General features: G+C 35.6%; 2 protein-coding genes across 7 annotated transcripts in view; both read right to left on the bottom strand.

Annotated features, from left to right (window-relative positions):
• The window catches only part of LOC149783328 (uncharacterized), a 12,440-nt gene extending 12,294 nt beyond the window's left edge, over positions 1 to 146 (bottom strand). Inside the window, exon 1 of one of the 2 annotated variants that reach the window (XR_016413585.1) lies at positions 1 to 146. This exon is cut by the window's left edge and continues 1,298 nt beyond it. The gene's annotated coding sequence lies outside the window, so the exon portion shown is untranslated. The other variant, XM_089931553.1, reaches the window with a different exon arrangement.
• A 48,063-nt stretch (positions 147 to 48,209) lies between these two features.
• LOC149783327 (uncharacterized) lies at positions 48,210 to 136,283 on the bottom strand. Of its 5 annotated transcripts, none has more exons than XM_089931548.1 (27): positions 136,128 to 136,283; positions 135,150 to 135,337; positions 131,407 to 131,607; positions 126,790 to 127,205; positions 121,325 to 121,763; positions 118,682 to 119,527; positions 110,978 to 111,088; positions 109,523 to 109,603; positions 102,949 to 104,266; positions 98,880 to 98,985; positions 94,240 to 94,361; positions 90,370 to 90,398; positions 86,805 to 86,918; positions 85,940 to 86,080; positions 83,876 to 84,052; positions 82,715 to 82,883; positions 79,099 to 79,303; positions 76,490 to 76,649; positions 72,183 to 72,299; positions 68,453 to 68,575; positions 64,394 to 64,722; positions 62,231 to 62,381; positions 61,242 to 61,331; positions 58,723 to 59,067; positions 56,533 to 56,776; positions 52,232 to 52,369; positions 48,210 to 51,664 (listed from the first exon to the last, which is right to left on the bottom strand). In XM_089931548.1, exons 2-27 carry the CDS (start codon positions 135,315 to 135,317, stop codon positions 48,933 to 48,935), a joined length of 9,072 nt encoding a protein of 3,023 aa, XP_089787674.1. In that variant the 5' UTR covers positions 135,318 to 135,337; positions 136,128 to 136,283; the 3' UTR covers positions 48,210 to 48,932. The 5 variants fall into 5 exon arrangements, with proteins under 5 accessions (XP_089787674.1, XP_089787676.1, XP_089787677.1 ...); XM_089931550.1 differs by having other exon boundaries at positions 86,805 to 86,915; XM_089931551.1 differs by having other exon boundaries at positions 98,880 to 98,982.
• Between the last annotated feature and the right edge of the window lie 7,896 nt (positions 136,284 to 144,179).

The following is a 144,179-nucleotide window of genomic DNA, read 5'->3' as shown; positions in this document are numbered from 1 at the left end:
ATATCCAGATTGACCGTACAACGTTCATGCAGTCCTTAAACAGTGAAAACAGTAACTTCTGAACTATGTCATCACAAGGGAAATGAATGTAACGGTTCGTATGACGTATATTCATGCGATTTCGTTAACATTATAATCGAACAAATCTAGTCTGTGTGTGATATCAATTTCATTCTAGGCTGCCGTATCTAAGGTGCAAAGAGGTACTTTAAAATAGAACCCATGTAGTGAATAATTACTCCAATTATTTAAAATTTATGGACGATTTGGGCCATTGTTTGCTGACACATAAACCTGACTGCATTTTCAGAAACGGGCCTGCAGAATTAGTCTTATACATTTATCCATATCCTGTCCAAATTAGTTTCGTTTGGTGCCACACTTCAACAAGAGTACATACGACACACAGGTTCGTCTTAACAACCATATGAATGGGTTTTATTTATAAAAGGTGTTTTGTTTAATTTTTCATTTCGTTTCAACACTTGGTCGAATTTGAATGAGCAACGGGTTGACGATTAAGGAATTTCTAACCTTGTATCGCGTCATGAGAATATAATTGAGAATGTATAGCTTGAGCCGATATTTGATTTCTCTCTCTCTCTCTCTCTCTCTCTCTCTCTCTCTGTGGTGACCTAAGTAGTTAGAGCGCCCGCCTCGGATGCAGGAGTTTGGGGTGTTAAACCCAGGCTGAGTCATACCAAAGACTTATATATATATATATATATATATATATATATATATATATATATATATATATATATATATATATAATGAATATAAAACAGCTAATCGCTTGTCTTGTGTGAGTACTAAACTAAAGGTAAAACAGTAAAATACTTGCATGGTTGGAGTGATGGGATATAGATACAGTAACTAATCACGTGCCAGGATTGACTTCTTGAATCAAGATTAGATAGCAAATCAATTGCCTGGTGTGAGTGCTAGAACAAAGATAAAACAATCATCCACTTGGCCGGTGTGAGTGCTAGAAATGAAAAAGACTAAACAGCCAATCTTTGCCAGTGTAGAATAAAACTAAAACAGCCAATCGCGTGGCCAGTGTGAATACTAGAGTAACAACTAAACAGCCAGTCACATGCTTGTTGTGAGTGCCTGCATACAGATAAAACATAATCACTTGCCCGTGTGAGCGCTAGAACAAAGATCAATCAGTGAATCACGTGACAGTGTGAGCATATCACAAAGATAAAGCAGCCAATCACTTGCACGGAGTAAATAGCATGAACGAAACGATGTACTGGCCATATTGCTACACAATAAATATCACTGCAAATACAAGATGTGCAATCATATATGGCACGAAAATTGATTGAAAAGTATCAAGCTTAGGCAAAAGTCTTGTGAAACTTCAACAGACAGGACGAAGACATGATAGGGATCAGTTGGCATGACTATCGTAGTGGGAGCCGTAATACCCTACAAACTTGTAGTTATAGCAGAGCTTGTAATTAAAGTCACGATAGCGAGAATGCAATAAACGACATCATTTGAAACGGAAAAAAATACTGCAGAAAGATTATATATGTATATGCAGTGAACAACGTACCAGCTCCCAAATGGTCTAAAGCGTTCGCGTTTACCGATCACTGCCGTCTCACCGCTGTCTACAATGGTTCGAGTCTCGGTCTAGGTCTCGGTCTAGGTCAGTGTGAGTATGTGAGAAAGTTGTCCGTAGCTTTCTGTGGGTCCGTGGTTTTACTAGGGTTTTACCCGGGTTCTTTCTCCACTATTCATACTGGTCGCCATGTATAGCTTATCGTGCGCTGAGAAATGGTGTTACACCCAAAACAACAACAACATACCAGTTGCTGACATAGTGGCGTAGACATCCATTTCATGACATTGTTTCTACACAATTATTATTGCAAAAATAATGTCATTTTCGAAAAGATCCCTAAGATTTTGCTAAAATGTGAAAAACTTAAATTTCAAGAACAAATAGTTCTCACCTAAGCCATAAACAACGTTTTTTGACATTGACAGAGCGTATCTTTAGTAAGAACTATTGCCTCAGCCTGACACGATGTTTTTTGACATTGACAGAGCGTATCTTTAGTAAGAACTATTGCCTCAGCCTGACACGATGTTTTTTGACATTGACAAAGCGTATCTTTAGTAAGAACTATTGCCTCAGCCTGACACGATGTTTTTTGACATTGACAAAGCGTATCTTTAGTAAGAACTATTGCCTCAGCCTGACACGATGGTTCTTGACATTGACAGAGCGTATCTTTAGTAAGAACTATGCCTCAGCCTGATTAGTATAGTGAAATGTGGATTCTGGCTCACCGACCCGTAGAAGGCTTTTTTCTTATTTTTATTACTACTACAGGCCTCAAACCATGATTAAAAAAAACCTGCTACAACAACTGAGCCTAAAATCCCTATGGGAAATTTCAATGTTAAAAAGCTGGCTCAGTTGTCATTTTTTTATAAGGCCTGGTTAACCAAACCGAGGTCTATAAAACTTTTCATTTTGGGGTACCTAAAGTATATCATAATGAAAAAACCCCAGCTGTATCAAAAGACAACTCCGTGCAGAGGCCAATTCGTGGTAATCAAACTAAATACAAAATTTTAAGTTAACTGGAGTTTTGTCCCGGGGAGGGCTCTACGGAGATTTTATTTGGGTATCCTGGGAGGGCTCAGATTGGGCAACTGAGGGTTTATACCTGGAAAGAAACTCTTCAGCGGTTGGTGGGGCTTCACGGAGCACAAATTTGTTATTTCTGTTTCGATAATAAGTCAGAATAGCTCTGTAAGCGGATCCGCCGCAGTTATTACAAATTTGCATTTTTCTGCGAACACCAACTCCACATTTAAGACAAGGATGAGTACCAGCGTTAGGGCTTTTTCGTAACAAATAAGAATAAGCACCGCAGTAATCTCTAATACAGTCCTTGCCGCATCAATTTGTGGTTCCTGCGATCAACCACTGACAGGTGTACAAATTATACATTTATACTCTTACTTTTTTTCTAATTATGTTTTTATCTTAAAGATAAATCTGCTTCAAAAATATGGTAAATAGTATTTAAACGAATAGTGTTTTATATAAAAAATGAACTCGTCCAAAGTTCAGTCTAAGATGAGTAGGCAGCAGTATGCTCGCAAACTCGTGGATGAATATCGTAAACTAACCAAGTCAGATGCTCCGTGGCCACGATCTAACGCGCAGCTGGCTGAACTATCCGCGAGAATCGAAACGATTAAAAAATATCAAAATGTCATGAGACAACTGCAGGATAGAGAAAGCGGATTCATCATCGACAATGAGTCATTTAGGGGTTTTGATAGGGAAATAAAATTTATTCCGCGGTCAGAAAACTACAACTATTTTAGGCTTCATGATTTAACAAGATTAATAAATGAGTTGATTCCGGAAGTGTTATTGGTTCATCCAGCAATAAAAGTAAATGTCGCCTACAACATCGATATGTACAAGGCGACTAATCCCACGGAAACACAAATGACCGATCTTAGATCGCACACTAAAATTGTATATCGCGATAAAGACCTGAATGAGATCGCAAATAGCATTTATCAAGATATTTCATCGGAAGTAGATAAATTTACATCGTACGGATCTGGCTGGGTCATAGACAGGATTGATCACATTTTGATATCCGCACACGCGTTTGAAATGTCAAAAGGTGGATCTTACAAAAAAACTACCACAAAAAATTATCAACACAAAGTTGTGCATTAACGTAAAGAACTCTGATGAAAAATGTGTGCTTTGGGTGCTGCTGTCAGCGTTGTTTCCCGCGAGCGATAACGCAGATCGAGTAAACAAATATTTACCGTATCAAGGTCGCATCAACATGATCGGGAAAGATTATCCAACTCTAGTAAAACAAGTGTCATAAATCGAAAAACAGAATCCAACATTGTTTCCCAACGGGATCAATGTGTTCTCGCTGGATGACTCGTAAAGACCTTTTCCAATAAGAATCTCACCAGCATCCAAACACATCACCGATAACTCTGTAATAAATCTACTTTGGTTTGACAATCATTACGCTTGGATAAAAGATTCAGCAGATTTGCAAGATCAAGTATGACAGCACACAAAAACAAAATTTATTTTTGTTACAGTTGCTAATGCGGCTTTGATACGCAACAAAAACTTATCGAACACAATCAATACTGTTATGAAACTACAAAGACAACAACACCCGAGCAGGGAAAAAAACATCTTAGAGTTTAAGAAATGGAAACGAACCATTAAAATGCCTTTTGTGATCTACGGAGACTTTGAATCGTTTATTGTTCCGACTAAGAACTTAAAATGTATTTGTGGACAACAACCTTGTAGATCTGGTTTTAAAACAATCCGAGTTCAGAAACATGAACCAGAATCATATTGTTTAAACACGGTTTGTACCATTAATAAATACTCAAAATTATCACCGGTTTATCGCGTTAGTAGTATTAACGATCTTCCACCGGAAGTCCATATGCTAAAATATCTCTTTGAGGAAGAAGCTCGAATACAAAAAATAGCAGACACAGGAGTTTTCTTTGTGGGGTTAAATTCTTTTAAGAGCGCAGTACGATGTTATGTTTGTAAAAAAGATCTCAACGATGATAAGGTTCCATTTTATGATTACGCTGTGAGAAAATATCGTGGTGCCGCACACAAAAAAATGCTGTCAGATTCAAAGATTTATTCCGTTAGTCTTTCACAACCTTCGTGGGTATGACGGTCATTTTATTATTCGCGCGTTAAGTCATCCTGAAATCGTTAAATACATCAACGAGCATAAACTAAAAATCAACTGTATTCCAAACAACTCAGAACGATTGATGTCAATTTCGGTTGGTCGACTTCGATTCATAGATAGTATTCAGTTTATGAACACATCACTGGACACACTGGCGAGAAATTGTTCTAGTTTACCCTGAATGAGCTAACACTACAATGAAAGTCAGATGAAATATTTAACAACCAAAGGCATCTTTCCTTACGAGTACTTTGATAACCCTAATAGATTTACTGAGACAACACTTCCCAGCAAAGATAAATTTTACTCATCGTTGCACGACAAACACATATCGGATAAAGACTACCAGCACGCGATAGAAGTTTGGAATGCATTTTCCTGTAAGGATTTTGGAGACTATCACGATCTTTATTTGCGCGTTGATGTGTTGTTGCTTTCAGATGTATTCGAACAATTCCGAAAAACTTCAATGGGGTATTATGGTTTAGATCCCGCACACTATTTTTCTGCACCGGGATTGTCATGGGATGCGTTACTAAAGACAACAAAAATCAAGTTGGAACTGTTAACTGACCAGGATATGTATTTGTTTATCGAGAAAGGAATACGGGGTGGAATTAGTGTTATTACGAAAAAATACGCCTGTGCAAATAACAAATACCTTAACGACTATGATTCAACACAACCTAGCAATTATATTACCTACCTCGACATAAACAATCTCTATGGCAGTGCAATGTGTATGCCGATGCCTCGCAGCGGATTCAAATGGATTCCTGTAGATGAGTTTTTGACAACATCAGATTGGAAGGGTGATCTGTCTGGGGTTAAATTTAATGAAATGGATCCAAATACTGGCTATTTCATCGAGGTAGATGTTGATTATCCGAGTCATTTACACGATCTTCATAACGACTATCCGTTTCTGCCCGAGCGAATGCGCATCAACGACGACATGTTATCGCGGGAACAATTAGTGTTACGAACAACTAATCCTTGCACTGTTGAGAAACTCGTTCCGAATCTTTATAACAAACGACGATATGTATGTCATTACGCGATACTGAAACAAGCTCTCGATGCTGGATTGGTTTTAGTTAAGGTTCAGAAAGTGTTACAGTTTAATCACTCCACGTGGATGAAACCCTACATCGATGCTAATACAACAAGAACAGCAGCAGCAAAATCAGATTTCGAAAAAGACTTTTTAAGCTGATGAACAATTCAGTATTTGGCAAGACTATGGAAAATATCCGAAAACGCGTTGATGTGAGAACCGTAAATGATTTACGCAGACGAAATAAACTAATCAAGTCAAACTGTTTTGAGCGAGAACAAAGAATCACGGACAATCTCGTGTTAATAACAATGAAACAATCCAACGTGTATCTGTGCAAGCCGATTTATATTGGTGCGTCTGTGCTAGATTTATCAAAGTGGATGATGTTTCGGTTTCATTACGGGTTTACTGCAACGAAATGTCCTCATGCGAGATTGTTGTTCACGGATACGGATTCGTTTGTTTATGAGATTCCTGGGGAAGATTGTCAAGATGACCTTTACCAGGACATTTACGACCACAGGGATTTGTTTGATTTATCTGACGTGAAAGGTAAATTCAACGATAACACTAACAAGAAAGTGTTTGGAAAGATGAAATACGAATTCGCGTTTGTTCCCGTGAAGGAATTCGTGGGACTTCGATCTAAGATGTATTCGTTGATAACTGAAACAACAGAGACTAAAAAAGCAAAAGGGATCAATAACGGATACGTAAAAAATAAACTGAAATTCAAGGATTATTTAACAGCGCTGTCTAGAACCATAGGAATGAAGTTACCCACGGTGGTCACAAGCGGTTTTAGATCGTATCGAAATGAAGTGGTCACGGACGAAATTTACAAATCCGGGCTGAATAATTTCGATGACAAACGATATTGTGTTGACGATATAAACACACGAGCGCTGGGACACTATAGGATCGTCAAATCCTGAGTTGTGACAACTGTCACACTTTTTCTCCTGAAGATTCCTAATACAGGTCTCAGATTGTTATTCCGAGGGTAAAGTTTGGAGAAAGTGTCCGAATCATATAAAATTATTAATGATTATGACACTTTCTCCATTTTTTTCTCTCAGATTGTCGATTCAAGGTTTCCTATGATAATAATAATACAAGTCTCAGATTGTCATTTTGAAGGTAAAGTTTGCGGAAAGTGTCAGAATCATATATAATTATTAATGATTCTGACACTTTCAGCATTTTTTTCCCTCAGATTGTTGATTCAAGGTTTCCTATGATAATAATAATACAAGTCTCAGATTGTTATTCCGAGGGTAAAGTTTGGAGAAAGTGTCAGAATCATATAAAACTATTAATGATTATGACACTTTCTCCATTTTTTTCTCTCAGATTGTCGATTCAAGGTTTCCTATGATAATAATAATAGAAGTCTCAGATTGTTATTTCAAACCCTGTATCTGTTTGTGGAAAGTCTCAGAATCAATATAATTTTTTATTTTTATAGTGATTCTGAGACTTTCCACACTTTTTCTCTCAGATTGTCGTTTCAAGGCTTCCTATGATAATAATAATAATACAAGTCTCAGATTGTTATTCCGAGAGTAAAGTTTGGAGCAACTGTCAGAATTATTAATAATTATATACAATTTTGACACTTGCTCCATTTTTTTCTCTTAGATTGTTAATCTGAAGGTTTCTATGATAATAATAACACAGGTTTCAGATTGATAAATTAAGACTAAAGTTTGTCACAACTGTCAGAATTATATATTTTGACACTTGTGACATTTTTTCTCTCAGATTGTTGATCTGAAGGTTCCTATGATAATAATAATACAAGTCTCAGATTGTCAAATTAAGACTAAAGTTTGTGGAAAGTGTCAAAATTGTTAATAAATATATACAATTTTGACACTTTCAACAAACTTTGATCTCAGATTGTTGATCCGAGGTTTCCTACAATGGCAATGATACAAACCTTAGATTGCTAAATTAAGACTAAAGTGTGTGGAAAGTGTCATTGTAAATCCGAGACTTAGATTGTTATTCTGTTGAAACTATCTCTGCAAGATTCAAAGAATTATTGGTTCACCGTTATAAGGATCAAGAATATTTTTTCTATCGCTGTCTTTGAAATGTTTCTTAATGAGTTTTACTATTTCCCGCACAGTAAAATCTAAATTTTCAACTTGATTTTCGAGATCCAGCATCGAAGACTGAAGATCGTCTCGCGCGTATATAACCTCATCAGTGAGATTTGTTAAAGATTGTTCCAGTGACATTGATATAGTATTTTGTAAAATTTTAATAATCAATCCTGTATATATACTGTCTGAATATGATAGATTGTCTTGCAGATTAACAGTCTCCTAAAATAACAAATTGTACCTAGTAGTGATGTATTAATCTGTGGCTTGTATTATTAAACTTCAGAATAACAATCTGAGGCTTGTATTATTATTATCATAGGAAGCTTCAGAATAACAATCTGAGAGAAAAAAATGGAGCAAGTGTCAAAATTGTTAATAATTATTAATAATTCTGACAGTTGCTCCAAACTTTACCGTCAGATTAACAATCTGAGGTTTGTATTATTATTATCATAGGAAGCTTCAGAATAACAATCTGAGAGAAAAAAATGGAGCAAGTGTCAAAATTATTAATCAATATAAACAATTCTGACAGTTGCTCCAAACTTTACCTCAGAATAGTAATCTGATGTTTGTATTATTAAACCTCAAACATTTAATCCAGCATCGCGAGTATACTGTAACAACACATCAAAATGGTCGTTTAGGCTGATAAAACCATCGTAGAGATATTTATAATTCGCGGTTAGTTTTTTATTTTTTTCATCACCGGATTTCAGTAACAACTTCAAGTTTGTGTTTTCAGCTCTTAGTTGTATTAATTCTTAAACTGATTCATCTAAAGGTTCAAGAGATATATCCTTGAAATCTACAGGTGTAAAGGGCTCATCAAGGGATTTTTTGAAAGTTTCATCGGAAACATGTACAGGTTTCTTCCATATTTCATAAATGCGGTTAAAACCAATTTTATATTCTCGAGCGATATCAGCCACCGGTGTCACACCTCTCATTGACAGGATTTTATTTTCATCGTCGGGGGATAATTTAACTGTTTTGGGCATTATTATTTTTTTTTATTTTTTTATTTAATTTACCTCATCGAGATAACTGTTTCAGGTATTTACCTCATCATGATTTCAGGTAGTATTTTTATTTTTTATTTACCCCTTTGGAAGGTTTGGTTGGTCTTTTTTGTTGTACAGCCTGTTTTAATACAGAATTTTCCTCAGTTAATCGTTTTAATTCCGCTATTAGATTATCAACACTAGACAGCACTTGCTGATTGGCATTTATCGATAATTTTAGTTCGTTAATGATTTTTTTTATTCTTGTTGAGTTGTGTCTCAGCTCGTGTAAGATCTTTTTTCAGCTTGTTGTTTTCAGTTACTAAATCAGTCTCTTTTATCTCCGATTTTATCTCCGGAGATTTTATCTCCGCAGATTTCTTTTCTGAATCAGCTTGGTTCCATATCGCGTAAATGCGGTTAAAACCAATTTTATATTTATCTGCGATTTCTGTCACAGGTTTCTTATCCCGTAATAAAACGATATCTTCGATATTATCTTCGGTTAATATCACCCCCGTGGCATCTCTATGATAATAATAATAAGAAAAAAAAAAAATCAAAATCTGACAAAAAAAGCCGACAAGTAAAAGAAAATCTAACAAAAAATCTGATAAGTAAAAAAAAATCTGACAAAAAAATCCGATAAGTAAAAAAATCCGACAAGTAAAAGATTATGGAGTGATGATTAATACTGATTTACCCGTGAATTCAGGTGAGCTTAGCAGTTGTTGGTAATACTCATATCGTTGTCGGTCAGTCCCATTTCGGGTCAAATCGAAGATATATGAACCACGTTTCGGAATCTTTTTTGGCATTATACTCATGAAATTTATTTTTTTAAATAGTGTTTGTTTAAAACATATAGGGATCCTAACAATCTGAGGATTTATCAGGATGCCTCTGATAGTATCGCTGTTTGACTCTTCGACGAGCTTTCTCATTTCGATCTACTGGTCCGCTACATGAAAATCCTCGCTCGGTGCACCCGCGTGATATATTGCTGTAAAGTTTTATTTGCTGGCCGTTGTTTTTAAATTTAATGACGATTTTATCAACCGGGTTAAATTTTAAATTATCATTGATATATTCGATTAGTTCCTCCATGAATATATTTATTCAAGCGTTTAACAGTTGAACACTATTAATTGTATATGTCTCTGCGAGATCTCAACGAAATTAAATACTTGCGAGAGTCGCTGTGGGACCTCGAGCATAAATGTGGCAGTCTGGAATTCACCGTGCGGAAACTAATAAAGTTTATCAAACACAGATCAAAGTTTAACAAACCGGTCAGTCAAAATTTCAGTCAGAGATCCCAACGAGTATGATGTTACCCGGCATGACTCTGCACGATAAAATAGCACTACAAAAACTTCATCGCGGTTATTTCCGTGATGTATCGATCGAAGATGGTGACCGTAAGTATTATTTGTTGCCGTTGGATCTCATGATGACTTTTAAATACCAGCACGGTCGGATTATTCCGATCATCGGCACGGATTCACCTGGTTTGACTTTTTATTCGCTGATTCCGATCGTAGTAGAATTTCGCAGGGAATTTCAACGTAGAATTGCTAAATCGGGAAATATTTCAAATGCGGCAAATCATATCAGTTGTGCATTTAAGATATTTGATGATCTTCATCGGGAAAATTTCTACATGAACGATAACAGCAGTGCACGATGGTTATAGATACTTATCGAATTCGGATATATCAATTGCGCTCACGACCTTCAGTCGGGATTTCTGACAGTCTAAACCTTCAACAATCTGAGACCTGTATCATAGGAAACCTTCAGAATAACAATCTGAGACTTCTATTATTGTTATCATAGAAAGCCTCGGAATAACAATCTGAGAGAAAAAAAATGGAGCAAGTGTCAAAATTGTTAATAATTATTAATAATTCTGACAGTTGCTCAAAATTTTAGTCTTAATTTATCAGTCTGAGACCTGTATTATTGTCATTGTAGGAACCTTCAGAATAACAATCTGAGAAAAAAATGGAGCAAGTGTCATAATCATTAATTACATGACACTGTCAACAAACTTTAGTCTTAATTTGATAATCTAAAGCTTGTATTATTATTATCATAGGAAGCTCCAGATCAACAATCTGAGAGAAAAAAATGGTACAACTATCTAATTATGATAGTTGTACCAATTTTACCCTCGGAATAACAATCTGAGACTTCTATTATTATTATCATAGCAAGCTTCAGATCAACAATCTGAGAGAAAAAAAATGGAGCAAGTGTCAAAATTGTTAACTACTCCAAACTTTAGTCTTAATTTGATAATCTAAGGCTAGTATTATTGTCATTGTAGGAAGCTTCAGATCAACAATCTGAGAGAAAAAATGGAGCAAAATTGTTAATAATTATTAATAATTCTGACAGTTGCTCCAAACTTTAGTCTTGATAATCTAAGACTTGCATTATTGTCATTGTAGGAAGCCTTGAATCAAAAATCTAAGACTTCTATTATTATTATCATAGGAAGCCTTTAATAAAAAATCTGAGAGAAAAAATGGAGCAAGTGTCAGAATTGTAACAGTTGCTCCAAACTGTATAAAGTTTAACAGTCTGAATCATATCGACTAAACCAATTATTGATGCTCCAGATGTGAAATTTTAATAATTTATTGTGATCGTTCATCCCTAACTGTGACAAATCTATGTCATTACCACCAGATCCATGATCGGGAATAAAAGTATTCAACCATTTATCGTTGTTGATAAAATCCGACTTTGGCCACTCAGGATAATATAGCGTGTAATCACCTCGTTCTGCGTGTTTATTAATATCTGATTTTAACTCTGCACCGAATCATTTATAGATCAATTTGATCTTCTCGATCATATTTTTTACGGTTAGATGTTTTGATCGTAATCGCACTTCAGGAAAGATATTACTGAAATATTTCATTAGCAAGTTATATTTTTTCATCTGATCAGGGTCTCGGATCATTGTTTCGATATTCACCACGAGCTCGTCACGGATTATTCGTATTATTGTCCCACTGAGATCATCCGGAACTACATCTGGTAGTTTTAATAATTCAAGGACATCTCTTACGATTTTTAGTGCTTGTTCGGGAGAAATTTTATCGGATCGAAATACTATCACAGCTACATTTTGACCGTTATTAAACTTATCTCCGGTAATTTGTTGAGATCGTGTCATCTGCGATGATTTTTTGTATAGACGCTCAATATCATCTTCGTCGAGTTTACTTACATCACATTGAAACACACTATTGAGGTATTTTAGTTTTTTATAATATGGTTTTAGTTGCTCGGCCGGATCGTATTTGTAACACTGAGGAATCTCATCAGCATCTCTAGGATTATCAGGAAAAACTGTTTTGAGAAATTCTTTGAGAGATTCGTCTTTGGAGATATCTCCGTCCGCGGGATCTTTTACATTTTTTTTAGATTGTTTTACTCGATTACCGACACTGGTCCGCAAGAAATCATCAATGACAGGACTATCTTTCAGGGTTGGTTTTTTTGTCTGTTTGAACAGCCAAGTTGGATAATCGTCCGGTGGTGTTTGAATTATCTCATAACCAGTATCCGCGAGAGATGAGATTAATCGTTGGGTAAACATCACATGTGAACTGTTTTCTTCGATGATGTTACTGATGAACGCAAACCCGTAATCGGAATCGATCTCACCAACATTGGGAGTTCTAAACGGTAATACTTCCTTGGATAAATTTCTTTCCTGGTTTATTATCGCGGCTATAATTTCATCACGGGTCCGTGGAAGATCCTCGCGAAGATGCGACGATGCAGAATAACTGATTTCACTAGCACATCTAAAACGATGCAGCGCTTGTTTGGTTGCCTCAACGGATCCTAACTCAACCGAGAACACAAAAAGATGTTTGAAGCGCTCATCAACAATACTAACACCAGCCTCCAGAGTAAGGTTAAAGATCAAACCATCAACGTGGTCGTACGCGGTCTTGATATTTGAGAAATCATGAACTCGTTGTTGTTAATTTGTATCAGCGTGATAGTACCGTGTTTCATATCCTGCGTGTTGAAGTTGTTTAGCTAAACCCTCAACGGAGTATTTTGTTTGTATTTTATTGTGCGTGAACACTGCAACACGATTTCCACCTGCAAGGGTTTTTAATAAGTCTTCATTATTATCCCGATGAGAGTTTTTCACTATGAATTTTTTACCGTGATCGATCTTGGAATCGTTGATGATAAATTTCATACTGACTCGCTTGAGAATATCCCGAAACAGCATTAGGTCATCATTGTCAGCATCCGCATCAAGAACAATAACCCGATACGCTGATCTAACCAACCCAGCAAACTTGATCCAACGCGATTTTGAATATCTCACCGTGGAAAAGATTTGTCTGCGAATTCCATGCCACTCGTCCACGACAACCACATCCGGAATTCCCTTGACGCGATAAAGTGATTCTACTTGTACAATAACTCTTCTGTTGCATCCTAGTTGAAAAACAATATCCCCAGGTGCATCAAGATAGGATTCAATGTTGTAATCAGATTGGATCTTCCAAGTAAAAGTTTTTGATGCGAGATATACAACACAGACTGACCCGGTTTGATCGATTTCCAAGCCGATTCTGATTTTCCCGTACCGCAAGCTGATCCATCAATATAATCACCGTCAGAAATAATCTTACATCCCGGACCGGATTTATATGTTGGCACTGCAGTGTATTGATAATCAGGGTTTCTTCGCGTGTGTGTGATTTTACAAAATTTCGATCGCGCTAAATACTTAAGATATTCCCGATTAGGCTCAGGTGTCGAATCCACAGTTGAATTTCTTGGAATTGAAATTATACTACCCAGACATCGAAAACAACCGATCATAAACCTATCCGGGTACACTGTCACATACGCGTCGATGCATTTTGATGCAACAATATCATAAAAACTGTCATAGCCGTGTCTGCGCTGACAAATGTTGCAAAAGTGTCCTGGCGCTCTCGATAACGTCACAATACAATCGTGTGTTCCAACAATACCAGTGATCTGACCAGGTTGACCAGTCAAAGCGATCGAGATTTCCTCTAGTAGAAGATCAGTATCGTCCACTGTTACAGGATTGTTTATGGATTTTTCCTCAACACGCGCATATTTAGGTTGTATCGATACTGGACAAACAAGTAATTCAGATGGTTTTTTAGCCTGACCTGAAATCAGTGTTTTATATTCCGTGTTTCGCCCGGGTTTATAAGATCGTGTCAAAGGAAGTTTGATCGAATAAAAACCAGCTTGAGTATCCACGGCGTATTCTGGTTTTTCCGCAGCAGCTTTTTTCAACAGCGATTTGTATTCGTCAAACGTCACCGGGTTGGATTTGACAAGAACGTGATAACCGCTATTAGTCTTGAACAAGTACACGTTTGGACTGTCACACAGCATCGAAAAATAATCGATAATGTCAGATACACCCACGGCGGGTTTCGTATCGAGATCAAATTCTGGGTATCTTAATCAGGTTCGTGGAATAATTTCAGTGACCGAACAACCACCTTGAAACTGAAATGCGTTTTAATTAAAATCCTCGTTGGACACAAACACGTTAAACTCGCCAAATCGCTGAATTATAATTCCCTGCATGAGGAAATTGTGACACGTTAACAGGTCAATGGCGTCTTGTTTACTCTCAACATGCACAATAGGACCTAATTGTCTCGAATAATAGCCCCGAAGTCCGTGCCAAGATTCCGGTGGTACAAAAAAACTATCTGGAAGGGATTTGATGTAAGATCGCCCTGGTCCTAAGTCGTCAACGAAATCATCGTCGGTATATCTTTTAATTAGATTTTTGCCTGAAGAATATAGTAAATCGTTGTCTGTCTCGTTATTTTTTACTCATCACATAACTTTTTTGCCAAGTTAAGTATTTAATTGAAAAATTTAAAATAGTATTATATAATGCCATTCGAAATCGGAACAAACAACTGTAAGTGGCTTCCAGCGGGATCCACAGAAATTTGCAACAAAAGATGTTACGGGGAATATTGCGGAAACCACATACAAAGTATTAAAAAAGGATCAACAGGTCCCAAACCGTGTTTAGGTTGTAGGCGCGGAGTACGAGGTGATATTGAGATCTGCAGAAGATACGAAGGAAACGCCTACAGATCGTTATTGATTTATTACAAAAAAGATCTACAAAACATTGTATCGCAAAAGAAAATCCTCCAATCGCTGAGGAATATCTCAATTTGAAAAAAAAGGAAAGTTAAAGATTCCGCAGACTGTGGAGATCTTATGTCTGGTGAAGATAAAATCCCCGGAGATCTCATCGGCACAAACTGTAAAGATAAAATCCCTGGAGATCTCAGCCAGCCGCAGCCCGCTGACCAACCCGTTGAGAAACCGGGTACAACTCGTATTTAAGCTACTGACGAATCTTTTTATCCTCGGCGAGTTCACGATTTAAGACCTCAGTTTGGTTATTTATGGTTTTAACACTGTCTTGAAGCTCCGATAGTTGATTCTTTCGTTCTTGATGAACTTCACAAGCGCGTTTATATTGTTCGTCTATTTTTTCCAACGCGCGTATGGTCGCTTCGTATTTTTCTTTGGTTGATTCAAGTTCATCTTGCATTGTTTTATAGTCTTGAGTCAGTTTGCCATAGTCGTGTTGTGCTTGTTCGTGCATTTTTTTTTTAGTTTCTGAATGTTCCCACTTCGTAAACTTAATATTGGATTCTATTTCTGATTTTCGTGATAACATGTCAGCGTATTATTTATCGAGTTCTTTATTAATTTTTTCCACCTCGTTGATCTGATGGATTATTTTTTTCGCTTGGTTTTGGTTTCCTTGAGTTTGTTATTTAGTTTTATCGTTTCAGCTTTTTCTTGTTGTAGTCATTTTAGTTTGTAGGTTACTTCTTCGCCACCGCGGCCAATTCCGGTTAACCCCGCCGGGTAATCGTATACACCCACGCGGATCCAAATTCGATATAACCTGCTAAGTCCAATTTTATATTTCGAGGCCACATGAACTGGTTTTTCAACCCCGCGCAGATTTATTATTTCGCGTTCTTGTTCTTCCGATAAATATGTTGCGCGTTAGGCATGTTTTATACTTGTTGGATAAAAAAATCTTATGGTAATTTTATAAAAACAATGTGGTTTTGTCGGTAATTTCATAGAAATCTTACGGTTTGATGGGTAATTTTGTGGAAATTTTACGATACTTTCTTCCTCGTTGAATAATTTTATGGTAATCATATTGTTTTGTTTTTTTTTTTTTGTTTTAAACCCTCAGTTGCCCAATCTGAGCCCTCCCAGGATACCCCAAAAAAATCTCCGTAGAGCCCTCCCCGGGACAAAACTCCAGTTAACTTAAAATTTGGTATTTAGTTTGATTACCACGAATTGGCCTCTGCACGGAGTTGTCTTTTGATGCAGCTGGGTTTTTTTTTTATTTTGATATACTTTAGGTACCCCAAAATGAAAAATTTTATAGACCTCGGTTTGGTTAACCAGGCCTTATAAAAAAATGACAAATGAGCCAGCTTTTTAACATTGGAATTTCCCATAGGGATTTTAGGCTCAGTTGTTGTAGCAGGTTTTTTTTAATCATGGTTTGAGACCTGTAGTAGTAATAAAAATAAGAAAAAAGCCTTCTACGGGTTGGTGAGCCAGAATCCCCATTTCACTATACTACTGCCTGACACGATGGTTCTTGTCATTGATAATGTGTGTCGTTAATAGGAGTTTGAAAGGTTTGTATGAATATATCTGTATATCCATTTACTTTTGCGGGTATGAGCATTTGTGGATTTATAAAACGTGTTGTTCTTGTTGATATTTAAATTCCTGGATATGCCTGGAATGTCTCTTGGCCTAAAAGGCAGTAGATAAAAAAGAAAGGGCACAGAGCACATATTTCGCCGTTAAATGCTTTCATAAAATTAATTAACCGTCGCTCTATGTGCATTATTTTCCAGTGTTGACAACCCGATGCAGGTTGGGTCTGTTCCTTATCCTGGCTCGTAGACTACTTTAACCTTCTCAAGCATGCATAGTGCACACAAAGTAGAACATTATCACTTGAACATTCTTTCACTGTAATCAAAGATAAATATTACATTACATGCATTACATATATATCTTAAACGAGTATTTGTTGAAATTATTTGTCTCGCAAACAGGTTGTTTCTCACCTACCGATCTAGGTACAAGTGCGGTTTCTTTAATTTAAATTCTAGTTAAAAATACCAGTATTTTAGCTGTCATTGTTTTTTTTAAAAATCAAGTTCGCACTGTTATTTCTGAAGGGTAAGTCAATTCTTGATTAAGGCGGAATCAAGAACTATTCCATTATATTTTGTCTGTTTCGAATAATCGTATGGGTAAAAGTGGACTTCTTTCTTTGACCTTTTCTCATTTGTATCTCCTCGCAATCTGTCTGCAGTACCGAATTCGGACACAGTGCATCGTCATTACCATAGACATTTCAAGCACTGCTTTTAGTAAGGTAAAGTGTTTAAATTTTAATTTATATCTTCACTGAATTTGAGTGTAAACCTAACTTTATAATTCTATTAGGGGAAGGAAATTTTCAGTACGACTTTTGTTACTTAATTATTTCATCAGTATTTACAATAGGCCATTTTGACTTCGACAGTCATTTTTAGTTCAAAAATGTAAATCAGATAGTTCATTTTTATTCGGTGTAGGATACGTAAACTCCTCCCCGTGATACCACGTTTGCTTTAGATACTTGAAAAAGCCTCGCGCCTTGCGTAACATTTTGACTATCAGGTGGAATTGTGCTATCCTGCACGATGCATATGAAGAATTCTATTAGCATCACCCAGATTTGTCAGGGCATAAGTCGCTGTTGAGTCAATTATAATCAAACGAGAGTTCAATAACCCGCTATGTACAGTCAAGGTTATTAACCTTCCAATATTAATCTTTGGTACTTACCTTTCGGTCATTTTCCATGTGAATTATAACAAATGTTCAATAAACACAGTAGGGTTTCAATTGTCAACTTGGTCCATTAGCCGAAGTTTTAGAAAAAATAATTTCTATAAATTCTTATTTGAATGATTTTTGGTAGTTTGGTTTTTTTTTTTTATTTTTAAGGTCAAACTGACGGGTTATAAGGGTTCTTCGTTCTATGATTATTATATTTCGGTTTTCCTCTCGGCTTTCAAGAAGCCGGGATTTTATTCAGGAACAAATGAAAGCATTCAGGAGCAAAATATTTTTGTCGAAGCAAGTTACTTTCTATGAACAAAATTAGTTTTCATATGGTTAAATGGGCCACTGAAATCAAATTCTTTTGTATCAAGACACATAGTTTCTACATTACATTCAGTGTCCAAGGAGCGTCTCATGAACTTTGGATTATTTTAGATATAATTCTAGTTTTTATGAATTGATCGCGTTTTATACAGTTTGATTGGATTTAAACTCTCACGTGATACTGACCTTCTCTTTCTTGCACATCGATAAATTCTGCTGACTACTTTTAGTTTCCTGTTTTCCGGTCATCTTATTTGAAGTTTTATCTATATCAATGACTTATACCATGATAATAACAACAAGGCCTCCACCCCTTCATTTCCGATGAAAATGTATTTTTTTTAAAAAAATTAAAATCATATATTTTAAGTTAAAACAATGCAAATGTACAAACGTTCTGGCACTCTAGGACTCACCCCTTAAGCAAAAGAAGGTATATAGCATGCTTTACAAGCCAATCTTCAGAAATTATTGTATTTCGCTTCGATAATATGTACAAGCAGCTGTTATGAAAGGTCAGGGTCATTTGACGAGCAAGGGATCTCACTAAAGATGGACATGAATTTGATTTTGAATGATCCAAATGCGCAGAAAGCAAGAACAACGAACGCTATAAAACCACCTGCCATATGCAAGCCTAATATTAAAAACAGGAATAACTTGGTTTAAACAGCATAAACCATTTACTTTGAAATTAAACAAAAACGAGCATAACATGCTGTTTAGGTAACTTGCATGACCCGCTCAGACACTCTACCCAATATTGCTACCACAAATCTACCACGTTTGGCTAACAAAGACAGGACTATGTACTCTACTGCATCTTCGCTAGCCGGTTCCTATATGATAACCCTATCTACACTTTGGGAGATCGAACATATAATTTAGTACTTTGTCCTAGGGACATCTATTGGATTTTATGAGTTGCCTCCCTTAGTATGTAATGGCAGCTAACCAATAGCATGCAGCAGTGGTGCATCGGACGAAAATTGTTAATAAATTGTGCTGGTATGATGACAGAAAGAAAGAAAATTAGAAATATCAGGATAAAATGATCATGGTCGGGTATTTATCGATGTGTAAATTTTACTTAATCACTCACAAAGTAAATAAAGTCTGAAGATCATTTTATTAACTTTGCGAGTGATTAAGTAACAATTGGAACAAAAACGACCTCAATAAAAGCCTGACCGAAAAAAAAAGTGTCAGCTCAAGGAATAGAAACCAAAAACATTCTTTGCAATAGTTCCAGTGACTGTGCTAGCTGATTATAAACCAGGAATGTCTACTTCAAGGCTTGTCGGGTAAAAGAGCATTACCCACTACCTTAGTTCCCTCCAGAGGATTTTGCTACCGGTCCGAGAAATAAGCCTAATCACAAAACTGCCCCATTGGACAGGAACAATAATAAATCCACAATCTAATCACAACATTAGGGCACTTCACCAGAAGACAGAAAAGGGAAAAGTACTCCCAAAACACAATGTTTCTTTCAAGATCAAATCAATATTATTTTAATCCGATGTCGCGGGGCCAATAAAAGGCGTGGGGCCCATAGACCGGTGCCTACTCTGGCTATTTGGTAATCCGGTACAGACAGAGTCTTCTAAAATTAACTATATTGATATTGCCGTTAGACATTTAAAAAGTTATGGCCAATGACTCTAAAATGTCTTTTTTGAAGCTTCCATTAAATTGAATCGCTAAAAGAGATCAAACCCGTTTTTGGTAATCCACTCTGTGGGTCTCAGGAATATCCTCAGAACCACAACGTACCACGTCTCTCAAGTGTATCCGCAGCAGAGAGGGTGAACAGACCACTTAAGGGAGTGGTCACCCTTGTGTTTGGACCAAAAAAAATAGTGACCCTTCATAGAGGTCAATACAACGTCTACGATTATTGTTTGTCCCAAACAGAATTGTAGACGCCCCCTCTCTGCTGCTATCCATGTTGTAAAAGAAATTTTAAGTTTGATGAATATTTTTCTTTTCATCTGAATCATGGGAATCTTCATCTGTTTCATCTTCATCTGTTTCATCTTTATTTGTTCTATGTTTCAAGTAATATTCAAGTTCTGATGGTGGTTTTTCTATTTTTGGATTTATGTTCTTTCTGTATTTATAATATATCATCAAACTTCTGTATCGATCTCCACCGCAATTTTTGCAAATCTGATATAATCCTCTAACACCGTTGTTACATCCAACACAACTTCGTGGACCAGCATGAAGGTTTTTCTTTATAAGATAATTATGTTTCTTGCAATATTCTCCACGGCACCTTTTGTTGCATTTATCTGTTATTCCTTGACGCAGCCACGCACAGTTGTTCATTATTTTTTTAATTAAATTTAATTTTTTCATCACCCCTGTTACCCAAATATTTTATCAAGACCCACACGATATCTTGTTCTTGGATCATGTAAATTTATTGTTATAAATCCATGTGGAGTAGCTTGCGCTCGTGAGAAGAAATTTTTGAATTTAATTATATCCATGTCACCACCACACCAAGTTTGATGAATATTTCTAAGTGTGTGTGTGTCTACGCCATTAAACACAACTAAAATGTTGCAGTTGTCTCTGATCACCTTCGGAATTTGTGTATATCGTTGAGTAACATAGATCACGTCTGTATTTTTATGTCTACCTCGGGAAAATATTCTGGCTGGATTTGATTGTTTATCTAGCATCACATCGTCGTATACAACTAAATTATTAATAAATCCGTCTATGGAATCTACGGATGGTGCTTCATCAATATCGGTTATAAACTCTATAACATCATTATCTTCATCCAGTAATCGCGCGTTTTCATTGAAATCTTTAAGTACATCATAACATCGTTGATCATCAACGGATGGTGCTACTAAATACAACTTATCCCATTTCAACCATCTCATTATCAGATTAAGTAATAATTGCGTCTTACCCGATCCAGATGGTCCTATGATAATCATTCTGATGGAGTTCGGTAGCGCAGGATGATGCTTAACTGGCTCTCGTTTTCTTGTTGCTGAGAAATCAATTATATCCAAATATATATTATGTCATGAATTTATATTGCTTACGTTGTAGAGTTAAAACTCCAACTACTGATTTAGCTACGGTTACAACAAAAAATAAAAAAATAGCGTATGGTGGAAAATGTTCTGTATGCGGTAGAAAGAAATTTTCGTTTTTATCTAATAAGCGCGGTGGTGATATTGCTAATTTGATGTCAAAGTTTCCAGGTGCTCCATGGGCTAAATACAGTGGAGAAAAACATCTACCGGGATATAATTATTGCGGTCCTGGTACCAGACTTGATATCAGGCTCGATAATCAAGATCAACCAAAACCAGGCGAGGAACCAATAAACGCTATTGATCGAGCTTGTCATGCTCATGATGTAGCTTATAAAAGTCAAAATCTACAACATAGGCATATTGCAGATGTGAAATTAATTCATGCATTAAATTCTATAAAAAATAAAAATATTAGAGAATCATTAGCTAATTGGTTAGTAAGATCCTCGATGAAAGGTAAATTAGCCCTTGGGGCTGGTAATTAATAATGGAATTAATTTATTATTCACCAAGAGGATACTGGAGAGGCAAAGCAGCAATTGGTAAACTCGCTGATGCAGCAGCGGTTAAACATTCTACTGCTAAAGCGTGGTTATCCAAACAAGCAATATGGCAAATTTATCTACCACGTTCTAAACAAATTCAGTACGCGTATTTCGATGTCAGTGTTCCTAATGAAGTTCATCAAGCTGATATTCTGTTTTTACCGCATGATACTGTGCGTAGAAAAACGTACAAATACGCGCTAACCGTAGTTGATGTTGCAAGTAGATATAAAGAAGCAGAGCCGCTATCAGCGAAAACATCATCTGAAGTAGCCGATGCGTTTGAACGAATTTATCAACGAGGACTCGGACCACGAGGTGGTCTGCGATGGCCACAGCTACTACAGGTTGATCCTGGTAAGGAATTTCTTGGTCCAGTATCATCGCTGATGAAACGGCATAATACCAAAATACGACGAGGTCATACTGCAATTCATCGTGATCAAGCAATTGTTGAGCGATTTAATCGAACACTTGCTGAGCGGTTATTTGGATATCAATACGCGAGGGAATTTATTCAGGATAAAAGATCTCGCGAATGAGTTGCAAGATTACCAAGCGTGATAGCTGCATTAAATAATGAGATCACACGAACAACCAACATGAAACCCATTAATGCAATTACAAAAAAAAATATACCAACACAACGAAAAGATGTTGAAAAACAAAAAATATTAGGTGATGTTACAGTTAGATATTTATATGAGCCTGGTGAACTTGAAGGTGGTAAACGAAGAGCAACTGATCCTATTTGGAGTGTTACCACACACAAAATATCTACCGTGACAAGATCCTCAGGTAGACCTGCAATCTACAGATTAGATTCGGCTGCTCCTCAGCGTGGATTTACACGTGAACAACTACAAATAATTCCCGCGGATACACAACTACCGCCAAAATCACTTCAGTGATTTCGATCACTTAACTAGCACTAGCGCCAAGGGTGCCAGCACCCAAGGCGCTAGCGCCTCTACGTCGATTACACTCAAGACAGGTTAACATGGTATTTTCTCGTGTATGACCGCGACTATTATCTTTTCTATCTACGGTAAATTGTCTTGAATCATTACTCGAATACCGCCATAACATTATACAATTACAACTTGCGCAATGATTGTTCTGCTGCTGTTTTAACTCAATAATAAATTCAACATCAAGATCAAAGTCACGTTTATTTTTTTTATCAGATTGTTTGTATCCGATTAATTTTTTTCTTATTATATCATCATCGATGATGTTAAATTTATCAACGATTTCAGGAATTATGATTCTACGTAATTGAGATATATTTCTGACCCTCGATACCGCTAAATGAACTAAATTTGACCACTCGATGCGATCGTCTACAATCCAGACTCGTGTATCAGAAATAGTTAATCCCTGAGACGAGTGGATTGTCATAGCGTATCCCAACACCCATGGAGATTTGTCAGCGTGTATTGCATCTTCGACCACACTGATATCAACGGCGACAATATCATTTAATACGAGATTTTGTTTTTCAGTCTGTCCTGGAATATCGACATTAATATTCTGTTTTCGTGTATCTGATGGTCTATAACACAACGGTACGGGTAATTCTGAGTATTTTTCTTTATGCAGCTGAAATAACTGCTGTTGTAAAGCGTCTCTGATTATTTTTCTACTTGCTACGATCAAATCGGTGGGTCTCCATAAATTCAAAAAATCACTCATTGAGGTCTCTGAGATCACTCCACGTATTATTTCACACTGAATTTTGTTTGATTGTAATCTGATTAATTTTTTAAATTCCTTCAAATTTGCATCAAGAGCTCTATGATCATCATCTATTTCTTCGTAATAATCAACGAAATATTTTAACCAATCATGTGGAGATGGTCCAACAAAAGGCGGCGGTTGACCATGATCGCCATACATTATTATAGCGGTATTTTTCGTCAACAACCAATCAAGAAACTTTTTTAATGTATCCAATGAGACCGTGCATATCTCATCCCAAATAATTATTTTAGGTATATATTTTTCTCCCATCCGTTCAGGAGTCCATGTATCTCCGCGCCACCGAAAGAAACTATGATACGTACACGATTGTACTTGCCGCTGTTTCATCTCACGTGCAAGTCTATGTGTGGGTGTCAGCACGATTATATCTGAATTTTTAAAAACATTAATCGCTCGAGTCGTTTTGCCGCATCCACCAGGTCCATTGAGATATACTGTCTTATATCTGGTTATTGGATCACTCAACGATGGTGCTTTCGACATTTCTGATATTTTATTACCCTTACGATAAAAATCTCTCATTGGAACATCTGCTGATTCTGCATAATTGTGTAATAGTTCCTTTTTTATTCTCCACGAACCCCATCGTTCATCATTACTTGTAAATTTCATAACAGGTTCTAAATATTTACTTGAAATATAAAACGAATCTGTTGCGACTCTGACTGCGGTCTCAGGAAATCTATTAATCATCGATAATAAATTTATAGAAACATAAGCCAACATGGAAGATCTTAGATGAGTATATTGTGGGGAGACGTCATTTATGTAACTAACGATCGTACCCAATTTTGTTCCGTCGGATAAATAAACACTTTCTCGATTTACAAATATATTTTTCGCTGTTGTATCAGCAATTATAAAATCGTACTCGGCATCATCTAGAATTAATCGTGCGTGATGTCTTTTATAATCATATGCACCACCTTGAGTAAATTTACCTATAATTTTTCTACCGAGATCTTTTGCGGTTTTGAGTTTATTAGGAATATCATCTTCGGAAACATCGGGATATTTTTCCTTAAACTCGCTAATAACTTCAGAATCTGACATGGGCAACCAAACTTTGGTCTGTGCATGATATGATATAATTGCCTCACTGACCACCAACGATGTCAGTATCATACAATCTAGCATATATCGCAACAAAACTATAGGTGCCCAACGTTTTTCACAAAAATGTCTACCAAACCAAACATAACAAATCTTGTGAAGATTTTCGTTAAACTCGAATGATTCAATACAGGCGAATCCAGTCAGATCAAAATCAGGTAATGGTCCATTAATTGCCACTCGCGTCATCTCGTTTGTTGGGTGACCAAATCTTTCAAAGTACACAGAACAATCTCCGTATCCCAGAAAACTTCCTGGATAACATGCAACCATATCAACCGAAATAACATCATTGTAATTGTATTTGGTATTCCATAATCCGCCATGTCCATATTCGACGCAACTTGCGCGTACGTCCTCGAGTAAATCAAATCGTGTTGGTTTCCATGAATTTTTTTCTCTAGCGAAATGAGCCGCAACAGATGGAACGGTAAAACAATTAGTTAGTAATTTGTCAGTATTTTCCGCGTGCTTGCACTGTAAAAACTTCGCGAGATTTTTCATCTCGTCATGGAGGGATTCTGTTCGATATATTTCACCGTTTGGTTTGACAAACTGATCAAATTCACCTTCCTCATTACTTTTAAATAACCATACCGATACAGGATCGGTTTTACTTATTTCTTTAATGAAATCAAATATACCTCCCCCAGAATTATCTGTGGGGTAAAATCTAACAGTTCGATCACGTGGAAATATTGTTACTGCGTTAGTCCATGCGTGCGCGTTATGATCGATAATATTTATTGGAGCTCCTTTCGATTTATATTTAGATTCGTACAGAATTTATCCCGTTATTGTCGCTACGGTTATTGGAAATTTTAATAGTTTTCCTAGTTCAGCAACATCTTTTATTGTAGCACCGGTATCCTTAACTGAATCAGCCCACGAGTTTATTTTTTCACGCCTTAAATCAGTTAATCCATTTCCACGCACCGCGTTTGTAAAGTGTTCTATTACTCGCTCGGCTACACAATTTAACCTTGAAAATTTCATCGGCGCTAGTTTATCAACGTTGGGTTTTCTATTTATCTCATAGATTCCATAAATAACCGCTGTTACAGGATACGCTCGCTCATAATACGGTTTGTCAATACCTGTCAGCAGACCCGGTCTGGAATTTTTACTTAATATGACAGTTTTATTATTGCCAAGGACAGGATCATATTTGTCACGGATAATCCAACTACCTGTTTCTGTTAATACAATAAATTTTACTCTGAAGAAATATTTTTGATTGCCCTCGTATTCAGCGATGTAGTTAGTGATAGTTGCCGCTCGCTTGTCGTTCATTGTGGCGTCCGTGACAGAGTCGACACTGACTTTTTCAGTGTTGCGTATGATCTTGAACGTTGACCATGTATGAGATGCACCATCCGTGTAAAATTCTTTCTTGGCGTCGTGAATTTTCGAGATCAGACTTTTATTTTTCGGATCAACCAAATCTCGCACTGGCAAGTCTGGAGATAATCTGTCGAGGTTGAATTTGTATTTAAGAGGCCTAGTTTGGGATAATCTCTCAAACTCGTTCATATAATTAAAACAAATATTTAAAATAAAAAATATTATATATACAATGTCTCAATGCAGATGGTTGATGATCGGCTCAGTAAATCGATGCAACAAATCCTGCAGAAAGGAATTTTGTTGGATGCACTTACAAAACATACGAAGAGGAAGTCTAGGACCAATACCATGTCTGCGGTGTGGTATTGGAGTGCGAAGAAAAACAGAATTATGTGGAAAGTGCGGCGGAAAACGGTTCAGAGAACTTAAAAGATATTATGACAAAAAAAATAATAGCGGTGAAAACGCTATAAAATCCGTGGAGGATTATATATCAAGATTTCAGACAAACAATGATTTAAACAAATAATATTATTATAATGGAGCAAAATATATTTGTCCCACATCCTGTCATAACAAACTATGAATCAAATATTAATGGTATCATCAGACACTGCAAGTTGAAGAGACCAGTTGGTTGTATTAATAATCATGGTTATCTAAGGTTCACATGCGAGGGGGGAAAGAAAAATTATTTCTGTCATCGTTTCATCTACGAATGTTTCTTCGGAGTGATCAAAGGCGGTCTTGTTATTGATCATATTGACGGGGATCCTCAAAATAACTCCCTACACAACCTTCGAGTTGTCACACGAAGCGTGAACTCTGCATGTGGTAATACAGGAAGATGTAAGACAATCGGAAAGAGGGCGGTAATTTCCACAAACACAGAAACTGGCGAAAAAATTATATTTCAGTCTATGCGTGCTGCTGCAAAATATTTTGATATTGACCCGCGTGTGGTAAAATACGTCGCAGAAAATATAACCAGATCTACTTTCTCGAAAAAATATAAACAGAAAATTACCTTTCAGTATCAATAATTATCATCACCACATTGAATTATATCATTATTTGAGGGGGCCCAGTACTGTCTGATTGAATACTACTGAATTTTTGATTATATAAAAGGGAGATTACTTTGTAATATATAGTTTTCTTCGTAGATTTTTGATTTTTTATGATCGTAATTAGTCAGTTTAACTAATTACATCGTAATTAATTACTCGTAGAAGTATTATTTATGTTTTTTAAATATTTCCCATCATACAACATTACGAGAAATCATGATAATGTTATTGATCCGCAAGGAAGCTGTAATACAGGTACAGAACAGAAACCGTTGTCATGGTATAAATCGATCTGCAGGTGTGTTCATGCCACTGTTATTATTGATTCGCAGTCTGCTTAGGAAAAACGCTGTTTTATATTCAGAAACTGTTGTTATAAATGCAGAAACTGTTATTATTCAGAAACCGCTGTTTTAGTGTAAATATTGGTTCCTTGGCTATATATTAACTTCCGAAACATATGTTCGTAACAAGGTTTGATAGCTCAATCAGTATGGTATTGGACTCTGACGCTCGCAGTCCAGGATCGAATCCCCATGGCTGACAATTTGTCGGTGGTGCGCGCATAATTGCGATTTTTATAATATGGGGGAACCGTAAAACCCCCCGCTCAGCAAAATTCAACCACAATATTGACTGGTTGTTGATACATATTTTCGTATCACCCACTGGATTAATTATTGTGGGTGGGATTTTTGCTGAGCGTATATGTTTGTACTGTCCTTAATTAAGTTATATGTTTGTGCCGTCCAATGCATAATCTGAGCTCGCTAATACACTCGATAGGGGCTCTTCATTCATAATCTGAGCTCGCTAATACACTCGATAGGGGCTCTTCATTCATTGTATATAACCATTTCATTGTATATATCCATTTCATTGTATATATCCATTTCCTTAGTTAAGTTATATGTTTGTGCCGTCCAATGCATAATCTGAGCTCGCTAATACACTCGATAGGGGCTCTTCATTCATTGTATATATCCATTTCATTGTATATATCCATTTCCTTAGTTAAGTTATATGTTTGTGCCGTCCAATGCATAATCTGAGCTCGCTAATACACTCGATAGGGGCTCTTCATTCAGAATCTGAGCTCGCTAATACACTCGATAGGGGCTCTTCATTCATTGTATATGTTGTACTGTCCCTGAAACATCCCGACGAACTAGCTAAAGACTCGATAGGGGTTCTAGGGATAATTTTATTTTATTTTAAAGATTTATATATTATATAATGAACCATGAAAATATCAATGATGTAATTGTTGCTATTAAAAAATTGAAAAAAGATGGAATTAATATATACGATGAACTAAATCCTGAAAAAATAGTTTCTGACTTTGAGATTTTACAAGAACGTAAAACCCAGGGGATACACACACTATCATCTGAATACAAGCTCATGAAGCGGATTCAGGCGGCAATGTTTCAGTCGCTAGCTACCGTACAAGATGATCATGTGAAGGAGTTCGTTCCCCTCTCTTCCGCCGTAGAAAGAATTAAATCGTTATTATCACACGAGTATGAGGCAAAGAAAACGATTAGTACTCGTATAAGACAATTAAGAAAAATTATGTCAGAAAGTAACTTCGTTACTGGTGAAACGATCCAGGGTAACTTCGTTCCTGGTGATAATGAAAATGAAAGTTTTGGTAACTGGGGTCCCTGTCAACGCTGACCACGTGTAGTGTAAAATGATCAAATTTTCAGAAAAAAAAATATTTTTTTTTGCAAGGCCGATTAATTTGTACCAAACACAAATTTGTGCCAGTAATAATAAAATATTTTTTTATTTATTTTTTTAAGTTGATCGAATTTGAGTCTGATCTCTGTTACAAATGTTCTTCTAACTGTTAAGAAATCCTCGTGTGTAAAAACCCTCCATTACATAAAGATCTACGATTTCACATACAGATTTATCACAAGTTCTTCTCCACGTATGTCAATTAAGTGATTAAGGTGGTCTGTGAGTTTAAAATTGATTCGTGTTAACATATTATTGTGACACCGTAAATACACAGGATTAGTTGGTTCTTGCACGATTAAACTTCCAAGGGGAACTTGTGGTGTGAACGTGTACAGGATGTATCCTTGTTGAGCCTGATTTGATCTTCCGAGATCTATTTGATAGCTGCCATCGATTACGTCACAAACCAGATTGACCGCGACCGTCGGTGTTACATTAACGATTCCCGGAGATACGTGTCTTCCGCCGCCATGTGGATCATTATCATATCTAAGAACGGTTGCTGGTGGAATTAATTTTCTCCATGCATCGAGTATTTTAGGAAAAAACTCATCAATGACATCATTGACAGATTTTCTTAACTCAACTACACTATACCCGGGAAATTTAAAATTTGGTACATCGGCTTCTGTTAATTTATATCTTTCTAACCATTTATCTGCACCAAATTGTTTACATGATTTTAAACTAAGCATCGCTTGAACTATTCGGTTATTAAAATATTCCATATCTGATATAAGCTGATTTAATATTTCCACACGCGTGATGATTTTTTCACGTGATGACGCTGATATGTCAAACATATGTTCGTTAAAATATTGATTTAGTTGATCTAGTTGTTTTTTACATTCTTGATTGATTTCCTGAAAATATCTGACAATCTCACTTCGAAAAACACCTTGAGTAATTGTTTCCTCGGGAGTATTTCTAAAAGTCCATGCCTCATCATAACTGTAAATTAAAAACATGCTAAACATTGATTTACTTTTTATAATACGTAGTTTTTCCAGGTATGATGGATTAATTTCATGATATGATTGCCTATCCGTGACATAATCAGACTTTTTCGGTTCTGGTGGTATCGGTGTTATCGGTGGTGATATTTCAGCCCATCCTAGCACGGATCTTATCGTGGATTGATAAATATCAACGGCATAATCAGGCGAGTTTATTTCAATCGTCGAGGACAGGGTCGGTTCATGAACATGAATTGACATTTTTGATTCTTTTCCTGTTATTGATTTTATTCTACGTTGAAATTCCTCATTGATCTCTTCAATCTCGTAACTGCCAGTTGGTATTCCAACAACAACCCAGTCAGGTGTTCCATCGGGTTTGTTGTTGTTAGCAAATACAAGCGAATTATTTGCTGGTGTACCATTAAATGATTTTGATCTGATATTTGGCCAGCTGTAATATACTCGTAATTGCGCTAGTGCTATTTCTTTTACTGGAATTGCAGTAGGAAAATTAACACTAAATTCAGGATTAATTGAACTTACCGAGATCATCGTTATCTTTGGCGGAGTTGTGTTGGTCACGATCTGCTGAAGTAATTCTGTCATTATTGATACTTGTATCTTTAATACCGATACCTTCGTCGTATATTTTGGTCATCATTGAAAATTCGAAATCAGATATAATTCCATCACTGAGACTCGCTGATAACAACGAGGATAATTTCGAGTATGCTACCGTCGCTGTATGTAATTTTATTATGTAATCGGATAATTTTTCGTTCGTGCAAGTACATATTTTTTTTGTGATGATATTAAACACACCTGCAATAGTTGTTGCTGCTGAAATACAAATAGTCACAGCTACTGGTGCCATCGTTGTCAACGCTGATAATATTACACCGGTTCCAGCAACAACAGCGGATACTGAATAAACAATCACATCAATGATAACCAATCGTCGTCGATATTTTTTTACTTTTACTGTATATTGATCGACTTGATCTTTTAACGCCGCCTGCCATTCACGCGCTTGATTGTACCTGTATTGTGCACCGTCCATATATATTTTTATGCAGTAACCAATTGAGGTGTTTCAGCTACAAATTCCAAACACCACCAGTAAGATGTTGCGGTTAATTTCTTATCAGCTGCTTCCAGAATAAATATTTCTTCGTTTGCGCTATTTAATACAACAGATACAACCCCGGAAAACCTGTCGGTGGAATGACGCCATGGAAACGTTGTAAATATTTCAAATTTTGCAGCACTAAACACAGACAGCCTGTACACGCCAGTGACTGTTGCGGTATATTTGATAGTATTATTTTGCTGCGACCATGTTGCAAATCCCGATGATACCGTGCATACGATGTTTGTGATGTGCCCGGGAGTTATTCCAGCTGGAATTTTAATCAAATTTGTTTTGTTGACAATCTCAGGAATTCCCGCTATGATGTCTAGCTGTGTTTGTTTGATCGTGTCTAGGTTACTTTTGATATCAGAAAGTTTTATATCGATGACGGGAGGAGTTCCAAAGAATTTATTTATGGCATCATCGGTTTTCTGAAAATTTCTTCGAAGTCTTGTAAACGCGCCCACGTGAACGTCATACTCGGCCCGCAGCGTGGATAGTTTTCCATCCACGTTGTCAACGTATTTTTTTTGTTGCTGCGTCTTCGTCAGATGTTGGATCTCTTAAAACTACTATTTTATTTCCGTTCATGCTGAGTTCACCTGTGATTGTGTCACCGGTGTTTCTCACGCGATTAGCAACACCTTTTGCAATTTCATCTCTAATTGTTGCAAACGATATACTTGAATCTCTGATTTTGCCGCTATCAGTAAACACGGGAATATTATCTGTAACTGCACCGAGTACTCGCCGGACTATATCATTCCATTTGATATTGCTGGTTTTTAGTTTACCATATCGATCTTGAAAAATAACAACTTCATCTGGGTCAGCTCCAGCCAGGTTCATGATATCAGCGAGGTCATCCTTAGTCGCATACTTCGACAGATCAACGTCGCCGGGCTTTTTCTTAACGCGTGAAGAAGATCTTCCGTAAATATCAACCATTATATAAGATCCTTCGGATCTAAGATCTGTTTAAAACGCTTTACGCGCAACAAATCGGTTACTTGTGTAATCATGCACGACTTTATGTGGTGGTTTGGATGATTTTGATATAGCGTAGAGTACATTAATTACTTCACGGCCGCATATTGGCGGATCTATCATTGTTTGTGTGGGTAGCGTTGAATACCAAACTTTGGAACCTCTGGTTCCTGCGTGAAGTGGTGCGACATGCTTGATAAATTCAACAGGTGGAGCTAACCCGTACGAATCAAAATAAACAATTCCACGTGGATCAACCGCGTATGATACCCAATGAGTACCGGGTCCGGAGCGTTCGTCAAGATTAATAATACCTGTTTCGAGTTTGTTTGGTTGTTTCGGTAATTGATCTCGCATAAAAACACCTCTAAAGGCTTTTATTTTTAATTTTTTAGCAGCATTAAGTAAATCAAAATTTGATGCTGGAACGTCTAACGAAGTGATCCTGGAAGCCTTAGGCCTCTCCCCCAACGAGATCCTGGCAATCTTAAGCCGCGTCCCTTTTTTTGTATCCTTGCCCTGTTGCTTTCTTTAGTGCCATTCCAGCAGCTGTTCCAACAGCACCTAACGCGGCTGCTTTTGCTACGGCTGGAGCAGCTGCAGCTATTAATGCCGGAATGGCCGCGAGAAGTGGAAATATACCACCTGTTTTAACCATGTCTTTGATGGCGCTCGAGGAGAGATGGAATTGAACTCCAGTTTTTGATTCTAGGGCTTTATTGAAATGTTTAATCTGATTATTTGTCAACGATAATTTGTTTGGACCACCACTAATCTGATCTCGTTTTAGTGATATTTTAGTTCCACATTTGTTGGCGGTTTTTGATTGAAGCTTTTTTACCTGACCGGGAGTCAGAGTAACATTAACATGACTATACGACATTTTTATATAAATAATATTTTTCTGAATAATTAAAGATTTTCCACTGGTGCATCAACAACTCTCATTCGACCACTACCACCTTCAAGTAACATGGCTTTGTCGCTAAGTATGACCGCGATCGCTCTGTAATCAACACCACCGGTATTTAATGTTGCTTTGAGATGTATATCAACGATAGATTGTTTTGATAGATCAAGATGTTCTAATGAAAAATAATAAATCGGGTATAAGTTTTTAAAATCTAGTTGTGATATTTGCAACCCAGTATCAACATTTTGATCACGTCCCATAAATGACATCAAACGATGATATGCACGTCCTATATGATTTTGTGCATAATTTAGTTGTACATTCTCTGTTGGTTCCTGTTGTCCGTTTATCCGTAAGGAAATATTTGTGAGACCTAGTTGGTCAAATATCATATGAGAGTGAGTTTGTGAGTTTAAACGATTAGTTTCCTGAAAAGCAATAAAAATATGTCGTGGTGCAGAAACACCCTGTTGTGATGCTATATGCCATGTAAACTGACCGTTAACGTTAGTTTGCACGCTATCCGTGCTTGTTGTTAACCATGACAACAAGGATTTACCACCTGCATCCATGAAAGAAATCAATTTTTGTTCTTCTGCGATCGTTGGAGTCATTACCGGCATCCACAGTGAAAGTTTCGATAATATTACTTTACCAGCATCACCAGCGGGTCTCCACAGAGCATCATTATCATCGTTCTTTCTTACAAGAACAACCGTGTGTCTAGCTCCAAAAATAACCTTTTTAACATTCCTGCAAAATCCAAAAATATGCGATAGTGGAATTGTACATGAAAAACCTCTATTGCCTACTAGCAACATATTTCTACGTGCTGCAAATCCCAAGTTGAAATTTTCATTAGAACCATGAACTACTGGCCACACAGGAGCATCAGCGGTATCGGCATCGTTTCTTGGTCGTCTTATATTATACGGATCGCTTTCAGGGTTATTGGAGTTATCTTTCACAAACATCATTGTGGGACCTGCTGATCTTGTATAATCATCAGAATATCTTGCTAATCCTATTATTGTTGTAGCAACGTCGACATCATTCTGAATTGATTCAATATTTTTTCCATCAATCATATATGTGGCGCTACTAAATAATGCCATGATCCCGTTGTTGACAAAACCAATTTTTACTGGATCTGCGTAATTAGTATTATCCGTTTTCACAATTGTACCTTCTACCTCAAGAAAGGCATCAGCGGGTAAAAAGTATCTACTTGTGTCATGAACTTGTAGTTCAATTCTTCCACGTTGATCTGGTTGTTTTGCGTCATAGGAATAAAATTGATAATCACGTACCGATTCATCCTTAAGGACGGGTGCTTCCATGTCAAATGCTGTGTCGGATACGCGCTTGAACATTTTATTATAATTATTTTTCGTCTAACACGTTGATTACCGCGTTCGGGAAATTCCACTTCGGGAAGTTCCACTTCCGGATATCAAACTTGAGATATTATTTCCAGATTCACCGAGTCCTTGATCTGCTAACGCTGCTAGTTTTTGATTTGCAGCTTGATTCATTATTTTACTAACATCTGCAGGCATCACCTCAGTACTTGCCAGTTTCACTGGTGGTTGTTGTTTTCGTCGCAATAATCGTGCTAGTCTTTCTTTGATCGCCGAGAACGCCTTACCAGCAACATTGACAATTGCACCAGGAGCTTTATCACGAACAATATCAATAGCCTTCATCGATAATTGTTTTGCAACAGGTGCTACTTTTGGAGCTATCCTTGTAAATAATCCCTGAATAACATCACCATGTCCATCTCCGTAAGTAGCTCTATAGATTGGTAATCGTGAGTTTACCGCTCTAACCTGTGCAGGTTTGCGATGATTATTATGTATTATCATCTTATTTTTATTTACCATTTATCTAACAACTAGTCATCAACAAGTTCATCGATAAGTTCTCGGTAAACTCCGATATTCATGATACCACCTTGAAATAGTCGCCGACAAATATCAGCTGCTTCATTAATTATTTCTGGTGAATTATTTCCAGCTCGTTTTCCTCCTATGAGAACTTCTAACCATGACACGTCATTGATGATATTATCAGGACATAAACCAGATCCTGTTTTAGGTTCATCTTGAGGTGTTTTAATTACTGGTGGTTGCATTACCGAGTAAGTACTTCAGTGGTGACCGGGAGTGAGCCAGGTGAGTCACTTCCTCGAAATCCAGGTGGTGTATCTATCGGTGTAAATGTTATTTCCGGTGCAGAAATTTTACGTAAAGGTGAAGGAATTTTCTTCACGGAGGGTGATTTTTTAAGTGACTCTTTAGACCTTTTAATTTCCGACTTCAAACTTTGCTGCGGCGAAGAAGATTGCTGTTGTTCTATTTGTTGCAGAGGTGGAGGAAGCTGATACTGGGAGAACTCTCCTTGTTCTGGTTGTTCCAGTCTCTCTCTGTAAAGTCTTTTTACTTCTTCATTAAGTCTTTTGAATTCTGAACCTCTAGCTTGTTTTTTGTTGTAATATACGCGATATATCCATTTAATGAAATTATCATCACTTGTTTTTTCATGAAAGGGTTTTAAAATATTAGATTTATCAGATATATTATTTAATATCATCTCAGGTAATTTCTCTCTTTCAGTATTTCTAATAGTATCAACAACTCCTTCGTTAAATCTTGCAATTAATTTTAAGTTTTCTCCTGCTCATTTGGATTTAGATGCAAGTTTTTCTCTCACATCGGCGACTTCAGTACGAAGTTCTCCAATACTTTCAAGTATTTCCTCACCAACAGGTGGAGGTTGAGCTGCAGCTATGCCAGTTGGAAGGTCTCGTAAAATCTTTGCCTGTTTAGTTCTTCTTGCTATTTTTTCTGATACTGGAAGAAGATCTTCTTTGATGACAGTTGTAACTTTCTCAGTAGCTGCAGTGACGGGCTTAAATAGTTTTTTAGTTTCTTCTTCATACTCAACTTGTGCTTCTTGCTGCGCTTGCAGATTTTTTCTGAATGAGTCTCTGACAGGAAGAAATTTTTTAATTGCTTCTAATCGTTCTCGAGCTGTTCTTGCAGTATGAGATTCTGGCTGTATCATTATTTTTTTAATATAATATATCAATCTTTTAATTAATATCAGCAGAAGAGGTGTAAATTTAATTAAAAAAATAATGAACAACTGTGCGTGGCTGCGTCAAGGAACCACTAACAATTGTAATAAAAAATGCCGTGGAGAATATTGCAAGAAACATAATTATCTTATAAAGAAAAACCTTCATGCTGGTCCACGAAGTTGTGTTGGATGTCACAACGGTGTTAGAGGATTATATCAGATTTGCAAAAATTGCGGTGGAGATCGATACAGAAGTTTGATGATATATTATAAACATAGAAAGAACATAAATCCAAAAATAGAAAAACCACCATCAGAACTTGAATATTACTTGAAACATAGAACAAATAAAGATGAAACAGATGAAGATGAAACAGATGAGGAAAAACGACAGCGAGAACGCGTTGAAAAATATTCATCAAACTTGGTATGGTGGTAAATTAATAGCAGCAGAGAGGGTACCTACCAACGTTGGTCGTCAAAAAAATAAACAAAAATAAATAAACACGTAGAGTACTTTATTTTTTCAGCTACTATTTCGAACTGAGGTTTTATTAGTACAATCGGTCATTACAGAAATAAAACATCTCAAGGAAAAGTTCATTTGTAAAAATCTTGACCTTTCTACGAGATGATTTTATTTGTTTATTTTATTTGTTTTTGTCGGAATTTTATGGTCTGTTCACCCTCTCTGCTGCTGTATCTTTAGGTACAGGTGGATGACTTACTAGCATACCGGCTATCTGCGTTGATCACGTGATAATATAATACTATTTTCTAATTCTGCTGTGGATATTGCTATATTCGTAGAACTATAATTTTATGCGGAAACATCCCGAGACCATCTTGTAAAAAAAGTAGTTTTTTCATGTTTGCCCTTTATTTAATTATACTATTATTTATATCATTGCTGTTGATTGCAGGCAGTCATTTTGATTCATAATGCGTTTGTTTATTCACCACCCGCCCTCATGAAATTTTAAAATAAATTTATTTTCCTTTATAAAATTTCTTTTATTGACTTTTTCAGCTTCATTTTGTGTACAATATTTAATTTTCCATTCTTTTATTTTGCAAAATTGGTCGATCTAATAAAATGGATGTGTAAATGATTTGACGTCTTTCACTTTTCTCAGTGTCCCGAACGCATGATATTGATTTGACGATATTCACTTTTCCCTGTGTCTCAAGCTCATGTCAGGTTCCTTTATACATTGTTACTTAAAGGTAACGGTCATACTCCAACATTTTCCTATTTATATCAGATTTGCATTGCATGATTAGAAATAGTTATACTCGCACACACAAAAAAAAATTATCAAGTGTAAAGAAGAGATATTAATTAAATTAATCGAAATAGAAGTGTACAACGCTGTTACTTCCCTTTAGTTACGATTTCCCAAATATAGAGGACGCAACCGGAAATGACGTACATTTAAATTTTACCCCTACAAGACGAAGTACATGCTTCTTGTTGTCGAAAAATAAAACACTATAAACTGTGGATAGGGAATCTTTTAGATGAAACTAATGAAAACTAATTTACTGTTCAGCCTTATATCGGCATGCGTGCACGACGCACTAGACTGTGTCGCTTTCAAAACTGTTCCATTGTTTCAATTTATTTTGAAAATTCCCGTTAATACAGGTAAAAAGAATAAATGCTGGCTTCCCTGTGTCGGCAGACTTTATATATATATATATATATATATATATATATATATATATATATATATATATATATATATATATATATATATATAAAAGATGAAAGAAATCGGCACACTTAAAGAATCCAAAGGAACCAAACTTGACTTCCTTTTGTCGGCCGACTTCAAAAGAAGAAATCGGCACACTAAAAAGATACCAAAGTCAATTTTATGGGGTTGGTTTGAATTGTAATAAAATAACCTATGTATTTGATATCCTGTCGGTAATTTTAAACAATGAGTTTATTGCTCCATGCCAGTTGTGTTTATCACCCGGGCTTCTATTTGTTTGCCATATGTAATCATAACTGATGTTTGCAGGTCAAATATTATACACAGTAATGACTTGCTTTAATAATACTTTTGTCACCCATGCTAGCAAAAAGATTATCATTTGCACTCGCACTCGCATTGAATGTATTTTATAATGATGATTTTTTATTTTATTTGCGAGATACCGACTAATAGTTAACCTGGATACAATACAACTGGGTCAGTTTGCAATAAGTAACTTATCAAGCGTAAATGGCAGCTGCCTTCAAGCAATCGGGTGATACTTTCGTCTCATTTGCGATTTTGTTATTTGACATAAGCGATACCCACTACACTAAAGATGCATGCGCAAGCCGGCATCCGCTACATATACGGATTTCGTGGAGATGTATTTTTTAAAAATAATTTTCCCATGATGAAAAAAGAAGAAATATATGATAACAATGCAAGGTTAATTTATTTCATGTTGTTTTCAAACAAGTGTATGTTTATCAATTTATTTTGTACCGTGAATGAGTGTGTGTGTGTGTGTGGGGGGGGGCACAACTTAAACACAAAATTATTTCCTTTCTAATTTGTACGGAATAATGGAGCAAATATGATTGACGATACTGACCAGTAATGACAAGCTTTCAATGTACGCGCGCAAACACTAAGACAACTTGAAAAATAAAAGCAATAAAACTAACTGGTATGAGCTTCATATTGCAGCAACTAAATACTGACAAAATGCTCAACATTATTCTCTCTCTCTCTCTCTCTCTCTCTCTCTCTCTCATGTGTAATCTAGTATGTATTGTATGCAGCTGTGTTACAACGTGCAGCCTAAAATTAAATATATTTGTAATAATATCTCATGTACACTACCCTTATTAAAATGTATATGTATTATGTTGAATAGTATCTGTTACGTATTTTTGTTTTATAAATGATTATTGATAACTTGACCGGAAGACTTAAATTGAGAATGTCGTTGTGTAGATGCATATATATGTTAGCATAAAAAAATGTATATAAATATTTTAATTAGAACAAGCAAGATATGTCAGTTTGTGTTTTCTCTCAATAATATGTACGTTACGAAGTATGATTATTTTCTTTCAAAAATATCAAAATAGTTTGTTTAAGTTTAGTTTTTTTCCTTAAAACCTATCTTACATAGCATCTACTTTTTTGTTGAAGAAAAAGAACGTATAAATTATTAAATTTGGCCGAATTGTATTTCGAGTTGGGCCGAATTGTCTTTGGGCCCAATTCGCTATAATCCGGCATAAATGATAGAACTTTCCCATCCATCCCCTATTCGATCCTACAGATTAAATACACTTTTTTTTCTGGCAAACATGGTTTTTCGGAAAAAGAAAGAACGCTTTTTCCCATCATCACTCTTTTGGTTACATCCGTATGCAACACAATGCACCATATTTGCTGTACAAAAGTACGATCGTACGTAATATCACATAGACATTTACGTGGGGAAATCAAGCACTTGAATGGCTAGGTTGAATAGAAGGGATAAATGTACGTCATATCCAGTTTTGGCACGCGGAAGCTACAGATTGTTTACAGAGATTGCCGAATATATTTTTCATTTTATAAAGCGGAGTTTTAAGTCTAATTAAACATTTGTATGGTGTGCATACATAACCAATGCGTTTTGTTCATAAATATAATAATATCACACGTTTGTACAATATAGGTGGCCGGTGACCTTTAAGTAAAACTGCTACTTTCACACTTTGCGGCAAATTCTGATGCAAATAGGCACGGAAGAGATTGAATATATATATATATATATATATATATATATATATATATATATATATATATATATATATATATATATATATATATATTGCCATTAAATACAAACTAAGACGCGCTTCAGCCGTGCTCCGGTGGCCTAGTGGTTAGAGCGTCCGCCTCGGATGTGAGAGGTCGTGGGTTTGATCCCCGGCCGAGTCATACCAAAGACTTTCAAAAATGGTACTAACAGCTGCCTCACTTGGCGCTCAGCATTAAGAGGTTAGTATTCGGACTGGTCGGCCTGGTGTCAGGATAATGTGACTGGGTGGGACATCATACTAAATGTCTGCGGCATGAGGCCCCAGTGCTAGACAGCACTATAAACTGCCACACTGCAGACATCGTAGCCATATGACCGAACCATTGTTAAAAAGCTACGTTAAAAATCCAAGTCACACAGTCGCGCCACACCGCAACTCCCCCCCCCCCCCGACAACCGAACAGACAAAACCTTTATTGATATTTTGAAAGAGCTACACCATTTAACTGTCAATTGTATGGCTTAATTATCCATTATTGGCTATATTGTTTCTAGCGATACACTGAAAGGGGAAACCTCTGGTAGTCAACATGTTTGAAAAGAAATATAAACAGTGTAAATGTAAATGAGGAGAAAAAGAAACACGAGAATCTTAACAGCCATGAACCATGGATGGAAGACCAACAATTCTTGGTCTGTTGGCTTCGGGACCCTAAACAGGTATACAAGTTGTCCAAATCAGTGACCATATTGGTCCATGCGTTCATATAAACAGCCTGTTGATGAAATTGTTGTTGTTGTTGTTGTTGTAGGGTTTAACGCCATTTTTCAGCACATGATAGGCTATGTATGGCGGCCAGTATTAATTGTGGAGGAAGAACCCGGGAAAACCCCGGGAAGAACCACCGACCCTCGAGAAGCTACTGGCAAGCTTTCTCACATACCCACATTGGTCGAATCCTAGACTCGAACCCACGCAGACAGAGATGAGATGGCAGTGATCCGTAACGGAGAGCCTTTTAGACCACTCGGGGCCCCTGCAGTTGAAATAAGCATGGGAAAGAAGAAAAATACAACATATAATGATTGGGAATATATAAAAAAAAACCTGCAAATCAATCGGTCAAGAGAGAGAGAGAGAGAGAGAGAGGGAAGAAGGGAGAGAGAGAATATGCGTATGCTGTGAATGAAAACTAATTTTCGATAGAATAAGGTACGAGGAATCGAAGAGAATGTACAATAGAGGATTAGTAAAATAACAAGTTATTCTTAATGAAGCAAACTTTGAGATAATTCAATCAACATTTTTATTTGACAAAAGATTTCTTACAAATTTAAAGAAATCAACCATACATCGAATCTAGCTTTCGGTACATGATACAACAAGATTGTAACATTACTTTATAAGTCACGTGCAATTTTATATTACACAAAACCAGCTTACATAACAGGGGGTCCGCATCCTACTAAAAGTCTTCAAGAGATTGTACTCTAAGAAACCAAATCCATGGGTAATATGCATACACACATCATTATCTCGATTTTTAGGAATAACTGAACTGCTGCTTTGCGGTCTGTTTTGCGACACACAATTTAAATGCGTCAGATTACAAGAGCACCTAGTACAGTAGCACTCTGACATCACTGCCGTCATGTGAAATGTTCGTTCTTTTATACTAGGTCGGCGTATACCACCTGCTTATTGGTCTGTACAATAAAACTAAAGTAGATGATGCTGTAAGGAACGGTATCAATTTTCTACTAAATCACAGTACATCGTAATATTCTATCCACATCCATCTGCACATAAAATGTAAATATAGACATGCATTCGTCATATCCTAATGTTAACAAGCAGCAACGTATAATTTTTGTCAGTGTCCATCAGATCCAATATGTTTCATTATAACAGTTCATACCCCATCCCCGAAAGAAAACAACCCACTGACATTTCGACGGTCCTTTTTGTTACATGGGTTGCAAGATTTTATATTTTTTAAAAGCTGGCTTTATCCCACTGGAGGTTGGAAGAGTTTCCTCAGCCCTTCTTTAAACATAAAGATTCAAAATATCAAAACAAGATATAATTTTAATGGTATGTACCATCTTTGACAAAAAGTTCCACATTATTTGTACCATAAAGATGATGTAACATCTTAAAATGACAATAATTTACAGCAAGATAGCAAAATCGACGCCCGAACAAATGCAAATCTACTAAATAGCAAACAAGAATAGTATTCATAATTTTCTCCGTACATATTACGTTAATTCTAAAACTTCATCTTCATTCAAATAATACTCAAGGTGTCAAGATTTTAATTTTGCCCCAAATGAAATTACCTCACTGAATATCATTCAACCAATCACAAATCACTGTTTGGATTCACGTGTGTATTGATGGTGTTTTGTTTCTAGTTAATTCTCGTAGATCTTATACTTTGGATAATCACAGGCTTCTTCAACATATGTTTGCATGTGACCATAATGTATTGTAAGTACGTGTACTTCTACGGTTTTCAAACCTTATTCTGAAAATAGTTTCATTATAGCATGTGCGAATTTGTAGTTTAATGGCAAGACCACACACCCCACCCCAAAAATCGTGTTTTGACCTGTAAACCCTGTGCTTCACCAAAGCCCGCTTGCAGGGCCGCTGACAGGGTCTATGTGCCCTAAGAACATTTTTTTTTTCTAGCAGGCCCCTATGCCCCCCCCCCCCAATCTTCTCTTTGGATGTAGGCCCCTGACCGTTGTGGGATACCTGAATTTTATCCCAGTTGTCCTACCCTGTCCGCTTGTTAAACGTATCAATCAGGTAGCCCGAGTTTTAATTCAAATGTTTTCTGCGAATCTGACGTCGGCTTGCTCGAGTACTGGCCGTCAATATTTAAATCGCAAGATTATATTTAACATGCTCGAACTGTGCAAATCGCTCACTTTCCTCTTCAGCAATGACAGCTAGTTTATGGAGTTGAAAATAAATAATAATTGGGACACATAAATAACAGCCAAATCAGTTTTCGCAGAAAAACAAAAGACAACAGGATGCATATATTCCAGCTTCAGTTTCATTGAGTAGCAAAATTTTAACGTCGATTTCGACTTCATCTCGAAACTGTCCTTTGTATCATAAACATTCTATCGGAAAGGATTAATAGCTTCGAGAACTGACGCGTCACGAAGCTCCACTCGTCGACAACAGATGTCACTTAATCTTTTCATGTTCGAAATTCCAAATGACTTGTTAGCCATGCATCAATATATACTGCAACGAGACAAATAGTTTTCACTTCAAGGCATGACGGTTGAGTACATAGCAAGTTGTATCGCTTCACTCATTCAAATTTTCACTGCAGCTAATTTTCGTGAAATTTGTACAAGGTTGTTGTTGTTGTAGGGTTTAACGCCATTTTTCAGCACATGATAGGTGAATACATGGCGGCCAGTATAATTGGTGGAGGAAGAACCCTGGAAGAACCACCGACCCACGAGAAGCTACTGGCAGGCTTTCTCACGTACCCACATTAGCCGAGCCTGAGACTCGAACTCACGCAGACAGAGGTGAGATGGCAGTGATACGTAACGATGAGCGCTTTAGACCACTCAGCCACTCGGGGCCCCTTGTACAAGGTAATAAAAGGGCTGTTTTTAAGCATGGCAATATTTGCAACGGAAAACTTTCAAATAAATCATTTCATTGAATTCATCGCCTCGGCTGGCGAAAGATTAATTCTAGTACAAACGTAGACATCATAAATTTCCAACTACAGCTGAGCGAGTAATAATAAAATGTTGTTTTTTTTTTTATGCTACAGCATGTCACGGACCATTTATGTCTGTCCTCTCGAGGTTTTCCTCATTTATGTACAGAACCTAATCTGAAAGTTTAATTCAACATTAGAACTTGCACAAACAGCTTTTAATTTACGTCAAAATAAACCGTGTGTTAAAAATGACTAACAAGCAGAGATGAGCATCTTGTATTTTTTAAAAGCTTTAAAACTCGTCGCTCCTCTTTGAAAACCTTATCAATTATGAACATTGTTCGAATCATCTGACTGTAGTTGGGTAAATTTATCATCGTGTTCTTCAGAACGGTGTTGCTCCTAGAAGACTATAAATGAACCGTGATGACATATCGTTTAACTTCCAGCTTTTACTATCAACTTTTCTAGCATACTGTCAACTTCAGAGCGTCTATGCTCGGCAATCGTTCTCCTCAGACCTCAGTTGTTCTCAATTCAGCGTTACAGCTTCACCAACACGGCTATAATGTGTCAGTAACGTATGCCCACATCTCTAAATGGCATTGTGTCAAGTGTTTTAATATCCCTAAATAAGTCTATCCTGAAAGACTTTAGAAACAACACACATTCTGCAGATAGCGATCGTAACGTCGAGTTTAAAAACAAATATGCTAATACATTTAATCTATATAACTGCCCCACATCCCCAGTAATGTTGGCCATGTTTCAAACAAGCGACTTCTCTCGTTTTATTTCGAGATTCTTTACCATGCATGCTCAAACTAAAATCCTTAAAGAATGACATATTCATATTAGGACCGAAGATACACCGTAAAAAGAATGCTGTTGTATATTCGTCAGATTTTTTAAAAGAATAATTCCAGGTCTTAAGTATTATAATCTTACGGCTGGGTTAACTCAAAGTCAAGAAAATGTTTTGACTTGCCCAAAACGGTTCTAAAACACTAAAGCTACAACCAGGGATACAGCAAAACGGTTCTGAAACCCTCATGCTACAACCATGGATACAATAAGACGGTTTTGAAGCCCTCAAGATACAACCGTTGATACAACAAAATGGTTCTGAAGCCCTCAAGCTACAACCAGGGATACAGCAAAACGTTTGTGAAACCCTCAAGCTACAATCATGGATACAACAAAGATACCTACTTACCGTTATAGTACAGAAAGCTCGTTTGATACCAAGGTTTTGATTCTTGATTTAAATGTTGCCCAAGGAAAAGAAATGGGCAAAAAATCTTAATAAATTTCATTTCCGCTCTAAAAATGAACTTTTTGTCTTTAATTCGTCTCTGTGAAGCAGATGAGAGTTAGTATATGCACAATACAGTTAGCATAAGAACATATAAAAACATACAAATATGTTCAGCTACACAGCATCTCTGCCATTCTTTCTTCCTCGGTCACTGACAAAAGTTCAAAATGTTTTATGGCACCTACCCTGTGGGAAGGAGGCCACCTTTATACACGTACGCATACTCACGGTTATGTTGCTAGTTTCTGTCAATTTTTCTGCTGTAATTCATACAACAGACAAACTGAGAGAGGGGAGAATCTTGACCCATATTTCCTGCATCACTGACTTTGGTTAAATTTTGCGTTTTAATTTACTTGTTAAGTTCTTCAAGCAAGAATGATCAAACAAGATGACTGTGCATCTCTATTAATACAGCACCCTAACAACTAAATGTCACAATGATATACATTTCACAGTTCTACTGCCTTATGTTAAGATATCCTGTTTAACTAATCAAATAATGTTTGTGCATTCTGTATTCATGTCCTTATACCTTGAACCATGAAACTTTGCGGGAATACATCTTGATTAACAATAAACTCTCATCACATAAAGCAGGTCACTGTGACCCATATTTCACACATCATTAACTTTGTTTACACTGTGCTAATTTCTCAAAGTATGTTCAAGCGACAATCGACAAACAAGATGATTATATGCATCTATTTTGGACCACACACTTACTATAAAAGGTCACTATGATCTACATTTCACAGAGGCTTTATATATTCATATCCTAGACCTGTATTGTCAAATGTTTGGGGCATGAGTGAGTAAAATTAAATTCAGGAAAATCAAATGGAGTAAAAGTGATTCCTTGATATCTATAATTATGTCATGGTAACTACAACTATTTCAAGAACGTAGAAACACGCATAGTGTACATAATAAACCCAAGAACTACTGCAACCCCATGATACATAACCCTTCATTATTACAGTTCCTTGTAAAAGGTGGGAATGGTCATGTATTTTAAATTGTTGAGTAATAAAACTATATCAATAATGTACTTCATTATAAACCTGTCTCACCATAAAGCTAGGCGCTCAGCATTAAGAAGTTAGTGTTAGGACTGGTCGCCCTTGTATCAGGATAATGTGACAGGGTGCGACATCATGCTACATGCCTGCGGCATGATGCCCCAGTGCTAGACATCACTTTAAACTGCCACACAGATATCGTAGCGATATGATTGGAAAATTGTTAAAGCTAGGTTAAAAATCTAAATCACACACACACACACACACCATAAAGTTGTATTCTCCACAACCACGACCAACAATGTTATACTGTGTGGAGTGTCAAGGTCAAGTTCTCTGGGACTCAACTGATGCTAGAGTTTATAATGTTCAGGTCCAGGACTAGCTTTCTTGCACAGCCTGGATGCATAGCAAGCATGGCCTGGATGCATAGCAAGCACGGCCTGGATGCATAGCAAGCACGGCCTGGATGCATAGCAAGCATGGCTTGGATGTATAGCAAGCATGGCCTGGATGCATAGCAATCATGGCCTGGATGAATAGCAAGCATGGCCTGGATGCATAGCAAGCACGGCCTGGATGCATAGCAAGCATGGCTTGGATGCATAGCAAGCACGGCCTAGATGCATAGCAAGTGTTCACAATACATTTCTGCCAGGTACTTCACCTCTACAGAACACATTTACATTTCACATGTTTTCTAATTAATCAAACTCATGCAAAAGCTGGTCAGCAAAGAATTAAGACAATGAATTTGTCACTCCTTAAAATATTAAAAACTCTAGTTTACATCATTTATCATTATATTTACATTTTCAGTCATCAATCATTTTGTTTATCACATTTAAATATACCAATATCTTTTGTTTTCTATACAAACATCGTAATACCTCATGACATAAAAGTTAATGTCATACTGATCCACAAAACAAAAATGTACGCATATGAATGTACATGTCATTTCATTACTAAACCTTTTTTTTGCAATTGTAAAGCATACAAGCTTATTTTTTTCACTCTGTGATAACAGAATCTTACACATGAGTTCATTTAAAAATAAATTTGATGAAACTCATAAAATAATTTCAACTGTTTGCTTATTACAAAGGATTTCAACCCGCTTTATTAAATCCATCTGAAACGGAAACTCAAATAAGATTATCTCTTTACATTATGCCAAATGTATTGTGTTCAAAATTAAATTCTGGATAAAAGGTAATTTCATAAACCATGAAAAAAACCCAACATAAGATGGAATAAATTTTGTCTTCAATTTCTGATACTAAATAAAAGCATAAACTGGGACAATAGTGACAGAAACATGGTCATAAAAATCCTGTAAAATACAATCTTTTATCTAACTAATATTTTATCTGTTTAATGTACAAATCAATGAAAGACCTAACAAAGAACTAAAACATTTATGAAATTCAAGAGACTAAATCATTTGTCTCTTTTCATTACTGCAACATCTGCAAATATAACTCATGCTATGCTAATCATCCAAGAGACTGCTGAGGTTACAATGATGCAGACAACAATGTGGATTTATCAACTAAAACAGTCATTTCTCTTTTCTATGTATCAAGTTTTACAATTCAAAGAATGTGGTTTGACCCACATGTTACTTTTCTTTTAATATCTTTAAATAGGCTACAAATGTGTTTATGTTATGAATGGGCCAAATGATATTCATGCTGTGTGTATGTGTGTGTGTGTATATATATATATATATATATATATATATATATATATATATATATATACCTTGATTTATCATCACATAATGCACTAGCAGATCTGAATCTATCTGATTTCTTAAGAGGAATCTGTAGAACAAGCAACATAGAACCTGATATGCTGGTGCATTATGTGACAGCAGATCAGGGTCAATGTTGTTTGCAATTGTTCTAACTTACAAGCTAATATAATCGTCATTTTTTAAATACTGGTGCATAACAAGAAAAATATGTTTAACAATCCTCTGTGTTATCTGCTTTTTCTCTTGCATAATTTGCTAGGTTTCTCTCTGCTTCACTGACATGTCATCTTCATGCAATGCATGAAAGCAATGTGTGACTATAAAACAGAAAGCATTACCAAAGTCTTATTCACTTAAAAATCCCTAACGTATAGTTTCTTGAACTTTATAGTCAACATTGTCAGCACTCATGAAAACTTCTTTCTGCAATTCTTCACAAACATCTGCGACAAGTCCTGAAATTGTATATGGTTGTGAAAAGTTGCAGAGTTGGCAGGAGGTTCACCAGGTTCAATTCTAAATTAAATTCTTCTTCCTTTCAACATAAAATAATCACAATTTTGAAGAAGTAGATATATTGATTTGTTCAGTGTTACATGCAATTCCACAGGTTTATGAGAAGCATATTTAACAAGTGTGTGACTGAAAAAACACAGAATAGCTAATGCAATCAGTGATGACACAAAAAGATTTGCACTCATAAAATGTTTTTTTCAAACATGATCATTACATGTGAAAAGTAATGTACAACATCTAAAAGCAATTCTGATTTTTACAAACTTAACATACATCAGAATGTTATGACATTTATTCCATTCAATTTGTATATCTTCACTATCTTGCACACATGATTACAATTAAAAAGAAAAACATCCACAGCACATTCAATTTACACAATAAATACTATCAAAATACAAAATGTTCTAGGTTTCACCAGTAGGGATATTCCAAGCTCTATGGATGTGAGCCCCAAGGCTGCTTATATTTGGTAAAATGAAGTTGACGGAAAGAAAATTTATCAATTTTCCAAACAAGGGGAGACAACTGTTTGGCAATGCCTGTTCTTGCACTTATTTATCACCTATCAGTGAATCTGATCTTTGAAATATTCTCTAACATTGTCAGTTCACTGTTATGACGGTCTAAAATGGAAATGTCCAGGCCAAAATTTTAAAAAAATTTATAAATAATATATTAATAATAGTAATAACAATGTCTGGCTTAAAATGGTGCCTGGCTAATATTCTGCTCAAAGACTGACCAAAGAAAATCACTATCTTGTGGCATAGTGAATTGTTCATTTTTCATGAACTCCTACAAGATCATTCTGATACAGAAACATGTTCTCTTTCAGTCTGATACAAAAAACTTGATGGGCCTGAACACTTTCACATCTGTTTTGTCAGATAAGTCTCAATACTCTGAATAGTCCATACTTGAATGTCTTGATCGCCCCTCTAAATGATGACCTCCCTGCCTTTGATCTCGGTCTCTCCCCCCTGATCCCCCATGCCAGTCTCTATTGTGACCCCTCACTCTCCCTCGACCACGACCCCTAAAATCACTTCTATTACCCCTTTCAGGTCTACTCATTGATCTACGATAACCATCTCTAGGTTTATTATAGTCCTCACTGTAATCAATATCTTCTTGAGACACGTGTGGAGAGCGTGACCTGTGGCGAAATCTGTCCCTTTCTATATGGGGCCGAGATGGCAGCTGTGTAGAGCCCACTGATTGAGATGGGAGATCCAAAAGGGAAGGAATTGATGGCTGATGCTGCATCACAGCTGTAGAATTGATACCAGATGAACTTGGTTGATATGATTCCCTGGACATTGTTGGCACTCCAGATGAATGAATTTCTGACATCGGTGGCACGTTAGCCTCAGTATAAGGACCCTGCCAATGGTGGTCATGGCCTTGTTGCATGGGTCCTGGTCCTAAATTCACTCCCGGGATGCCTTGAGAAATGGGCTGCATACTGGAATGAAGGGGCATCATACCTTCAGACAAAACAGGTCCCTGATGGGGTGGCATTATTCCTTGAGATGACAAAGATCCAACTGGGCCCATTGTAACAGGAGGGACTGGTGGAGGCTTCATAGGGGGAGGCTGTGGCTGACTAGCAATCTGAAGAACAATCTGCTTCAAACGTTCATCACTTGTTAATTCGCTGCTGTCTTTCTTTTTGTCTTTGTCTTTAATTTTGGCTTTTCCTTTCTGTTTTTCCTTTTCCTCTTTTTCTGGATCTCCACTTTTCTCACTTGCTGATGTAGATCTCATGTCACTGTCTTCTGCCATTTCACTAGGTTGTTCCTTCTCTGTTGGTTCTGGAGGGTGGGGAGGGAGGGGTGGTGGTGGAGGGCGTATGAGTGGTCGTGGTGGCAGTGGTGGTGGAGCTGGTTGTCCTGGCTGCCAATCCTCACCTGGAGGTGGTGGTTGATTGAGTGCCATAAATGGTAACCTTGGCCTAATTCCTGGTGGTCCTGGAAATGGAAATGGTGCTATTCTTTGGTCAATATCTTGAGGCTCTCCTGGCATAGGTGGCCTGATGGGTAGTCCTCCAGGGGGGCCTGGGTGAACTCCAGGTGGTAAAGGCTGCAAATAAAGTGGGCCTTGAATTCTTTCATCCACATCAACCATTGGTTGTCTCATGTCTTGGTCAAATCGCATATCTTGATCAAACCCTTGTCTTAAGTCTTGATCTTCATCTGGAAGGTCAAGGTCAGGTTCAATGTTGCCAAGTGGCCGTCGCCACGGCTGCTGACCTATTCGAATATCAGTATCACCAAAGTCTGTCACAGCATCAGGATCTGTTGAGTCAGGCTCCTTTTGTTCACTAGGATTGTCTTCCATGAAGCACTGGTCTAATGAGCCTAGACCTGGTATTACCACAGTGTCAATCTGCTTGGAACTTACTCTAGAAGACTTTTTACGTGGACTTTCTTTTCTTACGTCATCAACATCAAAACCTTCAAAACTTCCTTCTGAAGAATCTGAATCATACTCAAAGCCAAGGAAAGTTTTTGTTTTGGACTTCTTCTCTGGACCTGCAGACTCCGCTTTTGTTGTTCCAGACACCTTCTGATCTTGCACCACCTTTTCAGTACTGCTTGTAGCACTAACATCTGATTTTACAATGGATACAACTGGAGTTTGATCCTCACCATGAGACTTTAATGAAGTCTCACTGCTTACAACATTTACTGAGGTCTTTGTTTGAGAGACAATGGAAGCATCTTTTTCTGCCTTTTTGGGTCCAGATGCGTAAGTGACAGGGACCTTTGTCTTGATGATTTTTAGCCCAGAAACACTTCCAGAAGGAATAAAAGAAAAGAGAGATTGAAGGGCTGTAGGTAATTCCGCTGGAGTTTCACTTTCTGGTTCTTCTTCCTCCTTAATCTTAGATGCCTCATCTTTAACACTAACAGAGCTGGAGACAGCATTGTCCCCTGTCTCAGGCATTTTAGAGCTAGATTCAACTTGTTTCCTTGAATTCAATGGTTTTTCTTGATCCTTTTCATTTACTGTTGGTCCAACAGAACCTGCCTTTGTAACTTCATTTTGCATTCCAGTGGAAACTGCAGACCCTGCTACAGCTGAATTTTCAAAACTTGGTTTAACATCCAGAGTACCTGGCTGATCTTGCACACTATTAAGACCTAATGAAGATAGGGACGATGTAAAACTAGAATCTGAAACAGCAGAAGGCACAGAAATTTTGACATCGCTATGACTTGGCTGAACACTAAAAGCTACATCAGGCTTTGAGACAACTGTGCTGGCAAGAGCTGTTCCTACAGCAGCTGCTGTTGTTACAACTGAACTAACAGCTATGGATTCTACAGCTGTGGATGATACAGGTATGGAACCTACAGTCATGCTTTGGGAGCTAATATCTGTACTAACAGTTGTTTCCATTCCTGTTGCTACACCTGCAAGATCTCCACCCTGAACTTCACGTCTCTTAGCCTCTAACAGCTTCTTTTGCTGGTCAATTTTCTGTGTGAGCTCCATAAGAAGACGACGCTGATTACCCAAGCCTTTAGTTGAAGCAAGTGCTGCCACCATTGCTGCTGTTGCTTCTGCAGGATTCTTACTCATGGCAATCTTCTGAATTATCTTGCTCATTGTTTCTCCACCTGAAACCAACAAATACAAATTCTGTAAACCATGCCATTTTCATGTTTTTAATTCAGAATGATACAGCAAATATTGTCAGGGTAGGTTTTTTAATTCACCCTTTAAGCATATTGCTAAAGTAAAGCTTTGAAAATTATTCATTGGCAATAAAATCACCAATTCCAAGGAAATTTGATTTTTTTCATGCCTTGACTGTTGTGCATGTATTTTTTTTTTAATTCAGAGGAATCACTGTGTTAGTGTGTGTGTCTTTTTTCTTGAATAATGAGAATCACAACAGTAACCATATCGGAAATCAACACTAGCAGTATCATAAAACAGTCGAGCAACAAAAAAGCTTGCAAAATGAACTATCTACTGCAATACCCTTGTTGCTGGAACATTTCAAGCAAGTGTTCACATGCACATTATAGACTATGGAGAAAAATTCCATAGCAGCCACAAGCACCTACTGTTTAAGTACTATGGGTTGTTGGAGTGGGGAGGTCTTTTACATAATGGTATTTCACCCTGAAAAGAGGACTGCTGTGAGACATGAACCTAATGTCTGAGTTATCATAACATACCTATGACACCAGTTCCTTGTTTAGGTTTTGGCGTTGAAGCTGTGGTTTTGGGCTTGTTCTTTTCCTCCTCTCTTTCTGGGTCGTATGCTTCATCATCCTCATTAGGGCCACTATCAGGGGGCTCATATGGACTGTCCTCTGTAAATACATGCATACAAATAATTGTTACAGATTTTAGATAAAGGTTTCTATTCACTGCTCAATGTTCATGCTCAGGAAGAGCTGTGACATCTCAATTATTGGCATTTCAGACTCGCAATCTGTGGGTTCAAATTTCACCCAGGTTGACTTTCACTTGACTCTGTAAAGGCTACGAGCAGATTATTTAAGCTGCCAATGGCTGACTTGTTGGTATGATCAAATTCTAATATGCCCCAAGCATAACAATTTGCTCCAAGGGAATCCAAAAAGACGTACTGAAATCTTGTACATGCATACTCGTGCTAAGTCCAACAGCAAGCAACACAGCTGGCACTGCATAATGCACTGGTAGATTTGGGTCTATTCTATTTGTTCTGATGACTGCATTCCCGCAGATCTGCCAGGGCAGCATGCGATGGCAGATCTGGATATGTTATTTTGCATTTGGCCTCGACTTGCAAGTGAATATAAGCAGTATTTATTTACTTTTTGTCACATTGATAAACTGGTCACATATCTACATGTTCTCATCATTTTTGATTATATCACTCAAACAATTTTTGTTCAAGAATCAGCAGAGCAAGTCTAAATGCCTGATTGATGTGAATAACCTAAAATAAACTGCTAGCATGGGCTGTTTCTATAGATACCAAATGACTATCAGATGGGCAATTGCAAACAAATTGGCCAGCAAGTAAAAGTCATATCATAGTCAAATACTTGAAGAAACACAATGGCTTTTAAAAATATGAATTACTGATTGTGGGCAGTTTTCGAACTGAGAAGCTAACATCCAGATAAACACCTGAAGATAAAATCCAGTTCAATACCTGAAACTAACATAACATAAACACCTGAAGTTAACATCCATATAAACACCTGAAGCTAACATACATATAAACACCTGAATTTGATATCCAGGTAAATACCGAAGCTGACATCCTCATAATACCTGAAGCTAACATCCATATAAAGTTATAAAGTTAACATCCATATAAAGTTATAAAGTTAACATCCATATAAAGTTATAAAGTTACCACCCAAATAAATGCCTCAAGTTAAGATTCAGCTAAATACTTGTAGAAATAAAACTGCTAATAAAAATTGTGCTAATTGGTATGCACTCAATTTAAATATTACTGCTAGTGTTACATGGAATTTCAAACTGAATAAAAAGTCTAACAGATTTTCATAAAGTACAGTGTATTTAGTAACTGTGCTTTCCTAAGTTGGCATGTTATCTAAATCTGAAATAAAAGCACAAAAATGGCACATTATAACCAGCTAATTAGTCACCATGTAGATAACTGAAATCTGTGTACAGAAACAAGTACTCTTCATTCCACTTGAGTGATACTGACAACTGACCCCCAAATCAGAAGGCTTTTTCCTTACTATATGTATAAGCCTTTCACAAAATCCAGGTCTGTGATTTAGAATAATGGTTATTATGTAGAACCTCTTTTCTTTTGGTCCCAAGGATCTTGACCATTCATCTCTGGACATCAAAATCATTGGATTTTATCTTTACCAAAGTAGCAATCATCAACCAAATTTGTTTGGTCACAGTAACCTTATCTTTGTATATCTGACCCTGATATCATTAAGGCTCTTCATCTTCCCAACAGCAAGAAATACAGCATTTGGCAACTACAGGCAACTCTGTGTTGTGTGTGTGTGTGTGTGTGCGTGTGTGAGATCTTGTTTAATTTTTAACATAGCTTTAACAATTTTTCAGTCATTTTGCTATGATGTCTGAAGCGTGACGTTTTATAGTGATGTCTAGCACTGGGGCATCATGCTGCAGACATGTAGCATGATGTCCCACCCAGTCACATTATCCTGACACCAGGCTGACCAGTCCAAACACTAACCTCTTAATGCTGAGTGCCTTGTGAGGCAGCTGTTAGTACCATTTTTGTAAGTCTTTGGTATGACTCATCTGGGGACTGAACACATGACCTACCGCATCCGATAGGCAACTGTAATATAACTAGAGTTATTGTGAGGAAACCATTTTTTCTTCCATAATTTACACCTGACTTTGACCTTCAGAACCAGCATTTGATAGGATTCTTTCTTTGCCTAAATGCAAGCCATCCACAAAGTTTGGCATCTGCAGATGGCTGATAACTTGAGTTATTGTGCAGAAAAGAAAACTGTAACAGACATGTATGGATGGACAGACATCAAAACACAGTATGCTCTGTTCTATGATGTGCATATGTATAAAAAATTGTTTTTACAGAAACCCTGTGCAAAATAAAAGACCTGGAATAAAGGTTTTTATTCATACACTTGGGTACAAGCTGTTATCTAAAATCATAATCAGTTTTCCGTTTCCAAGTCAGCATAATTATTATAACTAACTAAATCTTCATTTACTATTAAATCCCTGCAAATATTCAATAATTAGGTGTACATGCAGTCATCACGTATCTGATTTGAGGAAGATTTAGGTATTTGCAAATTCTCAGTGCAACTACAAAGTTCTCTATACAAAAAATGCAGAAAGAAACTCCAGTTTTGACAGTTGTTGTTGTTGTAGGGTTTAATGCCATTTTTCAGCACACAATATGCTATACATGGTGTCCAATACAACTGGTGGAGGAAGAACCCTGGATAACCCACCAGAAGCTATTGGCAAGCTTTCTCACATACCAACATTAGCCGAGTCTGAGAATCAAACCCACGCAGACAGAGGTGAGATGGCAGTGATCTGGAATGGTGAGCACTTCAGACCACTCGGGGCCCCCAGTTTTGACAGACTAATAACTAATGAACTGATTTAAGCCTTGATAACAAAATATGGTCATTGACTCTAATCTCTAAACTAGACTGTAAAACATGGGTTTCTGACAAGTTTTTGTGGTTAACACCATACATAGATTGCATTTGTTTTTCTTGATCCATGATTTGTCATCAAAACATGGTTGGGTTCAATCCTAGGACACAAAGCTTGCAATATACAAGTTTCAGATCTAATTTTTGTTAGCTGTTCATATCTGTCTACATCTATAGTTTATAATTGCTGTTATACTGTGATCAAGACTGACTCCACAAGACTTTTTGAATGAAATATTAACTGGTTCTCAGATTAAAACTTTTGGGTCATGGACCTTGTGCTTAAGGGAATTTCAGCCCCCCCCCCCCCCTTCTCCAACTTTATGATCACCAAAGTTAAAACATTACAATGCAGGAGAATTTCTAATTCTAAACTATACTTGATATACTTTCACTATTAGATTCTATATTTTCTTAAATGTTATCTATTACCCTTTGGTGATATCTTTTCTAATTAGGACTAACATCTTTAATTTGATACAGATTGATCTAAGTCAATAAGACACTTGCTATTTTTATTCAGCATCAATCAAAATACTTACCTGACACCCAATTCAGTCTCCGTCTTAAGAGAACCATAAATGCTCAGTCTCTTTAATTTCTTATACGACCAATCAAAATCAGCAGTGGTGATTAGATGCTAATAATGAAGCAAAGAAGACACACATAACTTAAAAAACATTTTGTTTACTTTTAGTATCTATGTTTCGGACTAATAATAATTTACCCAAATTTCCAGCTTTTAAATACTGCACCCAACATACCACCATCCACAGACTGGTTCTACAGCTCAAAAAATAATTAAATGCCTGTTACCAGTTTAAAAGATTCTATGATATATGACATGAAGGAATTAGTTATTTAAAGTGCACCACATAAATCAGTTACATACTGTAAAGTGTGAAGAATACAAGGCTCCCCAACCATATCCCTCTTTTAGTACTGGGCACAAAAAGAAAAAATCATCACATTCATCTGATCATCTTTTTTTATTACTTAAGTGCTGGTCATTCACAGTTTGGTGAAGATAATAATAAGTCAGGAGATAAAGTTGCCATGCAGGAGCTAGTTTTCTTCCATGTTGCTGTGACCTTTCTCGTTGAACTTCTGACCCAAGAATCAATTGGTTTCTTTCTTCCCACAAATGCAAGTCACACACAATGTTTGGTCAAGGTGTAGTCCAGAACAAACTTATTATGCAAAAAGGCCAAAAATAACATAGGGATGGATAGACAAATTGATATAATGTAACTCTAGGTTACAGTGGAGTATAAAATATGGAAACTTGACACTAGATCAACAAAACCCCTTCTTACCCTCAGCCTCTTCAACATTTGAGTACTCCTTGATGATACGATCCTGAATAATGGACTTTGATGGCTTCACTCCCTTTTCACTTGATGATGAGACTGATTTAGGTGTGGAAGCAGGAGTAGATGAGGAGGTTTGTGGAGTACTAGATGCTGACCGTTTGCCTGAAGTGGGTGTTCCTGGGCCCCGGACTTTTGGTGGTTGGGTGGTTGAAGTGGGTGTGTAGCTGGCAGGAGCCTTTTTAACAACCTGAGGACAAATTAAAAATCATGAACATTTAACACATGTCCAGCAAAAACACTTTCTTACCTGCAAACAGTTAAAACAACACATTTATATATGACTTTATAAAATGTGAAAATAATACAATTATTGCCCCTTATCTTGTTTAACCAGACCAATGCAAGAGGTCTGGTTTATTATTGCCTTTATACTTTTTATTTTGCATTTGTCCACACAAGGTACATGTTATGTTACCCAAGAGCTCCAACCAATGGTTACATGGCATATATACTAGGTGAAATAATTGTTTTAATACGGTGAATAAATTAACAATTGATTAGAAACAATGTGATCAGATGGATTTTGGATTAACATTTTAAATTTCAGTCAGTGGTTAATTTCCTTTTCAGAAAATTTACATCAACATATCATGTGAAAGGAAAAACACTAAAAGTTGTCCAAACATTAGGGGAAACACAAGTGGAACAGTGACTGGATGCTGAGAATAATGTAATGGTGACATGATGGGCAATAGTATGTAACCTTATCAAGAATACAAACATCTGATGAGACAGAACTTTAGGGCAAAATATACCTTCTGCTGAATGTCAAGTGTTTGGAATTCTACCAACAACAAACAAGATCCGGAAATAGATGTATAATGTTTTCTAACAACAATTCCTCTCATACTTGAGCAGCAATAATTACGATCGCTATCTGCAGAATGTGAGTTATTATAAATTATAAAGAGAATCTGAATTCCGACACTTAAGGACTTAGAAAATAAAATGGGTAAGAAAGACAATTCATGTAGAAAAATCAAACATTCAGTTGAGCCCCTTTGTGATTTCATTATCATACTTGGATCATCATATACCGCTTCCTCGATAACTTGTATACAATGAGGTCTGAAAAAAGACTAGCTCTTTTCTAAATAAATTACTTTTCTTTTCAATATATCTTATCTCTGAAAGATCGTTTAAAACATTACATTAACATACATCACATGTGTACCTATGAAAACACTTCATATAACATCACTGAATTTTACATTTGAATGTGGACACATTCTAGCGTTTCTGTAGACTCAGACCGTTATTTACAAAAAAAAATGAGACATTTTTGAGAAACAATAATTTTGAAACTTTTTTGTTTTAAAGTCAAAATCTGATATTAGTAAAATACTGTGGGAATGTTTAAAAACTCTGGAACTTGCTCCTCCATAATGAATCCTATCTGTAAAACTAAGTTTTTCGTGTACCAAGCACTCCTTTCACTTGGTTCTTTGCTATCACTGATTACACAAATGAATGAGTATGACAAATCTTTGTTAGATTCTTTAATCATAGTGTTCTCAGTTTTCAAAGAGTTTATTACACACATGACCATGTCTAATAACACTTTACAAAGGTAGGATCTGTACGTTTAACTCTTTTTTTGTGTGTGTTCTGCTCATTATTTGATTTCATACAAAAAAAGTAATTAACATGAAACATAATGTAGGTCAACTATAAAGTGATTACAGCAATGCACACATCATTTCCACAAGTTGGAGATGAACACATGATTTGTACTTTAATCAGGTTTTCATGGAAATGCTTGCAAGCATTGCCCTCATGGTTCATTGACACTTTTCCCATCCGATTTCAATTGGGTATCTTTCATATACAATGATTATATACAGACCAAAATAAAAGATGAAACAAAACTATCAACTTCATTTCACAAAACTTTCTAACTGGCATCTATTTCTTTAAAGTGCTACCACCAGTACACATTACTAACACCTTAAATGATCTAAACTTCATTATATATTGGGATTTATGTTGAAATAAGTTTTTTTTTTTTTATAAACAAACTTTAACAAAATATATGATATCTTGTTAGAAGTTGTTAATTTCATGATCATTCAGCCGTTCTAAAAACAGTTGGTAGGTAATTTAAACTAAATAATTAAAACGAAAATAACTTACTTTTTCTGCACCTTTCTGCTTTCTGGGATCTTGAGGTGCCTGGTGTTGATGTTTAGCCTCAACTGGTTCTTTACTAACCGCAGCAGGCTGTTTCGGCTTTTGTCGTACAATCACACCGATCAACATATGGGGGCGGTTTTCTTCAAACCCTGGTCCATCAAAAGGCTTCAAAACTGAGGGAATCTTACTATGTGAGGCAAGAGGCACAATATAGAAGTCCTTAACAAGTTTGGAAGCATTGCCGACCACACCACATCGGCTGCGACTATTAAGGTATGAGTAAAGATGGATGTAAGCCGTTTTCTCTTCCTGGCTTCCAGGGATAAAACGAATTGCACAAATGTCCTGTAATGTACAAAGAAACTGGATAATAACGACACCTACATACAAAGAGGACATGTACAGGAATTCCTATTGAAAATGCTATATTATGATATCTTCGTCTATTTGCTTGTAGAGTAAAGCTGTCTCTGATAAAAAAAGTTCATTTCTGAGAAGAGTTACTTCCCTTTTTATTAGTTGGGGTCATACAATATGTATCCCCTATTCATTCCCTATTTATCAGAGGCCTCTCAAATAAGCCAACTGTCTTTTAATTTCGGTGACTTTAGCAACTGGTTAATCCATATATTGTTTCTAAAGTGTGAGTATCTGACTCCAATTCCATTGTTTTACAGCCATATGTAAGCTGTCAATTACAAGTGAAATTACTCTTTTGACATTGTACACAAAACAAACTATGATAAATGATTATTTTCAGTAGGTGATGATTTATTTTTTTAGGGCAAATTAAGGTGAGCAGGTTCCAGTAATATTGTGAAACATAAATTTGGGAGAGAACAACATATATGGTTATTTAATAATTTTGCTGAATAGTGCACATAAGGCAGTTTTGATAAAGTAATAATAATAATAACAATAATAATAATAATAATGTTATTTGTTGCATTTGTGTGTGTGTGAGTGATTTGGATTTTTAATGTAGCTTTAACAATTTTACAGTCATATCGCTGTCTGCAGTGTGGCAGTTTATAGTGACGTCTAGCACTGGGGTATCATGCTGCTGACATGCAGCACGATGTCTCACCCAGTCACATTATCCTGACACCAGGCCGACCAGTCCTAACACTAACCTCTTAATGCTGCGCGCCAAGCGAGGCAGATGTTAATACCATTTTTTGTAAGTCTTTGGTATGACTTGGCCAGGGATCGAACCCACATCCTGTATCCAAGGCAGACGCTCTACCCACTAGGCTACCAGAGCGGTATGTTTTTTGTTGCATGGTATTTGTTCAAAAACCAATTTGGACAGGTGAAACTATGTGCAAATGCCACCTGTGCACAAGCACAAGTTTAGCCTTCTCCCACTGGTGGCTACTATTGACAGGTTTGACTGTGCATGCACGCGCACACACACACACACACACACTTTTCAGTATTATAAATACTGCTGCAATTAAAACAAATGAGTTATAGTTTGCCATGGCCAACGGTGTGTGTGTGTGTGTGTGCGTGTGTGTGTACTAATTATCAGCTTAGTTCATATTTCATTGCAATCTAAATTCCTGGTCTAGCTTGCCAATGAGAATTGGTACCCCAGGAATTTAAAGCGATTCACTTCACTGCATATGAAGGATGGTGTACCATGTCACAATGTATTGACATGGAGTCACAAAATAATAATTGCAAAGTCTTCCAAAGTTTCTTTTTATATGGAACCTATCTACTTGTATCATGCAATCATTATACACCGATTCTGAAAAAAAAAGTTAAAATTTACAAGCACGCTGTATTTTGTCAAGTAAAAGCAAACAATTTTATGTGTATGTGTAGTACACTGCACTTCAATATGGCCCTTTGGGGTAATGAAAAGCTTTCTACTGTGAGTAACTGTTTTGTCCGTTTATTTTCCTGTAGAGACAAGTTTCCCTGTATATCGCTATCAGAGTTACCAAATGAACAAAAAACACTGGGTAGAATATTTTCCATGTTATCTGCATGTTAAATATTTCCTTAATTAAAACTATTTATTTACTTAGTAGCCGATGAAAATTTCACAAATTATCATACATGTGAAGTATTTATCTTGTAAGTAATTTGATCGAAAACTACTAATAATAAACCAAAATATCTGAGACTTTAACTGATGTTCATACTGTGGTGGATTCATTAAAGCCTGAAAACCAATTACACAATGCATCATTTTTGTTCAGATAGTGCAAACAAGTAGCACAAAAAGTATATTTGTGCACAACACTAATGTGCTAAAACGTTTATTCTGCTGGTAAGCTGAAACGTAAGATTTGCAAAGTATTCGTGAAGTCCAATACTGTGAGGTGCAGTATCTTTAGTTTCTCTTTTTCTCTGAAATTCTGGTACACAATGTATGAACAAAAAAAGTTTAGGATATTTAGTCAGATGTGGGACAAAACTCTGTCCTGGCTGAGAAATATTCCCCCTAACCATTATACTTCCCTTAGAACTGACTTAAGGTAGAGCAGGAGTCATGGAATACAAACCTTTGATCCTGTTTGTTTTATTTTGCTTAGATAATCCCACACTTGTTCAGGGTTGATGCGACCACAAACATGAATTGTGTCAGGCAGATCCTGCAACAAAAATAAATTACAGATTACTATATACATACACATCTGTTTCATGCACCCTCCATAAAAAAAAACAAGTTAACAATAAAGCACTGTGTAGCCCTCTAGCCACTCATTCTCCCTTGACTGAATAATTTTGTGCGAAAAAACTGCTCTCACAGCCTTCTGAAGTTGTAGTTAGTGATTATAATTTATAGGTAAACCGAGTATTTAGACCAGGAGTGTTAAAATCATTTGCTATGGTGGGGCAGATTTTGATATAAATTTACCTCATTTGGACCATGCATATCATGAATTAGATAAGCATACAAGTTTGACACTAACATGAGACTTGGTCTGCAGACTGGACTAATGAGTCAGGCGGGCCATCTAACATCCCTGATTTAGACCATACTGATGAGATGAACTTTCCCAATTCCCTTCTTTTCACTCCAGGCTATTATCCATACAATCTGGACCAGCTTACATTTTATAAAAGATTAGCATCATTTATAAAATATTTCCAGTATATTCAAGGTAGGCTTATTTTTCAATCATGGAATTGATTTCTGGTGTTAATGAGACCTTTGATGCTCATAACAAAAACTATTTTCAAAGCTAAACTATCAATTCAGCAATGATTTGAAAATTAATATATGAAGTTAAATTACTTTTCATAGATGCTCTTCTCTCTCATGTATACGAGAATTTAAAGTACCAGACAGCTTATTTTTATTAGATAGCTTACTTTACAGATCAAAGGTTTCTAGGACTTGGTTTGATTATTTTGGTAGCAGCATCACTTTTTGTGGCCACCTTAATTTAAAATTTTATTAAGTTATGCTATAAAACATAGCGGTTTACCAGCATATACAAATGCTGGTGTCAAGTATGATAAACCTACAAGCTTATGATATACATACCAAGTGATCAGTGGGTCCAGTTATCCTGTAGGCTGTAGTAACAAACTTCGACACCTCCTGCATAAAGATGAAACCTTTCCACAGCATAGGTCCTGATGGGGTGAAAGTTGCTTTCTTTTCCAGTCCAGACTGGAGTGCTGAGTCTGGGGATCTTAAGATAGACAGAGCACAAAATGTATACATTGTATGCATGGCTAAAGACAGTTTTTATATCATTATAATTTGATTTGTGCAAATGTTGCAAATGTTGTAGGAAGTTAACAGACCAAAGGGTATATGTCAGAAGCATTCAAGAACTAAGAAAAACATGAAAATTTGTCATAATGACCGGAATATCTTAGGGCTGTTCCACTTAAACATGCATGGTACCCAGGGAAGGCAGTTTTTAAAATATATATGACAGGGTACTTTAATTTCACAGAGTTCATATTAAAATGATAAGAAATTTTAATTGCATCTATGGGTGAGTGCCTCACTTTAAAAGTGTCTTCCCTGGGTCTCATGTACTTTTTAATGACCTTAATGAGGTCATCTACATCTGCATTACAAATATGCCGATTTGTCTACCCTGTGTGGTTTTGCTAAGGATAGTTGATCTTGTTTGTCAAATAATTCTCTGGTCAAATACTTTTTAAAATCTATTTTAAAAAATTAAATTGTTCTAATAGCCTGGAAGTCTAATCATATGATCTTAACAGATTTTATCTATCTACCTCACATTGTTTTTGCTTTACTGTGCTATCAAGTGCATTATTCACAAAAAATCTTATGTTCAAAGAGTTTAAAAATATGTATATTAAAAAAATAATGATATATTGTCACAACTTTTTGAACATCTAATTAGGTCATATTCTACATATGAATACAAAAAAAAAACTACAAAATTTCATTTCTCTGCTTCGAGAAGTTTTGGCTTAAACATGCATACAAGGTTTACAGCAAAGTCTCAATTCCAATGAGGTAACAAAAGCATTTAACACTCAAAACATTCAGTAATGGTATGAAATCTAATTAGGTCATGTACTTATGAACATGACATCGCATGAAACATACTGCTCTATGTTAAATATTTTGTGATAAACCAATTTGGAACAGATGGATGGACATGTAGACAGACAGCAGCAAAGCAATATGCCCCCTTCTACTTTTAGAATGGCATCAAATGGTTTGAATATTCATTTGCTACCAGATCTGAGGTACCAACTTAAAAGGTAAAAAAAGGATATGACAGTCATGTATTGGAGGATTTATGGATATTATTAGTTTTACCAAAGGAAACTGAATTTTAGCAACATACAATTGGAGACTACCATATGTACTGACATGTAAGTCAAGTCCAACTACAATCAACATACCACTGGAAACTACCATATATACTTACATGCAAGTCAAGTTCAACGACAATCAACATACCAATGGAAACTACCATATATACTGACATGTAAGTCAAGTTCAACTACAAGCAACATACCACTGGAAACTACCATATATACTGACATGCAAGTCAAGTTCAACTACAAGCAACATACCACTGGAAACTACCATATATACTGACATGCAAGTCAAGTTCAACTACAATCAACATACCAATGGAAACTACCATATATACTGACATGTAAGTCAAGTCCAACTACAATCAACATACCAATGGAAACTACCATATATACTGACATGTAAGTCAAGTTCAACTATAAGCAACATACCACTGGAAACTACCATATATACTGACATGCAAGTCAAGTTCAACTACAAGCAACATACCACTGGAAACTACCATATATACTGACATGTAAGTCAAGTCCAACTACAAGCAACATACCAATGGAAACTACCATATATACTGACATGCAAGTCAAGTCCAACTACAAGCAACATACCAATGGAAACTACCATATATACTGACATGTAAGTCAAGTTCAACTACAAGCAACATACCAATGGAAACTACCATATATACTGACATGCAAGTCAAGTCCAACTACAAGCAACATAGACCTTAATCTGCCATTATGTCCAATTACACCTAAAACAAACAGACAGATCTGATTGCACATAATGCAACAGCAAATTTTGGGTTTGTAGAGTTTGCAGTTGGAAAGATATATAAGCAAGTTTATAGTAAAAAATATATTATTCTACATCATACTACGAAAGTCTTAATACCTGACAGTAACTTGTCGAGCAGTACTAGAATCAGCCTCTCTTTTGGCTCTCTGTATTGCTTTCATCACTTCCCTAACAACCTCCTCTGGTGGAATCGGCTTTTCTTTGGCTTCCTCTTTCTCCTTTTTCTCCATCTCTGGAGATTTAATTGTAACTTCAGTTTTCTGGACAATCTTGGATGGGGTGGACTCATCGGGGTTTGCCATTTTTCCTGTGCAGATCTTGCAATTCAGATCAAAGAGATGCTGTCGATGCTGATCAGTACTATCAGGGATAAGTTCTGAGAGAAGGTCTGCTTTAGGATCAATCTTCAGTGGCTCCTTCTTTGCCTGTTAATTACAAACACTAAACATATGATAACGGTATTCATATTTAAAATATTTTGTCAACGTCTAGTTGGTTGGATCTCACGAGTAAATTAAGTGATCACAACTGATACTGAACTTTCCTTAATATTTTCTTCTCATCTATAACCATTAGTAGTTTTTGTAAAAAGGACATGTCACAGATCCACCATGAAAAATACTATCAAAAGCATTAGTGGCAAGAAGACATGGAACCCAGTATAAATTTTAAATGTCTTGACAGAAGAAATTATATTTTCAAAATTCATTGCAACTATCAAGATGTATTCATGATAAGCAATTATGGGATTCACACTAATATTTCAATAACTGTGTCATGAAATCAACCAAATGCAATTGTACATCATATCCACTAGACAACCCATTATTTCTTCATTAAATCATTCCTGAATTATATGCAGATGTAACAAGCCAGTTACAATGTCAGAATTTCTGACACTATTGTGATGTGAAGAGTCTCATCTGGCAAAAAATCCCCAAAGACCCACATAATTACATATTTCCATGACAAATTTTCTACGCTGTTATAAATGGAGATATTGTACTAGTTTTTCATTTTAGGATCTCTAAGCAATGAAACTGCTTTAAACCTGTTGCAAAATTCAACTGAACTCCACTCCTGAATTTACACAAATAAAACAACCTTATCAATGTCCTGTCCTCTAAAGTATCCCATTGTTATAAAGATATTATCCAGATAAATCAGTAATAGTGTTCCCTCATTATAAGGTATGGTCATGGATTCAGACACGCTCCCAGGATTTTATGATCATGGGAGATTCCACCCTTGTCAAAAAAGTAAGGGGGAGTAGAACAAAAATGAGGGGAGTAGGAAACAGTCTGGTTCAGTATTTATATAACATTTCAATTTCAATCTCTTTCCTCCTGATTCATTCTGTAAGACCCCTGTTAACATCAAAAGATGTTGCCTCTTTTTGTATAAGCATTAATCTGTTCACTGTTTCTCAACTTAATCTGTTTCTTATCTGTGTAAGAATACAGTTCTGTACTGAGAATCTCCTTTCATGGCTCACGGTTATTGTCTTCTGGATAATTCTGCTCTAAAACAAGATTTTTCACAAACATAGTTTAAATTTCTTGAATTGGCACTCTACTGACTACTATGCCAAATTTAGTTTTCGTAATCTGTATTAGGACTTTAAGTCCATTAATGACATAGTCTACTGTTCCAAGTTATTTTGATCAAATAAATATCTTTCCTTTATAATTTCATTTTTTTTAATTGATATTTATTAGATTTATTCTAATATTTATGCTAGGGCTGTGTGGTTTTGTAGCATATTATCACACAGGACTATTGTAATGTTTATACTAGGGCTGTATGTTTTGTAGCATATTATCACACAGGACTATTGTAATGTTTATACCAGGGCTGTATGTTTTGTAGCATATAATCCCACAGGGCTATTGTAACCTTTAGGCTAGGGCTGTATGGTTTTGGAGCACATAATCCCACTGGGCTATTGTAACCTTTAGGATAGGGCTGTATGGTTGGAGTACATAATCCCACAGGGCTATTGTAACCTTTCGGCTAGGGCTGTATGGTTTTGTAGCATATTATCACACAGGACTATTGTAATGTTTATACTAGGGCTGTATGTTTTGTAGCATATAATCCCACAGGGCTATTGTAACCTTTAGGCTAGGGCTGTATGGTTTTGGAGCACATAATCCCACAGGGTTATTGTAACCTTTAGGCTAGGGCTGTATGGTTGGAGTACATAATCCCACAGGGCTATTGTAACCTTTAGGCTAGGGCTGTATGGTTTTGGAGCACATAATCCCACAGGGCTATTGTAACCTTTAGGATAGGGCTGTATGGTTTAACATCTTCCCAGCTCCTTTAATCTGATATACTTCATAACTTAAAAATAAATTTCCTTCATTACTATGATCAGCCAGTATTTGCTAAACTAAATCTTCATGTAAAAATGAACACTAGAAATTGGCTATTTTGATTCTTTCAGATAGCCCATAGTACAAGCACACATTTGTAACATTTCCTTCATGCATGTTTAAATTTCAACACAATGCTTGTTACAGGGCCCAATGTGCCTATCAAACTTAGTTTACAATCATTCATGTCAAGCTGAAGAAACCACATATGTAAACAATTTTTAAAACGTGTCGCAACAAGTGCTACAATATTTCTACCATTTCTAATAGTACTTTAATGTTGAAAGGCTGAATAAAGTTTCATAATGTGCTGCCACAGATTAAGGCAAGAAATAACTTGGTTTCGCCTTAGAATTATTTTATTTTGGTCATGATCATCTTTTATTGAGCAACTATGTACAAAATTTACCCCAGCATAACATGGTCCATTTAACAAAATAGGCAAGATCACAAATCACCATATATTAAGCAATAGTATTACAGTAATTTTGTACAATGTACCCCAGCATAACATGGTCCCTTTAATAAAATAGGCAAGATCACATATCACCATATATTAAGCAATAGTATTACAGTAATTATTTACGATGTACCCCAGCATAGCATGGTCCCTTTAATAAAGCAGGTATGGTCACATATTTAGGAACAGTTTCATTATAATATATCCTAGTATAAGGAAAACTGATTTGTAATAGGGTGCATTTTTATTGGTCATGTGGTCAATGTCATAGAGAGAGAGAACTATAAAATAAAGTTTTAAACTTGCTTTAAGGTAGAGAGCATGAGCCATTTTAAATAATTTTCTTAGAAAATAAGAACATATTGACAAAATGCCATTGTGGTAGCAACACTGCATTATTAGCTTCCCCATGTTTACAAGTCTAACGAGGATTTCATGACCCCTAAATGACTGATCTACTTTAAACAAGCCAATTTGTGTTTGATGAAGTCATTAAATAACTGGATCTATTTATCAATGTTTCTGAAAAGCAATTAAGTCAGAGTAGTTCATAACTAAATTTAAATAAATGACCATAAACATTTGTTTTGTAACTGACTGAATTGGGAGCCAAAACTGCAGCTGCTTGTTGTCAACTTTAAGTTGTTGTAAACAATCATATTAAAGAAAGGGGCAATTTATGAGGACATGCATTATTAAACTGCCATTTTGCATAACATCGAAAAATTAACGATGTTTTACAAATGATATTTAAAACCATCAGACATCAGTCAGAGAACATTTCATGGATTAGATGCTCATAAAGTCTGAGAATACATGTGAACCATGCTGGCATTCCAATCAGGTTGCAAATGAGGTGTGCTAAAGTTTTAATTTGACCCTCACTTTTGATACCAAAGGTCACATTTTTTCTCAATCTGACCCCCAGTTCTGACAACAATGGGAATTTTGAATCCCAATCTTGCATCCTTGGGGATTCACCGACTAATACCATACCACTTGATCTCTTGGAGCAAACAAATTAGGTATAGAAAATGAAAAAATACTGCACTGTAAATTTACGTCTACCGATCACTTCACAAACTAAATTTACACCAAATGCTATATACCTGTAACAAGTTTCTCCACATATAATTGCATGCAACTGTGAACAGCATGGACCTGGCTGCATAATACATCTGGAGATTTACATCAATGCAATTTATTCTATGTGTAATTTTGAGGGAACAGTGTAGACCATGATCTAGTGGTGCATTAGATAAGTCATTCACAATTGGATGTATATTACAGATCACTACAGTGATCAACATATCTCACCTCCACTAAGGAACTAAGATCCTGCTCTTCTTCCACCTCTACCTCTCCTTTGTGTGTTTTCTTTACGACATGGGTTGCCTCCTTTGAATGTTCTGTCTCTGTCTTTTCTATCATTTGGAGGGTCTGAAATTACGCATTAATAAATTAGCCAGTGCAAGTGCCATATCATATGAAATCTATGAAATCATTTAAGTACATATATACGAACTGCTCCCATGTTTTAGCAAATTTGTCAAACCTGCAAGAGATGTGGACCCCATGTTTTCTTATAAAATAACACCCTCAAATTAGGACCTTATCTGCTGAATATGAATATAATCGTGGTCATATGTGGAAAATGAAACCTCGATATATCGGTCGTTTTATCATCAAAAACAGTGATTAGTGCCTGAAAATTGTATTCAAAATCATCACATTTATAACTTTAATTATATATTTTACAACATTTTTCTAAAGCAAAATTCTCAGTACACTGTAAATAACAATATACCATGAATTATCAATCAATTAAAATGCCCAATAGCAGCAATGCTTTAAGATACAAATACCAATTAACAGGTCCTGACTAGTGAAATTCATGTTTCAGTTGTATCTTTCAATTCAGTTTCTGTTGAAACATATCAAATGGGATGTGCCTTTTTGTATTCAATTATGAGAAGTATTAAGTGTCACTGCAATGCATACCAGCATTTCTGTCAGAAACTAATTAAGTACCAACTGTGGTTTAATCTATGACTTGCAAAAGTGCTTACTGCATTGTTACCAACAAATAAAGGATGCCTTGCATTGCATTATCACACTAAATAGTCTGCAGTCTTTGCTTTTGGACTCCATTGTGTGCAAGTTATCATAGAGGAGGTGTGTACATACATATATAAGTATGCATGTATATATCTAGATATCTCTCTTTATATATATATATATATATATATATATATATATATATATATATATATATATATATATATATATATATATATATATTAGTTTTGGGTCCTTTGAATCTGATTTGTATAAGTTCATAACATGTTGAACATAATTCATTGGTCAGTGTATACTGTCTGATGCATGTGATGAGACATCAAAGAAAGGTAGTATGTATCATCATTGCAACTGACCTTATCTGAAATTCTACAGTACATCAGAATAATAAACTGGAAGACAAACTCATGTACTCACATCAACTTGATGGGCAAATAAACAGTGATTTAAAACATACAGGACTCAACAAAAATGTTTGTCTGGCTGCTGGTTCTGTGATAGAACTTGTACTTGTCCTGCATCAGTTTTACTCTTCCTACACAGTACATCACAGATAATATGTTTAAAATGCACTTGTCCATCTTGCACTTCCTCAACCAATGTTAATAAATGTAACTGTAGAAGTAAAATCTGTGGGCCCCACCATATGATAAATCTGTTGGTTGTTCACTTTTATTATTATGAAAATGTACAGCAAGCATTCAATGAAGAAATGTTAAACTATTTTCTTTTTACAAGAAAAAACAATTGCAAAAACAGTCATTCTGATACTGATATTGCTCTGAGAGAGAGAGAGGAGATTTGGTACATACCTTAAAAAATTTTTTTTTTTAAAGGTTAGCCATATTCCACAACAAAGGTCTCTAAAGAGGACTTGTGCTCTACTGGCCAAAAAGAATTTCTAGGAATTCAAGATAACATTTCTTCCTTCTAACATCTGAGTGTTGCAAGAATCTCTGATATTCTTCAATGATTACATGATTTTCAAATTAGCTGCCGTGGTGATGATATTGGATGTAAGATTATCATCATTTTCGTTTAGAACCACATAGACATTATTTGTAGTCTTTTGGTCAAAACTCGATGACAATATAACCATTCAGTCAGTAAATGCAAAATGATTTTCAAGTTGGACTGCGTGGCAGCCATACTGGATGTACAATTGGCACCATTTTCATTTAGGACCAACAAAATATAAAGAAGTTACAACGCCATGTTGATATGGCCAACCGTTTAGGAGGTCAACTGATAATAATATTAAGATGACCACACGGAAGTTTTCCAATGAATAAACATTTTTTCCTACTTCAAACTGACTTGGTCACAAAGGAATTTCTTTCAAAGACACGATGTGAATATATCTAGCAAGAATTGGTAAATATGATCATAAATGCAAGTACTTATACTTGCATTAGTAAATCATAAACTTTAGGTCACAGTTAGCTTCTTTGGGTTTAGGGGCGTTGTTGTTGTAGGGTTTAACACCATTTTTCAGCATGCAGACAAAGGTGAGATGGCAGTGACCCTTAACGGAGAGCGCTTTAGACCACTCGGCCACTCAGGACCCCTTAGGGGCATTGTAGTAGTAGAGATGTATCCAATTATAAACTTTCATGACTGGACCATTCACAGCACCCAAGAATGAAATAAAGGCCATGGACACTTTGTTTTGGCAAAACGGATATGGAATTTATCAAAATGCATCCACTCACCGAAACTGATTTCTTTATTCCAGGTTGGACAGCAATCACATAGCATATAAAAACTTCTGCAGTCATGAGTAAAATGCAAAAAACTAAAGCAAATAAAAAGATGAAATACAGGTCACAATAAGCCTTATTTGTTGAAAAAGTGTGGTAGTAAGAGAAGTGCAGACCATCATACAAAATTTTACAATTATATCACGAACAATCGTGAGAAATGAAAAAATTGTAGAGACTGACTTGCTACTGAAATGAGGGAGTACTGCTCATAACAACCCCCCTCACCTAGTTTTATGATTTTAAAGAACAGTCTGCAAAAAGCCTGCCAAAAATCTGTGTAGCCATAAGCTATATGCAACAACTTAACATAGGTCAGTAAAATGAAAAATACATCTCACAGTGGCTTTTTATTTTTGGTATGGGACTGGTACGAAGAGATCTATAAATTACCTAGTGTAAGGGTGGTGTACTAACAGGGATGCATACAATCACCCATTTTGATTTTCTGACATAAATAATGCCAGAGATAAAAACCATAAAAGTAAAGCATAAAATGGGTCACAGAGACTTGCTTTTGCAGTACTTAACATGATACATTCCCTCACCAAGTTTCATGAATCTGGTATAGCAGTAGGTATATTTTCTGGTGCTAAAAACATGAAATTTTCTTCAGTATTGCAAGTGCGTGCAAGTCCTCCACAAAGTCTGGTCCAATTATATTATGCAAAACTGATGTTACTGTTTGGAGATCATGCTTATTCATTGAATCAATGTGACCTTGACATTCAACTCATTAATAGGTTTCTTTATCGCAACTGTAAACCATATAACCAGGTTTGGTAGCTACAGATGGTAGAGCAACTGAGATATTGTGTGTAACTAGTTTTCTTCCCTGAATCAGAGTAACCTGTACCTTTGAACCCCAGAATCGATATGGTTCCCACTTGCAATCTGTGCAAACTATCCACAAAATTTGGTAACTGTAGATGGTGGAAAGCTTGTTACTGTGCAGAAATCATAATTCTTCTTTCTGTCACAATGACCTTGACCTTTGAGGTTCTGAACCCCAAACAGGTTCTTCCTTCCTCAAAGTGCAAGACATCCACAAAATTTGGTATCGTTTGATGATGGACAACTCAAGGTATTGTTTTGGAAATGAAACTGAAAACCGACAGGTGATGGACAGACATACCATAATGCACTCAGCCTTAAGGAAGTTTATAAAAAATTAATAAAAGTTCAAAAACATAAAGCCTTCCCCTCACATGCTTTGCTTCCTGTGCCCTCCACTTGGCCAGTTCTTGCGATGCAAGCTCCTCTGGGGACATTCTCACCAGTTTGTATGGCTTAAGCCTGCGACTCAGAATCTTTCTAAACAGTCCCTGAAATTAATATAGTAAATTAAGAAGCTGAAACCCAGGACCACAAACATTCATTATATTAAATCCATGCAAGCTCATTAGTTGTCCCAAGTATTCAGTGTTGCTCAATAAATGTGGGCTTGTTAAGTTTCCCACTTTTTTTGTCCATTGTCTCTGTTGGTGCTAGCAGTGGCAAAAGATGATTTTTGAGATTATATATATATAATTCTCATATCTCATAAACAAAGTCCCCCACTGATAAAGGGATTCCTTTCATAAGGGCACTTTCCAGGTGATGGAGGGGTGGCTGTATTAGGAGACCACTGAACCATTGAAAATAAAAGATGGATGATTCAATTTAAGTAAGAGATTAAGTGGATTCTATGAGGTACATCTTTATAGCATGACAGCAACAGTGAAATCTAGAACATATGGGTATAATCATAATCACCTAGTGGGTAGAATGGGGACTCAACCTGTAAGAATTGTTTCCCTTTCTCTATATAAGGTGGCAGGGTCCAGTTTCGTAAATTGGCCACTGGCAAATTTCTTAACTTAAGGCTATGGTGCGACTTTTTCAGCTATTATTGTTTAGTATTTATAGATATGGATATATTTGTGAACTAGGTGTTTTGGGCTTGTGTTGTTCTTGAAATTGATGTCAGGCATGTACACCTTCCATAGTTGCTCTGCAGTATGTTGATAGTGAAATGCCAATAGTTGGCTAGGAAGAAGAGCTAGCCTCCCATAGCAGTAGACACGAGGGTTCAAGGCAACTAGAGTATCTCAAAAACGGCTTGGATGACAACTATTCTGAATTGCATCAAACTATTTAGTAGACAATGTTTTTCAAAATTTTCATCCAGGGAAAGGGCTTGCATTTGCACTGTGAGCACCACATGCTGTCAAAAATGGCATTTGGATGTTAAAAATGCAGGTATAAAATAGGGGTTGGGGTGCATAAACCTCTTCTGCTGTGAACTGCCATTGACTTCTCTAGTCAAGTGAATACTATTCTTATGCTTTGTTTTAATATAGGTATCCAAAAATATGGACCTTTTTGACCTCACTTGTGTATTTGATTTTTTATGATTTTTTATACTAGGTCGCTGATTGCGGCATTAAATTTGTACATAAAAACTGGACCCTGCCCCCTTAAGGAAAATTGATAATCTTTTGATGGTGCAGTCAGCCACATCTATTATACTTTTTTGTTTCTTTATGTTTATTTAAATAATTTGTATGCATTAACTTTATTATATCTCCTTCCTTTTTCCATATATCACTTAGTGCTGTATGTAATGCTCTTTGGAGAGGGAGGTAACTGTGTTTTGTGCCTCCATGTGAGAACTGTTTACATCATGACAACGTAGAATATTTTGGACTTAACTTACTAAATATGGGAACAGAATGGCAACCATAATGTATTGTCTTGCACTTTCTGTAGCTGTCAAGGTTTTGCACCCCTATTTTTATGAATAATATTCACATTTCAATACAGACACACCTAAACAGTTGCATAGCATGTCAACATGTATTCTTTAAAGTAATTTAACTCCACAGGAGCAGACAGAATTCAAAGGAATCATACCTAAACATACTGTTGTGAATATTGAATGTCACCAGTGGAACGGTCTTAGAAATAATGATGCATATGGCATATTACTTGCTATATTCTGGTGAAAAGAATGAAAGTTTTAGCACACCAACATAGTTTCTACCTTCATGACCCCACTCTGAAGTTGACATAAGAGATTCATATCTCACACTTGGGTGATAATAGAAAATGTTTCAGTGTTATGTATATATCTTGAAATTTCTAGGTTCAGTTAACAAAGGGGGAAAAGCTTAAAATTAAGTAGCAGCTTCATGCATTTGACAATACACATACAGTTTCTCCTCTGAAAGTCTTATGTTTTCACTGAATGTTAAAAGTACATCAATATCACTGGTTTCTTTTCTTTTTGCAGGTCTCAGTTTGCATGGTAGGAGATTAGGATTAATCGGTTAGTCATGCTGAAAGAAACAATAGCTTCAATCTCATCCAGATACTCATTCTGATCTAAGTGCACAAGAGAGTGACTTTGACGGACAGATTTAGCTTCTGCAGGAGTTGTTTTATGGTACGTGCTTATCAAAAGCCAAGCCGGTGAAATGATTTATACCTTGAACTGGATTTTCCACTATAAATATTTGTTCTATACCGTATCTTATTATTTACTATGATTTTGTAAACTCCAGAAAACATTAAAGTCAGTTGTAAGTAAATTGGTGTCTGAGAAGAAATTTTCTCTGTTAAATTGTATTGAGTAATTTGTATATGTATGGTCAATTTCATTGGCTATGTATGAATGAATTTATTTGATATGTCACTTTGCAAGTTTTAGGGTCCCACACATCAGTATATCAATATTCCAGCACTGTCTAATGTTAATTGATTAAACTTTGACTTCTCCAGACTAGCTAGACTTGTCTTTCAATTCCCCCCCCCTCCACAACACACACTGACACAACACTGATGCTGCTATTAGCATCTCCAGAATGATAATGAAAAGTTAGGAACCACTTCTTCTAAGAGTACTTCTAAAGCACATGATTTACTTAAATGTATGATTTCTTTAAGTTTGCTAGAAGAGTTTATAGAAACTTTTCACTTCTGTCACTGCCACCTAACATAGCATTTCTGTCATTCCCTCCTAAAAGTTATAACTTCCAGATCTCTTCTTGACATTCATGAAACATTGTAAAGGAATTTTGATTTTGTACTGATGCTATGGTGGTAAACAAAGACCAAAAGCATTGTAGGTTGCAAACAATTTGAAATCTTTCAAGAAATGCAGTCAGTCATAATTCACAATGTAAATAATGCAGTGCTTTTTGCCGCAAACAGGTAACTTTTTCAAAAGCATAATACCATATTTAGTTTTCTGCACAAAAAGTTTTCCTTTATACCATTGTACTAGATCATGTCTAAATATGTGGTATGTACACAACTTTTGACATAAACCATTTTCAGCCAAATTCTTAAGGTGGCAGGGTCCAGTTTCGTAAATTGGCCCCTGGCAAATTTCTTAACTTAAGGCTATGGTGCGACTTTTTCAGCTATTATTGTTTAGTATTTATAGATATGGATATATTTGTGAACTAGGTGTTTTGGGCTTGTGTTGTTCTTGAAATTGACGTCAGGCATGTACACCTTCCATAGTTGCTCTGCAGTATGTTGATAGTGAAATGCCAATAGTTGGCTAGGAAGAAGAGTTAGCCTCCCATAGCAGTAGACACGAGGGTTCAAGGCAACTAGAGTATCTCAAAAACGGCTTGGATGACAACTATTCTGAATTGCATCAAACTATTTAGTAGACAATGTTTTTCAAAATTTTCATCCAGGGAAAGGGCTTGCGTTTGCTCTGTGAGCACCACATGCTGTCAAAAATGGCATTTGGATGTTAAAAATGCAGGTATAAAATAGGGGTTGGGGTGCATAAACCTCTTCTGCTGTGAACTGCCATTGACTTCTCTGGTCAAGTGAATACTATTCTTATGCTTTGTTTTAATATAGGTATCTAAAAATATGGACCTTTTTGACCTCACTTGTGTATTTGATTTTTTATGATTTTTTATACTAGGTCGCTGATTGTGGCATTAAATTTGTACATAAAAACTGGACCCTGCCCCCTAATGTATAAAGACAGAAAGACAACTAGATTTCAAGGCAGCGGAGAAAGTTATCCTAATGTAATGTATTCAGGTAATGTATGTTGCGGAAAAATGCATTGGCATACCAGGCTTCATAAGTGTGGTACAATATATGGTCCAAGATATCAATGGTATAATGAAGAAACTGCAGAAGATACACAAAAAAGTTACAAAAACATGCAGGTAGGTTGCACTGACTTGTATTCAGCATGGATGAGATACTATTGTTGAGATGTATATACATACCAATCTTCGTCAGGGTGGGTAAAATATGATCATGGATAATGATAGTGTGAAAACAAACAGCAAAAAATACATAATACACTAAGGCAAGCAGTAATCAATTTTTGGGATTGCAGTGTTATTCATTTTCATAAGTGTAAGTGACATAGGGTTTGAAGGCCTAATAAATAAATGAATAATGAACAAACAAGACACTATATTCCTTCCCCAACTTAGTTGATTAGGGGATAACAGCAGATTTTTGTAAAATATCAGAAAATGACAATACTTACAAAATTCTTTGGGTCCTTAATGTTAAAGATGAGGCTGCGATATTTGGCCTTGTACTTGTGTCCCGTATCCCTGAAGTATTTGAATAGTTCCTCTTCTATTGCAAGAGCTATTCCCTTGATCTCACTGCTGGATAACATGACATCATCAGCACCCTCTGACCTGTAGATGGAAATAAGAGATAAGAATGCATCAGAGGACCAAATCCTGTACTTTTCAAAAATTAAGTTCCAACAGTGTCTGTTCTACATTGTATAAAATAAAAAGACCTTTTTATTTCCTTTACCTTTAGAACATTTAAAGAGAGCTATTTTATTGCACTGCTTTCAAATGAATATGAATGGTACACTAGTAATATTGTCTTTTTATCACTATTTTATTGCACTGCTTTCAACTGAATTTGAATGGTACACCTGTAATATTATTTTTTTATCACTATTTTATTGCACTGCTTTCAACTGAATTTGAATGGTACACCTGTAATATTGTTTTTTTTATCACTATTTTATTGCACTGCTTTCAAATGAATCTGAATGGTACACCTGTAATATTGTCTTTTTATCACTATTTTATTGCACTGCTTTCAACTGAATTTGAATGGTACACCTGTAATATTGTTTTTTTATCACTATTTTATTGCACTGCTTTCAAATGAATTTGAATGGTACACCTGTAATATTGTTTTTTTATCACTATTTTATTGCACTGCTTTCAACTGAATTTGAATGGTACACCTGTAATATTGTTTTTTTATCACTATTTTATTGCACTGCTTTCAAATGAATCTGAATGGTACACTAGTAATATTGTCTTTTTATCACTATTTTATTGCACTGCTTTCAACTGAATTTGAATGGTACACCTGTAATAGTTTTTTATCACTATTTTATTGCACTGCTTTCAACTGAATTTGAATGGTACACTAGTAATAGTCTTTTTATCACAACTGTGCTGCACTGCTTTCAACTGAATTTGAATGGTACACTAGTAACAGTATTTTAATCACAACTGTCTTGCACTGCTTTCAACTTAATTTGAATGGTACACTAGTAATAGTCTTTTTATCACAACTGTGCTGCACTGCTTTCAACTGAATTTGAATGGTACACTAGTAATAGACTTTTTATCACAACTGTGCTGCACTGCTTTCAACTGAATTTGAATGGTACACTAGTAATAGTCTTTTTATCACAACTGTGTTGCACTGCTTTCAACTGAATCTAAATGGTACACTAGTAATATTGTCTTTTTATCACAATTGTATTGCACTGCTTTCAACTGAATTTGAATGGTACACTAGTAATATTGTCTTTTTATCACACGACATGCACCTTTGGCAGTGTCATTAAGTCATATCATATCTGCCACACCACTGTCACATAACACTTAACGAAGTCATATACCAATGACAATGGGTAATGAAAGATTTCTTAGCGTCATGTAATAAAAAGGATCTTACACTTGTATACAAGCTAAATTAAATTTATAAACCTAATTGAAAGTATAATATGTTCCTTGCTGCAAGTATCTTGTTGCATATACAGCTCTCCCATTTTGTAACATGTTTAGTCTTAATGTGATTCTAGATCCAATGGACTGCATTACCGACCTGCATTACCAACCTGCCGACTAAATGAAAACTGAATCAAGAACTGGGTTTCACAATGCAGTTTTGCAGCGCAGAATTAAATAGTAAGAATTGTCTTTTGAATTTACATAAATTCCTCAATATATTTCTTTCTATAGCAGACTTCATGCTTGAACTACTTCTTAGGCCAATGTTCACTGTCCAAATTATGTTTATTATCAAAAAAATGCATCCATTAGGATCAACTGAACACAGAGCAAAACAAACATCTTAACATTCTTACATGATCTCTTGCACTACTTCTCAAAGAATAAACAAGTGGGTTGTATCAGCACTGAGCTGCACAAAAGATCTACTTCAAATGCCATGACAATTCTGAGAATAGAACAGAAATGTCCAAAAAGCTCCTTGTGAATCAATAAATATGAAACTTTGGGTATCTGAACAAACGTTGATGTTTCTGGAAGTCTCACGATTAGACTGTGGAAAATAGTATGTCTTGATAGATCAGTCTTAGATCATGCTTTGCAACAAAATCAAAGTTGAATGCAAAATGATATTTACCAAAATCACAAACTAATCTTGCACTATCTTTTCTTTCAATGAAAATCCTTCCATACCATCTATATGAGCATCAATCCTACATAATTTATTGACCTGTGACAAGCTGTTTTTGAGAAATGAAGCTCATACAGTTTCAGTATTTCATTTAGGATGTGATGCACTAACGAAGAGACTCACATAAAAGTCAACTACTGTCTGCATAGACTCAGATCTGCCACCAAATAATGTACTGGCAGATCTGAGTTATGCAATTTGTTAGGACTAATAAATAGAACAAACAACACAGACTTGATCTGCTGATGCATTATGTGCTGGTAGATCAGGATTGATACTGATTGTAGTTGGACCTGACCTAGATGTGAGGACAAGAGACCACCGATCACACTGATTAAATAAACACAAATCACAGTTGGGGCATTAAAATTAAAATACAATTTATTAGAAAATACAATATCAAACCTTCCAGCAAGTGCATCTCTCAATGACTTGCGGACATTCAGTCTCACGGGGTCAGGACCTTCGGGTGTCTTGACAGGGGGCTTGCTGTCTGTGGAATTTCTGGAGTCCTTAGGCCTGTCTTTCACCTTTTCAGCAGAATGTTTGTCCTTTTCTTTCTCCTTCTTCTCTTTTTCTTTTTGAGATGATCCTTTTTCTTCAGTTTTCTCTGTTGTCAAAACAATATACAGTTATTTCTTGACAAAGAAAAAAGCATTGACAATATTTCTTGTACTAGGTTTTATTTATTCTCTAATTTACCATTTTTTTCTTATGCTGAATGCGTGTACAAATATATTTTTTTACTTTTCCCTTATGACACATAATCTTGACAGTGCAGATCACAGCCTGTTTTTTAAAAAACGTAGTCTGACAAATAAGACATAAGTCTTTTTTCCTTCAACCATTCCCAATTAAACTTGTTTCTTACTCCAGTCTGATTTCCTTTTCTTACTACCAAATGATTTGATATTTGTATCATGATTTATCACTCATTTTTCAAATTTTCTTAAACACTTAATGCTTTAAAAGCTGATTTCTCCAGTAGGCCAATTACACACATGTAACAATTTATTTATTACACTGTTTTCAATTGGTTGAAGCCAATCAAAATTGCCAGTCCTTGTTCTGGTGGACCAATCAAAATGTAGGTTATAACTAATGCAGTCATAATAGCTAGGTCCAATGAAAAATCTGAATGCAGAGAACAAACAACCTGCAGATAATTCAAGAATGAATCTGAAAATTCCATAAACATAACCTCTGGTAAAGCAACATTTGAAGACCACGAGAGAGGTTAGTTTGGTACTAATTATGCCATGATAAAAAATAAACACATTATTAATATCATTTTTATTACTATAATTAATGTCACAGAATAATGTGTTACCTATTTAATTATTCCTCTAATAAAACTCCATACAATGATACACACACAAATCTTACATAAAATTTATTACTGTAAAATTGTTTTTAACATAAGTAGTCAATAACAGATATGTGCATTATTTATATAGATTAATTGCAGATATTTCATGTTAGAGGATGACCATAGATGAAATAGTCTTTTCTTCCAATGGTTGGTATGAGCCACCCATTAAATAAGAAAGTGCCAGTTTCCTGAACTTTACCCCTTCATGTACATATGGGAATACTGAGTATGCACTATACTAATTTGTACTGAACATCTGTACGGAATGCCAGATCAACATTATGTAAGTAAAGTAAATAGAGTAAAAATATATGCACTTAATAAAAGTTGCGATCCAGCTTGAATAAAACATCTAGAGCTAAATATTCATCAGCTCAATTTTTTAGAACTTGCATTTTGGAAATAACTATGAAAGCATGGCAATGAATACGTTTTGGAATACACTGGTCTATTTGTCGACTGAGGTGAGCACATCTTAAAATTAAAGTCTTGTCATGATAGCCTTATGTTTTCTCCAGAAAGTTTCATTCTTATCATTTATTTGTGATATATATATATATATATATATATATATATATATATATATATATATATATATAATGAATGATACAATTTTGAAAACTGTTGCGAACGAACTAAGTTAGCCTGCCATTAAGACACAGGGTCAAAACTGTACACTTTAAAAAACAGTCTTGGCTTAACAGTTAAACACTACTACATATGTACAAATATATATAATATTATTTCCAAATACTCAAGCCTTCTTGTGAACAATACGACATAAATATACATAATATTTTTATTATTTCCAATACTCAAGCCTTCTTGTGAACAATACTACATAAATATACATAATGTTTTTACTATTTCCAATACTCAAGCCTTCTTGTGAACAATACTACATAAATATACATAATATTTTTATTATTTCCAATACTCAAGCCTTCTTGTGAACAATACTACATAAACATACATAATATTTTTATTAATTCCAAATACTCAAGCCTTTTTGTGAACACTACTACTACATATGTACAAATATATATAATATTATTTCCAAATACTCAAGGCTTCTTGTGAACATTATGGAGTCATTACTAACAAGAGTGACACTACTGGCCAAAAATAATTTTCAGGAATTAAGGAACATTTCTTACTTTAACTACTGAGTGCTGAATATATCTCAAATATTCTTCAGTGAAAACAATATTTTTAATTTAAACTGGTTGTCAAATTGGCACCATTTTCATTTTGGACCAACATAAGGAGTCTTTTAATGAAAACTCCATGTTAATATGACTTTCCATTCAGGAAGAATAGCAGTATGATTTTCAAGAATGCTGCTGCAGTGGCCATAATGGATATCAGATTGGCACCATTTTTATTTAGGACCAACTAGACATCATAATAACTCTTGCAGTAAAAAAAAAAAACATGATATGACTATCCATTCAACAGGAGTAGCGAAAGAAGTCCATCTACAATTCTACGAAAGAAAAATTTCATCTGGATAAATATGAGTAAGAAATATTTGTGAATATAGATGGAATATAACTTCCCTGTGATGAGAAACTCCTTAATCTGTCATTGTGAACATGAAAATATTGATATTAGTTTTTCAGGACACAAAAGAAAGTTTGCTACCTAGCATGAGCAAAAGCTGGGGTACAGACAGGATTTGGTGGCTATCCATGTATCCAAGGAGAGATCTCTCTGATTGCCACTAAGGCAGACCTGCCAACCCTGACGAGTCCATCTCAGTAAGGCAGTTGATTTTTTTCCCTAAGGTTGACCAGTTTTCAGGAATTTGTAACAAAATATCAATAACTGCTATTGTAAAGCTGGAAAACAAAATTAAAAGTTTGAAGCATCGATGATAATCATTATGTTCAACTGAAAAGTTTGTAAAGTACGCAGACTTTATTTACCGCTGGTACAATTGCACAAACTTTAGTTCCAAACCCTATGCAACTCAATGGCTTGTTGCTAACTCTCAACTTCACATAATTCTTGGAAATTCTTGTCCATTTTAATTGATGCTGGCAATCACATCTCCCGCCACAAGTCAGACTCGAATTGGTTTTATTCACCAGAATCTGAATACCCCTTTTTATTCTTCTGTGTTGATTATTAACTTTTCAGTAAACTTATTTTCCCTTTCGTCTTAAACATACATCACTTTCTGGATGCCGTTTTTAAAATTCTATAATGAATAGTTTGATCACACAGATGCTTCGCATGAACAAATAAGTGCAGTTTAATGCATCTGGGGTGCTGCTGTAAAGTTAGTCTGGTTCCCTGACTAATTTCACTAATTCTAAGATAAACCCAGGTCCAAATAAAACACGGATGAACCAATTATCAGGATTTTTCGGCAACAATCATTTTTCTATAGTTTTTGCTTGTATGCCGTAAGTCCATATTTTGAGGGTAATTTTCGTAAGACTTATGGCAAAATCATAAGAATTGGCAGGTCTGCTAATGGGGGCCAAGAACATTTAGCTTTCATAGCGAAACATTACAGCTTGGGAAGACTGGATCTGCAAGGTAGTGGTCATACTGCTAAGATAATTTATGGCCAGGGAACATATTCAAGAAGAAAAATGAGACCCGTCTCACCACACACATGAGAAATAAGAGATGACATACTTGATGGTGTAACTTTACTGGATGGTGCAAAAACTTCACATGTAGGATGATTCTCCAGCCATTTCTCCAGTTCTGCCTTACTGGGAGCTTTGGATCCTGACAACACCTGGCCTGTCTTCCTATCCACAACTGCCACCCTCTCACTGCCACCAGCATCTTTGATTGGGGTCTGTAATTAGAATAAAAAAACATGTATTCTGTACATCATCAGGAATATTAATGTAACTAGAAAGTGTGACAGTCTCACATATAGCCTTACATTAAACAAGAAACATGTTCAGGGAGCAAGGAAACCTGAAATGACCTAAACAAAATGCACAACAATGACGTCAGAGACTAATGTATGGATGTACATACAAATGAATGGACAAGGGTAATACATCATCCGTTAATGATGTCATTGTAATGAATTAAAAAAGTTATTGTAATAAAAAAAATTCCCCACCAGTTATCTATACATGTATCTTAACCAGGCATACATATATATGGACGGTCAATGGTAACATAGTAGGCCTGTTTCACATTTGTGGCAGGCATAAAAACAAGATCAAATTTAATCTAGAGGCCCAGTCCACCACTTATGCGAAAACTGTACCAAGCGAACCCTGTGGTAGCATTCTCAATATACATACTACTTAAACTACACTTGTCCAAACATATAAAAAAAACTATGCAGAAATTTAAAGTATCATGTTTTCTCCAGAAATGAATGCATGACAATGGTGTTTGGATGACAAATGTAAAAAGATACTGACACTATTAAAACTAAAAATAAAACTGCATATCGCAAAAGGCACATATAATTCAGTGTCTAATATGAGTACCAAATTTCACAGACTCATTACCTCAGAACTGCAGGTAGTTTGGGTCAATCAATAAGGTCAGTATTAATGGTGGAGGAAGAACCCAAGAAAACAACAGAAAGAACCACTGACCCAGAAGAAGCTACTGGCAAGCTTTCTCACATACCCACATTGGCTGAATCTGAGACTCGAACCTACATAGACAGAGGTGAGATGGCAGTCATCCGCAACGGAGAGCGCTTTAGGCCACTCAGCCATCCCCAAAAGATTTGACTGACTTCTGTTTTTTGTTTTTATTTCTGAGAAGTGGATGTCCTAATATATTTGAAGAAATAAATGAATCGATCGATTTTCAAACCTTGGCACTGCCAGTCTCCTGACTCTTCTGCAGGACTTTCAGGGCATTCTGGGCATGTTTGACGATACACTCATTACTGCAGTAGATTGAATCCTTCCGAGCCTCATTCTGACAATCCTCCCCCATACATTGCTGGTAGGAACCCGGCTTCTCCTTTATGGATTTTTCTGAGGATTCCTTGAAGAAACATGAAAATTTAACACTACAGTACAGCTATTCATACAATATGCTGGCACCAATGGCTCATTCCCCACCCCCACACCCCACTACCTGGAAACAGCAGACTGTAAATATTTAGTAAATGAGATAATAATACAAGTCAAATAAAACTAGATGTTATACAGGCAAGATCCGAGGCTCTTAAATTGACAAACGGCAAATCAAAACAATTTGAGGATGAAATTTCTCTATTGGGAGTTGAGTCATCCATGAAAACAGAAGACATCGTGGAAATAAAAACAAAATTTGAAATGATAAAAATTGTTAGTAAATGGAATCCAAGAAAATTAACAATATATGAAAAATCTGTGTTCCAAATCAATGGCCTTATCTAAACTGACACATTTATTCTCTGTGGTACCAAATCCAACAGCAAGTGCTTTAAAATAAGTTGAATTATTTTAATAAAAAGCTTATGAGGAATAAGGGTCCTAAAAAAAAATTATAATTAATAATAAGCTATCAAATCTTTAAAAATATCTGGAGTTAAGCATCTGCTGATTAATCATTGTGAACGGCAAAATATAACAGACTACTTTCTTAATAAATATGATTTGTCCTATTACATTTTTTCAATTAAATGATTCACAAATATTGAAATTCTCCAATATTCCCAAAAAATTGTTTTGGAAACATGTTCTTTTAGCATGGGTAGAATTTACAACAATAGAAAGAAAAACAAAATTCTTTGAAGTTTCACAGGCAGGTGTCTGGAAAAATAACTATAACTAACAACAAACCAATTTTCTATAGAGCACAGCTGCTGAAGGGGGGAAAAATTTAAATATTTCTTTGATAAACAAACTTTATACTTATCATATGAAGGGTTTTCTGATCTTTATGATTTGTCACCCCAGATAACACAATATTATGGTACTATAAGTGCAATCAGACTATATTTAAAAAGATTAAATTTGCAATAAGAGAAAAAAGGTCTGCACCCTTTTTTCCAGAAGAACATTTAAGTTCTACTCAGGAATCAAAAAAGGATGCAGAGAGATATATAATAGTGTAATAAAGTCCCAAAGCTCAAGAAACCTTTTTATTAAACTAAATTCAACATTCTAAAAGACAAAAATTGGTGGAATAAGGTATGTTCAATTCCATATAAAATTACTTTGAATACAAAATTATGGTGGCTTCAGTTCAGAATTAACCATAACATACTGACTACAAATAGCTAATAAAATTGGTTTTGCAGCTGATAAAAAGTGTTCTTAATGTAACAGTAAAGAAGATACAAGGAAACATTTATTTTGCAACTATGTTGTTGTGAAATATTTTGGGGGTTGGGTTTTAGATTTTTTAAGAATGGATATTGGGTTGAATTTTGCGATTTCAGAAAATCTTATTTTATTTGGAGATTTAAACAAATTTTGCCAATCAAAGTTTGTAAATCCAGTATTGTTACTAGCAAAATATATTTAAATCAAAAATATCAAAACCAAAAACCCAAACCTGCAAAAGCTCTACTTTGATTTGATATTTAATTTGAAATCTGAAGCTAACAAGTCTGACCTAGAGATCCAAAAGTACAAAAATTATTTACCAAATGGAATCAAGTAAAAACATTTTACAGGGAAATAGAGTAGTGGCTATGAAAGTGGAATAATGTGATCACTGAATTAAGTGTGAACTCTGAGAAAATAACTTTTTCCTATCACTCTCTTTCTCATATGTGTATGCTACAGATTACTATCTTTGAAATTCTATCTTCGATTTTTTTCAATTTGGGCATTTGTGAAACAAAAATGCTTTACTCCCTACTTTCTGCAAGGTTGAATTTTCAAAAATGTAAAAGTGACTTAAAGAACATGATCCTACATATAATACTCAATTACCAACCCTGAAGTGCTTGAATCTCTTTTTCTTATCATCTGATTTTTCTGGGGAACGCTTCTGAATCTGGCCAAGGTCGTTCCTATTTTTCCTTGACACATTACTTTGAACACTTTCCTGACTAGAACTTTTCTTGCTCTCTTCAACCTATAGAAGAAGAATAGGTTTAACATCAGATTCCTGTTTCTGAGAGGCCCAATCCTTCTCAGATCATTTCCCCACAAAAGCGTTCAAAGGCTGTGCAAAAAATAAATGCGAAGGGGGTTGTTGGTGGTGGCAGGCATTTAAAAAAGAAAAAGGCCCCCAACCCCATTCAAATCTGAATTATCCTGGTCAATATAAAACACTTTAAATGGTCTGGATTACTCCCACCACCTATATCTGAAGTGCCATCCACTATCCACCCACCCCACATCTGGAACAGCATTAACACTCTTTCCTTCAATTATCATACAATACTAAATTTTACTATTTGAAGCCAAAAATAAAATGTGAACCACACTTTTTAAAAAATTTAGCCAAGAGAAAAATAAATAAATAAATAAATAAATAAATAAATAAAAATGAATAAATATTCATTAGGTCAGTTGGCTTTTCAGTTGACATAAACAAAACAAACCAATAACTGGTTCGCAAAAATTCATGTCACAAATTACTGAAAACAAATTTTCACATAACTGGAAATAAAAGAAAACTGTAAACAGATTAAATAAAGATAAATAAATGAACAAACATATTAAATAAAGATAAATGAACAAATATAATAAACAGAATGATTAGAAAAAGATGGATAGATAAATGAATGAAGAAAAAAAAGAAAGAAAAAAACAAACAAAAGAAAACATAACAAAACAAAAATAAAAGTAAAGACCTTTTTTGAATCTATTTTGAAGGCTTCCTCAGCTTGTAGTCTCTCCAAGAGAGGAGTTGGTTCACTTTTTCCTTTATTGCTATCTTGGGAATCTGTCCTTTGATTTCCTGTCTGCTAAATGAATGGCAACAAAATACAGAACTAGAGATAGAAACAAATGCAAATATCCCCCAATAATGATATGACGCTGACCTCACTGCCTCTCCCCTTACCCTGGGGCTGCATCCAGGATCAGAAAACTGTATTGCCATGCAACTCAGTGATTAGTAAAAATAATCAACTTCTGTTAAATGAAGCAGACATGGTTCTGAATATAACCTCATGTTTCATCCCCATTATCTCCAACCAACTGCAACCCAACCACAAATGATGCTAAAGGATTTGAGACCTTTGCTGTTGGCATGGTGAAACGAAAAAACAAATAACATGCTCATTCCCTTTAGTCTAGACAAAGTTGAGTTTACTTGAAAAAAAGCAATGGATGAACAAATGCAGCAAAAAACAGATGGATTGAAAGGAGTTAAGACATAGTGTCCGCTAAAGTGCAGTACTGAAGAGTACTTTATGCTATATCTGGCAAAAGGACTTCATGCGGTGTGTTTCTGACTTAACTTTCTACCCTTGGTCATAACAATTTAATAGTGAGCAGCTAAAGAGTGTGTGTGTGTGATTTGGATTTTTAACATAGCTTTAACAGTTTTTCAGTCATATCGCTATGATGACTGCAGTGTGACAGTTTATAGTGATGTCTAGCACTGGGGCATCATGCTGCACTGCAGACGTGTAGCAATATGTCCCACCCAGTCAGATTATCCTGACAACAGGCAGACCAGTCCTAACACTAACCTCTTAATGCTGAGCATCAAGCGAGGCAGCTGTTAGTACCATTTCTGTAAGTCTTTGGTATGACTCAGCCGAGGATCGAACCCACAACCTCACGCATCCGAGGCTGACGCTCTAACCACTAGGCCACCAGAGCAGTAAGTAGCTGAAGAAACAAGACATTCTGATGCATTGCTTCAATTGGAAAGAAAAAAATCCCATCAACTCACAAAATCAAACTAGTTGGAAGCATCCACCACAAAAATAAAAATGGCCTTTCCATGTGACGGTCAATCACTGCCACAACTAAACATGAATTACCTCCATTATTATGATATGTTTTTCCAGGTTTGCATTTTCTGTTTATACCTGTGAATACATGCATTGTTGCAACTGCCTATATTTTTTTCCAATTTTCATTATACATACATCTAATTTGCAATTTAAACAAGTTCTGCATTTCAACTTCCTTGGTTTATTTATCCTTTTTGATTTTTGGTAATTTTAAAATATCAAATAAAATGTCTGAATGTAGAGGTGAAATTTTGGAATCAAACAATTTAGAAATTTAACCCATGTAACTATAAGATATGAATACTAAATCATGGAATATTGAAATACAGAAAGAAATACTGACATAGGCAATGATGGAACTTAAACATAATCCTAAATGAATAGAAAAAACAAAAATACAGAATAATACAAACTAAAATATATATCATATTGTTGTTGTTGTTGTAGTGTTTAACGCCATTTTTCAGCACACGATAGGCTATACATGGCGGCCAGAACCCGGGAAAACCCCGGAAAGAACCACCGACCCTCGAGAAGCTACTGGCAAGCTTTCTCACATATCCACACTGGCCGAATCCGAGACTCGAACCTACGCAGACAGAGGTGAGATGGCAATGATCCGTAACGGAGAGCGCTTTAGACCACTCGGCCACTCGGGGTATGTATCATATTAGTAAAAACATAGTTATGGCAATGAGTTCCCTCCCTATCCTAATACTGACAGCTGCTTAATAAAGGTTTATTACCGCAACATTATGGGTAAAGAACCTCATACATAAAGGTGGTTGTTTACGGCAGGTGATCACTCAATAGGTGACATATCTGACAGGTCTATCTTGATTCACCAGTCACAAAATTCAAACAAAAGACCACAGTGACCTGATACTGCTTGCATGGCTTACAGAATTAAACTTATCATGGTTTACGACATATTGCAAGAACGCCAACCAATGCAAACTATCCCAACCTTTAAATCATGTAAATTTACATAGTTTACTATATTCTGATAAAAAGTATGTCCAAAGAAAAAATCATACTGCATGGATTTCACTCTCAATTGAACTCATCCAAGATCTTCTTCATATAAACTGGTTTTACAAAAATCTGATGAGAAATACAGTCTCTAGAAAGATAAGCCCAGAAAACCAAATACATGATCCCTTATGCGCCAATCTCATTTGTGACAGAAACCAAAGCAATGATGATATAAGCTTTCAAAGTTTGAGTAAATTTCTAATAAAATTCAGTTTCTAAAGGAGTAACTAATCAGATACAAGAAAACCTCAAAAATATGCAGATTTTGCTCATAATCAAACTCAGCAAAAAATCATGGAGATACAAAATGATTTTACAAGTTAGATAAAAACCTAATCAGAAATAGAGTCACTAGATGGGTGACGCTCAGTGTATCAATACAAGATCACATTATTAACATGGGTGGATCTCACTCACTATCATACTTATATGACATCAAGACGACTATTATGATATAGGCCTACTTACCAAGTTTGATCAACATCATAATAAAAATTGTATATAGAATGGCAATAAGCACAGCAAATTAAATGTAAGATCAGCTCATCCACCATCTTGATGGCATTAGCCAATTTATCAGATTAAAATCTGGTCATAAAAACAGTCTCTGGAGTGGTAAGAATCTCATTTGAGATGCAAGATCATATTAATATGCATCCATCTTGCTCATTATGATACTCAAGTTTCCAGAGTGGTAACCAGCTTGTCCATTAATAAATATAATCACCACTTTTAATATGCATCCATCTTGCTCATTAGGAAGCTCATCTGAGATCTTTAAAAAAAAAGCTTATATTCCAGGTACATGGACCAGAAATACAACCTCCAAAGTGGTGACAGTCTCAGCCAATCAAATGCAAGATCACCTCATTAATATGAATGGATCTCGCTCATTATCATACTAATTAGAGACAGTGATGATAAAAGCCAAGTATGGCCTGAAATGGTCCAGACATATATCTCTAGAGTGTAATCACACATTTTTGACAAATGGACAATGGATGGACAACAAACACAGGGCCATACCATAAGATTACTTCACTTTATGGCCAGGTGTGCTACAATTTTTTTTATACCGTTTTCATAAATTCTGAATTACTGACCAATTGCCAAACCCCATCTGGATGCTACCTGATGTTTAAAGGATGTATTTTTACAACTGTGATATAATGCTCACCATTCTAATTCAATGGTTTGCGTCAAACATTACATTATAAGAATGCTGTCTGTAGTTTATCTTATGCTCTAAAATATTACCATATTACCGAATCATCAAATCATTAATTTTTTGAAACACTTTCTTATTAAAACATGCATATATTTGTACGCAAGAAATAATCACCCAAAATAATAACTATCCCTTAAAGGTAACAATGCTTTAAGCATATTTTTATATCAGATCAAATGTAATTACCGAAGATTTCTTGTTGAGACCTTCCTTCCCTGTGAAAAATAAAAAAGAAGACTTTTATGAATCCAATGTTAATATCTGACTTCACATTTTCCAATATACACTAAAATGTCCAAAATACCTAGCTCAAATTATATCTTACTTTGAGAAGAAGAAAAAAAAAACAGTTTTGCTCTTAAAAGTAAGCCTGTCTTAAAAATATGCCACTTTACATATATATTTAATGCATATCCTGTAGATATACATGGCTGTTTAATTCATATCCTGTAGGTATACATGCATATTGAACCCATTACCTCATGCAAGTGTCTTTGGACACCTCTACTCCATTCGCATGGAAGTGCCTTTTGACACCTCTACTCCATTCGCATTTAAGTGCCTTTTGATGCCTGCTGTAAACATCAGCCATTTTTAGCTGGTTTTTGTAGAGCCACCTTCGGGGAAACCCCCCTATTAGATACTACATTCATTTCTGCGAATGACAATTACGTCAGATCACGTGGTCACTGTTTATGCACTGGTCGATATCTGCTATTTAAAGTAACTCGGTTGTAATCTCCACTCTCCAAAATGGCGGTCGCAGATTTCATTCAGTACTTACGAAGTTTTCACGATTTGAATCACAACTATGAAAGATTCAATAACTTAGGTACAGGCTCTGATATTGATGTAGGCAGCAATTAGTTTTTATAAATTATCAAATTCTGATGACTCAGTGATGTAGACGCAGACAAAAAACATGTAAATTTCAAGTATGGGAAATGACAGCTACAGTTGGTCACATGGCCTCACTAACATGACAGAGAACGAGTTCTCTCAAGATTTTAAAGCACATAAAAAATTCTTCCGTGAAAAATAATTACACACCTATAACAATCGGACTTTACTCTAAAAAATTTCCATATATAATAGATGTGTACCAAAAATGTAAAATGGTTACAATTGCTGTTAAATGTAACATACACTAAATTGCTTAACAGTTCACAGGCAGGCCTATGCGTTTGCGGTCGACTAGGTAATAGGTTTTCTATTTATAGCGTGCTGCACTTTTTCACTATGCTCTATGAGGTAAAGGGTTAATACATATACTGTATGCATATTGTGTTGTTTAATGCATCTCCTGTATACATACATGTATATTTAATGCATATCCTGTATGTATACCTATCTACAAATATCTTTACTAATAAATACATCTACCTAAATTATATGCTGCCCTTAAAAAAAGCAGATAAAATATTACTGATGATAAAAATAGGCTGCAGCAATATATTTAAAAAATACAATCATATGTATTTACAGAACCTTTGTACAAGTCATGCCATCAAGGTCAAATTAGTTTTATGCCATTAAGGTGAATGTACAAGTTTATGCCATGAAGGTCAATGTACAGTTTTATGCCATTAAGGTCAATGTAGAAGTTTTATGCCATTAAGGTCAATGTACAGTTTTATGCCATTACGGTCAATGCAGTTTTATGCCATTAAACATAACATACAAATTTCTACCATTAAGGCTGTGCAGATTTAAAGTTGAAACAAATAATTGTTTCTACTAAAACGATGGTGACGTATTTGGAGAGAATTTCAATATCCAATTTTAATAAAGTTATAAAAAAAAAAAAATTAGCTGCAGTTTATTTTAAACTTTGTGTGGTACTAGTAACACTGAAAGTACAGATACTGTATTAGTGAGAAAAATCAAAACTTGTATACATGAACTTGAGAAATTCTTCCTTGCGAAGCCAGCAGGCAAAATACAGTGGGCTAAATAAATTATGATTTATTTGTATAATATTTCCTTTATTAACAGACTGATCTAGATTATTGCAAAGAGTAACGTTAAAACTTTAATAATTTGCATGAAAATGGAGAAATTATTATTGAACATGATAAAAGTCGAAGTGAATCTGTAACAGATTAAAAAAGTCTTCAAACCTAAAGTTTTCAAGAAATATAAAAAAGGATAATCATATTTTCATATCCAGTTACCCTGACCTAGGTCCTATCTACCCCAAACTTAAATGGATTCTGCCTCTACCAATAGGTAAGGGATATACAAGGTATTAGATAAAGAACCACATAAAACTTATTCTGAGTAAACCACCTTGCCTATGGGCATGCACACAGCTATGTCCGTATCTTCCTGTAGATTCATATATGCAGTGAAAAATCCATGAAATTAAATCGACACAAATATGTATGGCATTTGGGAAAAATGCCAAATTTACTAGACATTAAAGAAAGAAAGAAAAAAATGCTATCAATAAAATATCTCTAGCAATCACAAATAGAAAATTTAGACAATTCTGCAGGTTTAAAGTCAGTGACTTTGAAATTGAGGGAGAAAAAAAAATGATCATACATTCGTTTGGGACTTTATTTCCTAAAATATAATGCAACTGTGAGGTTGATAAAAACTGTTTAGAATGAAAGTAGACTGTTCCAGACCCGCCTATCTTAGCAAGACCTTCTCAGTAAGACAGTTGATTTTTTTCCGTAAGTTTGACCAATTTTCAGTAATGTGTAGCAAATTCTATTGTCAAACTAGAAAAAAATGCATTTAAAAGTCCAGATGTGTGATTCAAGACTGATTCAGCAGTGGTAAACATTGTGGCCAACTCATAAGTTTGTCAAGTTTACTCGAATCTTAATTACCTCAAGTACAGTTTAAATGCAATTGCAAACCCTACTGGGCTCAATGGCTTCTTCATATCTATCAACCTGACTTCATCCTTTATAAAAATCATGTAGGCCGTAGCTATGGCAACAATTTTTCCTGATATGTGACAGACCCAAATCAGCTTATGATGTCCAATAAACATAACTGTTGAAATTCCTGACTTTTCTCCCAATAATCTGAATATTTCCTTTCATTCTAGTGTACTATTATAACATTTTAAGAGGTTTATTGTCCCCTTCCTCCTGAAATGTTGCTTGTTGAATGCCACATTTAAATTTTTTTAGCAACAGCCTAATTATGCATGTTTCGCTTAACAAAATACGCACAGTTTAAAGCATGTGAGGTACTCTGGTAAAGATGGTACCAATTCAACTCAATCTAATATGAAACCCAGATCTGAATCAAACATGGACAAGCCAGTATCAGATTTTACCAACAAACAATCATATTTCCATAATTTGTGTTTTATGCCTTAAGTCCATATTTTAAACGTAATTGTGTCCTCTCCAGCTTTTATTCACAAGAATTTGAATACTCCTTTCTATTCTTCTGTGTTGATTATTAAAAGTTTTTTAGAAGCTTATTTTCCCTTTCGTCTTAAATTAAACATGCATCGCTTTCTGTACGCCATTTTAAAAAAAATTCTATATCACTAATTTGATCAAGCAGATGCTTTGCATGAAAAAATAGGTGCAGTTTACAGCATCTGGGGTGCTGATGTAAAGTTAGTCTGGTTCTCTAATTTCACTAATTCTAATATGAAACCCGGATCCAAATCAAACACGGATGAACCAAATTATCCGGATTTTTCAGCAACGGTAATCTTTTTGCATTTTTGCTTGTATGCCGTAAGTCCGTATTTTAAGAGCAATTTTCATAAGACTTACAGCAAAATCATAAGGGTTGGCAGGTCTGCTGTTATATCCATATGTCCCTCCAAGCCTCTGCTTAGAGGGATTAAGTAGGTTAACAAGTCCAAAAATGCCTATATACTGGTACAGCAAAACCTATCTTGAGAGACCAGTGCTATGAGACCAACTGTTCTGAGAGACATGATCCACATGCACAGACTTAATGATTATATGGTGTTATGACCTGTTATGAGACCACTTGTCTTAAGAGACCATTAGTTTTTGGCAGCAGGGGTGGTCTTTCAAGACAGGTTCTGCTGTAATAAATGGCCATACTGACCTGAGCACTTAAGACATATGTATTCTTCATTGTTTAGTTCCATCTCCTTCCCTCTGGCAGCAGAGATCCCAACACACTTGCCATGATACCACTCCTCGCACTTGTCACAACAGATCATGAACCTAGAATAAACATAATATTGCTGATGCCAATCCTTACTGGTAAAAATCTGTTGACTATTTGGACACTGTCCTTAACACCAACTAAATTCAAAAGGTATCTAATAAGATTATTTGGACACTGTCCTCCACAAAAACTAAATTCAAAAGGTACCTAAGATTATTTGGACACTGTCCCCCACACCAACTAAATTCAAAAGGTACCTAATAAGATTATTTGGACACTGTCTCCCACACCAACTAAATTCAAAAGGTACCTAATAAGATTATTTGGACACTGTCTCCCACACCAACTAAATTCAAAAGGTACCTAATAAGATTATTTGGACACTGTCCTCCACACCAACTAAATTCAAAAGGTACCTAATAAGATTATTTGGACACTGTCCTCCACAAAAACTAAATTCAAAAGGTACCTAATAAGATTATTTGGACACTGACTCCCACACCAACTAAATTCAAAAGGTACCTAATAAGATTATTTGGACACTGTCTCCCACACCAACTAAATTCAAAAGGTACCTAATAAGATTATTTGGACACTGTCTCCCACACCAACTAAATTCAAAAGGTACCTAATAAGATTATTTGGACACTGTCCTCCACAAAAACTAAATTCAAAAGGTACCTAAGATTATTTGGACACTGTCCCCCACACCAACTAAATTCAAAAGGTACCTAATAAGATTATTTGGACACTGTCTCCCACACCAACTAAATTCAAAAGGTACCTAATAAGATTATTTGGACACTGTCCTCCACAAAAACTAAATTCAAAAGGTACCTAAGATTATTTGGACACTGTCCCCCACACCAACTAAATTCAAAAGGTACCTAATAAGATTATTTGGACACTGTCCTCCACAAAAACTAAATTCAAAAGGCAACTATTAGATTACTGGGCCATGGTTATTATGTAAATGTCAACACTTACTTAAAAAAATATTTTAAGTATGGGTCCTTTAGGCTTCATGATAAAAGAGACAAAATAAACAAGGAAATTACACTGATGACCACACCAATGTAATGTAACTAAAGAACAATGTGATTATAATAATGATCCTTCAACCATATATTTAATGTTACATATGCCATCATGTAAGCCAAATAGAATGTTGAGATACATATTCAGGCAAAATCCAACTTTCAGAAACATTTTGGATTAAAAAGCAAAAACATCGTGTTTCAGTTATTTACTAGCATAGTATGTGATTAGTATGTGTATTCCATTGTAAAACTGCAAATGTGATTAGTATGTGTATTCCATTGTAAAACTGCAAATGTGATTAGTATGTGTATTCCATTGTAAAACTGCAAATGTGATTAGTATGTGTATTCCATTGTAAAACTGCAAATGTGATTAGTATGTGTATTCCACTGTAAAACTGCAAATGTGATTAGTATGTGTATTCCATTGTAAAACTGCAAATGTGATTAGTATGTGTATTCCACTGTAAAACTGCAAATCACGCTAGAATTTTCAGGGGTGCACTTGTTTTCTGCATGAACATTATGTATTTTCTCACGTGGGCTTTATACACATTTCCAAATTTAGAAGCCACTTGTTATGACCACACTGACTGATCAACTAGACAGCGTAAGAAGATTTTGAGATGACCATCTATCCATTCACGAGGAGTAGCAATAACACTGCTACATGCTGGTTTTACAATTTGTCCCTGTTCCTGAAGAAAATGAGACTCTTGATATTCATGTACCGAAAAACTGTAGATGTGTTTTAAGTCTCGACAGGCAACTGTCTCAACATCCAAGTCCGTAAATCTATTCTTTTCATGCAATTGCAGTCCCATATTCCTGCCAACTTCAATGATTGACAACAGCAACACAGCACTAGAAGAACAGTCAGCTTATCTCGGATGGATTCAGATGATGTAATGGCATATATGTGTGGTATAATTTTCTGTCTTCCAAATCTCTTAAAACAGACAACTTATAGTTAGGCTACAATTCTCCCAGTTATCAATTTACTGAAACACAATACTGGAATGCTACTGCATTCTGCAGCTTAACAAGTTAGAGAGTTTAAAAGCCAGTTTCCTCACATGTAGTTTTTGTTAAAACAATGCCAGAAGCCATGCGAGATAAGCCAACTCTTTCCAGTGCTGTTGTGTGACTAACTGCTGGTGCACAAAGCAATAAAAATTAAAGCACCCATAACTTTGGTTCCTAGATGTTAATTCAAGGTTTAATTTCTTTTTGTTCAAAACAAATTAATAACAACAATTGTTTTGCCATAGCTCTAACCTGGTTTTGATTTTGCCACTTTATGGCTGACAATAAGTCATGTCATCTTATAAGCAATGCTAAAGTTGAAAGCTTTCACTTAAACCAAGCCATTAAAATTAAACATTTTATGCAATCCATGTAAACACCTTAGCTATTAACTTTATAAGTGAACTAAGAGCTGTTAATTGTGTGATGATTAAGTTGGTGACTGACAGTGACGATAGTGGAACATAGTCTGAGTTTCCTCTGACCCTTTCCATACCATTTCTGATATTCTGACAATTATGTTGGGGTATGGGGTCAGAAAACATTTGGCTACAGAAAAGTTGGAATTTGATGCTACCTAGAGAAAGCCCAATTCATGAAGCACAGAGTATCTGTCAGCAATGTTTTTGCTGGTATCACATGAATACCACTCTGACATGTACTTTCTGCTTTATTAATCTGATTTTCTCCTGGTTGCTGTGACAGCAACAGTTTTGTCATTATTCTTTGAATAAATATATTAAAAATTAAGTATGTTTTAGTTTATGGGTGTCAAACATATGGCCCACCAGACTCATTAGTCCAGTCAGCAGACCAGGTCTCTTGTTAGTACCATATTCACAATATGTATGGTCCAAGTGAGATACATTTATATGAAATCTGGCCCACCACAGCAAATGACTTTAACACCCCTGCTTTAGTTCTTTTTACAAACAATACACAACTTTTATTCAATATTTTCAAATTTTGTAAAATATTGGAAAAAGGTTTATTGCTGATATCACATGACTACAGGACCTCTGATATCATGGACATGAGGCTGTGAGATTTGTTTAGTCATGTGATTAGCAATGCAATGGCGAGTAACAGGTCATATTTCATCAATGCTGTAGTTACATCTTGTATATCAGTTGACAAAAGATAATAATTATTAAAATGCAATTTCTTGGAAAATAAATCATGTTTCTATCTATTTCATGCAGGCATGGCTTGACCTAAGGTCATTTATGTTTGCATGCCTGCTAGTAAGTGGCTACCCAATGCGACTCTGTGCTGAAGTTTCCGTAACAAAAGGAAAAAAAGGACTACAAAAAAGTTATTTATGTGTTTTGTCAAAATTTTGATATTCCCTTCTATTTCAATCAACAAGGAATGCGAGTGACACTGATAATCCCAACAAATTGGAAAAACACTGGAAGTAAGTGGATACAACCCTTTTGTCATGAGGTTGTCTACACTGATAATCCCAACAAATTGGCAACACACTGACAGTAAGTGGATACAGACCCTTTTGTCATGAGGTTGTCTACACTGATAATCCCAACAAATTGGCAACACACTGACAGTAAGTGGATACAGACCCTTTTGTCATGAGGTTGTCAATACTGATAATCCCAACAAAGTGGCAACACAGTGACAGTAAGTGGATACAAACTTTTTGTCATGATGTTGTCTACACTGGTAATCCCAACAAACTGGAAAAACACTGGCAGTAAAACCTTTTGTCATGAGGTTGTCTACACCGATAATCCCAACAAATTGGAAAAACACTGGCAGTAAGTGGATACAGACCCTTTTGTCATGAGGTTGTCTACACTGATAATCCCAACAAACTGGAAAAACACTGGCAGTAAAACCTTTTGTCATGAGGTTGTCTGCATGGATAATCACAACAAATTGGCAACACAATGACAGTAAGTGGATACAGACCCTTTTGTCATGAGGTTGTCTACACTGATAATCCCAACAAACTGGAAAAACACTGGCAGTAAAACCTTTTGTCATGAGGTTGTCTGCATGGATAATCACAACAAATTGGAAAAACACTGGCAGTAAGTGGATACAAACCTTTTGTCATGAGGTTGTCTACACTAATAATCCCAACAAATTGGCAACACACTGACAGTAAGTGGATACAGACCCTTTTGTCATGAGGTTGTCTACACTGATGATCCCAACAAATTGCCAACATACTGACAGTAAGTGGATACAAACCTTTTGTCATAAGGTTGTCTACATGGATAATCACAACAAATTGGAAAAACACTGGCGGTAAGTGGATACAGACCCTTTTGTCATGAGGCTGTCTACACTGATAATCCCAACAAATTGGCAATACACTGACAGTAAGTGGATACAAACCTTTTGTCATTAGGTTGTCTACACGGATAATCACAACAAATTGGAAAAACACTGGCAGTAAGTGGATACAGACCCTTTTGTCATGAGGTTGTCTACACTGATAATCCCAACAAATTGGCAACACACTGACAGTAAGTGGATACAAACCTTTTGTCATGAGGTTGTCTACAGATACAGTACAGCTTGGATGGATCCTCCCAGGTTTCATCATTCTGATCATCTTCTAAGGTGGCGTCATCAATTTCTTCTTCTTCTGAAACAGAAGTAATTTTTTTATAAGGAGTCTCTATGCTCCTACACAAGTCTCTTAAATATCAAGTCACCAAGCTTATACAAAACCTCCATACTCATACACAACAAGTCTTTTAAATATCAAGTCACCAAGCTTATACAAAAACTCCTCTATGCTCCTACCCAACAAGTCTCCTAAGTATCAAGTCACCAAGCTTATACAAAAACTCCTCTATGCTCCTACCCAACAAGTCTTTTAGATATCATGTCACTAAGCTTATACAAAACTCCTCTGGCAAGTATCTTATAGTTCAGTATTGTACATTTTCATTGCAGGTATTGGATGCTCTGAAACATTTTGACTTTTGTTGGATTCGCATCCCATCAGAGACAGATGTAGGCTATCCCACAAAAACGCACACACTCCCTCTTTTTCACCTTACTGTGGAAAGTTAAGTCAAATGTATATCCATAATTTTTCCTTTATTCTAACTTTTAATCAATTACCATATAAGCCCTATATCTATGTACCCTAAATGATTTATTTGCTGAATGAATATTAAGGGATATAAAAAATAATTCCTAAAACTGCCTTCCAAAAGTAATGGTCATGCATAATTCCATCACAACCTCTTTTTTCTACCAGAAAGAGGTAATATACCAATGTTCTTTAATATTGTATTGCATATGCCACCAATAAACAAAGCTTATGCAATTATTACTTTTGTCCCAATTTATATTATGAAGGAAAGGAGTTTGCTCAAAGCATAAATTACTTGATTAGATCTAAACTATATATATATATATATATATATATATATATATATATATATATATATATATATATATACATACACACACACACAAGCTGACAATGAAAGTAAGCTTAAAAATGGTGCTGGCCCATCTGATGTGTCATACATATATGTGTATGATTTTGACAGTGACTGAAGGATATCAGAATAGACAGGGAGGTGTGTGTGTGATTTGGATTTTTAACGTAGCTTAACAATTTTTCAGTCATATCGCTATGATGTTTGCAGTACAGTTTATAGTGATGTCTATGCACTGGGGCATCATGCTGCACACATGTAGCATGATGTCCCACCCAGTCACATTATCCCTTTACCTCATAGAGCATAGTGACAAAGTGCAGCGTGCTATAAATAGAACACCTGTTACCTAGCCGACCGCATATGCATAGCCTGCCTGTGAACTGTTAAGCAATGTAGTGTATGTTACGTTTAACAGTAATTTTAACCATTTTACGTTTTTGGTACACATCTATTATATGTGGAAAAATTTAAGAGTAAAGTCCGATTGTTATAGCTGTGTAATTATTTTTCACGGAAGAATATTTTATGTGCTTTAAAATGAGAGAACTCGTTCACCGTCATGTCAGTGAGGCCGCATGACCAACCGTAGCTGCCATTTCCCATACTCGAAATTTACATGTTTTTCGTCTGCGTCTACATCACTAAGTAATCTGAATTTGATAATCAATAAAAACTAATTGCTGCTTACATAAATATCAGAGCCTTTATCTAAGTTATTGAATCTTTCGTGGTTGTGATTCTAATTGTGAAAACTTCGTAAGTACTGAATGAAATCCTGCCTGTGAACTGTTAAGCAATGTAGTGTATGTCACATTTAACAGCAATTTTAACCATTTTACATTTTTGGTAAACATATATGTGGAAAAATTTAAGAGTAAAGTCCAATTGTTATAGCTGTGTAATTATTTTTCACAGAAGAATTCTTTTATGTGCTTCAAAATCGAGAGAGAACTCGTTCACCGTCATGTCAAGGAGGCCGCGTGACCAACCGTAGCTGCCATTTCTGATACTCGAAATTTACAAGGTTTTCGTCTGCATCTACATCACTAAATCATCTGAATCTGATAATTTATAAAAACTAACTGCTGCCTACATCAATATCAGAGACTTTACCTAATTTATTGAATCTTTCGTGGTTGTTATTCTAATCGTGAAAACTTTGTACATACTGAATGAAATCCGCGGCTGCCATTTTGGAGAGTGGAGATTACGACCCAGTTACTTTAAATAGCAGATATCGACCAGTGCATGAATAGCGACCAAGTGATCTGACGTAATTGTCATTCGCAGAAATGAATGTAGTATCTAATAGGGGGGTTTTCCCAAAGGTGGTGCTACGAAAACTAGCTCAAAATGGCTGATGTTTACAGCAGGCGTCAAAAGATGCTTCCATGTGAATCTTGTAGAGGCATCAAAATGCGCTTCCATGAGAATGGAGTATGGGGCGTCCAAAGACGCTTGTATGAGGTAAAGGGTTATCCTGGCACAAGGCCGACCAGTTGTAACACAAACCTCTTAATGCTGAGCGCAAAGCGAGGCATCTGTCAGTACCATTTTTATATAGACTGCTCCGGTGAACAGGTGGTTTGAGCGCCCGTCTCAGAAGCGGGAGGTCATGGGTTTTTGAACCCCGGCTGAGTTATATCAAAGACTTACAAAAAATGGTACTAACAGCTCAGCATTAAGAGGTTAGTGTCAGGACTGGTTGATCTGGTGTCAGGATAATGTGACTGGGTGAAACATGATGGTACATGTCTGTGGCATGATGCCCCAGTGCTAGACATCACTATAAACTGCCACACTGCAGACACTGTAGCAATATGACTGAAAAATTTATAAAGCTACATTAAAAATCCTAATCACACACGCACACCATTTCTTATAAGTCTTTGGTACGACCCAGCCTGGGAACGAACCCACGACCTCCTGCATCCAAGGTGGATACTAACCACTAGGCCACATGAGCAGTCCTAATTTAAGCAAATGATCACTAGGGTAGACAGGGAGGAACAGAATTAGTCAATAATAGCAGGAAAGTATTACAAGGTTAAATTAGCTTTAAATTCCCACCCAAAAATAATAAAATTTTATAGCAGTAATACATTAACTGCTATTATTGCATCGCTGAATTTACAGTGGGAGGCTGATGGCCCAAGCTAAGCTGCCAAGTGAACAACGTCATTAGATGGATGTTTTACTGCCAAATGGACAATGGCTTGACAACTTGAGTTAACATAATAAAACCCAATGCAATAAATATCATCAGTGCATTACTGAACAAAGGTAAGATGACAACATGGTGAAGTGAGAATGCCAGAAAGCTGCTTTCAAAGAGAAATAATTTTAAAAAAGCCTAAGATTCAGCAGCAGCCCTGTGGACAAGCTGTTAACTTGGATTTTCCTGAATCCAGTGAGAGGTTGATAAGCTCTATTATTAGTCTTTAGGATCTATCTTGAGAGGGTGGGTGAATGAAATATCAGAATGAACCAGTGTGAAAGTGTCATGTATGAGGTGATTTTCTACCTTCAAATGATACATTACAAGTTTGCAAGTTGAAAAAGTGGAGGGTGCTCCCCTCCGCAATGCATGGGAAAAATTTGTTGTTGTGGGCTTAATGCCATTTTTCAGCACATGATAGGCTATACATGGCTGCCACTATGAATGGTTGGGGGAAGAACATGCAAAAATCACAATGAAGAACCACTTAACCAAAGTAAGCTACTGGCAAGCTTTCTCAATTACCCACATTGTCTGAGCCTTAGATCCTAACCCAGACAGACACAGGTGAGGTAGTGAATGTAAGTGCTTTAGACCACTCGGCCACCCAAGGACAGTGAATAAATTGAAGTGAGCTGTGTTATATGTATATGGTGAGAATATACTGATGCAATTTGATGAAAGAAATATTTAAACTTGCAGGTCCAACCACAAACATAAATCTGCATCTGTCTGTGCATCATGATATGGCAGATAAGGCTCTATGGTGCTGGTTCTCCTGATTATCCTTAACAAACTGCATAGACCAAGATCTGCTGGCGCAATATCCAATGATAGATCCGAGTCTATGCAGCTTATCCCATTCAAAACAATATTTAAAATACTTGCCCATGTTCTTCAAAAAATTTGCATCATGCCTCTATACACCTACCACATTCTTTTCCTGGCTTTTCTTTCAAACTTTCTATCAAAGCTAGGGATTTTCTACTGCTCTCCCTGAGAGCACGTCCAGAATCCTTTCTTTGTAACTCTTTGTTGGTAGTTATGTCAACCTCCTTTAAGAATGATTTCGAGCTATTTTCTTTGGAGTTCTCTTCTTCTCCTTCCTTGTTCCCTTCAAGGTCTTTTGATATCCTCCTCTTCTCAACATCCTCTCTCTGTTTTTCTTTTTCTGTATCTTTAGGTGATTGTTCACTCTGCTCTTTACCTTGGGATTTGTCATGTTTCTCTTCTGTTGAAACAGACACTACCATAACTCTATTTACTTCCTGTTCTTTTGAATCGTCTCTTTCTTGCACACTTTTTTCTAATCTTTTAGGTACAGCAACTTCAATTACTTTAGGAACCAATTTGGTCTCTTCTAATTCTTCCTTTATGTTTTCCTCATTTTTCACTGAATCAGTAAAAACGGAATTATCCTTGTTATCTTCATTATAGACATTTGCTTCACAGCTTATATTAGAATCACTTACATTGTCAGCCTTAACCTCTACTGATGCAATTTCATCCTTCTTTATATCAGAATCTTCACTTTTGATGAATTCCTGAAAATCAAGTTCTTTAGTCAGATCTGAATTGGATTTATGACTAGATGATTCAGAAAGTTCAACTTTCACAGTTTGTTCTATAAGAGAACCAATGCAATCTCTGTTGACTTCCTTAGAATCTAACAAATCTTTTTTGTTCTTATCTAATAATTTATCTGCTTCTTTGGCTGGCTCTTCTTTGGGCTTAATTACATCTGGCTTAAACAAGTCAGTAACCGTTGGGTCAAAGATAATCTCTTCGGATTTTCTTTTCTTCTTTTCAGCTTTTAAACTTCTAACAAAATCCTTATAATCTATTGACTTTATAGGAGTCACTTTCTCTTTAGACTCACATTTTTTGTCACCAAAGACACTGGAATCTTTTGACTCGACTGATTCATGACGGTGTCTGTGTTTCTCATCTTTGTGATGTTTAGCATGATCTTTCGAGTCTCGTCGTTCAATAGAATAAGAATGTCCATGTGCATGATGGTGGTGATGGTGGTGTTTTCCATCCTTTGAGTCATATGAAGATTTTGAATCTTTGGAATCCCTTCTTTTCTCCACTTTACCTTCCACTTTTTCCACTAAATCTTTGTCTATTACTGATTTACGGCGAGAATCTATTTCTTTACTTTTGTCTTTTTTCATACTAACACTTTCCTGTTCTGAATCTGTCTTGGTAGTGCTGGTATCTAAACCTTCTTTGCTGCTTTCTTTCTCCTAGAAATAAAGAAAAACGTATATATTACTGGGAACTGTGTTCTATTCTACAGAAACTTCTCATAATACTACTGGAAAAGGCATACATAAATCTAAAGCTCTTTAGATCTCCCATACTATAAGACCCAACAGTATAAGACAGTTTCTATTTTTAAAGAAATTTAAATGAAATTATTTCTTGCTTACCAGCACATGGGCCATTCAACTCAAAATGTAACTGGCCCTCCAGAAATATAATTGGCCCTACTTTTACACTAAATTTCAGTACAGCTTAAACAACGCACCAATTTTCAATAGTGGAATAAAAGGAAATCAAAAATGATTCATAAACTGTAAAGATACAATACTTTAACGGAAGACCAAATGAACCACAGGACATTAATCTCATTTTGACTAGAACATTAAAAATACCTTTCTACAAATATGTATCCTAACTTAAATGTTGCAATAAAAAGACACAGATTATTGACATGTGATAAGAACTAAATGATCAGAACACTGTCATTTGCTGAAAACTTTATTTCAACCAAGAGCACTTTGTGAACGTTCAGTTTAGCATGGAACCTGCTGTAAACAAGATACAGCATAAAGTCTATGAAGGCAGGATATCAGCCTTAACTGATCACATGCACAAGCAATTAAGTAGACTGAATCATCAGACAAAATTTACATTATTTGTAATTAAAACTGGCTGGCTACAGACTTCAGCTGGTCCAAGCCAAAACTCAGTGGTCAAGGCCTGAGGAATAGTGGCTACAATGACCCGTGGTATGGTCATGGATTCCATTTTATTAAGTGATAATTAAATTTTATGGTTAATGTACTTCCTGTTAAGGGGGTCTCACAAGACGGCAGTTTTATTATGTGGGAGTACTATACTGGGATACAAATACAAGAAATTATATAACTTTGTTTCAGTATTCCAATAACAACCTTAGTTGAAATCTAATTTATTGGACTACAGATCAGACTTTTTCATGACAGAAATTTGCTTTACCCATATCACATGATAATAAAAAGATTCCTTTGGAAGGTGTTTATGCTCTAACTCCTTAAAAATAATTTCCAGAATCCAAAACCCATTTTGCTTTTTAACTGCCGAGTGTTGAAACCATTTCTAATGTTCTTGGATTACCTATATGACAATCTATTCTGAAGGAGGAGCAACAACAAACATTTCGGCAGAGTTCTTGGATTACCTATGCTTTGTTGTTGTTGAGTTTAATTATAGTAGCGTTCGCACAATTGTGCATGTGCCACTTTTTTCTGACTGCACTGCAGCCTGCTAGTTGTTCCTGGGGAAGGGGATGGTACCACCTCCCCCAGGCTTTTATGGATTCAAGGAACCCTGATAGTTTGGCCTCAATCTGTGGGTCCATAAAGGTCCTTACAGTTGAATGGTTGGCTGTCATTAGTGGGAAGGAGAGCTCGGGTTTGGTCCTGCTTGCTTTACATCGCTGGTTTCTTGTCGCATTTGCCTAGTTTTTTTTTTTTTTTTTTTCTTCTTCAAAATGTTCTAAAAGGAGGGAGGATGTTCTATGCTGTTTATAGAGGTTCTTAGTAGATATCATGTATGAAGAGAGATTTTCAAGGTTATTATGGGATTACTAGTCGAGGTGTTTAGGGTGTGTTTCCTACGTTATGTTATTTATAAGTTTTTAGATATTACCTCTTTAAGTTATTTATTAATTGATGTTTTTAGAGACTGAATGTTATTTATACTTTATTTAGCAAGAGACCGGAGTCCTAGCCGATTACATGGTTCGTTAAGGTCATCTAGGACATCCGATTTTGCGGTTTTCTTAGTTTTTTATAGGTGCTTCGTAAGTGAATTATTTATTAATATTTTTATAAAATTGAATGATATGTTATGGTTTTTTATGTGGTGGCTTCTAAATTTATTTAGCTAGTTACTGGGTCTTTTGGTTTTGTGGGGATAGTAATTATATTTTGTTCCCAAGTCCTGCTGAGTCTATGAATTGATTTATATTTTTATATGCTGATTGTTTATTTTTATTAGAGTCCATAAGTAACTCTGGGTATGTGTGTGGTGATCCAATCTCTTTTTGGTTTTTGATAAATATTTTCCGAGCGGGTTGATATTTTGGGCATATATTGAATACGTGGTGTAGATCTTCAGTGGTGTGGCAGTTAAAGCAGTTAATGGTTGCTGGTTTGGGTCCTATAAACCCTCCAAAACTGCTTGCTAGTTTAGTTTTTCCAGTTATTATCCTGTTTATGGTTTTCTGTTCTAAATAGGTACCCTTAGGTAGTTGTATGTTCCTATCTACGTTTTTCTGGGTTTCATGGTGCTTTTTATCTTTTGTGGAGGAGTTCCAAAAATCTTGCCATGATTGGTCTATATATGTTTGTGTGAAGCTTATTGCTTCTGTAGAGCTATAGTTAAGCTTGATAGAGTTTTGATCTCCTAGTTTGGTTTTTGCAACTTTGTCTGCTGTTTCATTGCCAGAGATTCCAATGTGCGACGGTATCCACATGAGCTCGACTAATTGATGTGCTGTGGTGATATCGTCGATTAATTGGCATGCTCTGTCGAGGAATTGTTCCCTAGAGTGTGTATTGCGATTTTGGATCGATTTGATAACGCTTAGGGAATCGCTTATAATGACTGCTTTAGGTATTTGGTTGTCTTTGATCCATTGTAGTGATTCAAGTATAGCCCAGAATTCAGTGGTGTAAATGGAGCAATAGTCAGGTAATCTGGATCCCGTTTGGATATTGAATTCAGGGATGACTATTGCTGCTGCTGTTCTTGGTGGGTTGTTTGTTTTTGATCCATCGGTATATATTTTAACATAGTCCGGGTATTTTTGGTTGATTTCGTTTACCAGTACAGGTTTTAGTAAGTTTTCTTGTCCTTCTTTATTGCCTAATTTGGTAGCTTCAGTGTTAATCCTTGGTGGTTTTTGTAACCATGGTGATTTGTTCTGGTCTGTATTGTTTGTTACCTGTTTTTTTAGTAGAGGTATCTTTTCTCTTAGTTCAAGGATTACTTTGCCACTTGGTGTGATAGGTATGATTTTGGGTTTGAAGACAACTTTACACTTATTTATAGCTATTTTGGTGGGATGGTTGTCTGGGTGGGTATCTAATCAAATGGAGTATCGGAGGAGCAGTTCTTGCCTACGTAATTTTAAGGGTAGTTCTCCTGTTAGTGTTTGTAGTTCTTCTAATGATGTTGAGGGGAGTGTTCCTGTGCATAATAGCAAGGCTTTTCTCTGGATAGTGTCAAGTTTTTGTAGTACAGGCTGCTTAGCCGAGTTATATGCTTGGCAACCAATAATCCAGCTTTGATCTAATTAGGCTTTTATATATCGTAAGGAGGGTTTCCTGGTTGGATCCCCAGTCAGTCCCTGTGATGTTCCTGAGTAAATTAAGATCTTTGTTACAATTCTGGGTGAGTTGTTCAATGTGCTGTTTCCATGTGAGGTGGTTGTCAAAGAACATTCCTAGGAATTTTACTACTGTTACGTATTTGATTAATTGATTTTGTATATAGAAGTTTGGATAACTTTGTATATAGAAGTTTGGATAGACTAGGTTGCTATTTCATTTGGGGGTGAATTACCTATGCTGATATGACAATCTGTTCTGAAGGAGGAGTAACAACAAACATTTCAGCAGAGTTCTTGGATTACCTATGCTGATATGACAATCTATTCTGAAGGAAGAGTAACAACAAACATTTCAGCAGAGTAGTTGCTATATAAGATGTAATATTGGTATAATATCCATTTATGACCAGCTACATATCTTATGGTAATCTTTTGTTGATAACCTCATGTCGATATGACCATCCATTCTGGGGTAACAAGACTTTCATCAACACCATGGTGGCCATACTGGATGTCAGATCAGCACCATTTTCATTTATGACCAACTAGACACCATCAGAAGTCTTCTAGCAAAAAACCCTTATTAATATCGCTTTCCATCTATGAGGAGTGACGATGACAAGATTTTCATGATGGCAGTCACCGTAGTGATTTTAGATGTCAGACTGGCACCATTTTCATTTAGGACTAACTAGACATCATACAGAGTTGTTTTTAAAAAAAAGTGCAAACCCAATATTTGACCATTCCTTGAGGAATAACAAGATCTTCACAAATGGCCACTGACAGCCAATAAGATGCCACATTTAATTAAGGACAAAACAGACAATTTCTTAATGAATATATGGATCAAGTAATAAATAAAATTGACTGTATCTGAATAAGCATTCCATCATAGTGACTGGATCCAAAATTCAGAAACGTGTTTCAGTGTAAATTAGTACGGCTTTTGCTGCCCAAATAACTGTTTTACTGTACAATCTATATTAATTTTACAAGACAAACAATGATACTTGCTAGATCACTGACTCTGTCCAACTGTTAAGTCAAACAGTGAATGTCATTAAATAATTACACATATTATGTAAGCTTATCAGCACATTCAGGTTAGAAGCTCAAACACACCTTAATGATTTTCTGTGTTTCAGATATAAATTCATAATGCAGTAACACATATTATGTAAGCTTATCAGCACATTCAGGTTAGAAGCTCAAACACACCTTAATGATTTTCTGTGTTTCAGATATAAATTCATAATGCAGTAAATTATTTCTTTGCTAATTATTTCCACCATTTTCAGTATTTTCTTAAAATTTGGTTATCTGTCAAAAGATAATGGGTATAAACTGCAACGACAAGTTAGCAGAACTATACCGTACGTACTCACTGCATAGACCCTGAGTGACAGCAGATCATGATCTGTTTATCTTTTAGCAGTTGGGTTTAACTTTTATGAAAGTATATCTTGTGTACCTCCTCTGCTGATGGGAGAGTATCATCTGGAACCATAAGGCTAATAACCACACTTTTACAGACCTCAGTAAAAAGCAAAAAGTTCCAATTTTTTCCTCATTTTAATAGGCTTTTAAGATCAAGTTTATAGCAAAAGAAACAACAAACAATTAGTTTCAGACATCCAGAATATGCTGAAACACATCATTTTTCTGGAGCAAAGCAACTGAATTATCGTATAACTATCTTTCCGCAAACATCGCTTTAACTGACTTCAAGGTATGTTGTTTAAACTACCTTAGCGAATTTTTCTTTTGTTGTCAAAATCCATCTGTCCGATACTCACACAAACTTTCTTTGACTGACTTTCCCGTTTTCAGAAACTGAAACTGTTTTATGTTTATATTGTTTTATTTTTTTACCTAACTCATAGGCATATGTTTTTACCTGTGTGTCTGCTTTAAGTTTCTTCAGTGGAACATCAATGTTTTTCTCAGTCTGTACCCTCTTCTTTTTCTTCTTGATTTCCTGAATCATTCAACAATACCAATTACATTCACAGCACCACATCATTTTAGGTCTCTTGAGCCGGTACACATACAACATGCACCAAGTAAAAGAAAACTGTATATATATATATATATATATTCAGAGAATTGTTGAACTCTCCCTCCCTTCATTCTGTGAAAACCAGGATAAACCCGGGCAATTAAACCAGATCAAAAATATCTTACACAGATGTTCATATTAAATTAAATTCATTATAAATATATAAAATAAATATAGCACATGATAAGCTGCCATATTATATTACTATTTAACAAGTTCCATGACTTTCACGTCAAATATGATGAAATTTGTAATCTATATTTCAGGTAATTTAAGTGACTTTGCATTTCTCAATGACGTTTCTGTGTGATAATGCTAAGTGAAGCATCACGGTTTACCAAGCCATGACTTCACATCCAATGAAAGCGAGTTTTGTACTCTATTTTCCTGACAATGTCAGTGATTTTGCATTACTTAAAAACATTGCTGTGTGACAACCGTAGCACCTTTGTATATTGCCACGACACTGATAAAGGTGCACATCAAAATGTGACACAGGCTTTATCATAACTTTTTAGAAACAGTCATCTAACCCCGTACATCAAAATGTATTAACACATTAACCCCTAGAGCTTTTTGTCATTTTCGACTCAAAATCGAGCAGGAAACACATTTTGAAATCTATTTCTGAATAGACTCGAAAACACCAAATCCCCAGTCATCTTTCAATAACATACTGCCTAGTTGTGTTAGAAACATCGTTTTTCATTGGCTATTTGACTCGTGCATAAGCAGAAGGGTAAAAGTTGGATTGGGGGGGGGGGGCTAAACGGAGCAATTATTTTTGCATGGAGACCACTCTTTATTCCAAATGCCCATCTTATCCTACTTTTTGCAAAGGCTCATCTGTCTGTTTGCAGTTCATACTGGTTTGCCTTAGATCTGAGACCAAAAAGTCTCAAATCCGGACACAAAATTGGTTTCCGACCACGGGCGAATTTTGGGTTTAAAAAAAGTCGGGTCCAAAAAATGAGGTTTTCCTATCTGTATTTTGTAGTGCAACTAGATATTCCAGATTATTTGGTATCATTGTAGAGCTACATCTGTCTACCTTTCTATAATACCACCCACATTAGTGTATCATGCATGACCATGACGCAACAGAGCTCAGCAGTAGGCTACTACCTCCTGCCCCGTTAAGTCATCACTAGGGGTTAATGTGTTAATAAAATACAAATTTACCTTCACAGAACAAAAAGATCAACTGGACTTACTGATATATAAAGAAGAGAGTAACACTATACATTCCTAACTCATTAAAGGATGGGCATAATAATTATCTTCATCAATTACCTCCTTGGGCTTGGCTTGATCAGTATTCTTCTTCAATTTTTTTAGAGGTATTTCATCCTCCTCATCCGTCTTCATGCCCACATCAGTTTGTCCATTCTTTTCTGAGATGTCCTGAAGTGTTAAGAAATACATTAGGTTGTTTAGAATAGCAAATGTTATTTCCATTATATCTGGCAATGTAACATGCTTTCAGGTTTGAGACCATCTAAATTTTAATCTGTAAAAATCATGAGACACTGTCTGAAAATTTGTGACAATTACAGTGCCTTTATTCATCTTGCGCACAGCTAGACAAATATAACAATTTTCTCACTTGTGCATTGGACAAGAAAACTTAAACTGTACTTGCCCTGCAACAAAGTCAATCTGATCTGCAAAACAAACTATCTCCAGACATAATGGCTTTTCCCATACAATACAAATACAATCATCCAGTCAAGTATAATTGAGCTATACTCTACAGTTTCATACTTTGCATGTGGTTTAGTTTTCAAAGAAAAAGAAATTCACAGTTTTTCCTCACTGGTTATCCTGGCTTTTCAAAAATGACCTTGTATATCTTAAATATTCTTAGAAGATCTTTTAATTCCCTTCAATTATGATAGATGGGAGTAATTTGGGTTATAGATTATATACCTTGGTCTTGCTTCACATATACACCAATCAAAAAACTGCCAGCTTAACTTGGTCATTTTTACTTTTGAATTTCAAAGGTAAAATACAAAAGAACAAGCCCGTAACATTTTTGTAGTTGTTGTTGTTGTAGGGATTAACTCCATTTTTCAGCACATGACAGATTATACATGGCGGCCAGTATTAATGGTGGAGGAAGAACCCGGGAAAACCCCGGGAAGAACCACCGACCAACAAGAAGCTACTGGCAAGCTTTCTCACATACCCACCTTAGCTGAATTTTTCTCACATACCATGTTTTTGCTAGTACAGTAAACTGTCAATAGTATTCCCCATCTCCACACATTCATTATCAAAAATGATAAGCTGTCAATAGTATTCCCCACCTCCACACATTCATTATCAAATGATAAGCTGTCAATAGTATTCCCCACCTCCACACATTCATTATCAAATGATAAACTGTCAATAGTATTCCCCACCTCCACACATTCATTAACAAATGATAAACTGTCAACAGTATTCCCCACCTCCACACATTCATTATCAAATGATAAGCTGTCAATAGTATTCCCCACCTCCACACATTCATTAACCAATGATAAACTGAGTAGGACTTGAGTCACACAGAAAGTTGATATATTTCCCTTCACATTGATTGCAAGCAAGGATAAAAATCAACACTACAAGAGAAATATCCAAATGTCAGACCTAAAGTAAACGTTCAGATCTCCACCTATCTCCACCAATGTGAAGTTTCTCTGTGAATCTAAATGGTTGCTGATTATTCAATTTATTGCTGTATAGAATAAATGTATAGTTTGCATACAAAGGTCTGACTGTCATACTTTTGATCCACGTTATTGTACAAGGTGTCTTTAACAAAAATGTTGTCAGTAGTGTCTTGAGTTGTTGTATTAAAAAGTGAAAGAGAATAAAAGTACCTAACAGTCAAAAACCATTACATGTTCTTATGAAGCTGTTCATTTTAATAAAAGACAAAAATATATCTGATTTGTTTTTGTGATGCTCATGACCATAGTGTAACTGAAGCACTTTCAAAAGAACCCACAATAACAGAAAGACTATGATGGTTTTACAACCAAAATGGGTTTTCTACCAAATATAATATGGATTTATAAAATATTCAACTGAAGAAAATATCTTTCCTGAATGCAAAATATACTGTAAGCAAATATATACTATTTTTTTCCCCAGTGCAAAATGGAGTTAAATTTCCAGTACAACCAATTTATGACAACGTGGACATTAGTGACAAAAAAGCAGTTACTGAGGTTAAAGTATCTCATAACTAACCAGCAAGTGATGAATGTTGTCAAATACATGCCCAGTCAGGCATACTGATGTTGAAGTACACATGCCCAGTCAGGCATACTGATGTTGAAGTACACATGCCCAGTCAGGCATACTGATGTTGAAGTACACATGCCCAGTCAGGCACACTCATGTTGAATTACACATGCCCAGTCAGGCATACTGATCTTAAATTACACATGCCCAGTCAGGCATACTGATGTTGAAGTACACATGCCCAGTCAGGCATACTGATGTTGAAGTACACATGCCCAGTCAGGCACACTCATGTTGAATTACACATGCCCAGTCAGGCATACTGATGTTGAATTACACATGCCCAGTCAGGCATACTGATAATGAAGTACACATGCCCAGCCAGGCATAATGATGTTGAAGTACACATGCTTAACCCAAACAACAGGTAAATGGAATTTCTAGCATTCCTGTACTTAATTAATTAATTAGTTAATGTTAGGACTGGTTGGCCTGATGTCAGGATTAAGTGACTGGATGGGACATGATACTACATGTCTGTGGCATGATGCCCCAGTGTTAGACATCACTATAAATTGCCACACTACAGACAATGTAGAAATCTGACTGAAAAATTGCAACAAGGCTTTACATTATTTTCAGAGATCACGTGACAAGCCAATTAATTTCTCACCAGACCTTCTTGCCATGACAAAAAGAAATAGCAAAACTTACTAATACACAATTGTGCTGATAATATTGAAACTTTTGTCAGCAAAGTTTAATTGATGATTACACAAATTACCTCTGTAAATCTTTCAGAAGTCTCCTAGTCTCCAACAGTCATTGTTTTGAGCAGAGTGAACATGATACAAAATGTTGGCCCCTTTTCAAACTGAAGGTTTTTTTTACTTCTTCCCATATCTAATTATCCTTACAAGCCCAATTTTACTGGGAGCAAGTCACTGGCTTTTAGTAACCTTGGAGTTACAGTCAGGATTACAAACATAGTTCATACCTTGATTAACTTCAAAATCTGAGGCTTCACATGAAAATCATGCAGCAACCAGTCCACTCATCTAATTCATATTCTCATACACCACAATACACAGTTAACCTGTTGAGATTATCCTAGATTAAATGCAATGTGTAGTCAATAATTTGTAAGATTTACCACTGAATAATTTAAAAAGTACTTAGCAAAAGAATATCTTCTAACTAGAATGAATACTGCATTAAAAAAAATCAGTGTGGTCATGAGCTAAACACAAATTGTAACCTATGCTGGCAAAGCATACAATGCAGGTCACAGTGACCTTTGGTTGCAAGAGAGCAGTACCAAAAGAAACCTATGCTGGTAAAGCATACAATGCAGGTCACAGTGACCTTTTATTGCAAGAGAGTAGTACCAAAAGAAACCTATGCCGGTAAAGCATACAATGCAGGTCACAGTGACCTTTGGTTGCAAGAGTATAATACCAAAATAAACCTATGCCGGCAAAGCATACAATGCAGGTCACAGTGACCTTTTATTGCAAGAGAATAGTACCAAAAGAAACCTATGCCGGTCACAGTGACCTTTGGTTGCAAGAATGTAGTACCAAAAGAAACCTATGCTGGCAAAGCATACAATGAAGGTCACAGTGACCTTTGGTTGCAAGAGTGTAGTACCAAAAGAACTGCATCCAATTATCAAGTTGTATGATTCAACAAAAAGAGTACCCAATAAATGAACATATGCATAAAATAACAACAAAGTCACTAAAGCAAGAAATATAGGTCACAGAAACCCCTTTTTGCAATTAGGGTTCTGTCTTCATCAAAATGTATCAACTCATAAAGTTTCATGACCTTAGATATGACAGTACAGGTGTATGCATACATGTTACCTAGGAAGAAGGAATGTTGAGAGGCATTTATGGAGTAAATATGTATATGTGTTCAGGAATATGTCTGGGGTGGTACAATAGCTTTGCTCCAATTCATTAAGGTGAGCTGATAAATGAAAAGGTAATAAACATTGATCAATTGATTAAATCAAAAAGTGATCATAATCCTTCAGCATAAATGACATAATCCCTGAACAAAAACATCAGTATTCTTCATAAAAATCAAGCCAAATGTATTCGACTTTCCACTTTGTTATCCCTCCAATGGTTAGGTAAGGCGAATAGGCACAATGCAACCACCCACATGTCACAATGTCTGATCAATGAGCAGAAGAAACCCTCTATCCAGTCTCTTTTAAACCCTGTATTTGTAAATTATCTACCTTTTCATTTTTCCCTACCTACAATCTTTCTTTCCATATGATAGCATTAGTGAAAACCCATACAATCTTTCTTCCCATATGATAGCATTAGTGAAAACCCATATAATCTTTCTTCCCATATGATAGCATTAGTGAAAACCCATACAATCTTTCTTCCCATATGATAGCATTAGTGAAAACCCATACAATCCTTCTTCCCATACGATAGCATTAGTGAAAACCCATACAATCCTTCTTCCCATATGATAGCATTAGTGAAAACCCATACAAAGCAAGAGCCCCTTGAAGGGACTCACTAAAAAGAATTATTTAAACTTATTCAGGCAAAATTTAATTGGTGGGTGGCAAGTCAAGGACCAGGGGATGTTTTTCCAAATATAAACTTCACTTTACCTCAGATATTTATGTCCTGTTTATAATGACAATAAATGAACATTACTAAAAAGTCAGTGTTCACAAATATTCAATTCCTCTAAAACAATATATTTTTGTATCCATTTCCTTAAATGTACATTTAGCAAAACATGCAACATCTGCTATTATATTATTTTTTTTCAAAGAATAGAAAGAGAGCAAAACATTTAAACAAACAGCAGCTGCATCTGATGTTTTCTGTGTGAAATACTGGGTCGGTCAGATCAACGTGCTTACATAACATTTTTTTTCTATTCTTGTATCCAAATATCAATTAATGTTGACTCAATTTTGCAAATTAGTTGACAGGCTGTAGAACGAATTTTAATTTTTCAGGAATATATTGTTTTCAAAAAATGGACTTTGAAATTATTCCATACAAAAAAAGCAAAAAGTGCAGAGTGGGAATTTTAAAACGGAGATTAAAAAAGGCAGTGAGATTTTATTTGCTAATAATTTGACTGCTTTCAAGTGTCTGAAGACTTAATTGATGTGTTCACCATTTTGAATTCTTACAAGGTAACATCATTCAGAAATGTATTTTTGAGCAGTAAATGATATAGTGATTATCTTATTGTTTTCACTAAGTGTTACTGTATTGCAATACATCTTGTAATGTGGGTTTAATATACTATATTATATCGGAATATGGTTTGGGGCATATCCTTGCACCCATATTCATTTGCAATAACAAGATTTTGAAATTAGCTGCTATGGAAGACATACTGGATGTCAAATTATCACCATTTTCAATTACGATATGACTTCTGTTTTTAGGAAGTAATGATAGCAAAGTTTTCAAAATGGCTTCCATGGTGGCAACACTGGATATCAGACTGGCACCAATTCCATACAGTACCACATAGATATCATAAGAAGTCTTTTGGTGAAAGCACAATGTTGATGTGACCAGCCATCATGGACAAGTACTGACAATAAGGTCTTCAAAAAACTGGCCATTGTGGCTGCCGTATTAGGAGTCAGATCTGCCCCATTTTCATTCACAACCATCTAGACATCAAAAGAAGTCTTTCAGTGATATGATCACTCATTCAAGAGAAATAACGAGGTTTTTAAGCTTATGAGATGGTCAGTTGTCAGTTGTCCTTCTGACTGTTAGCGCAAGTTTGTTATCACTACTCTTTCTAAACTAACTGGACGATGGCCATGAAACTTTACACATACATTGATCCCACATTGACACTGTAATCTTTGTGATTCTATACGAAAATGTTGCTGATCTAGTAGTCAATACAGTGTGGCCATCTTGAAAATCATGTTATCATGACTCTAACTGAATGGATGGGGATTTTATTAAAGACTTCTTATGATGTCTCATTGGTCTTAAATGCTTTGGACATTAGATTGGCACAATTTTCATCAATTGTGTCACCCAGAGGTCTTGCTAGGATTTTAAAAGTAGGAGTCCAGGAGTAGTATTTTGGTAAAATAGGAGACCCCAATGCAAAAGTCGCAGCCCTCATTAGCATACTGGGCATACTTCAAGTGGCTAAATGAGAATAGCCAGTGGGTGTCACTGAGTTTAATTTTTCAATATTTTTACACCACTGACATATAACTCTTGTTCATCCATTAGAGTGAGACTTAATTTTGTCAATTCATGCAAAAGGCTTATTCCAAACACTAAGCCAGGCATCACATACTTCTTTCCACATGGCTAATGCTCCATCCAAACTATTGGTTCTAGCAACTTCAGCACTCTTCCCAATCTCATTACAAACTACATCAATCTGCCACTTAACCCCAATATACTTATCCAAAGTTCGCAAAGAGCATTTTGTCTAAGTTTCAATGTATCTTGATTTTGAGGTCACATGCACTACTCTTTCTGCTACAATATGAAACTAAAACAATCATGAAAGGTAAATTTGTTCATCTGATGTACTCTTATAATGGACACATGTACATATATGGGTCTTTCTGCCTCTGAATTCAGTCACTGTAAATAACACTCAATTTTCCCACCACTCAGCAGTTAGTCAGTCTATGAACTTGCCCCCCAGCTATTGCATCAAGTATTTTTTAATGTACTTTTATAATGACAACATGCACATCTGGGGGCCTTTCAACCACTGAATTATGTCATTATAAGTGATCACTGATCAACACATTTACACTCAGTAGGTGGTTGAAGCTGGAATGGAAAGCCTTGGATTTTGCCGCCCAGCTATTGCATATGTATAGAGGATTCCTGGGTAAATGATTTTCTGCATCCCAGATATAAAAAAATGCATCTAGATACGCATGATTATGCGTTTCCAAGACCTCTGATTACCAGTGAATTATGTTGTTGTAGGGTTTAACGCCATTTTTCAGCACATGATAGGCTATACATGGTGGCTAGTATTAATGGTGGAGGAAGAACCCAGAAAACCCCGGAAAGAACAACCGACCCACAGCAAGCTACTCGCAAGCTTTCTCACATATCCACATTAGCAGAATCCAAGTCTCAAACCCATGCAGACAGAGGTGAGATGGCAGTGATCCATAACGAAGAGCGCTTTAGACCACTCGGCCACTCAGGGCCCTCACCACTAAATGAAGAGTTCTGCAACCTCAAAATTTGTTAGTAAGAAATTTAACACATCAGTGCAATTAATAATCAATTTTTCTGCCACAAAGTGAAGGCTGAAACTTATCGTTTATCTCAACTCTTCGACCAATATTTGTAAAATTAAAGGACCGATCCAGAACAAATCCTTTTTCCCCCATGTTCCTATCAGCAGTGCAAATGCTGATGCCAATTATCAGATCATTCCTGATCTTTGTCCTGGCAAGCTAATAAACTCTTTTATTTATTGTCATACAATTTTAGCAGTGGTAGCAGCATGTGATGACAGATGTGTAGTTTTTTAAACTTTGATGGGACCTATGTTCAAAAAGAAAAATTCAAGCAGATTCTGATAAGATGAAAATGACAGATCCTTAAGCTCAGTTATCCCTGTGCCCTAAAAGCTCTAAGAAAATAATGAAATTTAGCACATTTTCACAAGGTACAAATGATTAAACAGGCATGGTGTAAACAAAGCACAGCACATGAAGTTTTGCATTAAAAAAAATTCAAAGCAACAAACCTTCTTTATGTTCTTTTTCTCCCCTTTCTTGTCACACTCGTCATCTACCTCAGCATTACCATCTCTTTTCCTCTTTACTTTCTTTTTGCCACCTTCCTCCTCCTCAGCCCCCTTTTTGTTTAATGGCTCATCAATGTCAACCTTTCCTTTCTTTTTCTTTACTGGTGATTTTCCTTCGTTTTTACTACCATCTCCTGTAGTTCCTTTCTTCATTTTCTTTTTCTTTGGAGAACTTTCTTCTGCCCTACTTTCCTCTTCATTTTCATTTTTCTTCTCTTCTGCCTTCTTTTTCAATCTACCTTTTTTAATTTTTACTAATGTTTTTTTCTTTAACAATTTACTTACTTTCACGATCACTTTCTTTTTCAACAGTTTCTTTGTGACTTTCTTTTTCGGAACAGATTCCTTCTCCTCCTCTTCACTTTCTTTATCTTGTTCACCTCCTTTCTTTAATTTTCCAACCCGCTTTACTTTCTTTTTACCTTGCATTTTTAATTTTCCTTTCTTTCCTTTAACTTTCATTGTATTACCAACCTCATTCACATTCTCCTTCTTTTCATCATTTTCACAAGTCACTGCACCTTTCTTGCCAACTTTCTTTTTCATCTTTTTCTTGTCCTTGTCATCCTTCATCTCCTCTTTATCATCTTCTCCAACATCTATATTTTCATCACCTTCATCTTTATCTTCATTTTCATCCACTGCATCTTCTTTCTTTGCCTTTTCCTTCTTTCCTACAGCATTTTTACCCTTTACCTTTTTCCCAACTTTTCCCTTTTCTGTTGTCTTTCCTCCTTTATTGGGTGTCTCTTTCTCCTCTTCATTTTCCGTTGTCTCTTTCTCCTGCTAAAGAAAAAAAATGTTAAGCACTTTGGAAATGGACAGCACCATAAGAGACCTTATACTGTGAATTCATTTTTAATCATGAGGTACCAATTTTTTTATTTTTTGTGAACTATTTAAACCAAGTCAAGTCAATGATGATGTATGGACCAAGCTGATATTCAAAGCTCCTGTGCAAAACCCACCAACACTGTTACAATATGGTCCCCTCCTGTATTCTACATGAGGTGCACCATCTAAAAAAAAAAGAGATTTAATTTTCCTGAGAAAAGTTTGACTGCACTGATGAAATGCATATATTTATTTTCAAAATGTTCAAAGACTAGTAAATTATTAATGTTTATCCCCATGTATGCCCCTTACCCATACGAAGATTATCTACTTGTCATACTTATTGAAAGCTGTAACTTTATATTAAAAAAAACAAAGCATCTGACATATAAATGGGGAACAGATTGCCTGGGTTACTATAACTAGTTCTCACACGGTTTTAACATGCATACGATTCAAAAATAACATTTTGGATATTTATGTGCAGTAGAGAAACATGCCAGGACCAGTCTAGTGGGTACTGGAATTGTTCCTGCAATCATGCATGACCTCATAATGGGATTACGGTCAGCATGCAAACATGAAAAAACTTTTAATTAATTACTTTACTGTTGTAATCTGGAGAATTTAGGCCCAATGAAGAATATTTTGTAAGGTATCATAAGTAATAATGGGATCTAATATACTCGCATTGGCTTTTGAGTCTTTGATTTAAAAATCAGCCTTCCTTTGGCAGCGTTGAGATAAAAAAGAAAGACCAACTACTTTTGATTTCAGCAAAAACACTCTAGCATGTTGACTTTTTTAAGGCCTTGTTTAATTACTATTGCAATGTTCAAGATGTTTCAAGTTAAAGTTTCCTGAATAATAACTGAGTTGTCCTTTGCACTAGTATATTAAAAACACTGGTTAAGCATTAAGTGGCATGTATGAGCAAATTCACAAAGTGTAAACTGAAACTGTATAAATCAAGACATGATTCAGATGCTAATGAACATAAACACTTTTGATCCACAGATTAAGAAGGGCACTGTCTGAGCAATCAGACAATGTCAACCTCATGACTCAGAGGAAAACAAACACAAGTCTATTTAATATGATTTTGTTTTTTCACATTTAAAGTGTAGCAACGGCAATGCTGTGTGACAAATAATATTAATAAAGCGGCAATGTTAGGCATATGGAAACTGGAGTCAGTGAAATCTGAATCGGGACTTGTGAATTTTTTAAAGTCACCAGACATGGGCATAGGCATGAAAAATTGGTTCTTTAGTACTCATACACCACAGAAAAGTGAATTCACAGAAATGGAATTTCACATGCCAAGGTGCAAAGTGTTAGGTTTTGAAGAAGAAAAAAAATTCTGTACTCATTTTGTTTGGTGCTTTATTGATTTATTTGGTGATAAATTATATAAGGGCAACAGACAGACACAACTGCTAAGTTAAATTATATAAGGGCAACAGACAGACACAACTGCTCAGTTAAATTATATAAGGGCAAAAGACACACAAAACTGCTCAGTTAAATTATATAAGGCAAAAGACAGGCACAACTGCTCAGTTGAATTATATATGGGCAATAGACAGACACAACTGCTCAGTTAAATTATATAAGGGCAACAGACAGACACAACTGCTCAGTTAAATTATATAAGGCAACAGACAGACACAACTGCTCAGTTAAGTCAAAGTCTTACCCAGCAAACTTCTGAACTTATCAAATTGTTTAAAATCCCTACGATATTACCTCAATGTCTTCATCCTTCTCAACTTCATTATCTTTAGCAGCTTTTCGTGTACGTCCTCGAGGAGATTCAGCTTTGGTCTCTTCCTGGCTGTGTTGGTCCTTTTCAGTTTCGCCATCTTTTGCAACCTGTTTTGTGTGTCCTCGAGGGCAAGCAGCCTCTGCCTCTTTCTGGGCAAGTTGTTCCTTTCCAACTTCTTCATCTTTAACAGCCTGTCTTGTATGTCCTCGAGGAGACTCTGTTGTGCCCTCTTCCTGATCAAACTGTTCCTTTTCAACTTCGCCAGATTTAACAGTTTTTCTTGGACGTCCTCGAGGCGAATCTGTTTTGGTATCTTCCTGGGCTAGTTGTGCCTTCTCAGCTTCGAGAGCCTGTCGATTCTCTTGAAGGATCTTCTCTGCCATCTCTCTCTGCCTCATGTCGCTGATCCTCGTTGACTGACTGCAAAAGAATTATCATGTCAGTGATATTAAAGATATTTTTCAGTACATGACTTTACGTCAAAGACTCATTTGGAATTCTTCATAGTGTACATTTTTGACAAAACATTTGTGGCTTCATAAAGCTGATTTTACTACTCTAAAATAAATTTAATTTCAAAGTGTTTTACTAATAAAACAATGATAAACCTCTGTCAAGGTGAATATGAACTTCTAAATAAAGGTCTAATACAAAGCCGTCAAAATTGTAGGAATTTCTTCTGGATACACAATCAGCCTAACAAATGGTTACCTGGGCACCCAATCAAAGGGAAATTGTATTAAATGTGAACCTGAACTGCTTTGTTGTAAGTTTGAAAATGCCAAACCCCAAGATTGTGATTAAGATTTTTAACATTGCTTTAAAAAAAATTCAGCCATATAACTATAATGTCTGCAGTGTGGCAGTTTATAGTGATGTCTAGCACTGGGGCATCATGCCGCAGACATCTAGCATGATGACCCACCCAGTCACATTATCCTGACACCAGGCCGACTAGTCCTAACACTAACCTCTTAATGCTGAGCACCTAGCGAGGCAGCTGTCAGTACCTATTTTATAAGTCTTTGGTACGATTCGGCCGGGGTTTGAACCCACGACCTTACGCTTCCAAGGCAGATGCTCCAACCACTAGGTCACCCAAGAGAGGTATAAGCATAATCATTATTAATAAGTGGCAAAAAAGCATAATCTGAGCAAAAAAAGAGAGATCTATATACTCCTTGTCATAATTACAGAAAACTATGAAAAATGTACACATATCTGGCTACTAACCAGGGTCTTTAGTTAAAATTCTTGTTACAAGTTGGCTAAATCCATGTGGATTAGAAGTTAGAGAGTATAGACAGAAAACAAAATGATAAACTATTTATGTGTAACATTCACTTTAACTGGTCAACATGTCTAACGTTTGCTGAATGGTCATGAAAATGTAAATTATTATTGGTTTGTCCTTTTCATGTTGCAACAGGTTTTTAAGTCTAACAACACCCCTCCCCATGAATATTTTTCAGTCATACAGCATCAATGAGTCATATTGATCAAGGCTGTTCGTCTTAATATCTGGTGCCATGTTTATTTTTTAATTTAGACTGGGCGCTATGTATATATCAAATATAATGAATCTCTGACGTGTAGTTTCACATTCAAGAAACCCATTTGTTTTCTTTGAACTGTTTCATTTATAGTTACTATAAATATTAAATAAGGAAATTATATAGAAGTCTAACAATGGATAAATGCACAGACAATAATTACATGACATGAGACCTGAACTGTAATTCTGTGTACCACCCGTTCCGGATATCTTTGATCTCAACTTTGAAACATGGTTTTTTTTTTTAAATTTGTAGCAGGTACCCAGTTGCCCATTTTATTACCCAGTTATTATGAGTGGGTGGGTAACAAAGTACCCGAGTACCTCTTGACAGCTTTATACGCAATTACTGACCTTCGTTCAGGTGAATATGTAGTTTTATGAACCAATAATAATAATAAATATATATATATATATATCAATATTTAAACAGGGAAACTCATAATGAATACAATTTTTTTTCACATTAGTATAAAATATTTACAAAATATTATCACTCTTATAACAGCCGACATGCATGTTTTCTCCTTTGCAATTCGAATAGAGGCATAAACTTCATCTGGTAAAGTTCCTTTTTTGCAATTGTAAAAGCCACAACAAATTTAATTTCAATGGCATTCATGGTCTGTACACCTTGTTTACTGTTGAAATTTTGCTCCACCTTACTGCCACATGATTTGCATTGTACAACTGACCTTACGCCAGAAGGTAGATTGCTCCGCCTACCGAACACGTGACTTGACAACCTCTCAACCTCCGACAAGCATTCTGTGAAAATGGCGGGCGTGATAACATTAAAAGATATACCAGACGATATTGGTGCGCAATATTTGCCATACAAAACAACATTGCGACAGAGTCAGAAAGCGAGAGCATTTATCCATCGCTTGCACTTCTCTAAGTTACATCGGTATGCGGAGAACTCGCCCCACGTATCTGGAGAAATCACCCCAAAGTGGTTGGAGAAGTCACCCCGATTGGTTGGAGAAGTCATCCCAAAACTTGTCACCCAAATAACCTTTGTATAACAGAATTAAGTCATCTTTTACGTGATTCATATATTTTTTTATATTCGCGATCACAAAAGAGATATTAACTAAATTAAAGCAATATCATAGTACTATGTATAAGGACGAAATTAAGTCTGTATATAATCTAATGAATGACGACAGTATAGTGATTAAAAAAGATGGTAAGTCAAACACTATTATTATTGTGAATCAAGACAATTATGTTAAAGAAGTAAAACGTCAATTAGAAATTTAAAAAATTTCAACATGCATTAATGAGATCGCAAAAAATAATAATTCCATATGTGATGAATTTGATACTTTCCCTCTCAACATACGTACACCTCAAAAATAATAATTCCGTATGTGATGAATTTTATACTTCCCTCTTAACATACGTACACCTCAATTCTACAAATTACCTAAAACTCATACAAATCCTGACCATAATTTACCTTTAAATTATCCAGGATGTCCCATTATATTAGGTTGTAATTCATATACTGAAAACCTATCCAAATTTACTGATAGTGTTTTACAACCTTTAATGAAATCACTTCCTTCATACATTAAAGATACAACTACTTTCATTAAAAAGTCGAAGTCTATTCCACATCTATCTCATAGTTTCAATCTTGCTATCATTAGATGTAACATCACTATATACCAACATTCCTCATGCAGATGGTATTGAAGCGTGCAAATATTTTCTTGATAACAATCCTAATAATAGCACACTATCTAGCGAAGATATTTGTAAAATAATAATAATGTATCTTGGAAAATAATTATTTTCAATTTAATAATATGAATTACATACAAATAATGGGTACATCAATGGGTATTAATATGGCTCCTTCATACTCTTCCCTTTCATGGATGAATTAGAAAAGGATTTTTATTCAAAACGAAAAGTTTAATCCATCTTTTTGGTTCAGATTTTTATATGACATATTTATGATCTGGAAGCATTCAACTAAAGAACAGACAAAAATTATTGATATACAATAGCTGAGTCGATATCGACAGAAGCAGCTTGTCGAAGGAAAATGGCGGACGTAAACCGTGCCTGGAGGTGTGTATAATAGCGCTCGCTGATTGGTCAATCGAGCAAAATGATTGACAGCTGGCGATAGGTCAACTGAATCACAAACAGATCAGTGTTTCCTGCTGTTTCTGGGTATTGTGAATGATTTTTTTTAAAAAATGTTGTACACCCTCTAACAAAGTCAGTTTTCCCTTCCAGACTTGGTGCATCTAGCCATTGCTGAACCTTAACCATGAAAAATCTTTTAAGCCATTCAGGTTTAATAACAAATTTACTTTTTCATTGTTTCTGGTATTTCTTAATGCCTTTCTATGCCTTGTTTAGGTGAATACACACAATCATTTTTTCCATAAAATACCCTAATGATGAGTCACACAAAAGTGGAAATTATACCTTACTCTTAAAACAGTGCATGGTCATTACAATATTCCTGTTATTAATGTAAATCTGCATTTCTATGGTGTAAAGTGTGCATGTTGCAACAATGAATTTTGGGTGTCAATTTTTGTGCTTTCTTAATAATTCTGATCAAATTTTAGCAACACAGTTCAAGTAGTAGTATTAAATTGTGAAATCAGACTGTGCGAGGAAAGGAACTGGCACAGAGTTCTCATAATATATTTATGATTATTTTATGTTTTAAATATTAAAGTGATATGTAGAGCTCGACTGTTTGATCTTTATAATGCAAATATTTAAAATATACTGATATTCACAATATATGCCATGAATTGGTTTCCTTTTCTTCAAACTAATTTAAATTTTACCTCAAATAGGTCTACTGATGCTTCTAGATACCATGTGTCATTTGTAAATACAAGTCCGATTCTAACCTCGAAAATACATTACAAAAGAAACTGTACCCAATGTTTTTAATACATTTAGTATAATAAATAAAAAGTCCTTAATATAAATGTTCATTTTGTCATAAAATGTGATTTTGTGTGTTTATGAAATCAATTTATGCCATATTATTACCATTATTTACATTTTTACAGATCCACATGCAGGGAAGAGTTACTGTTCTTCCTAGCAAAAGATAGGTCTGAAAACATCAAATCAATTAAAATCCAACAAAATTAAAATGAATACTCACTTGCACAACACAAAACTTAAACTACTGAAATAATCCATGAAATGGAAAAGGTAGATTCATCCTCAATGAGTCAGAAAACACCAGTCAAACGTGTGTTGCCTTCTCCCGCAAATTTATCAGCTATACTCTGCATTCTACAGTAATGCCTGAAGAGCTCCAACAAGAGCAGTCACATTTCCGGTATCCAGAACAACAAAAAAAAATCCAGACTTTTTAGTCATTTATAAAAATGTCCAGACCTTTTCAAGGCCTAAAAAAGCAATTTTCAAATTTAAGACTTTTTCCAGACTCACGCGGGAAACCTGAATACAGCACCCTTATTGGTTGACTGAAAATTAGGTCATCAACTGGTACAGCATGTCATTTTGGTTGACCAATGAGAAGGCAGAGTTCCATTCAGTGCACTGTACTTGCATATCATGTAGGCACAACCATGGCCATGTCAAGTGGTAGCATAGCAAAATTGTCTCATATTTCTTCAAGGTAAGATAATAAGCCAAACTTGGGATATGCATACAAAGTCGAATGTCTGAACTAAACATCTGTACCAAATTTATTACCTAATTCCAAAAAACGAATTTTGTTAGGACTAAATGAATTTTGGCCCTTTTTCCCTTTTATACATGAATTAGCATTTGCATCATGAAAACATTAAAAAATGAATGGGTTGCAAGTTTCATTTGACCACTAAAGCTAATAAAATTGTATCAATGACCAAAAACCACATATATATGTACCGTTTGTTTCCAGCATTATCATCAAACATTGACTTCCCTCTTCCCCTTCCTCGACCACGGCCACGAGGTGATGGGCTAGTCTCCCACTCCTCCTCACTGTATTTCTTGTTTTCTCGTTTGCGTGAAGATTTTCGGGGTGATGTGGTGGATGGTTCGGCAGTACCTTCTGTCTCATCATCTGAACTTTTAGCACTCTTTTCTAAAGCTTTGGGTAAAACACTTGGCATTAAGGGCGTTAATGCAACTACCGGTGAAAGCATTGTTGCAACTGCTGGTGATGAGCGTGTCTCAGCCGCTGGCATCTTTGTGAGCGACAATACCGGTGAAACGTTAGTCTTTATTTTAGGCATCCGATCGGCAGGCATGCAGTAAGCATGATCAATGAATGTTGATACCACAGTTGCTTGATCTAATTCCTGAAAGAAATATTAATACAATAACAGCTGCAATAACGGACACTACCTCATAAAATATTACTTTCTCACATACCCACATTGGCTGAATCTGAGACTCGAACCCACGCAGACAGAGGTGAGATGGCAGTGATCCGTAACGGAGATCACTTTAGACCACTCGGCCACTCGGGGCCCCTTTTCAATAACGGACACTGCCTCAAAAAATATTACTTCCAACTGGATCCAGGTACATCACTAATTGTGTAGTTATGGTGGCGCTATACAGTTTCGCATTTTGCATAGGGTTAGGATTTTAAAGAAAAAGAATGTCCCCGGCTTTCCTCACTGGTTATACTGGCTATTTAAAAAAGACCTTGTATATCTTAGGTATAATGCAAAGAACCTTTAATTCCCTTTATTTTGGTGTATGATTGATGGGTTTACTATGGGTTATAGAGTATACAGCTTGGCCTTACTTCAAATGTGCACCTTTCAAAAAAGTGCTAGCTCTACTTGGTCATTTTCACTTCCTGAACTTCAGAGGTAAATTGTATAAAAAAGAGCCGATAATTTTTTTTACATTTTATATATTTGGTAATTCATTCATTGCACTTTCAGAAGCTGGCATTGTCTAGTCTGGCAAAATTCATTTTCCCTATTTTAATTGCTGCTATGTATAGTGTACTTAGTCATTTTAGTTAGCAGTGTGCTTAAATCATGTAAAATTTCCAAAAGTACAATATCCAAAAGAAATATCATCCACATCACATTAATGTAGCATATAGGTATGCAAACATTCTCTCCACTGTACATGTTTTAAATGCGAACTACTTCACCTTACATGCGTCACTCTCTCAAAAGTACATATTATCTGGTGAGCACCACCATAAAGAAGATGTAGGTATTATTTTGTATGATTTAATTATGTTTATATGGCTGAAACATTTAAGTCGCAAGCATCAAAACAATCCCCATGAATAATTCTCCTGCCTTTTTCCCCACAGAACAGTATTTATGAGTGTCAGAGTCTCTAATAAGTCCAGCCTCCCCCCCCATGATAAAAGTGAGCTATTTTAAGAATGCACATTACATTTTGTAAACATAGCAACCAATGTTATGCTGAATGACAGGAACATGAAACTAGCCAGAATTATTTCTGAGATATCAACAATGAATTTTACAATTAGAAAAGGGAGGTAACTCATCAGCTTCATAAAGGTCAAAGTGTAAAATATTTGCCTATTGTTTAATATGGAAGAAGCGAATTCACTTTCTCTTCATTTATTTTTTTATTTCATTGCAAATAAATGAAAAGAAACATTTTCACCATATATTTCTGTCACTTATTGCAACAGTTTTAAATTTAAGTTGACTCTATTCCTATATTGTAAGTCTTCTAATTTCCCCATAATTAAGGTCACTACTCACACAAACATACCTCATGGCAAATTATGTAAGCAAGAGAAAAATGATCATAATTAGCTTATTTTCATGCTTAACATCAATATGAATGTACCATTTTATTCAGAACATCATACATAGTTATATGAAAATTAAAAATAATAATTGCAAACATTTTTTTATTTTCTTTAAGGTGGCGCTATACAGTTTCGCATTTTGCATAGGGTTAGGTTTTTAAAGAAAAAGAATGTCCCCAGCTTTCCTCACTGGTTATACTGGCTATTTAAAAAAAGACCTTGTATATCTTAGGTATAATGCAAAGAACCTTTAATTCCCTTTATTTTGGTGTATGATTGATGGGTGTACTATGGGTTATAGAGTATATAGCTTGACCTTACTTCAAATGTGCACCTTTCAAAAAAGTGCTAGCTCTACTTGGTCATTTTCACTTCCTGAACTTCAGAGGTAAATTGTATAAAAAAAGAGCCGATAACTTTTTTTTACATTTTATATATTTGGTAATTCATTCATTGCACTTTCAGAAGCTGGTATTGTCTAGTCTGGCAAAATTCATTTTCCCTATTTTAATAGCTGCTATGTATAGTGTACTTTAGACTAATTCAGACTGATTTTTAACACAAGGGAGCAGTCATTTTAGTTAGCAGTGTGCTTAAATCATGTAAAATTTCCAAAAGTACAATATCCAAAAGAAATATCATCCACATTACATTAATGTAGCATAGAGGTATGCAAACATTTTCTCCGCTGTGCATGTTTATAATGCGAACTACTTCACCTTACATACGTCACTCTCTCAAAAGTACATCTGGTGAGCGCCACCTATATAGAAATTATTATTTGGCCTGTGCATGAACAAATGGCTGAAACTGGGATTGATTTTCTCCTGCTGACACCCTCCTCCCAAAATCACAAATTCTTTGCAAAGGTTTATCAGGTATGCTTCAGATCTAATGATAGGATATCTAAAATCAAGACAAAAACTCTGGAACCAGTGATTTCTTGCCTGAGTAAAATATGGTCTAAAAAATGTTTTTTCTTTTCTTTAGATGTATTTTTAATGAGGGTCTACATCATTTGACATCATTGTAAAGCAACATCCTCTGTCCAAGACCAAAGCTAAGATCTTTCATGAACTGTGAATGACACCACAGACCCTAATACTATAATAGTATTCATGTACCCTCCCATTTGTCAGTAACCCTACCGATTTTATAAACAAAACAAGCATGAAGGACCATAAAATACCAGAAAACTAAGTCGTTTCATTCATTAGTTTATACTTTCTAACCTGAGTCACCAGAGGGGTCCCTAACACTCAACTTGTCTGCATTTTAAACCAAACAGATGCTGCTGAAGTAAATAACCACTCAGACTGCTCACTGTCCTTTTTTTTAAATCATTAGTGGGGTACAAACAAACAGGAAAGAAGGCAAATGCTCTACCTCTTTATGCAAAATTATTCCACATTCCCAGATACTGTGTGATAATTAGATCCAGTTGCCAAGATGTTTCTGTATATAATTCATCAAGCAAGGGAAATGAGGATTTCAAAACTTGTATTTATTTGTTCTTTCGAAATAAAATTTATGAAACTCAATGAATAATTACAATCAATGGAAACCATTTTTTCTAAATATGTTTATTTCATACGTAGAAGAGCTGATGCCAAATTCTACATTTGTCAGTTACTACTGGAGCTGAAGTGTATTATTTTTCATAAATGTAACTATAGGAAGGGCTTGGAAGAAATTCATGTATTATGATCAGGTATGTATCATCGTAGAAACATGCTTTATTCCTAAACTGGTTTCTTTCTCAGATATATTACCTGATTATAATACCTTAGGAGAATAGGTAAGAGGTGGAGAAGTTGAAACAGAGATGAGTTTCATGTCATATATGGACTAGGAATAGCAGATGTCAAAAAATAGATGTGATCTTGCTCCAGAAAATCAAATCTCATGTTACCTGGTTCAAAGTACAAAGCACGATTTTTTTTTTAAAAATTATCTTTGGTAAAAATTTGAAGTGTATCAGCTGAGACAAAAATTTCTCAAAGGTACTGACACTCTACTGGGTGAAATGGATTGCTAGAGTTGAAGATAGGATAAGTTTAAGAGTAGCAATAAAAAACATGAGGCATATGAGAGACAACACATCCAATAGGCTCTTCTGGTCCATGACCAATACAGTTAAAAATGGTATCATTTAAGGTGTGGCTTCTCTCTCAGGTTACCAAAGCTATCTGAAAGTTTACCAGACTAAAATCAGTCAATCATGTGAGAAGCTTAATTGCTTTGTAAACACAGAAAATTTTGTGTAATTAACGCAAATTAGTTTAACAGTGGCATAGTTGCGAACAGTGCACTAACATTCTCCATTTAGACAAAAGTGAAAGCAACTCAACTAAATAAAATGAGAGTCCTTTGGTAACGGCTACGAAATTTGATGCCAGAAAGTTTGAAATAAAAACTGTTCATTATACACAGTAGCAGTGGGAAAAAATGTAATGACAATGATATAAGGCTCATAATAGCCAAAGGTTTGTACCCTGATTGACAATTAATCAATTTTTTTTTTAAATCACAATAATTTAATATTTAAAAATTAGCCTTTCTAACTTTATATAATATTATTAATCATATCTGTGTGATCCCCCTCTTGCAAGGCCATCCCTGTTAAAAGGCTACTTTCTTGCTGCAGAATAGGTTGTCTTATAAAGGAACCACTGTATTAAATGAATATCAAATGAGAATAAAATGGTCTTAAGGGTTTATATCACTGTTTAACAAAGATGTACCATTAGCTTTGCATCCCCATCCGATGATTCCTGGCTCCCATCATCATCATGACTTGTACTGGGAATCGAATTGTTCAGATCCATATTGATACCAAACTCGGTCACAGACTGCTGAAGAATTTGACGAACTTCTGCTGATGAAAGAACTTCATCCAACTTATTCAAGTGTTCCTCTGAAAACCCACTAAAAGGGTTCTTGTCCTAAAAAGTATTGACAATATAAATGTAAATGATGATGATGATAAAATCGTTGTTTTAATATTAAAGGGTAAATCTGTTAAACATAAAATGTAACCTAAGGGAGTCACAGTAATTCAGTGGGTAGAGCAAAGCACTGGACTTGTAATCCAGGCGGCATTGGAGTTCACACGGTTGGGGGATTCACAGAATCCAGCTATTGCCCTTTTGGCATAATCATTATGCTTTTTTTTCGCCAAATTACATTTTATGCTCTCCTGTATATGGTTTATGCCTTTCTGGTACATGAAAAAATGAATAAAACGATAAAAGATGTTTTTTTTTCATTTTTGTTATATCTTGTTAATCACACTCATCATATAAATATTCTAAAAAAGAATAAGAGTTTTGTAAGAATACCATATGAGTACCTTTGCCCATCCTAGTGTGGTTTCTTAATCTTCTATATAACACAATTCCAAGAGGACAGTCTGTTTTCTTCAGTTTGAAACTTTTCCTCACAAAGTCATGAAAATAACAAAACATTTTGTTGGGGGGACCAGTCTTATCTTTTAAAATAATTGGCTAGTGGATGTTATGTGAAACATGCTTTATTTGATGTAGCTTGTCGATGTTATGTGAAACATGCTTTATTTGATGTAGCTCGTGGATGTTATGTGAAACATGCTTTATTTGATGTAGCTCATGGATGTTATGTGAAACATACTTTATTTGATGTAGCTCGTGGATGTTATGTGAAACATGCTTTATTTGATGCAGCTCATGGATGTTATGTGAAACATACTTTATTTGATGTAGCTCGTGGACGTTATGTGAAACATGCTTTATTTGATGTAGCTCGTGGATGTTATGTGAAACATGCTTTATTTGATGTAGCTCGCGGATGTTATGTGACTGAAAAATCTTAGGGCAGATGGATCTTTCTAAACTTCAAATCATGTCATTTCACAGAACAACAAATCAATAGCACTATACATATCTGAAAAGAAGAATATGAGAATGAATTAATACAGATCTCTGAGCACATCATAATGCTCATTGCATAAAATGTGGAGTGGACTTTATGATAACTTAGCAAAAGTTAGAAGTGTAGACTATTTAGAGCAAATGTTCTATATCAATAATTTGTGTTATATTATTGTTGTAATCCACAAGGATTTTTCCCAGTTGTGACAAGAATGTGAACCAGCAGTATATCCAGGTAAGTAGCAAAAATACAATTTACTGTAATTACAGCACTTAATGTATAGATTACACTGTCTATGCTAATATGCTTTTTTACAACTCAAATTAGCATTAGTCATGTTTATACCTCTTGTAGGGTTGGCATGTATGGGGATTGGGGGCAACATCAAAGGGACATGCATTTGAAGTGATGCTAATAGGGTCAAGAGGAAATACATAACATACAAGTCCTATGCAGCTCACGTTATGCATGGTGCATATATGTTTTTGGTTGTGCTGATTTTGCTGGAAAGAAGGGTCTAGTCCATTCATATAAAGACTTTACTGCTTCTGTGTGTTGTCTGTGAATAGTTACAGTAACGTCAATATGACTGTTCAAGAAGAGTTGTGACATCAAGATTTTTAAGATGGCTGCCATGGTGGCCATACTGGTTGTCAGACTGGGACAATTTTTATTTAGGACCGAGTAGACATCATGTCAACATGGAGATTTCACTAAAAGACTTAATCTGATGTCTTGTTGGTCTAATTTTTTAAGCTCTTCTAGTCTATGCTAACTAATACAAAATAACCTGAAAATCAGTTCCTTCACTCAAGAATAAAGTTTGTGAAGCATTGCATTTAACTGATCTTTTCTAACACTCAATTTGGGAGAATAAAATAAGGACATGTCTGGTAAATTATAAAGGCAACAAAACATAGATAACTCAGTGCCCCAACCTTTCTCTCTCTCTCTCTCTCAATGGAACTCATTAACATGCCTGCTAGTGTCATAAACTGCAGATCATTCACAATTCATGAACACCATGTCTGGTCCACAGTGATTACTGGATGCGACTTGGGGAGAGGAAGCATGGTGTGTGTAGCTGATATACATAAAAGTGGCATCTGTGTTTTCTTAATCCTCTCCACCCCAACCGTGATACTTGAAGGAACAAAACATTGTACTATACAACCCACCAGATTGACTTATTTTACAGATCTACTATTAATCTGTGTGGAATTTAGAAAACGTGAATGACAGCTACATTTATTAACTATGTAACATTTACAAATCAGCAAAGTACATTTTTTAAGTGAACAGAGAACAATTATGGTTATTAAGAATGGAATGGAATAATCTATTATGAATCTTGCCATATCTAATGGCTCTATCACATATCTCTGCATGAGTTTGAACTAAACCACTGTTAATGAGTAAAACTGCCAGCAGCTACTGTGGGTTAGTCCTTCCCTATGAAATATACCGGCGTACTGTGTGCTGAAAAATGGTGTTAAATCCCACAAAACCAAATTGTTTCTTATCAGCTTTCAAATTAACTGAGCAACCTGCTGAACATCATTCAAGCTGATATTGACAATGTATTGTGTTTTTCTTTGTTTTTCTTTAAAAAAGACTTTTTACAGTGCCCCCACAAGTTCTAACAACTGTATTTTTTTTTATGTCCTCCCAATGTCCCAAAGATGGGGTGCAAATATGCAGCTGGGTAAAAAGAGCAAACATAAGGTTATATTTTGTCTAAACTAATATTATCAATTCAAACAAACTAGATGAACCTATTACTCAACACAGAAGACTGATCTGTGTTTAGCAGACAGAACTGACAACTTAACACTTTGTAAACCATTCTAGGACAGTCCCTCTGAACCAACTCAATGAAGATAATTTGATTTATTGCACATGCAGTAATCATCCCATTTCCTAGTGGCAGCAGTTAGATATAATGAAACACCAATTACATGGCAATGAAATGAGAGGAGCTGTCAACAAAATAAATGTCAGTGTTCTGTAATCTCTGCTAAACACTTACTGGCAGCATCCATGTATGGCTTTTGCAACTCTTTTGGCATGGCAATGATGTGATCATCTGAATTTTGGTGTGTGGGGTGTTTTCAGATCTTTACCATAGCTTTAACAATCTGAGTCATATTGCTAAGATGTCTGCAGCATTATGTCCCATCCATTTACACTAGGCCAACCATTCCTAACACTAACCTCTTAATGCTCAATGCATCGCAAGGCAGCTTCTAGTACCATTTTTATATCTATGAGGTGTTATTATAGGTGAAGCACAATGGGTGGACTCTGGAAGAGCTTACCAAAATACAACGTAGGAATTTCCAACAGTACACTGCATTTACAGGCTCACAGAATTAGGGATTAAATTCTAGCGTGAAATGAACAATTTGTATTCATGCTAAATACATATTTGATGACATTATGTTAAGTGCATGTTGTTTCTTTATGCACAATTCATGTGCAAATTTGTATTAACATTCACGACTGTCATGAATTTTCAACTTACTTTACATAAGCTGTTGTTAAACCAGCAACACAAACTGAAACAAAAGGTACAAACCTCAACTGGCTCTGTGTCCAAATTCCAGTTATTCTCACCGCCACCTTGATCTTGGATGCGTGATGGTTGGAGTACATCAGATACACTTGAATTTTGCAAAACTGAGGTGCTCTTGTCAAGAGCAGACACACTGCCAGATTGTACTTTCTCAGTAAATCCCTCCGACATCTCAGACCACCAAAGGTTTACTGGAAAAATATAGAAAACAGATTTACTAGCAAAAGAATATAACTCATTAAATTTGAAAACTGATTATGCACTGCACAAGCTGCAAGAATCATGTAAAATATAAAGTTTAATTCTTATACTTGCAAATATTTAGTGAAAAAAAATAAAAGAATCTCAAGAAAAATAAACAACAGAACTGTATTTGGACACAGATTTTGGGTAAACCTTGTTTATCACTTGTTTATCCAAATTTTCTCCTTCTCCATCACCTGACCAGTAAGGTGGGGTGCAGTAAGGTGGGGCGAAAAGGAGGACCCCAAAAAAGAAGGGACTTACGCAAACGAGCCTTAGTTGTTCTCTGCCAGCAGTCATCTCAGAACAAAAACAAGCACAAAACTTGTTGCTCTACCTCATCCAACAGGCATCATGGATCCTATCTTACTGTAATTGTTCTCTACTAACATTCAAGTCAGATCTATATATAAAGGGGGGGGGGGGCATAATTGGTATGTTGCAAATCTAGATATTAACCTCATGCCAAGTGGGTGAGTGTAAGCTGCGAAGATCACACTGATAAAGTAATAAGAATGTACATTTTAAGTTGCATGACAACATATTTATATAATACATAGAATTCATCAGAATGCTTTTTCAAAAGGAACGATGGTTTTCTAACGTGAGTAATTAGACCTTAGCTAAACATTTGCCTCCAATATACGATTATATCTATGACGCAAACAGTGCATAAAGCAGACGGTCTACAACAGAAAATATGCTTTCCATTCAATGTATTCAGCCATATTTACTAACCTTGTGCATGCCACTGAAAGCAAAAATAATAAATATTTAAAGAAGCTTGGATATCAAAGGGCTTGCGTGAGATCAAGTCTCAGCAACCCACGTTTGTAGTTCAATCCCTCAAGTCACAAACAATGTGTTTGGTAGCCATTTTTCCGTATCACGTGGTGAGTGTTTACGAATGCAGACTGGTTTATTTACGGTTGTACTCTAAACTCCTACTTCCAGTATAGAATAAGCTTGCTTTGCCGTCTACTCAATAGCTACACATGTTTACATTGATCCAATGATAGATGATAACATTTGTTACGTCTTTTTGATCGTTTTTTCTTTCACCCGATCTTGAACTATATACTTACTTAGTTTTTTAATAATTAAAATTGAAAAGCGATGCATACACTGGCAAACAAATACTTATTTTAGTTGTCTGGTTTGAGAAAATAAAGCACGCGCATAATTTATCTATGGAAACGGGAACGTTTTCACTCAAATTTCAAATCGAGAGAAATGGGGACTGCTTACGAAACATCCATCTGAATAGCAAAAAGTCATCGCTGGGTTTGAACACATTTGATTACACCATATTTGATACGGGTACGTATTTCGACAAGTTTAATTGCTGCGTGAATGGGGGGAGGATGAAGAATTTGCTAGACAATGCAATTGCCAAATACAGAAGTATCCTTTGAGGGAAATTCAGAAGAAAAAAAAAAAAAAAAAAATATATATATATATATATATATATATATATATATATATATATATATATATATATATATATATATATAAACACGAACGGAGAAGGTGGCAGTTTTTGTTGTTTGTTTTCTTTACTATTTCGTGCTTGTATTTGATTAACACAAGGGCACTCGTCGCCAGAAACCGAAGGAAAACAGCAAACCGGGGTCACGAAATCTGGCAAAGAGTTTGAACTCTCGTTCAAAACTTAAGAATTAGTAAACTTGCTTAACTTAGAGAGCTACTTAGTCTTGTTAAAATTATGCATATTCGTATTGAAACAGTTGGTTTTCCCTAGATATTTTAAAGTCATACCTCTCAGGGTGAAGTCATACAGAATATTCAGTTTGGCAATTTGAGCATGAATTCATACTTTTGCATGACTACAAGAAATTGTATTTAACATTAACAGTCTTAGTAAAATACATGAAACACTGTATGAGCTGTTTTACCAATGTGACTATGAAGTAGGGGGTTATTATGTCCTTCGGCTTTAAATCCAATTAGCAGTATCTATACTAATATCTATCACACACATGCATGCGCACACACACACAGAGAAACATAATTTAACATTTCTTTGCTTACAAAAAGTTATTTTTGCAAAACAAATTTTGTTTTTAAAAAAATGACTTTTTCATCAGAGCCTATCATAGGATGTGTAATTGCAGGATTCACAATAACTTCTCAGTAAACACTCCAACAACACCACTGAATTTATTCAAAAACTGAATTTTCAGGAAAATTGTGCATCATATTGCTAACCATGCTTTTGTTTCTTTGTTAAATTCTGGCAATATTTAGAAAATGAAAACTTTTCTTAAATCAAACAAAAAGTAACTATTCTGATCAAGACATTTATATCTGCATGCAAGTGTTAATGACTTTGGTTTTAAATTATGGAACAGAAAAAGCAAAACCAATATGTTTATTCAAATTCAACAAATATATTATTTCCCTTGATACAAAGTGAACATTTTAAAGCATTTATAGTATTGTGAATTAAATTCCAAGTAATCATAAAAGTTCTGTTACAAATCTAAATGTATAGTGTTTTGAATGAACTCTAGCATAGAATTTGCTGATGTACCAATAGCTATGGATGAGTTGATGTGCCAACAGTCTTGATGTATCATGGTGATATAATTCCAAATGACATTGAATGAATTCACAATACTCCCAAGATAGTGATTTAGTCCAAAATGTCCTTGAGCACTTTGTAATTCCAATGAACAGTTTCTTAAATAAACAGGGTTCATATGGTCTTTGAAGGTCGTTGAAAGTGGGGGAAAAATAAGGTAGCATTTTCAATGCCTTGAAAGTTTGGGAAAATCGAGCAGATTATGCTGAGATCTTTAAAAGTTTTTGAAAATTAAAATAAACCCAAACATTGTAATTTCTTTTCATAATCACAGATAAAATTGTCTAAAGTTGTTAGATTTCGGATGTAGTCGAGTTTTCCTGTTTTTTTTTTTGTTTTCGTGACCCGTTCAGTTTCATTTCATCATAAAACAATATTGTAGTATTTTTTGCATCCATAGATTTCTCATATAATATAACTTGTGTACAAAATGTTATCGAAAATAGGTCTTAGAAATGTTTGTGGTCTTTGAAAGTTTGGGAAAAGTCTTTCAATTTATCATTCAGAATTCTGTATGAACCCTGATAAATGATTCCTCTCAAATTATGTCAGAGCACAACTAAATCTTAATGTAGAAATGACATCATTTTGTTTACTTCAAACTGATATAAAGATTTTCACCTAGCTTGTGATACAACAAAATCCCCATGTCCTAGTTCATTTTGCCTGTTACATAGAAAATTCAGTTAGCATTAAGTTCAAAAAATAAAATTTGAATTTTGTGGCATTTCTATGTCTTTCCAAGTAGGCTGATGTTTCTAGTATGTAAAACCTGTAGATAAGTATTAGCCTAGTTTACTTTTTATTGGCCACATTTTGGAACTGGTCAGAAGAGGGGACAGACATTACAGGGTGCCACAAATCATATGACTGTGAAGCTGTCATAGCATGATATATTGATAAATATGTTTCTAATCATTTACCCTTGATCAGGGAAATACTTTGCATGACTCTATTAGTTTTTCCAGTTCCTGATTCTTAAAATGGTGACATATCGTTTAACTGTCTTCACTATTAAACCATCATTTTAAGATCGTGTTAAAGTACTGATGCATTTTAATGTAAATGCATTGAAAACCTATTAAATTAAAGAAGAGATCATTCAGAATTATTTACCAAAACAGAGAATATCGCAGCTGCAATTCTTGAATTTTTGTTCTATTTTTTATTTTTGTAGTGATTGTTATGATTTATTTATATACTCATTATTCCCACTATGAAAACAAAGTCATATGGTCAGCATTCTTTTGCATACCAGGGCCCAGCAATGTGGAATGAATTGCCCACTGAACTTAGAAACAAAAAAACACAGTGATCACATTCAAGAGTGCTCTCAAACTCATTTATTTAGACTGCAAGAACAAACTTAAAGACCTAATAATGTTTCCTACCATAAATATTCTCAGCATGGTTTTTTTCTGTTTTCTAATTTCATGGTGTTTGTAATCATATCATTATATACGTTTTTTATCTTATAGGTGTTGTCTAATGTTGTAAAGTGCTTAGAGCTTCTAAAGATTAGGCGCTATACAAAGTCCTCATTATTATTATTATATATTTTACAAGAATAAACTTATAAAAAGATAATAAGGGGCAACATTTCAAAAGTAACATAATATGTATGTATAAAGTGGGACAGATATTAGGGAGAAGGACATTATACATTAGTTTTACATTTACATTTTTTGGAAATATTTTTGTTATTTGCTGCAATTCCATTTCATTTTGATGTGTTTTTTATGTTTTTATGGAAGGTTCATACCTACACAATAATCCTCATTACAGTTTTTTTTAACACAAACTATATTTTCTTAAGCTAACAAGGACTATTGAGTAGTTTAAACCAGTACTGTAGTGGTTACGACATGTTATTTTTTGTTCATTTATGCCAGTAACAAACAATGGAAAAAAAGAATTATTTTTTTAATTTTATTGTTTTCTTATTAAGAGTCTTACATAATTGGTCAGCATATACTTTTAGAGAAATCATCATAAGCAAAAATGCAAAATCAAAAATATGGAAGTTTTTGGTCAGTTTCAGTGTTCTGTGTCAAAATTATTAATTGATCATCCACAAAGTAATAAATGTCATGTTTTCATTCAGTATTTACTATTGCAATAATGTGTGTAATTTTTTACAAATTTGAATGCACATACCTTTAAATGCAATTATTCACTCTACTATGATCCTCATACATCCAAATTTGATTTTGATTTACACCAGTAATTTTCCATACCATAGCCAAAACCTCAGCCAAAGCAATGGATAACTAACCTACATCTATAGTTGCATATATATATATATATATATATATATATATATATATATATATATATATATATATATATATATATTATATTGACTTGTCTCCCAACACCCTACAAGTAAACTACCAATGAATCTGGATTAGGCAGGTGAAGATGTGTGGTGTTTGTATGTATGTGTGATTTGGATTTTTAGTCATATCGTTATGATGTCTGCATTGTGGAAGTGATGTCAACACTGGGGCATCATGTAGCATGATGTCCCACACAATCATATTATCCTGACACCAGGCCAACCAGTCCTAACCCTAACCTCTTCATGCTGAGTACCAAGCGAGGCAGCTGTTGGTACCATTTTTAGAAGTCTTTGATATAACTCAGCCGGGGATTGAACCCACGACCTCCCACACCCAATTTGGATGCTCTAACCACTTGTCCACTGGAGTGGTGTGTGGTGTTTCATAATGTTGATAGAGTTTGATTGTATGTCAATAAGGATGATGTCAGCCAAAATAATCTTCATGAAGATTGTATTGTTTTTGTTTGAAAAAGTATATTGTAAAATCTACATAAATATGGGCAAAATAAGCACTTCACAAAAATGGTACTTAACATAAATAGAAAAAGCTTTATTCTGTAAATAAAATGGTAACACATTCATAAACAGTTAAATTTTCCCCAAGGAAAATGTTCAGACTTGATCAAGAATGTACCGGTAATTTTCTTTACAAGAAAGGGGGGTTGGTTTTCTTCATGTAAAAGTGTAATCTTTGTGAAGAAAATCATGTTTTCCATAAACAGTGCCTGTGCAGTGATCATATTGATTCAAGTTTTCACAAAGCACTCATCAAAAACATTTTATTTAATGAAAAATTTCTGCTAATATGATCTGCCTGGGTGCTGAGGATTTGAACAGTTTTAGTTTGACAATTAAATGGTATAGATACATACATCCAGGGGCCCCGAGTGGCCGAGTGGTCTAAAGCGCTGTTCGTTACAGATCACTGCCATCTCACCTCTGTCTGTGGCGGTTCGAGTCTAAGATTCAGCCAATGTGGGTATGTGAGAAAGCTTGCCAGTAGCTTCTCGTGGGTCGGTGGTTCTTTCCGGGGTTTTCCCGGCTTCTTCCTCCACCATTAATACTGGCCGCCATGTATAGCCTATCGTGTGCTGAAAAATGGCGTTAAACCCCACAACAACAACAACAACATACATCCAATAGAATATGCCATTAAATGGTATAGATACATACATCCAATATGCCATTAAATGGTATAGATACATGCATCCAATACAATATGCCATTAAATGGTATAGATAAATACATCCAATATAATATGCCATTAAATGGTATAGATACATACATTCAATATAATATGCCATTAAATGGTATAGATACATACATCCGATAGAATATGCCATTAAATGGTATAGATACATACATCCAATACAATATACATACATCAAATACAATATGCCATTAAATGGTATAGATACATACATCCAATACAATATATATACATCCAATACAATATGCCATTAAATGGTATAGATACATACATCCAATACAATATGCCATAAAATGGTATAGATACATACATCCAATACATATGAATTTTACCCAACTTCCCCCACCATCCCCCAGTCTCTCAACAAGGTATAGATACATACATCCGATAGAATCTGCCATTAAATGGTATAGATACATACATCCAATACAGTATACATACATCAAATACAATATGCCATTAAATGGTATAGATACATACATCCAATACAATATATATACATCCAATACAATATGCCATTAAATGGTATAGATACATACATCCAATACAATATGCCATAAAATGGTATAGATATGTACATCCAATACATATGATTTTTACCCAACTTCCCCCACCGTCCCCCAGTCTCTCAACAAGGGACAACACTTCTAGGTCTCAGCTTGGAAGTAATTGTAACAATGTGCATTCTTATTGAGAATTAAAAGACGAAAGCATATACCCAACAATCATTTGATGCATTTGCTATCTTGAGGGACCATTTCAAGGGAATTAAACTTGATGCATTTGCTATCTTGAGGAACCATTTCAAGTGAAGTAAATGTGATGCATTTGCTATCTTGAGGGACCATTTCAAGGGAATCAAATTTGATACATTTACTGTCTTGAGGGACCATTTCAAGGGAATCAAACTTAAGGGTAGAGTCTGTTTTTGTTTTGGATTTAATGACATTTTTCATCACACAATGTGCTACGCATGATGGAAGAAGAAGCTAGGAAAACCACTGACCCATGGGAAGCTACTGGCAAGCTTTCACATACCCATAGTGGCAGAGCCCATCATTCTTGTTACGAATCATAAATATATAAAGCTAAGACAATTCATTCTACTCAAGTCTTGGGCTATGACGATGTGGGTATGTGAGAATGCTTACTGGTAGTTTCCTGTTGATCGGTGGTTCTTCCTGTGTTTTTCTTTCACCAGTTAAACTGGCTGATAAGTGTAGTCTATATATGCTGCAAATGGCATTAAATCCCATAATAACAACAACAATACATTCTACAATAAATTCACCTGCCCATTTTGTCATGGGGTCAAGGTCTTAGTTATAGAACATTTCCATTAGCGTATTGATTCAAGTTTTTTCCATTGCTACTTTTTCCTAAGCTCTTGAATAGAATTTCAACATCATTGGTATGAATCATGAAGCTAAGATAACTCATTCTACAGTGCACCTACTTGCCCCTGTAGCTTTGGGGTCAAGGTTACAGTCATAAAAATTTGCATGCAGGGTTTGTTAAAGTTTTCCTATTACTTATATTTCCTAAATCCATTGATGGATTTTCTGCATTCTTTGGATCAAGATGAATCATTGTGAAGCTAAATAAAAAATTTCTGTGACATTTTATGTTTCCCGTTTGATCCTGCAGTCAAGGTCACTGTCATAGAACATTGGTGTTTAATTTTTGGTCAGATTTGTTTCATTCACTTAAACTTCCTAATCCCTAAAATGGATTTTTTGTCATGCTCTGAGTGAAACATTATGAAGCTAAGATAAATAATTCAACAGCATGCAAACTCAACCTCTTGAAACATTTTACAGCAATGCTTTGGCCATGGCCTTCCTCACATTTTAGGACTAATTTCTTACTGAGCTTCAAAGAGCTTTGTTTCAGAAAACAAAATGCATTACAGTACTTGCAAACTGCTTGTTTGTGTATGTTCTGTAACATGACATTAACTTGTTCAAAACTTTCATTACAGGATGAAGATGGGGCTAAAATCTGTTTGCACACCATGTCTCAACACCATCATTTTTAACTTAGAATGATGAGCTGGTTTTTACTGGCTGCTATGCTCATCTTGTTGCAGAACACCTCTGTAGGAGATCATTATGGAGGTTGACAGATATTTTGAAGAAAGAAAAGAAAAAACAGCCTTAAGAAAGTAACAAGGATTGAATCATTATGGATCGTCCAATTTTGGATATCAATGTCCTGCCCCATCAGCCCAGGTTGAAAATTGAAGCAGCCAGAAAATATCTTGACAGTATGCCATGTGTAATATCAGGGAATCAGCATATGGCAGTGTGGTCAGACATACGAGAGATAATGTTCCCGCTGTGCACAGATCCAAACTGCTTCATTGTCCTATCAGCTCTGAAGCGTGTGTTGACCTACCCTCGATCAGAGACAGCCATGCATCCCTGCTCACAGGTGGAGCACATCGAATTTCTGCGACAGTTTCGGATTATTTTGCCTGGTACAATCCTTGTTGATATAGGGCACCTCTCAGACCTTGCAGTACTCATGAAGTTGTTTGATATTGTTCGAATTGAGCACTTGAGTGCTCTCAGAAAGAGCATCAGTGACTGCCACTATTTAAAAACCATTGGCTGTAACTCTCTTTTAAAT

This window comes from Sinohyriopsis cumingii, chromosome 14 (assembly GCF_028554795.1).
Source record: "Sinohyriopsis cumingii isolate HCF-2022 chromosome 14, ASM2855479v2, whole genome shotgun sequence".
Classification (NCBI taxonomy): domain Eukaryota; kingdom Metazoa; phylum Mollusca; class Bivalvia; order Unionida; family Unionidae; genus Sinohyriopsis; species Sinohyriopsis cumingii.
The sequence above is the reverse complement of the archived record's forward strand: the minus strand, read 5'-3'. Positions and strand labels throughout refer to the sequence as shown.

Excerpts from the sequence above, each read along its gene's own strand:
- LOC149783327 (XM_089931548.1), bottom strand. The coding sequence starts at position 135,317 with ATGTCGGAGGGATTTACTGAGAAAGTACAATCTGGCAGTGTGTCTGCT. Across the intron at positions 82,884-83,875 it reads AGGAGACTGGCAGTGCCAAG|ACCCCAATCAAAGATGCTGG; the intron begins GTTTGAAAATCG and ends TTCTAATTACAG. Across the intron at positions 52,370-56,532 it reads AAATGTTGAAGAGGCTGAGG|AGGACAGTCCATATGAGCCC; the intron begins GTAAGAAGGGGT and ends ATGTATTTACAG.